This window comes from Hemiscyllium ocellatum, chromosome 38, assembly GCF_020745735.1.
Source record: "Hemiscyllium ocellatum isolate sHemOce1 chromosome 38, sHemOce1.pat.X.cur, whole genome shotgun sequence".
In the NCBI taxonomy this organism is placed as follows: Eukaryota; Metazoa; Chordata; class Chondrichthyes; order Orectolobiformes; family Hemiscylliidae; genus Hemiscyllium; species Hemiscyllium ocellatum.
This window is the reverse complement of record NC_083438.1, coordinates 30,619,732-30,739,167: the sequence shown is the minus strand read 5'-3', so window position 1 is coordinate 30,739,167 and position 119,436 is coordinate 30,619,732. Positions and strand designations below refer to the sequence as shown.

General features: G+C 44.5%; 1 protein-coding gene across 2 annotated transcripts; it reads left to right on the top strand.

Moving 5' to 3' along the window:
• Positions 1–24,083: 24,083 nt before the first annotated feature.
• LOC132833888 (sialic acid-binding Ig-like lectin 10) lies at positions 24,084–98,216 on the top strand. Of its 2 annotated transcripts, XM_060852545.1 has the most exons (12): positions 24,084–24,264; positions 54,297–54,358; positions 60,011–60,127; positions 68,573–68,654; positions 80,371–80,724; positions 82,100–82,393; positions 82,888–83,169; positions 85,397–85,678; positions 90,988–91,084; positions 92,025–92,085; positions 94,706–94,813; positions 95,876–98,216. In XM_060852545.1, exons 4-12 carry the CDS (start codon positions 68,615–68,617, stop codon positions 95,981–95,983), a joined length of 1,626 nt encoding a protein of 541 aa, XP_060708528.1. In that variant the 5' UTR covers positions 24,084–24,264; positions 54,297–54,358; positions 60,011–60,127; positions 68,573–68,614; the 3' UTR covers positions 95,984–98,216. The 2 variants fall into 2 exon arrangements, with proteins under 2 accessions (XP_060708528.1, XP_060708529.1); XM_060852546.1 differs by lacking the exons at positions 24,084–24,264; positions 54,297–54,358; positions 60,011–60,127 and adding an exon at positions 68,236–68,358.
• Positions 98,217–119,436: the final 21,220 nt, after the last annotated feature.

The window sequence follows — 119,436 nt, the reverse complement described above, 5'->3', positions numbered from 1 at the left end:
TACTGTATATTACATTGGTTATGCCAGAGCGACACTATTGTGTGCAGTTCTGGTATCCACATTATGGGAGGGATGTGATGGCACTGGAGTGGGTGCAGAGGATATCTACCAGGTTGTTGCATGGGATGGAGAGGTTTAGTTATGAAGGAAGATTAGACAGGCTGGTGTTGTTACCCCTAGAGAGGAGATTGAAGGAAATGTGATTGAGGTGAATAAAATTGTGCGTGTACAGAGAAAGTGGACAGGGAGAAATCTTTCCCCTTGGTGGAAGGATCAATGACTAGCAATTTAAAGTAAGGGGAAAAATGTTTCGATGAGATGCAAGGGAAAATGTTTTTTACCAAGGGAGTGGTAAAAAGTTGGGGTTGGTAGACAGGCAGGAGGCTAGAAGAACACAGCAAGCCAGGCAGCATCAGGAGGTGGAGAAGTCAAAGCAGAAATCCTCATAATATTTAATCAGTATTTTAATGTGCACTTCCCACACCAAAGCCTACAAGGCTATGGGCCAAGTGCTGGAAAATGGGATGAGAATTGTTAACGGGCAGGGACATAAAATGCCATAGGGCCTTTGCCTGCAATCCAGATCTCTGTGACTTTAGTCCCACATTTTCTCAAATTGTGATGTATGGATTCCAAGGGCTCCCTGGCAGAGTCAATGAGGTGGGAGAGTGAGTGTGAAACAGCAGTAGGGAGTGTAAGACGGGAGAAATGGAAAGCCGTTCACTTTGTATAAATGGATGTGAGTTAGTGTGAGTCCCACATGTGTGACTGAGAAAATATGCTCTCTCAGAACTCCCCAACATTTGTCCCCTTTTGACATGATGGGGTCTCTCAGCTCCCATGGTTTACAGCAGCCAGCCTCTGAGTTATATTGAAACCTAAGCAGGTTTCAATATAACCAGAGACTGTTCAACCAGTGACTCTGGTTGATCTACAGCCTATCCAGTGCTAACTACTGAAATTACTCTCCCCGGCTGGACTGGCACAAGAGCGGAAAATCAACACTCCACATGAGGTGACAGTACAGGAAAGTTCCTGTGCACAGATTCCATGTCATTACAGTTAGTCTTCACAGCAAACCAACCACAAGTTGGAATCTGGTTTCATAATGAGAAACATCGTCGATAGCCTTTCACTCCCAGGATCACAGTCGCAAGTTGCCACGGTTCCGCCTTTGGATCTGGTTGTCTGGAAACCTCAAGGATGATGACTGTTCCCTGATTATAAGCAACATCAGATGGGAAGATGCAGGACCCTGTTGGTTCAGAGTGGAATTCAACATGTATAAATTCAGCAACTTTCCTGTAACCCAGCTTCATGTTTCAAGGAAGTGATATATTCCAATTTTTCAAAAGCACACCAACTGAAAACTGCACAACCCCCTTGTGTTTGGGTAGTCTGTTTTACCGATGTGATAACCAATGTTGGTACATTTCATGACTCGATTACCACACTGTACAGTTGGTGTAAATGGTTCTGATTAAATCACCATATTACTACCCTTTCAGGCCATTATCTAGAACATTCATGACTTTCACCAGGTTTCTATAATGCACAGAAAAATAACTTGTTCACAATAATCAAGCTGCATTTTAAATAAAGTGGGAAAACTGTTCACAACTCAGGTATTTTCCAGAATGAAATAATATCCCATTAACCCAAAGGAAAATATTCACATGATAAAGACCATCTATCTCTGCAGAGATGATATTATTTTCAAAGCCAAGGGGGGGGGAAACAGAAACACCCACAGCCTAAGATCAGTAATCAAAGGAAAGTCGGAGTTTCCTGTCGATCAGATTGAAACACTGTCCACTATAGAACGATGGAATATCTTCAGGTCAGAGTTCAGTCAGATGGATGGTCAGGTGGATTTAGATGTTTGAGTAGAAGGAAGAGCCAGGCTTTCAGGGTTGATGAGGTTGTCATCCTCCCTACCTTTTATCTTAGCCTGCTTGGCTCTCTCTCTTATTCCTGATGAAGGGCTTATGCTCGAAACGTCGAATTCTCTATTCCTGAGATGCTGCCTGGCCTGCTGTGCTTTGACCAGCAACACATTTGCAGAAGTACTGACATCTCAACTTCTCAGGTTCCCAGAGATATTTCAATGAGGGAGAGATCTGTGCAGCTTGTGCTGGTGTAAGGTATCTTCTTATTGTTTCAGGAGAAAGAGACTTTCCAACTCCACATTTTGAGATAATTTCTCCCAATGACACTTACAGATGTGCTGGAAAAACAGGACCCAACTACTGAAGAGTGTTGCTAAAAAAATCTTCAGCAAGTACATCCCATTTGTCCCAATGAAGTTTTATCCGAGAATTAAATCTCAAGTAATCCTCTTGAAAGCTTTACTTTTTTTCCTTTCCAAAGTTACTTGACATTTCAATAATGATCAGGTGAGTCACAGCTCAAATTGATGTTGAACAATTTCCAGAAGCCACGCGTTCCATCAAGCATTGGTAAACCATTTTCAATCCTGAACACCCAAACAGTTCAATATTTAATTTGGTGTTGGCCCTGAATTATAAAAAATGCTTCACCAACATGCCTCCCTCCTTGAAAAATGAAACACCATTTCCAAATGCCACCATTGTGATATAAACATGAAAATATCTACGCCATAAAAACATAAAATAAGTCAAACTTGCATTCATTCACCTTCATTCTCCGTAACACTGATACAGTTTCTTATTATTTTCTTAATCGTCAATCTAACCCAGCATGATTACTTTGTTGACAGTGCACCAGCAATAATAATATTTGCTTCTGGCATACAAACAATTCTTTATTTAGTTTAATCAGGAAACCCCAGTGAAACAGTCGGCATTTTGATTTTTAATTTTGTCTCCAAAGGCCATTAGATTACAGTCAGTACATATGAGTGTTCCTTTGTCGTTATGATGGACATAGACTTCGAAATGTTTCAGAGCAATAACAAGACAAGATTTTCTTTTCCCACTGAACAGAGCATCATGTGAAGCCAATTAATTTTATGTGAACAATGCCATATTAGCTTCTTTATATCAAATATATCATTTTGCAGTAAGACTGCATCTTCCCCTAAGTCACAAGCTCCAATTCTAACTGTAAATGGTGAAAAACTTAGCGACTGGAGGTCAGGCCTACAAGCGAGTACCCATCCTGGGAGCTGGGTCATATCCAGAAAATAGTCTAAGAGTGATATCACAGGAGAGATATTGCTGTTAAAATCTGTGTTCCAATATCAGCAATTCTGAAAAATGTGAATTTGTAAACTAGCACTGGGAAGGTAGAATTTATAAGCACAAGAGAGAAAGATAACATGTAAACATGGGCCAAGGATTTCTACTTTCTGCTCATTATCAGTTATTAGTTAACAGTACAAGTAAAAGGTTAATGAAAGTAAATTTTATTAAAGGTACACTAAAATGTCAGCTCAGCCACATCCTCTGGTGTACAGGAAGTCATGGGCAAGCCCAAGTACAGGAAGTTACAGCAGCTGCACAAACTTGACCTCTGGGTTCCAGAGCTCAAGCAACAGCTACAGTCACTGAGCTGTGTCTGTGAGGCAGAGAACGTTGCGGATAGCACATTCAGGGAGGCGGTCATAACACAGGTTGGGGGAAAGCAGGCAGGTAGGAAATGTGAGAACACCTGGCAGTCCAAGAGACCCAGGCAGATAGTGCAGGAGTTCTCAGAGGCCCCACTCACCAGCTGGTTTACCACCTGGATGTTGGTGATGGATCCCTGGAGGTGTGCAGCAACACACAATGCCCAGCTGTTCAGGAGGGATGAGGCAAGAGTGGAAGGGCTGTACTGAATGGGGATTATTTAGTTTGGTGTCAGACAGATGTTTCTGCAGCTGTCAGTGTGTTGCCTTCCTGCAGCTAGGGCCAGGGATATCACAGGATAATGCTTCTGGGTGAATGATAACAGAGGTTGCAGCCCAAATGTACAATCGACGCAGGTAGGAAGGGAGATGTGGGCCCACTGTCAGACTTTGGTGAGCTTGGAAGAAAATGAGCAGACAGAAAAACAGCAGGAACTTCTGGACTGCTCCTACTGTCACTTGCAAGTGAACGAGAACGTGGAAATGTGCCTGGAAAGATGGTGCAGGATGTAGGGCTTCTGGGTGCTGTGACACTGGGACTGGCTCTGAGGAAGATAATGCCTATAGATACCTGACAGACTTCATCTGAACTGAGCGGGCGGTGATTTCCTTGTGCGGTATTTTGCTTGTGCTGTTGGGGAGGATTTATATTCATTGGGCTGGGGTATAGGAACCAAGAGAGAGTATTAGAGACACTTGTGCGCACAAAACATGAGGAAAGGCAGGCAGCATAGAAATATAACATATTCAGTTAATAGGTGAAGTCCACTTAAGGGAGAAAGTATTCAATTCTGAACAAGGGTTAAACTGTAAGTCTGTGAACACATGGTGTATAGTTAATAAAACTGCAGAGTTACAAGCACAAAGTAGACCATACGACCATAAGACCATAAGACATAGGAGTGGAAGTAAGGCCATTCGGCCCATCGAGTCCACTCCGTCATTTAATCATGGTTGTTGGGCATTTCAACTCCACTTACCTGCATTCTCCCCGTAGCCCTTAATTAGACAAACAGAACATTATTAGAAAACAGCAAGCCAGGCAACACCAGGAGGTGGAAAAAGTCTACGCTTTGAGTATTAACCCTTCTTCAGGACTGGAACAATTTGCCATGTGGAATTATGATGTCGTGGTGAGAATGAACACCTGAATACCCTCCAAAGAGTAACCTGCCCAGACCCATTTCCCTCTGACTGATGTACCTAGCACTATGGGGCAATTTAGCCTGGCCAATTCACCTGGCTTGCACAGCTTTGGACTGTGGGAGGAAACCCACGCAGACACGGGGAGAACTCCACACAGACAGTCACCCGAGGCTGGAATCGAACCTGGAACCCGAGTGCTGTGAGGTAGCAGTGCTAACCACTGAGCCACCGTGCTGCCATTGGACTCCCTGACTTGGGGAGAAAGCCATGTTTATTTACTCTATCCATGCCCCTCATGATTTTATAAACCTCTATAAGATCGCCCTCGCCTCCAACACTTGAGGGAAAACAGCCCCAGCCAATACAACTTCTCCCCATAGCTCAAACACTCCAAACTTGGCAACTTCCTTATATATCTTTTCTGAATCGTTCCAATTTTCACAACATCCTGCCAATAGGATGGAGACCAGAACTGCATGCATTATTCCGAAAGTGGCTGCAACATGACCTCACAACTCCTTTATTCAATGCACTGACTAATAAAGGCATGAGTACTGAACACCTTCTGCACTATCCTATATTCCTGCGACTCCACATTCCAGGAACTATGAACCTGCACTCCAAGGACATTTTGTTCACCAACACTCCCCAGAACCTTATCATTAAGTGCATATGTCCTGCCCTGATTTGCCTTTCCAAAATGCAACACCTCACATTTATCTAAATTAAGCTTCATCTGTCACTCCTCAGCCCATTGGCCCATCTGATTAAGATCCTATTGTACTCTCAAGTAACCTTTTTCTATGTCCACTGCACCTGCAATTTTGGTGTCACCCGTAAACTTACTAAACATACTTCCTATATTCACATCCAAATCATTTATATAAATGATGAAAAGTAGTGGACCCAGCACCAATTGTTTTGGCACACCACTGGTCACAGGCCTCCAGTCTAAGATGCAAGCCTCCTCCACCACCCTCTGTTTTCTACCCTTGAGCCAGTTCTGCATCCAAATGGCTAGTTCTCCCTGTATTTCATGTGATCTAAGATTGTTAACCAGTCTACGAAGGAGCTGCAAATGTGTTGCTGGTCAAAGCACAGCAGGCCAGGCAGCATCTCAGGAACAGAGAATTCGACGTTTCGAGCATGAGGCCTTCATCAGGAATAAGAGAGAGAGAGCCAAGCAGGCTAAGATAAAGGGTAGGGAGGAGGGACTAGGGGGAGGGGCGATGGAGGTGGGATAGGTGGAAGGAGGTCAACACTCCGGTCTCCTCTGCACAGAAACTCTTCAGCCATGTTCAATCCTCTTCCTGACCTCTCCGCCCCCACCCCACTCCGGCCTATCACCCTCACCTTGACCTCCTTCCACCTATCCCACCTCCATCGCCCCTCCCCCCGGTCCCTCCTCCCTACCCTTTATCTTAGCCTGCTTGGCTCTCTCTCTCTCTTATTCCTGATGAAGGGCTCATGCTCGAAACGTCGAATTCTCTGTTCCTGAGATGCTGCCTGGCCTGCTGTGCTTTGACCAGCAACACATTTGCAGCTGTGATCTCCAGCATCTGCAGACCTCATTTTTTACTCAAACAGTCTACGAAGGAACCTTGTTGAATGCTTCACTGAGGTCTGTACAGATCATGTCCACTGTTCTGCGCTCATTGATTCTCTTTGTTACTTCTTCAAAAAGTTCATTCAAACCAGTGATACATGGTTTCCATATGCAATGCCATGTTGGGTATCCCTAAGCACTAACCCATTGTCTCAGCCTTCGCCTATCCCACCGAACTCATCTCTTCATAAGTTGACATCATCCTGTCCCCTTAGTCCAGGAACTCCCCACCCACCGTTTATGACACCATCCATGCCCTTCACCTCCTCCAAGAGTTTCGTTTCCCTGGCCCCCAATGCCTCATCTTCACCACGGACATCCAGCACCTCTTCACATCGATCCGCCACAGTGAAGGTCTCCAAGCCCTCCGTTTCTTCCTCTCACTCCGTACCAGCCAGTTCCCTTCCACCGACACCTTCATCCACCTGGCTGACCTGGTCCTCACGCTCAACAACTTGTCCTTCCAATCCTCCCACTTGCTCCAAACCAAAGGGATATCCATGGGCACCCAATGGGAACCGGCTATGCCTGCCTGTTTGTCGGATATGTGGAACAGCCCAACGTCCGCAGTTACACCGGCACCACCTCCAACCTGTACCTCTGCTAGATCAGTGACTGTATCAGCACCGCCTCATGCTCCCATGAGGAGGTTGAACAGTTCATCAACACCCTTCACCCTGACCTCAAATTCACCTGGACTATCTCGGCAACCTCTCTCCCCTTCCTAGACGGTCTATGGCGACCAACTAACCACAGACATATACTGCAAGCCCAATGACTCACACAGCTCCTAGATTACACCTCCTCCCACTCTACTTCCTGTAAAAACGGCATCCCTTATTGCCAGTTCTTCCGCCTCTGCCACATCTGTTTCCAGGATGACCAATTCCACCTCAGGAAGTCCCGGATGGCCTCCTTCTGCCACGATCACAGCTACCCTTCCCACATGGTTGATGATGTCCTCCAATTCACGCACCACCGTCCTTGAACTCCACTCATGCTAATGCACCAAGAACAGAAACCCCCTGGTCCTCTCCTTCCACCCCAATCTCCGCATACAATGTATCATCCTCTGCCACTTTCGCCACCTCCAAACAGACGCCACCAGCAGAAAAATATTCCCCCCCCCACCCCATCAGCGTTCCAAAAAGACTATTCACTCCGTGATTCCCTCATCAGGTCCACACCCCCCCACCAGCTTACACCCCACTCCTGGCACCTTTCCCTGCCACCGCAGGAAGTGCAAAACCTGCGCCCACACCACTCCCCTCACTTCCGTCCAAGGCCGCAAGGGATCCTTCCGCGATCGTAAGAAATTCACTTGTACCGCTATCAATGTCATCTACTACATCCGTTGCACCCGGTGTAGTCTCCTCTACATCGGGGAGACAGGACGCCTTCTTGCATATCATTTCAGAGAGCATCTCTGGGACACCCGCAACCACCAACCCCACCGTCCCGTGGCTGAACACTTCAACTCCCCCTCCCATTCCGTCAAGGACATGCAAGTCCTGGGCCTCTCCCGTTGCCAAACTGATCCCCCCAACACCTGGAGGAAGAATGCCTCATATTCTGCCTTAGGATTTTGCAACCACATGGGATTTTTTTTTTAGATTACTTACAGTGTGGAAACAGGCCCTTCGGCCCAACAAGTCCACACCGACCCGCCAAAGCGCAACCCACCCATACCCCTTACCTAACACTATGGGCAATTTAGCATGGCCAATTCATCTGACCCGCACATCTTTGGACTGTGGGAGGAAACCGGAGCACCCGGAGGAAACCCACACAGACACGGGGAGAACGTGCAAACTCCACACAGTCAGTCGCCTGAGGTGGGAATTGAACCCAGGTCCCTGGCGCTGTGAGGCAGCAGTGCTAACCACTGTGCCACCGTGCCGCTCACTTCCGTCCAAGGCCGCAAGGGATAAATGTGAATTGAAATGGCTTCTTCATTTCTTCTCTCCCTACCTTATCCCAGTCCCTCCGGACCTGTCCATCACTCCCCACTCTGACCTATCACCTTCATCCATCTATCACTTTCTCGGCTACTTTGCCCCCATCCCCACTCCTTCCTCTTTATCTAAGCCTCCCCCCCCCACAAGTCTCATTTCTGATGAAAGGCTTATGCCTGAAACGTCGATTCTCCTGCTCCTCGGATGCTGCCGTGACTTGTGTGCTTTTCCAGCATCACACTCTCGATTCTGATACTCCAGCATTTGCAATCCTCACTTTCTCCTAATCAGTCCATGCCTATCCAAATAAATGCATCATTATCATTGATGGGAATTCTGCAGTAATTATCTGCCCTGTTGAGAGCTTCCCAACTTCTAACCCGACGTGGAGACACCTTAATGTCACAATGATCAGAACAAAGTCCAACAATGAGCTGTGGTTGGAGATTCCTCACATTACTTACAGGGAGACTGGAGACTATCAGTGTGTGGCAGAGAATGAACATGGAGCAGTGGAGGGCTCCATAACCATCACTGTGTAATATGAGATTTGCTCATTGTTAAATATCGTCACAGGCTCCACTGCACTGTCTTGGTTACTCTGTGGAATACTTTAAGCCTCCCTCATTCCACTGCTCATAGAGTGATAGAGATGTACAGCATGGAAACAGACCCTTCAGTCCAATCCGTCCATGCTGACCAGATATGCCAACCCAATCTAATCCCAGCTGCCAGCAACCGGCCCATATCCATCCAAACCCTTCCTATTCATATACACATCCAAATGCCTCTTAATTGTAGCAATTGTACCAACCTGGAAGTGGGAAGTGATTGTTGATCCCAATCCTGAGCTCAGACTTTCCACCAGCAATCACTCGATTCCCCCCAACACTGGGCTGACTGCCCCCCTCCCAGAGCCAGGCTCAGTGCGGGGGAAACTCAGTCAGTGCTGGGCAGCCCCGTTCCCCAGAAGGTTTTGTTCTCCAGGGATTTAGTGAGGAACGAGATCACTCTGAGACTGAGTTACAACTCACACAACACCAGGTTATAGTCCAACAGGTTTAATTGGAAGCACTAGCTTTCGGAGCGCCGCTCCTTCATCAGGTGGTTGTGGAGTACACAATTATAAGACACAGAATTTATCACAAAAGTTTACAGTGTGATGGACCTGAAGTTTACATTGAAAGGTATCGCGACTGTTTGTTAAGTCTCTCATCTGTTAGAATGACCATGGTAGTTTCACTTCTTTGATATGTAAGTCACAAAACTTTTTTTAAAAGTTGCATTCTCAGGTTAACTGTAATAATTGGTGTCAGCGCAGATAAGATGTTGAGATGTTGAAGGTGTTAGCTCTCTGTGTTCTCTGTCTGTACCATAATGTTTAAACTGATTCTAATCTAAAAGGTGAGATAACAGAGTCTTACATGGATTCATGCAGTTTTTGAGTAAAGTACAATGTAACTCTACAAGTACAAATTCATCCCACAAACGTATATGTATATGTGTGCATGTGGGTTTGTGTGTGTGTGTCTTGGGTGGAGGTTTGTGAGTGTCTGTGAGAGAGAGTGTATATATGTGTGTGAGTGTCTGTGCTTGTAAAATGGTCTAAGCCTGTGAGAGGGTGCATGTGTGAGTGTGGGAGTGTGTGTGTTAGTAGGAGCGCGTGTGTTTGGGGTTGGGAGTTGTCAGTGAGAGAGAGTGTGTATGTGTGTGTGCATGTCTGTGCTTGTAAAGTGGTCTAAGCCTGTGAGAGGGTGCATGTGTGAGTGTGGCAGTGTGTGTGCTTGTAGGAGTGTGCGTGAGTGCCTGTGTGCATGTCTGTGTATAGGAGTGTGTGTGTGCGTGCATGCATAGGAGTGTCTGTGTGTGTGTATAGTGCAATGGTGGTCACCTGTAATGTGACATGAACCCAAGGATACGGTTGAGGCCCTCCCTATGGGTATGGAACTTAGTTATCATCCTCTGCTCGGCCACTTTTCGCTGCTGCCCATCCCGAAGTCCGCCTCGGAGGATGGTCACCCTAAGGTCCGAGGTTTAATGTCCTGGATTGCTGAAGTGTTCTCCAACTGGGAGGGAACACTCTGCCTGTTGGATCATGCTTTTGCTCAGTAACTGAAGATCTCCTCATGTGGCTTGGGATCAGCTTTTGTGTAAAATGACGTTGGGATTTCCAGTTGTTCAGGCTCCAGAGGGTTGAAGGCAGAATGACACACATCAGGACAGGCTGGAAGTGGAAAAGTGTTGAGATCTCAGAGGATTGTGAGGCATGGGGGTTACCTGCTGATTCTCATATCGCCAATGTCCGGCATTTCTTTGATTTTATTCGCCGGATGCAGATGTAATTGGTGAGGCCAGCTTTTATTGCCCATCCCTAATTTCCCAAAGGACAGTTAAGAGACACCCACATCACTGTGGGTCTGGAGTCATATGCGAGGCCTGATAATGTCAACACTGTCCTTCCCTAAACATCATAGTGAGCCTGATGGGTTTTGCCGACAATCATCAATGATTTCTATATCGGCGCTGCCCTGTGCTCCCATGACGAGTTCGAACAGTTCACCTACTTCACCCACACCTTCCACCCTAACCTCAAATTCACCTGTACCATCTCTGATGTGACACGGTGGCTCAGTACCCAGGTTCAATTCCAGCCTTGGGTGACCGTATGTGTGAAGCTTGCACATTCTCCCCGTGTCTGCGTGGGTTTCTTCCTGGTGCTCGTGTTTCCTCCCACAATCAAAAGATGATCAGGTTTGGTGTTTTTGGCCAGATTGGGCGCTCTCCCAGGGTTTACACTGAAAAGAAGAAAGTGAGGACTGCAGATGCTGGAGATCAGAGCTGAAACATGTGTTGCTGGAAAAGCGCAGCAGGTCAGCCAGCATCCAAAGAGCATGAGCCCGAAAAGTCGATTCTCCTGCTCTTTGGATGCTGCCTGACCTGCTGCGCTTTTCCAGCAACACATTTTTCAGCTTTACACTGAAAAGGTCTGGGTGACTTTGAGATCCATGTGAAGCCATTAGATGTTCAGAAAGACATACTTTACATTTCATCCCAGTGGATTTTTTACAAAATTCATTCATGGGCTGTGCATGTCACTGGATGGACCAGCACTTGTTGCACAGAGGGCAGTTAGGAGTCAGAGTGCTGTAGGACTGGAGTCACATATAGGCTAGATCAGGTAAAATTTCAGCAGATTTGATTCCCTGAAGGCCATTAGTGAACCAAATGGGATTAGACTGAAGTTTTAATTCCAGATTTTTACTTAAATTTAAATTTCACTGTCTAACACAGTGGAATTTAAGTCCATGCCCTAGAATATTAGCTTTGCATTCTGAATTGCTAACCCAGAGACATTCTTACTGCATCACCGCCAATATTATAGGAAATGTTGCAGTGAAATGAAACTGAGTGTTCTTCCACAGCGAGAGATTGCAAGTAGACAGTCTGTGTTTTCTAGACTGCAGAGGAGAGAATCTGTTTGTAATCCTGATCCTGGAAATACGAGCTGGGATATTCATTGTTGCTGGTGTTTGTGTCCGTGAGAGGCAAACAGTTAAACAAAACTAAAAAGCGGTTACAAGCTTTTTCAGTGCAACTAAAGCACTGTTGGTTTGTTACACTGAATCCAGATAATGCCACTGGTTAGGATCAGCTTCATATTACAGAGTTATTACAGCATAGAAGAAGGCCATTCAGCCCATCCAAGTGTTATGCCAGCTCTCTCTGTAAGGCCAATCAGTCCCATCTCCCCATTCTCTCTTCATTGTTCTTAGAGTTTATTTGCCACAAATGTCTGTGCAATTTCTATTTGAAATCAATGAGCATCTCCTCAACCACCTCACCTTGCAGGCAGTGAGTTTCAGATCATTGTCACTCGCTGTGTAAAACAGTCCTTTCGCACAATCCCCACTCTGTCTATCCAACCAAGAATCTTCCAATCGTCCTCCCTGGTCTTTGTATCATCAGCAAATGGGAACAGCTTTCCTTTGCCTTCCTGATGTGGACCTGTCCCTATCTGCTCCATCTCGGTCAGACTGCCACCAACCTCCTCCACTTTGAGGGGAACAGTCCTCGCTACTCCAAATGAACTCTGTTACTAAAATCCCTGCTTCCAGAAACCATTCCAATCAATTTCCACCACACCCTCTTAAATACCTTTCCCTCTTTCCCTCTCAAATCTTTCAAATTCCCTCCCAAGGCCCCTCACATCCTTCCTAAAGTGTGGTGACCAGAACGAGACACAATACTGTCTTTGTGAGCTAACAGAGCCTGATATATGTTCAGCATTGCTTCCTTCTTTTTGTCCTTGACAGATCAATACATAAAGTTCTTATTCTTAACATCAACACAAACAGCCATTTACCAGCAGAATGTCTTTAGCAAATGGAGTGCAATTAAACTTCAGCATGTTGCTTCTTAGTGTATGGAGAGAAACCTCAAACCAGATCTTCTCCTCCTCAGTAAACTTTTCCTCATCCCTTCTGCTCCCCAGTGCTGCTGTGTGATCCTAACAAATCCAAGACTGAGTGTAGTCAACGTGAATGAATAGTCCTGTACATAAACACGACTTCACTCAACTTTGTTATCAGACGGGAACATACTTTCTGAATGCAGTGAGGCATTGTGAGGAGTGTGTCTGTTCTGAGCATTATTACGTTTATTAACAGAGTGAAATAAAATACTCAGGCTGATTAGATTACTTACAGTGTTGAAACAGGCCCCAAGTCCACACCGACCCATACCCCTATATTTACCCCCTACCTAACACTACGGGCAATTTAGCATGGCTAATTCACCTAATCCACACATTTTTGGACTGTGGGAGGAAACCGGAGCACCCGGAGGAAACCCACCCAGACACTGGGAGAACATGCAAACTCCACACAGTCAGTCGCCCGAGGCGGGAATTGAACCCGGGTCTCAGGCGCTGTGAGGCAGCAGTGCTAACCACTGTGCCACCGTGCCGCCCACCTGTGCCACTGTGCCGCCCACTAGGATATACATCAATTAAACTCTACATTATTGAAAATTGTTGGCTTACGGATAGTATCACATTTTCTCAACTTATCCACACTATTTGAAATCTTGGGTTAAATGTGTAATGGAAATTTTCAACGTAAACATGTCACATTGTAGTTACATCCTCCTGCCAGTGGTGGCATTGTAATGTTCCTACCTTGCTTCGCGCACACAGGAGGAATTATTCCAGTTGAGTATGTGACGTTACTCAGACAGAGGCTTCAGGAAAGTTTTTGCATTATGCTAGAGAAGCTCTTGACATCATGCACGCTCAGAATATATCATGCTAGCGACAAAGGCTCATACTGCTTCCCTGTCTTTCTAATTTCCTCCAGTACCTATACCCCTCCCTATCTCGGTACCTTCCTCCAGTCCGATACTCTTCCATATCTTTGTGCTCTCCTGCCCACCCCTGTACAACTCTCCCTATTGGTATACCCTCATAGAATCCCTACCCCCCTAAATATATCTGTAACTTCCTCCAGCCCCTGCAACGTTCCGAAGTCCGTTTGTTTCTCCAATTCTTACCTCTTGACCATAACCCACTTTCCATTGCTCCTCAATTGGTGGCCGTCTGGATCCTGAGCTCTGGAACTCCCTCTGTAAACCTCGTGGCTGGAAGAGGTCTGCAGAGACTCTCCCCACACATCAGCAGTCAGAATAGAGTGTCCAGCCCTCATACTTCCTGCCCATTCTCCCCAACACAGCGACCACAAGAAGGGAATTAAACAGAACACAAACCAGTGTAAAGTTTGGTCAAAGTCATAAATGTATTGAGCCTACTTGTTTGTCTCTAATCAGTTAAAATTCATTAAAGCACAGATTGACACATCACAGAAAGAGGCCATTCAGCCTATCATGCTAGTTCTGGCTACCTGATCTAATCAATTGGTTCCAATTTCCCACTCATTCACACTTTGTCCAAATGTCCTTTTGAAAGCTCCTGTTGAATCTGCTTCCATCACTCATCATGATGCCTCTACATTGCCCGTATTCCTCAATTCTCTGCCAATTCATATATCTCTCAAGATGCCTCTTAAACATTACTATTGTCTCCACCTCCACCACCTCCTCTGGCAGCACATTCCAGACATATACCACCCTTTGTCTGACACATATCTTGCCACTTACATCTCCTTTTAACGTATACATTTTACCTGAATTCTATATCTTCTCATAATTGACTTTTCTATTTGGGGAAAAAGACTCTGACTATCCATGATTTGGAGATGCCGGTGTTGGACTGGGGTGTACACAGTTAAAAATCACACAATACCTGGTTATAGTCCAACAGGTTTAATTGGAAGCACACTAGCTTTCAGAGCGACGCTCCTTATCACCTGATGAAGGAGCGTCGCTCCAAAAGCTACTGTGTTTCCAATTAAACCTGTTGGACTATAACCTGGTGTTGTGCGATTTTTAACATTCTATCCATGCCTCTCATAACTTTGTAAGGTTCTATCAGGTTCTATCCCTCATCCTTCAACATTCAAGTGAAAACAAAGTTTATCCAATGTCTCCTCATAGCTAATACCCTCAAAGTATACACAATGAAGGGATGGTAGTAATCTTGGGTGGCTTTAATCTACATCAAAACTGGAAAAATCAGATTTGCAGTTGTAGCCTCAATGAAGAGTTGATAGAATAATTTTGAAATAAATTCTGAGGGCAGCACATTCTGGAAGGAAGCAGGCTGTACTAGATTTGACATTGGTTAATGTGGTAGGATTAATGTCTGACCTTAGAGTACAGGCATCCGCTCAAATTAGGACTAAGATTGGTATTTTAAACTTAAATAAAGACAAGCATATGGGTGTGAAAGCTGAACTAGCTGGAATAAATTTACATAACAGGCTAGGAATAGATCAATAGACACAGAGACAGAGTGAAAAGAATGTAAAGGGATATTTCAGGATATTTAGAGTAAATACACCCCTCCTATGAAGAGTGATTCTGAAGGGAAATCCGACTATCTGTGGTTAAGTTAAGAGGTTCAGGAAACATCAAGGAAAAGCATGTAGTTATGCACATGATGAGTGGTGGGTCAGATGACTGATCATAATGTATCGAATGGTAGAGAATCCCTAAAAGGTTAATCAGGAGAAAGAAATTGAAATATAAGATAATCAACCAGAAAGTGAAAAAGTGCTTAGCAATTGTTTCTACTCGTATCTAAAAATGAGTAACTTAAGTAAGGTTGCTCTAGGGAGTGTGGGAAAAATATGGAAATAGTGAATGAAATAAATAAGTATTCTTCCCATGTATCACTATAGAGAATACAAAAACATTCCAGTGATAGATATGTTCAGGCTGCCCATGGCTCAAAGCAGCACAAAATCACTGAAAGTCGTTTTCAGTTGACTTAGAATAGTTTGTTTATTGTAATATTACGGTGTGCCATAAATTAGAACAATAGCAGCTCTGTAGAGATGGGAACAAGATCAAGATAACAGACAAAGAGGCCAGTTTCAAAAACAGTTGCAGATTTTTCTATCGAGTCAGCTCAATAAGGACATTCTTAAATATGCTGACTGAAGAACTTCATACCTAGCTGAGATCCATTACAAATGGGTTAACTTTAGTTAGAATTCCTAGATCATCAGAGTTATAGATTTTGAATATATACAAATATATCTAATCTTCTAAAATACAATAAGCATTAAAGAGATTCTCCCAATAGATGGGCTGAGACAGTAAGAAGAGGCCCCCACACTGCTTACAGGGAGGATTGAATGATACAGGGAGGTGCAGACGTTAACAGAATTCCAGTGTGGTTGAATACAAGGCATTGAGAAAGTCCCAAGGATAGAGAGAAGGCGTCCGGTAAGCATCATGACATAGAGGAAGACTGAGGGTTATCCATAAGGCTGCCCATCATTGAGATACTGTCACATAATTAATTTGTTTGGGTGTGCATGTGACAATAATATGATTACCCAGCAAATACCAAAGGCAGACCAAAAACAAGCATATAAAAGTTTATATCTTTCCTTTTTTCATTGAAGAAGCGTCTGACCCCAGAGGTTTCTTTCGACCGGTATAATTTCAATAAACTCTGATGCTGGAGGTGGACTCTGGCTGTCCAGTGATTTATTTTGTCATTCTGCCCCAACAAATGTAAATCAGGCAAAGGAAGAGAGAGAGAACCTTTATGAAAATACATACAATTATGAGGTAAGTGGTACTGATGGAGCTGTGGGCTGACAAATCCCTGGAATCTGGAGGATTTCATCCCAGAGTGTTAACAGAGGTGGTAAAAGACGCAGTTAATGGGTTGTTCTTAGTTTTACAACTTTTGCTGGACCCTGGGAAGATTCCACTGCATTACAAAGTTGGAAATATAACCCATCTATTCAAAGGAGGGAAGCCAAAAAAAGGAAACTATTGTTCTGATGAAACTTTCCATCATGGTGAAGCTGTTAGAATTGATCATTAAGAAGGTTATTACTGAGCATTTCAACAAATTTAATATACTCGGGAAGATTCAACATAGTTTTGTGAAAGGGAGATCATGTTAAACCAGGTTATTGCAGTTATTTGAAGGAATAATCAGCATTGTGGACAAAGGAGAGCCTGTAAATGTACTGTATTTCAATTTACAGAAAGTATTTGACAAGTTGCTAGATGAAGGTTATTGTGCACAGTAGAAGCATATGCTGGGGTGAGTGGGGTCCATAAGGATTGTTACTAGGGCCTAAGCTATTTACAGTTAATATCAATGAGGGGATAGAAAACATTGAGAGAAGATCAGGAGAAACTCTATGCTGCCTCCTGGAACCATGTTAAATACTGCCTGGGTCATCACAGAGACAGCATCAAGGCTACAAAAAGGGTTAACAGTTTATTTGAAATTCTGGGCGAACTGTTACCTTCTCACTTACTGATCTCACCCACATTGACACATCAACAGTTCTAAAGAAATACAGATGGGGGTGTAGCACAGGAAAAGAATATTCAGCCCAAAGCAGTGCACGTTGACAATTACTTCCCAGGTGAGCAGTTGAACAGATCTCGGAAAAGTAACAGAACAACGGGAACTTACTTCCAAGATCAAGATCATCTGTGGTTGATGTTGTAAGGACAGATTCAAATATTTGATGCCTTTTAATGGTTTCTGTGTATTCTTGCTATCTGGCTGTAAACCTCAAGTCAGTCAAACAGATCATATTGGTAGATCAGGGGATGAGTAATATGTAGAGCTTTGGGACATCCCGAAGAGGTGAAAACTCTGCAGAAATTCACATCTTTTATTGTTTTATTTTCTTGAAGCCTTCTAACTCTCTGTAGAGCACCTATCATTCTGCAGAGAAACAAAACAGTCTGTCAGTATATTGTTTAAAAGATTATCTGATCTGTTGAGAACTGTTGTACAAGATGTGAGGTCTTATTAACTCCTTTAGTAAAAAGTGAGGTCTGCAGATGCTGGAGATCAGAGCTGAAAATGTGTTGCTGGTTAAAGCGCAGCAGGTCAGGCAGCATCCAAGGAACAGGAAATTCGACGTTTCGGGCTAAAGCCTGATGAAGGGCTTTAGCCCGAAACGTCGAATTTCCTGTTCCTTGGATGCTGCCTGACCTGCTGCGCTTTAACCAGCAACACATTTTCAGCTTATTAACTCCTTTCTCTTTCAGACCTTGAGGTGGAGAAGCTGATGAGATATCTAGGAGTGGAAAATAACCGGGAAATCTTATTTTCTGCTGTCACTTCAAGGTAATATTATTACCTCAGAAAGGGTAATAGTCTTTGTTAAAGGTTGTTTGTATCAATGTGATGGGAATTCACATCAAGTCTAGTTCATCCCTCACCCATGTGCTCACCAACATGCACTGACTCCTGGTCTGACAACAGTAGTGGCGGAGCAGAGAGATCTGGCCGTATATATTTCAGAGAAAGAGGAGAATAAAGGATTAGGAAGTGGAGAAGGGAGATGATGGTATGGGAAATAAGTGATGATCATCATAAAGTTGAAGCTTTGGTAACCAATGCAGATCAGTGAAGAATGATCTTGTCATGGGAGTGAGCTATGATAAAAACTGGGGATTGTTGTTCATTCTGAAACTGCTAGTCCAATTACAATTGTCTGTAATTTCTGTCTTATAGTAAAAATGCTGATTTTCATTACAATTGCCCATGAAGACAACACAGCAGCTCCTAGAATAGACAGGTTGTTCAGCATCACACTTCCTGTCAAATTTCACAGTGCGACAAACCTCAATAAGGGGGCGAGATAACCAACAGATAAAGAAAGGCAAAGCAGTCAGTGAATGTGTCAAACAGTCGATTCCATATTTATCTTTACTGTCAGCACATACAGAGCTCAGGTTAGACACACTTTGTTTGACTGTTTCACAGTGCCTGTTGTAGTAGGATCAGTGCTGAGCTTGGGGAACAGTTGGTCTCCTATGCTGTATCAGAATTAACAATACAACAACATTAGATTGGGATCAAAAATAATCCCTTACACAATGAGAATCCAAAGGGATCCCTTCATCAATGAAGATCCAGAGTGATTCCTTACAGCAGGGAAGGTGTTCGGGGCAGGTCATGTCTGAACAAGTTAGTTGAATTTTCCAAAAAGGTGACCAGGTGTGGGATGGAAGGCAATGGTTTTGAAGTCGTCTTCTTGGACTTCTGGAAGGTCATGTGTGGGAGAGTGACAGCAGATCTCAAAGCCAATTTGATCCAAGGAATGATGGCAAGCTGGATTCACAATTGACCAAGTGGCAGGAAGAAGAGGGCAATGGTTGATGAGTGTTTTCTCCAGTGGACATCGGTGACCAGTACAATCCCACTGTGGTCAGTTTTGGGATTTTTGCTGGTTGTGGTTTATATAAATGATTCACATTTGAATGTCAGAGGGCTGTTCAGTACGTTTGCAGATGACAGAAATGTTGGTGATGTTAAAAATAGTGAGGAGGATATCGATGAGCTTGTCACATGTGCTGATTGGTACCTAATGGAGTTCAATTCTGAAAGATATGAAGTTATGTTTGCGGGCAGGACAAAGAAGGCAAAGGAACACATGATGAATAATAGGACCCTGGGAAGCCACCAAAGAGCACAGGGATCTTGGAGAGCATGTACACTGATCCCTTAAAGTATCATGACTGGTGGATAAAATAGTTAGGGACATGTTAGAACCTTGCTGATTGCTTATTATTTTTGGTTTTACTCTGTTGCCAAGTTTTCTTTCAACCTGTGATCTAGGAGTTGTGAGCTGAAAATAACCTGTGCACTTCAGAAGAGCTTGCGGTGGAAAGAACACACAAAACAAGCTTTCATTTGTTTGTGATGCCAGGCCTAGAGGTTAGTTGCAGGCTGATTCTTGATTAAAAGGATTCCAACAGACACAGTGATTCCAGGAAGATCAGTATGTTTAAACAGAAGTTGGCTATTAATTAGGTCAGCACTTGCGAATTAGTTCTGGCAAGTCTGGAAGAGTGTCGAGAGTGAGGTGCTGGAAAATCACAGCGGGTCAGGCAGCATCCAGGAAATTCGATGTTTCGGGCATAAGCCCTCCATTAGGAATGAAGCTTGTGGGCCGGGGGGCTGAAAGATAAATGGGAGGAAAGTGGGGCCGGGGCAAGGTAGCTGAGAATGCAATAGGAAGATAGGTGGGAGAAAAGGTGATAGGTCATAGAGGAGGGTGGAGCGATAGATGGGAAAGATGACGGACAGATCGAGAGGGTGGTGCCGAGTTAGAGGCTTGCGACTGGGACAAGGTGGGAGGAGGGAAAATGAGGAAACTGGTGGCTTCCACATTAATTCTGTGTGGTTGCAGGATCCCAAGGCAGAAGAAGAGGTATTCTTCCCCCAGGCGTCAGGTGGTTCAAGTTTGAAGATAGAGGAGGCCCAGGACCTGCATGTCCTTAGTGGAGTGGGAAAGGGAGTTGAAGACTTCAGCCATGGGACAGTGGGGTTGGTCTGTACAAGTGTTCCAGAGATGTTCTCTGAAACAATCCACAATTTGGCAAATATCTCCCTGATAGAGGGGAAACTGCATTAGGTGCAATGGATACAATAGATGTCATTAGTGGAGATACAGGTAAATTTCTGTTAGATGTGGAAGGATCCTTTGGGGCCTCGGACAGAGGTGAGGGGGAGGTGTAGGCACAGGTTTTGCACTTTCTCTGGTGGCAGAGGAAGGTGCCGGTAGTGGGTTGAGGGCTGGTGGGGCGGGCATGGATCTGACAAGGGAGTTACGGAGTGAGGTGTCTGCAAAACGCTGATAGGGGTGAGGATGGAAATGTATCCCTAGTGGTGGGGTATGTTTGTAGGTGGCAGAAGTGGCGGTGGATGAAGTGGTCTATACAGAGGTTGGTGGGGTGGAAGGTGAGGACTTGGGGATTCTGTTCTTATTGTGTTGTGAGTGGTGGTGTTCAAGGGAGGAGGTGCGGGAAGGTGGAGGAGATGCTCTGGAGGGCATCATCGACCACATGGGAAAGAAAATTACACTCTTTGAAGAAGGAGGCCATCTGTGATTTTCTATGGTGGAATTGGTCATCATGGAAACAGATACAGCAGAGGCAGAGGAATTGGGAATGAGGGATGATGTTTTTATACCCCCGCTCTTGAACCCCACCCCTCCCATCACAATAAGGACAGACACCCCCTCCCCCAGCCTTCACCTTCCACCCCATCAACCCCCATATACATAGCATCGTCCTCCGCCACTTCCGCACTACAAACAGGCCCAGCTATCTGGGATATATTTCCCTCCCCATCCCTATCAGTGTTTCTGAGAGACCATTCCCTCCATGACTCTCTTGTCAGATTCACGCCCCCCCTCATCAGCCCTCACCCACTACCAGCACCTTTCCCTGCCACTGCAGGAAGTGCAAAACGCGAGCCCACACCTCCCTCCTCTCCTCCATCCAAGACCCCAAAGGACCCTTCCACATCCAAAAGAAATTTCCCTGTATCTCCATTAATGTCATCCACTGTATCCGTTATACCTGATATAGTCTCCTCTACATCAGGGAGACAGGACACCAACTTGCGGATTGTTTCAGAGAACATCTCTGGGACACCCGCACCAATCAACCCCACCGCTCCGTTGCTGAGCACTTCAACTCCCCCTCCCACTCCACCAAGGACACGCAGATCCTGGACCTCCTCCTTCGCCAAACCCTAATCACCCGATACTTGGAGGAAGAACACCTCATCCTCTGCCCTGGGATCCTGCAACCATGCAGGATTAACATGGATTTCAACAGTTTCCTCATTTGCGCCCTCCTCCCACCTTATCCCGGTCCCAAGCCTCCAACTCAGCAGCACCCTCTTGAACTGTCCATTATCTTTCCCATCTATCTGTTCCACCCTCCTCTCTGACCTGTTACCTACCCACACTGCCTATCTACCTACAGCATTCTCAGCTACCACCGCCCAACTCCACCATCCTCCCATTTATCTCTCAGCCCCCCCGGCCCACAAGCCCCATTCGTGATGAAGGACTTTTGTCCGAAACGTCGATTCTCCTGCTCCTCGGATGCTGCCTGACCTGCAGTGCTTTTCCAGCAGCACACTTTCGACTCTGATCTCCAGCATCTGCAGTCTTCACTTTCTCCAAGTCTGGAAGAGAACTTACATTCAAGGAGATGGTAGGTCTTGAATGATAATTGAGGCCTCGGGCAAAGATTGTCAGTGTATCAAGATGAAACCAGGGTTAAATTATTTTTTTGAACAGTATTTTCTAGTGAGATGACTTTGGTGCTGATGATACAGTATGAAATTTGAAAGCTCTCTGGCTAGTCTCCCAGCCCAGCTTCCAGAAACACAGGCAGTTTTACTATTTTTATCTGGTTAAAAATCACACAACACCAGGTTATAATCCAACAGGTTTAATTGGAAGCACACTAACTTTCGGAGCGACGCTCCTTCATCGGTTGATAGTGGAGGGCTCGATCGTAACACAGCAAAAATGTACAGTGTGACGTAGCTGAAATTACACATTGAAAAATTGATTGTCTGTTAAGCCTTTCATCTGTTAGAATACAGTGATAGTTTCATGTGTAAATCACAAAACCTTTTTTTTGTAACGTTGCATTCTCGGGTTAGCTGTTCACAATGGTGATAGCTCGGCAATACGTTGAAGGTGTTAGCCCCCTGTGTTCTCTGTCTCCAAATCAGGACGACTTTCATTTGAGTTAACTCAAAAGATGATCCTGATCAACATTTCCAGAAAAAGCAACCAAGGTGTTCATGTTCATACCTGTGAAACATTGCATCCTGAAAACCATTTAAGTCATATGGGCCAGTTTTGTTATTGTCTTTTATTTATGCATGAATCCTGTTTCTTTGTCTGTGTGAATGGGGCTGAAAACAAATGTTTCCACTTTTATAGAATAGACGGGTTTAGACTACCATGTTGTTTAATTTTTCTCTGCTAAAGTTATCAATTGTTAAAATATAAAGCCAGTGTCTGGAATTAATCATTCATGAAGTATGGGAATTATTCAGAAGTCTGCTCAGGAGCGATTGGAGTAACTATTCGGGGTCTTGGACAATTTTAATTTTTCTGTGTTGTGAATACAGAGATGAAAAGGCTGATATGGTTTGGCATATGGATTACTTGCCCTTATTAGCCCAGACATGGAGTTCAAAACCAGAGGGGGGGGTGATGCTGGAACTGTATAAAACATTAGTTAGTCCAGAGCTAGAGTATTGTGTGCAGTTCTGGAATCCACATTATGGGAGGGATGTGGCTGCACCGGAGAAGGTGCAGAATTATCGACCACGTTGTTGCCTGGACTGGAGAGGTTTAGTTATGAAGAGAGATCAGATAGGCTGGGGTTGTTATCCCTAGAGAGGAGATTGAGGGAGACATGATTGAAATGAATAGAATTATGGGGGGCACAGAGGGTAGACAGAAGAAACCTCTCCCCTTTGTGGAGGGATCAATGACCAGCAATTTAAGGTAGGAAGGAAAGGGTTTTGATGAGATGCACTCTCACCCAGAGAGTGGTGGGAATCAGGAGCTCATTGGCTGTAGGGTGGTAGAGGCAGAAACCCTCAGAACATTTAATCAGTATTTCAATTTGCACTATCAGTATTTCAATAGGCCCATACCAAAGCCTAGAAGGCTATGGGCCAAGTACTGGAAAATAGGATTAGAATAATTAACTAATTGTATTTGACTGGCAGGGACACAAAGGGCCGAAGGGCCTTTCTCTATGCTGCAGATCTCTGTGACATTAGTCGCACATATTCTCAAATTGTGATTTATAAATTTCAAGGGCTTCTTAGAGTCATAGAGTCATAGAGATGTACAGCACAGAAACAGACCCTTCGGTCTGGGTGAGTGAGTGTGAAACAGTAGCATGAAAGATGGATAAAATGGAAAGCTATTCACTTTGTGTAAATGAATGTGAGTTAGTGTGAGACCTACATGTATAACTGAGAAAATGTCCTCTCCCGGAGGTCCCCAATATTTGTCCCCTTTCAACACGATGGGGTCTCTTCGCTACCGTGGTTTTCAGTAAACAGCCTCTGATTTATAATTAAACTTGCTCTGAGGCTGTTCATCCACTGAGTCTGGTTGACCTACAGCCCATCTACTGATAAATACTGATATTTCTCTCCCCAGCTGGACTGACACGAGCATGGAAAGGCAACGCTCCACATGAGGTGACAGTACAGGAAGCTTCCTGTGCGCAGTTTCCATGTCATTACAGTTACCCTTCACAATTGGCAAACCAACCACAAGTTGGAATCTGGTTTCATAACGAGAAACCAGTCACATCATCGATAACCTTTCACTCCCAGGATCACAATCAATAATTACCATGGTTTCGCCATTGGACGTGGCTGTCTGGAGACCTGAATAATGGTGACTGTTTCTTGATTATCAACAACACCAGATGGGCAGGTGCAGGACCTTATCTTTTCAGAGTAGAAATCGGCAACATGATTGATTACAGCTTCTTTCCTGGAACCCAGCTTCGTGTTTTGAGTGAGTGATATATTTTAATTTCTCAGTAGTTCACACTCATCACTGAATTGTTAACTACACAACGTTGTGCTTAGTTTGCTTCTTTTATGCATACAATAACCCGTATTGGCACATATCACGACTCAATTACCACTCCAGTTCACAAACATTGACGTTTTGAATCATATTGCTACTCTTTCACGCCATTATCCAGAATATTCATGACTTTCCCCAAATTTCTATAACACACAGAAAAATAGCAAGTTAATTATAATCAGGCTGTATTATTAAAAGGAGGAGAAAAACTGTTTCCAAATGTGATACATTCCAGAATTAAACAATGTCGCATTAACACGAATGAAAATGTTCACATGTCAAACATCATCTAGCTCTGCAGAGGTGATATTCTTTTAAAAGCTAAGGCCGTGGAGGAATGGGGGTGGCGATGTGGTGGGTAACAAAAAACCCACAGACTAAAGACCCATACCCAAAGGATAAAATGAGTTTCCTGTCGACAAGATCGAAATACTGTCCACCACAGAATGATGGAATATATTTAGATCAGAATTCAGACAGGTGGATAGTCAGTTAGACTTAGGTCTTTGAGTAGAAGAAAGAGTCCAGCTTTCAGTGTTGATGAGATTGTCAGGAATACCGATAACTTGAACTTTCTCAGGTTCCCACTGAGGGAGAGATTTGTGCAGCTTACCCTGGTGTAAGGTATCTTCTTTTTTTTTCAGGAATACTGCATATTTTCAGATCATTTCTCCCCATGACACATACAGATGTCCTGGAAAAGCAGGAACCAATTCCAGAAAAATATTGCTGAAAACCTTCAGCATGTACATGCCATTAGTTTCAACAAATTTTTTTCTGGCAATTAAAACCATAAACCTTCCACGAATCCCTCTTAAAAGCTTCACTTTTCTCCTTTCAAAAGTCTCTCGATATTTCAGTAATGATCAGGTGAATCACAGCTCACATTAATGTTGACCGATTCCCAGAAGTCTCATGTCCCATCAAACCTTGGTAAACCATTTTTTTAATGCAAAACATCCAAACAGTTCTAAAATTTCATTTGGTGTTGGACCTGAATTATACATATACATCAACAACACGCTGCCATCTTTGGAAAATGGAACACCATTTCCAAATGCATTTCATTGTGATATAAACATGAAAATGTCTCCACCATAAAAACATAAAATAGGTCAAAATGACATTCATTCACCTTCATTTTCCGTAATACCGATATCGATTTTTTAAAAATCATCAATCTAATCGAGTTTGATTACCTTCTTGACGATGCATCAGCAATCATAATATCTGTTTCAGGCAGATAAATGTAACTTTATGTAATTCAGTGAGTAAACGCCAGTGAAAGAATTGGCATTTTGATTTTTAACTTTATCTTCAAAGACCATTAGATTACGATCAACAGATATGAGTGTTCCTTTGTGGTCATGAGGGACATAGACTTTGACATGTTTCAGACCATTATCTAGATCAAAATTTCTTTTTCCACTGTGCAATACTTCCTTTGAAGCTGACTCAGTTTATGAAGCCAACACCATGTTAGCTTCGTTATGTCAAATATATCAGTTTGCAGTAAGACTGCACCTTCTCCTGAGTCACAAGCTCCAATTCCAACTGCAAATGGTGAACAACTTAGCGACTGGAGGTCAGGCCTACAAGCGAGTACCCATCCTGGGGACTGGATCATGTCCACAAAATAGTCTAAGAGTGATATCACAGGAGAGATATTGCTGTTAAAGTCTGTGTTCCAATATCAGCAATTCTGAAAAATGTGAATTTGTAAACTAGCACTGGGAAGGTAGAATTTATAAGCACAAGAGAGAAAGATAACATGTAAACATGGGCCAAGGATTTCTACTTTCTGCTCATTATCAGTTATTAGTTAACAGTACAAGTAAAAGGTTAACGAAAGTAAATTTTACTAAAGGTACACTAAAATGTCAGCTCAGCCACGTCCTCTGGTGTACAGGGAGTCATGGGCAAGCCCAAGTACAGGAAGTTACAGCGGCTGCACAAGTTTGACCTCTGGGTTCCAGAGCTCAAGCAGCAGTTCCAATCGCTGAGCTGTGTCTGTGAGGCAGAGAACGATGTGGATAGCACATTCAGGGAGGCGGTCATAGCACAGGTTGGGGGAAAGCAGGCAGGTAGGGAATGTGAGAACACCTGGCAGTCCAAGAGAACCAGACAGGTAGTGCGGGAGTTCTCAGTGGTCCCACTCACCAGCTGGTTTTCCACCTGGATGTTGGTGATGGATCCCTGGAGGTGTGCAGCAACACACAATGCCCAGCTGTTCAGGAGGGATGTGGGAAGCGTAGAAGGGCTGTACTGAGTGGGGATTCTTTAGTTTCTGCAGGTGTCAAAATGACTCTAAGACAGTGAGTTGCCTTCTTGCAGCCAGGGTCAGGATATTACAGGATAATCTTTCTGAGAAAGTGGAAACAGCCAGAGTCATGGCCCAAATTGATACAATCGACACAGGTAGGAAGGGGAATGTTGTCCTGCAGTCAGAATTTGGCGAGCTTGAAAGAAAATGAGCAAATGGGGCCTCCGTAGTCAGAACTTCTGGACTGCTCCCAGTGTCACATGCAAGCGAGCAATGAAATTGGAAGATAAGACAGACAGCTGTGTGCCTGGAAAGATGGTGCAGGATGCAGGGTTTTAGATTACCGTGACACTGGGACTGACTTTGAGGAAGTTGGTACCTGTAGACGAGCGACAGTGAGGTCAGCCGATGCTTGAGTTCAAAGTCGAGAGTGTGTTGCTGGAAAAGCACAGCAGATCAGACAGCATCGGAGGAGCAGAAGAATCGATGTTTCGGGCATAACCCCTTTATCGGGAATATGCCCAAAACGTTGATTCTTCTGCTCCTTGGATGCTGCTTCTCCAGCAACACACTCTCGACTCTGCATCTGAACTGAGCTGCGGCCGATTTCCTTATGGGGCATCTGGCTCGTGCCATTGGGGAGAATTAATACTCATTGGGCAGCAGAATAGGGACCAGGAGAGAATATTAGAAAGGAATACCTGTGTGCACAAATTGTGAGGAAAGACTGGCAGCGCTAAATTATAAAGTACTCCGCTAATAGGTAGATTTGAATTAAAGGAGAAAGCATTGGATTCTGAAACAAGGTTAAACTGCAAGTCTGTACATGCACAGAGTATAGTTAATTAAACTGGGGTGTTCCAAGCACAGTTGGCCACATGGGATTATGATGTTGTAGCAATAATGAGCAACTGGCTCAAGGAATGGCTGCTCTGAATGTTAAATATGCTGCCTGGTTACAAAAGTTACGAATTGAAATTAAAAAGGAAGAGCGTTGACATATTTGGTATAAGAAAGCATTGCAGGATTGGAGAGAAAGGAGCTTTCAGAGGTTTAAAATCAGAATCAGTTTGAAGCTTTTGAGATTTGTAGCTCAGATTGAGTTGCTGGAGGTAGGTTTGCTCACTGAGCTGGAAGTTCCATTTTCAGGTGTTTTGTCACCATACTAGGTAACATCTTCAGTGAGCCTCTGGATGGTGTTACCTAGTATAGTGATGAAATAGCTGAAAACAAACCTTCCAGCTCAGCGAGCAAACCTATATACAGAATCACTTTGATTGGAGCTCAGGAACGAGAAGGATGCAATTACATTGCTCGGTGTGATATTTCGATCACCAGCTAGTGGGAAGGATTTAGAGGAAAAAATTGGTAAAGCAATTATGGAGAGGTGCATCTTTCCATCATAGAGTATTTATAATGGGAATTTTAACTGTCTGTATGTAGACTGTGATAGTGGCAGTGAAAAGAAGCAAGTTATCCTCGATTGTTTTCAGAGCAATCCCATATAGCAGTATGTGATCAGTCTAACAAGCGCTGAGTCACTGCTAGGTCTGGTTCATGGGAATGAGGTGACCAATAGATCAAGTAACAGTGGGGGAGCATTTCAGGAACAGTGATCATTGTATTAGAAGGTTTAGGATGGAAGTGGGAAAATGACATTGATCAATCTGGGGTGAATACTACCAGCAAAACTAACATAATGTACAAAACACCATGCAAGAACTGTAAAAATCACAACATCAGACAAACAGGCAGGAAGCTTGCCACCAGGATACATGAACACCAACTGACCACCAAAAGACACAACCCACTACCACTAGTTTCTATACTTATAGACAAAGAAGGACATCATTTTGACTAGAACAACACACACATCCAAGGACAGGTGAAACAAAGACATGCACAACAACTCCTAGAGGCATGGCATATTAACCAGACTCCATCAATAAATATATCGATTTAGACCCCAACTGCCTTCCCTTGAAAAAAATGAACCTGAAATGACATCGTCCACCTTAAGAAACCAAGACCTATAAAGAGAGAGGCGGGACATACCTCCACCACTTCACGGGAGACTCTCACCAATGATGTTACCTAGTCATGATGTCAAAATGTCTGAAATAAAACTTTTCAGCTAATCGAGCTAACTGACTGACAATAATCAACTAGCAGAAAGCAAGCTTCTATAGCTCAAGGACAGAGCAGAGCCAGATAGACTGGAATCAAATTACTATGATGTTGCAGCTATTACAGAGACACGGTTGAGAGAGGGAGAGCAGCTCGATGTTGCAGGATTTAATTGTGTAGAATCTGTATGAGTAGAATTGAGGAAACGCAAAAGTAAAAAAGTGAGTTGGAGTTGCGTATAGGCCTCCAAACAGTGGTCTGGAGCTGGGGCGCAAGATATACCAGGAGGTAGAAAAGATGTGTAGGAAAGGCAAAATTACAGTGACCATTGGGGATTTCAGTATGCAGGTGGACTGGAAAAATCAAGTTGGTAGTGGCTTTCAAGAAAAGGAATTTGTGGAATATCTATGAGACGGCTGTTTTGGAGCATCTTGTAGTGGATCCCACTAGGGAACAGGCAATACAAGATTTATTGTTGTACAATGAAGCAGACCTGATAAGGGAGATTAAGGTGAAGGAACCCTGAGGAGGCAGTGATCATAATATGATTGAACTTACTCTGTAATTTGAAAGGGAGAAGATAGAATCAGAGGTAATGGTATTGCAGCTGAATAAAGACAATTACAGAGGTATAAAGGAGGATCTGGGTAGAATTGACTGAGAGAGGAGCCTAGCAGTGACAGGGGAATGGCACTGGCAGGAGTTTCTGGGAATAATTCAGGAGACACAGCAGATTCTGAGGAAAAAACAGCATGGTACAGGGAGAATGAGGCAACCATGGCTGACTAGGAAAGTCAGGTATAGCATAAAAGCAAAAGAGAAAGCATATAACGTGGCGAAGGGCAGTGGGTACCAGAAGATTGAGAAGTTTGCAAAGACTAACAGGGTAACAACAAAAAAAAGGATGCAGAAGATTAAATATGAGAGTAAGCTAGTCAATTATATAATGGAAGACTGTAAGAGTTTCTTGAGATATATAAAGGATAAAAAAGAGGACATTGGGCTACTGCAAAATGAGACTGGAGAGATAGCAGTGGGGAACAAGAAAATAGCTGAGGAACTGAATAATTTTTCAGGAATCATTTGAATTAGGGTGGGTCCCAGAGACAGGAAAATTGCTAATGTGAGACTCCTGTTTAAAAAGGGAATAAGGGAAAATTACAGACCTATTTGCTTAACCTCGGTCGTGGGTAAGATCCTAGAATCCATTGTGAAGGCTGAGATTTCTGAACGCTTGAAAATGAATGTTAAAATACGACAAAGTCAGCAAGGGTTCATCAAGGGGAGGTCATCACTGACAAATCACGCTGGAATTCTTTGAGGAAGTAACAAGCATGTTAGACCAAGGAGAGCCTTTGATAAGTTACCGCATGGGAGATTACCGAGTAAGATAGGGGATGATGGTGTTAGAGACAAGGTGCTAGCATGGATAGAAGCCTGGCTGTCTGGCAGAAAGCAGAGAGTGGGGATAAAAGGGTCCTTCTCAGGATGGCAGCTGGTGACAAGTGGTGTTCCGCAAGGATCAGTATTGGGACCACAACTTTTCACTTTATACATTAACAATCTAGATGGAGGAACTGAGGGCATTCTGGCTAAGTTTGCAGCTGGTACAAAGATAGGTAGAGTGGCAGGTAGTACTGAGGAGGTGAGGAGGCAGCTGAAGTATTTGGACAGTTTAGGCAAATGGGCAAAGAAGTGGCAGATGAAATACAGTGTGGGAAAGTGTGAGGTCATGCACTTTGGTAGGAAGAATAGAGGCATGGACTATTTTCCAAATGGGAAGGTAATTCAGAAGTCTGAACTTCAGTTGACTTGAGAGTTCTAGTCCAGGATTCTACCAAGGGAAACTTGCAGGTTGAGTCAGTAGGATGGTATTTATTTTAGGGTCTTGAATATAAAAGCAGGAATGTCACTTCTGAGGCTCTGTATGGTTCTGGTCAGACCACATTTGGAGTATAGTACAATGTCTTGGGCCCGTAATCTCAGGAAGGATGTACTGATGCTGAAGCATGTTCAGAGGGGGTTCACAGGATTGATCCCAGGAATGAAAAGCTTAAAACATGAGGAATGTTTGAGGACCCTGGCTCTATACTCAGTGGAGTTTAGAGGGGATCTAATTAAAACTTTACACAATACTAACCGGCCTAAGAGTAGAGAAGATGCGTCCATTGGTAGGAGAGACTAGGGCCCATTGGTACAGCCTTGGAGCAAAAGGAAGACCCTTTAGAATGGAGATGTGGGGAAACTTCTTCAGCCAGAGAGTGGTGAATCTATGGAATTCATTGCCACAGAAGGCTGTGGAAGCTGAGTCATTGAATGTATTTAAGACTGAGCTAGATAGGTTCTTGAGTATCTGCCATGATTGAATGGTGGAGAAGACTCGATGGGCTGAATGGCGTAATTTCTGCTCCTATCTCTTTTATGACTTAAGTGTTTTATGTCAGATAAAGAGTGTTGTAAATGAGGTAGGGATATTGCATTAGTAATAAGGGAAAGTATCACAGCTGAACTGAGGGAGGATGCCTGAAAGGGCTCATCCAGCAATGCCGTATGGGTAGAGCTCAGGAAAAGGAAAGATGCAGTCACTTTGATGGGATGGTACTATAGACCTCCCAACAGCCAGTGGATGTTAGAGGAAAGGATATGTGGACAGATTCTGGAAAAATATAAAAACGACAAGGTTGCTGTGTGGGTGATTTTAACTTTCCCTACATTGACTGGGGCTGACTTAGTGCCAGGGACTTGGATTGTGGACAATCCAGATAGTTTTTTCAAACAATATGTACATTGTACAAATAGGAAAGGGGCCGCACTAGACCTGGCCTTGGGGAATGAGCCCGGCCAGGTGATGGAAGTTTCAGTGGGGGAGCATTTCGGGAACAGTGTTTCCAGTAGGTTTTCAGTTACTTGAGGATAAGGATAACAGTAGTCCATAGGTGCAAGCATGAATCTAGGGGAAGGCTAACTCAAGTATAGGAATACAGGAGCCCAGTGAAAAGTGTATAATGTCGCTATGCGGACCAAAGTACAAAAAATTTAGGTGCAAAGTAGTAAGAGAAACAGAGCTTAAAAAGTTGACCATTACATTCATAGAATAAGTAGAAAACAAAGAAATAAGGTGATAGTTCACGTTAAAATCATTCTTAATTTAAACTCGAAAAATTAAAGAACAAAGTTAAATGTTCAACAGTCTTTGACGAGTCCTCTGCTTATTGCACTCTCCGGGAGACCTTTGCTGCCTGTTCTTACCACTGCAGCCACAGCTACCAAGGGACCTCCCTCACCACTTAGTGTTCCCATGTTGGGCCACAATGTCATGGCTGAAGCTGTTGCCTCCCCAAGTGCCTCCAGAATGTGCTCAGACAGGACTCACCCGCATGCTAAAAGACCACCATGAGCTGCCAAGAAACTAGGCTGATACACTGTGACAAACCAGTGAGAGACCAGGCCATGACACCAATTTGAGTCACAAAGAGACCAGGCTGAGACACCACCATGTGCTGATGAGAGACCAGGCCAAGACACCACCATGAGCCACCAAGAGACCAGGCCAAGACACCACCTTTTCTAGCTTGAATTACCACCATGTACTCCCAAGACTGGGCTGAGACACTGCCATGTGCTACCAAGAGAATAGGCCATGCTATCACAATGCGCCACTGAGAGACTGGGCCAAGGTACTATGATGAGTTGCCCAGACACTAGGCTGAGACACTGCCATGTGCTACTGAGAGGCCAGGCCAAGACACTGCCACAAGTGAGAACCTTGATGGAAGATGTCAAAAATTAAACCCAGAGAAATTGCTTTGGGTGGATCATTATTCACTGTGTGAAATGACACCACATTGAGAGAAAATGCCAACAGCAAGTCAACCAATTGTTACTGAACATAGACATTGCTGAAAAGAGAATCGTGATCAAGGTGAATGCGTGAATGTCAACTTTCAAATGATTGCAGCACTTTGTCAAACTGAAGGAAAGGGTCTGGGAAGTTTGACTGTAATCTCTGAGTAAAGTGAAAAATAATGGGGCAGTTACAAGGTCCCGAAGCTGCTTTTGTTTGTGCTGCAGAGCATGGTTCACTATATATGACGATCTGTCACTTCCAACAAGTGTAAATGAGCCACTTTATGAGCTTGCGTGATCACCTTTAATTCGTTGTTGGTACACTCTGGTGTGTTCAGCAAATGCTGTCCTTATTCACAGCATCACGTCCAACAGAACGCATCTTGTCTTTCAAGGGTGCCTTACTCAACTACTGTCTCTACTCTCCCAGAACGAATAACCAAAGGGCAATGATTTACTTAGTCAGTTCCTTTGACTGAGAGATTACAGATGTGGGATTGCACTAGCACTTGGAAAGCTGTGACAAAAAAATTCTAACTGTTCTCTGTGAGAGTTGGGAAGGGGAATACCAAAAGAGAGGAGATATCCTATGGTATTTACCAAAGTAAACTGGAGTCTTAAACCATTCTTTCCTCCCTTCTCCTAGGATCTGCATCCTTCATTCTGATCCTGTTTATATATTTCTATATACAGGACCCTAGTCAGACTTGCAGTTTTCATACAGATCATCTTCAAATATGAATTCAGTTTAGATTTTGTTTCCAGTCCCCTGTTTTCTTTCTGCTGCAACAGAAATGGAGAGCGACAATCAGAGTGATCAGCATTTAGTATTGTTAATCTCAATAGAAACTATACCCACAATAGATCCATTTATTATCAACACTGAATAATGTGAGATTTGATTATCAAAACTGAATATCGATACTGAACAGTTGGGTTTGAATTATCGACACTGAACAGTGTGGGGTTTGATTATTGATATTGAATTATTGACACTATACAAATAAGATTTTCTGGCACTCTTCCCCTGAGTCATGGAACTGAATTCCAATAATGATGTTACTTACCCAGGACCTATCCAATTGCTCACCTGGTGGGGGATGGTGGTGGTGTGTCTCTGCTGACTGTTTAGGTCCATTATGCAGGAATCAGCAGACTGCACTTATTGGGTAACTGTTTGTTCCTGAATTGTTTTTTTAGGTGTACAAAGCAGCTATAAAATGTATTCAGAAACAACAGTTAACTAAGAAGTGCAGTTGCTAATTCCTGCACAACAAACCGAAACAGGAAGACACAACACGCCTGGAGACTCTAGTTATCCTACCATACATCAAAGTTATTTCAGAGATGACCACCAGACTGCTCCGGTCCCTCAGCATCATAGTTGCCCATAAACCTACTACCATACTAAAACAACTACTGATGGATTAAAATGACCCCATCCCCACAGCCAGCAGAACAAATGCCATATACAAAATACCCTGTAAGGACCGCAACAAAGATTATATTGAACAAACTGGTAGGAAACTAGCCACCACAATACATGAGCACAAACTAGCCACCAAAAGGCAAGACTAACTATCACTAGTACCCATACACACAGACGAAGAGTGACATCAGTTCAACTGGGAAAACGCATCCATCTTGGGACAGGCCAAACAAAGACATATGTGGGAATTTTCAGAGACCTGGTGTTTAAACTGGAACTCCATTAACAAATATATAGATTTGGACTCCATTCAACAACCTCTCAGGGATAGAACCGGATATGAGATCACCCACCACAACAATCCAAGACACATGAATAGCAAACAGGACAGAACACCAACACTTCACCGGAAGCTCACTGATGATGTTACTCAGCATGGTGACGGAACGTCTGAGAACAAACCAGCTCAGCAGGCAAATCTACCAACTGAGTCTTTCCTCTTTTAAGGTACATCATTGTATTCACCATCTGTGACTGTGCTTTCGGTCAGTGACCGAAGATCTCCTTCTGTGGCTCATTTTCCTGAAGGAGGTGAAAAATTATGGAGGGAAATCCAGAGGTTCAGACTCCAGACAGTTGAAGGTAGAGGGATGGATATCAAGAAATACTCAAGAGGTTGGAATTGGAGAAGTTTCGAAATCTCAGAGGGTTGTGGGGCATGGGAATTACCTGCAGAATCTCCTCTGCTCTCACAGACTCATGCACAGACATGAACACACACCCACATGCACTCACATCAGCAGAGACACACACTCTCTCCTCTCACACATTCTCACACGCACAAGCACACACACACAGACGATACACAGACACACACACACTCTGAAAAATAAGATGCTGGCATTAAAACCTGTTGTCTTCGAGAGAGGGGGTTTGCAGAAATGGAGGCCCTCTCAGTGAGAAGGGAGAAGATCGGTTCAGGTGTTTCAGCATATTACTGGAATCTCTCCCCGATGTGTGACACTACGTAGACAGAAATTCACCAGCCTTAAAACTGATGTCAAACTCAAACTGCAGCCTTCTTTTAGAGCTCACATATCCTGCTTGCTTCAACAAAAATAATTCTTTTTTTTAGAATATGGACAGAAACCTCAATCAAGATCAAACAACAAACGCCTAGTCAGTGTTCAGAGGTTCAACTCACATTTTCCTCACAAAGCACCAAACCTAATTTGATACTGTCCCAATCAGACTTTGTCAGAACAGGGACAGCACAGGGTTAGATACTATGTAAAGCTTCCCATACACTGTCCCTGTCAAACAATCCCAGAACAAGGACGGGAAAGGTTAGATACAGAGTAAAACACACTCTGCTGTTTTAAACAAAAGCAAAACTCCCTCTACTCTTCTAAAACTCTTGCTAGACTGTCACTATCAAATGCTTCCAGGAAAGGGACTGACAGAGTTAACTACAGACTAAAGCTGTCTCTACGCTTTCCCCGTCAAACAGTCCTAGGACAGGGACATCATGGGGTTAGATACAGAGTAAGGCTGCCTCTACACTGTCACCATCAAATAGTCCAAGAACAGAGACAGTGCCAGATGGGAGATGGATGAAAGCTCCTGCTAGACTTTCAAATAGAAGTAATACCTATACTAATCTTTTAAACTGAAGCAGTTGAAATTTTCCTTAATAGTAAAGACAATACAAATGAATTATCTGGCATATTTTTTAAATAACATAAACAATCAAGCAGTTGTAAATTAACCTGATAGGTTGTAACAATGTTGAATTTAAACTCTATTTACCGTTTACTTTTGCCAAGTTTTTTCCCTTAATTTATTGTTCAGTGGGAAGTGGGTATTGCATAGCCCTGTCACTTTTTTAAAGACAGGATACAGGTGTAGAATTAGACCATTCAGCCTACCAGGTATGCTCCCCCATTTGATCCTGGCTGATATGTTTCCCTGACCCATTCTCCTGCCTTTTCCCCATGAGCCTTGATCCCATGACTAATCATGAACCCATCATTCTATAAAATGGCACAAACATGCAGTGATGTTATGAGATTGTCTAAAAAACTTGAACCTCCCTTTATAAAATGTACACAAAGGAATCTGATAACGGAACTTTGTAAACAAAGCAAAAGTGACCCGGGACAAGAAGCCTTTTCATGCAATGAGTGTTTAAGGTCTGGAAGGCTTTGCCTGTCAGTCTGCTGGGCGCACATGCCATTGAAGGATTCAAAAGGGAATTGGACCATTCCTGATATGAAGGAAGGTACAGGGTTAGGGCAAGAAGGCTGGAGAATGGAATCAAGTAAATCACTCAATTGGAAGCACCAATGAGATAGGCCAAATAGCCTCTTTGTGCTCAATCTGTTGGTTCTGCAACTTCCTACAATTCTACATCAATGTCTGTGAATGGGAGACAGGGAATATGAGAGAGGGGGAAAAGAAGTAGGGGAGTGAGTGAGACAGAGAGAGAAGGAGGGAGGGAGAAACAGAGAGATAGAGACAGACAGAATGGGACAGAGAAGAGAGAGAGAGAGAGGAGCAGAGGCAGAGTCAGACATTTAAAGAGAGACTGTGTGTGAGAGAGAGAGTCACACATACAGGAAGAGTCAAAGAGCAGGATAGAGAGAGAGAAGAGGGGACAGAGAGTCAGAGAGAGGGAGAGATGTTGAAGCAGTATTGTGGAGAGATAGCATAAGGGGAAGAAAGAGAGGACTGAGAAGAGATAGATTGTGAATGGGAGAGAAAGGACATCAATGGATGGAAAAATTGTCTGTTGTTCCAGGGTCAGTTTCAGATGTGTTTAATACTAAAATGTGAATATTTAAAAATGGATAGTTAAAGAGTGAGACAATCATGATTAAGCTCCAGTGAGAATTAATCTCATGGCTATTGATTTGGACCAGGGCTCTAACACCTAAGCCATATGCTATACATTAGCTACGGTATTAAGTATAAGGAGAGGTTAGATAAACGGGCTTTATTTTCACTGAAGTGTCAGAGCCTGAGGGGTAACCCGATAGAAGTCTATAAAATTATGAGTGGCATGGATAGGGTGCCTTTTTGCCAGAGTGGAAATGCCAACGACTCGGGAGTCATATGTTTAAGGTGAGAGGGGGATGATGTCCGAGGCAGGTTTTTTATTACACAGAAGGTTACACCTGGAACACACTGCCAGGGGAGCTGTAAAATCAGATATGATGACAATGTTTCAGAGGCATTTAGACAGGCACATGGACAGACAACAAATAGAGGCAGGCTGATAGGATGAGTTTAGAATGGCATTGTGGTCAGCACAGAGAGTTGGGCCATAGGTCCTGTTCCTATGTTGTTCTGTCCTATGTTTGATGTACTACTGGGTACTTCTGAGTGATGCTATGTGTTGAAAGATTGAGGTGGGGTTCAGTTCATAATTTAGATTGTAATTTCATTAATTCAGGTTGAACAAAATGGAGCTCAGACAGAAAGTGGTGAAGGGTTGGTCACTGAGAGCACATTCACTGTTCCCAAAACCACAACTGTCATTTTACTGGTGGTTTCTTTCCCCAGGTTTTCACAACAAATGGCCACCAATCAATCAAAGTTGAAAGCAATTATGAGGCAGACTGAAATGTTAGTGGTTACAAGAAAGGAGAAGTCTTTTTATTTACATGTGGAGCATCACTGACACTTTTTTTTCTATTTGACTCAAAGACAGTGAGTATAGAGTGTTGTTTTTTTGGGTATTGTGGTCAGTTGGATTAAATAGGATGTGCTTTCTTGTTATAAAAAATGTTATTTCTGCAGCTGTGAGTTTTCTGGGTGTGGAAAATGTCACTCGGTGTGTTGTACTGAAAATGAGGATTTAACCTACTGCGAATCCTTTTGCAAGGATGCCTTCCTTGAAGAAGCTCTCTTCCTCCCTCTACAAGGATCTCAGTGAGTCCCTCTCTCACTGCACCCCCCAGGTCATCTCCTCTGCACAGAAGCTCTTCAGCCACGTTCTCAAACAGACTCGCTACCACAGCCACATCTCCTTCCTCAGTACCTGCCTACGGAACCTATATAAAAATCCGCCTAGGAACCCTCTAACCACAAGGGATGAACTCAGATTTATCCAGTTTCCTCATTTCCCCTCCCCCCACCTTGTCTCAGTCAAATCCCTCGAACTCAGCACCGCCTTCCTAACCTGAAATCTTCTTCCTGACCTCTTCACACCCCCACCCCACTCCGGCCTATCACCCTCACTTTAACCTCCTTCCACCTATCATATCTCCATCGCCCCTCCCCCAAGTCCCTCCTCCCTACCTTTTACCTTAGCCTGCTGGACACACTTTCCTCATTCCTGATGAAGGGCTTATGCCTGAAACGTCGAATCTCCTGTTCCTTGGATGCTGCCTGACCTGCTGCGCTTTTCCAGCAACACATCTTCAGCTCTGATCTCCAGCATCTGCAGACCTCACTTTCTCTAATAAAAGAGGAAAGTCAAGTTAAAATAGAAAAGGCAGAAATTAGGAGTGGTGATGAAGGCAGTGATGAAGAGCTAACCATCCTGGCCAAAGACCCAGTGGGGCTCTGTTTAAATGTGTACAAGTGTTACCAAGATTTGATGGAAAGGTCATCAAAACATTTTTCGGTTCATTTGAGGAAGTGGCTAAACGAATGAAATGGCCGGTGACCATGTGGACTTTGTTGATTCAAACAAAACTGGTAGGTAGATCCAGTGATGTATTTGCATCATTATCAGAAGATATATCTAGGGAGTATAATGAGGGGAAAAAAAGCCATCTTAAGTGCATGTGAACATTTGCCTACAGATAACGTTTCAGGAATCTAAAGAGGGAATCTTGTCAAATGTACATTGAGTTTGATAGGATCAAACAAAGTAACTTTGACAGGTGAATGAGGGATTTGAAAATAGACCAAATATATGATGCTCTTGGAAACAAATGAGAACTGCAGATGCTGGAGTCAGAGTCAAAGGGTGGTGTTGAAAAAGCACAGCAGGTCAGGCAGCATCTGTGGAGCAGGAGAGTCGATGATTCGGGCATAAGCCCTTCTTTGGGAATGTGGAGGGGGCAAAGGGTTGAGAGAGAAATAAGATGTGGGAGTGGGGGTGGGGGTGGGTGGGGTGGGGCTGGGAGGGAAGCTTGGTGGGAAGGTGATAGGTCGATGCAGGTGGGTGGCAATTGTGATAGGGAACTGAGGAGTGGATAGGTGAGAAGGAAGATGGATAGGTAGGACAGTTAAGAGGGTGATGCCGAGTTGGAGGGTTGGATCTGGGATGAGGTGAGGGGAGGGAAGAGTTGGAAACTTGCGAAATCGATGCTGATGCCATGTGGTTGGAGGGTCCCAAGGTGGAGTTCTTATTTACCTCCTGAAGCAGTGAGAACTCATGTGGAAGAGCAGAGGGTTAAAACTACAAGATTAACAGTGAAGATGGTGGATGCTTATAAGTTATTTTATAATTCAAAGTTTAGCTTTCAACATCAATTTCAATCTGTGAGGGATAGAAATTGGGGAAAAGAGAAATCCTCAGGTAGCAACCGAAAAAGAGGTCTCATTGAAGGTAACAGAGATAGCCACAGGGTGAAAAGGAAACCATGAAGGTGAAAGAGAAATTTTAAAACAACTTCGGTGTTTTCACTGTTATGCAGTAGGACACTTGAAGTTGCAGTGTTGGTGGTTTAAGAAAAATACTGGGAAGTTGGACATGGCAAAACAGGATTACCCAGTGAGATTATTAAAGTGAGAAAGGAGAGCGAAAGGAAGCTAAAGATCTTCAAAAGAATGTATAGTCTGGTCGAGGATTGATTAATAAGAAAGTACAAGTTATCTTTAAAGAATTTACTTGTGTAAGGCTTACTCGTGTACCAGGAAGAGTAGAAAAAGAAATTAAATTTTTAAGAGATACAGGAGCAAGTCGATTCTTTAAAGGTGAGAGGTGAGAAGGTGTGTACTTGGGAAGGATATTGCCAGAGAAGGTGAGGTTGGAGTGTCTGGTGAAAAGTGGTAAAGTAGGAATAATAGAGAAATTCTCTGTTCCAGATTTACAGTGTACCCTCAGGAATGAAATAGCTGAATCACAGGTGGGAGTCATGCCTATTATGGTTGAAAGGCCAGTGTAAAATCAGACAACTGTGGTGTGATAGAAAGTCTATCCGTTTTTGGTGAATACATTGTAGAGGTGTTCTTCTTCCTCTTTTTTGCAGTTCTGGTGTACTGCAGTGTGTTGTGGCCCTTTTGAACAGTGTCTTGGTGCAACTTTTTTTGTGTGTGTTGGGGTGGTTGCTTTCGTAGTTCAGGACTTGGTCTGTGTGTGTGGCTTTCCTGTATACCTTTGTGGTGAATTCTCCGTTCGGTGTTCTCTGTACCATCACATCTAGGGATGGGAGTTGGTTGTCCTTTTCTTCCTCTCTAGTGAATTGGATTCCTGTGAGTGTGGCGTTGATGATCCAGTGTGTGTTCTCTATTTCTGTGTTTTTAATGATTATAAAGATGTCATCCAACTAAACAAGGCCATCATAACCTTGTTAAAGGAACAGCATCATCACATGGGCGGCACGGTGGCTCAGTGGCTAGCACTGCTGCCTCACAGCACCAGGGGCCCAGGTTCGATTCCAACCTCGGGGTGACTATCTGTGTGGAGTTTGCACATTCTCCATGCGTCTGTGCAGGTTTCATCTGGGTGCTCCAGTTTCCTCCCACAGTCCAAAGATGTGTAGGTTAGGTGGATTAGTAAATATAGGGTAGGGGGAATGGGTCTGAGTGGGTTACTCTTCGGAGGGTTGGTAGGTTCTTGTTGGGCTGAAGGGCCTGTTTTCATACTATATGGATTCTATGATATATACATCTTGCCCCCACCAACACCCCCCCCCACCAAAAAAAAATGAACCATCCATATCCAAAGATGGCTTGATTTTAAAATCCCTCAGTCTTAAATTGTTAGTACACCTCAACACTCATATACATTACATTAAGCAATGCTTGAATATACTTCAGCTGTTTCTCATCAGGCATTTGGCTACCATGGGTTTACTCACCCTCACTCTCTTCCTCACTGAACTTACGTTCAGCCTTCATCTCCATCTTTTTAAGCTGACTTTCCTATCTAAGTGCCAATTTCTAAAGTTTGAACTCCTCTCTCTCTCTCCTTTTCTCTCTCTTTCTCTTTCTCTTTCTTTTTCTTTTTGTTCTGCTAAGGCGATTCTGTCCTTTTCTTTTTGTTCTGCTATGGCCTTTCGTTATTTTTCTCTATCCTCTGCTTTTAGTCCTAATTCAAACATTTCTCATTTTTTTCATTTTTTTTAAAATTCCTTTTTCCCTTTCTATGTCTTTTGCCTCTAACTCAAGCTGCTTCAATTTTAATTGGACCTTTACCCATCTCTAAAGCTTCTGATGGCATTTCCAACAAATTTAAATGCTCAGTTTTCGCTGCAATTATCTCTCCTTTCCTTCTGGAAGAAGGCAGCCCCAACTCCAGATTGCCTGCTAATTTCCACCTTTTGCAAAATCCCCAAAGTCCCCCAGAAAACTCTTGCTGAGTGAAAGAGCCATTGCCAACCCAAGCACTGTTTAAACCAATTGAATTCAACACACAGAACAAAAGACATTATCACCTACCATGCACTGCCTGCGAGTCCAACCAGAACTATAGAACAAATCCCAGACGAGCCCCCAGTCTGTTATGGACCAGGCCAAACCCACTCAAAACATTTCAAGAAAGTAGCCTGGACCCTAACTTTGCTAATTCTTTTAGCAGGTATTCCAGGAGTAATACAGCTGGTCAAACTACTTTGATTTAAACAAAACATAATTTACTTGCAAGATTACTAAATGAAAAACAGACAGAAATGAACAGAATATAGAATAACTTAACCATCTGAAAAACCAACAGATTATCACAATTTAGTGATGCTGTTCCAAACACTTGCAATAATCCCCATAAACACCCCCTGACAGAAAAAAGGCAAAATCAAACACAGGTTCTTACAGGAGAGATGTCAGAGAGGGGGAGGACCTGCTTCTCTGGTCCCAGCAGCTTCACAACTGCCTGGGTTGCTAACACCAACCCAAACCAGAGAAAAGCTGAGCTGGGGGAACTGACCACTGCCCTTTCATTGGACAGGTTTTTTTTTAAACTTAAAAGCTTCTTCAAGTAGATCAACCCTAGATATTTTGGAACTAGTATTTTTACGATCTTCTGAAAAAAAACAAGGACAACATAATCTTGTTAAAGGAGCAGCATTGTCACCGTACTTGTTACAATTTGTAGTGAATTCGATATTCCTCCAATTAAATTGGATAATGAGGTCATTCTCAAAACTTTGGATAAATTGTTGAGTAACCTTCCAGACAAAAATCAAAATGACCTGAAAGAGTTATTACAATCACAGGTGGGAATAAGTTAGGAAGTACCAGTCTACGTATGCATGATGTCAATATAGGAAATGCTGTTCAAGCTAAATGATATCCTCACAGACTTAACTTGCTAAAATTGACCCAGCTTCAAAAATAAACTTAAAGCATGTCAAAGACAATATAATCAAAGTCAGTTGCAGTGAATGGAACTCACTGATAGTGTTGGTACCAAAATCAGATGTGTTGATTATCGCAAAGTCAGTGCAGTTACAAAATCTGATTTGTATCCTTTTGTGGCTGGAAGGCTGCATTGAGAAGCTGGGACAAGCAACTTATATTTCAAAACTGGGCTTAGTCTGAGGATAACAGCAGGTAACCTTATCTGAGAGAGCAAAGGAAATTTCAGCTTTTATGACACTGAATAGACTTTAACAGTTTAAAGGTATGTCATTTGCTTTGAAAAGTGTGCCAGCTACATTTCAAAGACTAACCAGTAAAGTGATTTTGGGATTACTCAATTGTGTGATGTGCAGATGATCTGGTGATTTCTGTATTTGTATCGTCTATATCTTCAGGTGAGGTGCTGGAAGGCTAAAGGGTGGCTAATGTGGTGCCATTATTGAAGAAAGGTGCTAAGAAAACACCAGAGAGCTATAGACCAGTGAGCCTGACATCAGTAGTGGGTAATATGTTGGTGGAGGTTCTGAGGAACAGGATTTACAGAGGAAACTTGATTATCTGAATACCAATTTTCTGAAAATCAGATTATCCGAAGGAAATCTGAGGTCCCAATAGAAACATGACATCAAAGACCTGTTTCCAACACTGATTGCATCTTTTGTTTATAGTGAGTAAACAGGCGCCGTCTCCAAATGACTGACTGTCTGCCCGCCCTCTCTCTCTTTTCCCCCAACACTTTCCCCCAACACAGGGGTGTACCCAAACCCCCCGTCTTCCCAAGATAACCTCTCCAATGTTGTCCCGTACAGGGAAAAGGTGGAACCTGTCAAAAGGTTACAGTGAAAAGTTGTGTGTGTGGCTGTGGCTGTGGCTGCGTGTGTGTGTGTGTGTGTGTGTGTGTGTACGCTATTTAGAGACTTATCCCACAAAGGCAGCAGTAGCAGTCTTGTTGTTGGTGTCCAGTCCAGCTGCCCCGGAGAGGGGACAGGGATGGGGGGTGTGGGCGAGGGGAGGTGTTGGACGGGGTTGGGAGCAGGATGGGGAGCAGTGTTGCACAGGAGCGGTGGGGGGGAGTTGGATGGGGTTTGGTGCAGGCCGCGGTATTGCACTGGGTTCAGGGCAGGGACCCACTGGGCAGTGTTACACTGAGTGGAGGAGGGCGGTATTGCACTGGGTTGGGGAACGGGGTTGGATGGGTTTTGGGGGTGGGGGATGGCATTGAACGGGGTTGGGGGTGGGGCAGCCTGTGATGGGGGCAGGGGGGTGTTGCACAGGGTTGGGAGTGGGGGAGGTGGGGTTTGACAGGGTTGGGGGCTGGGATGGGGGTTTGGGGCCTCTCGCACTGTGTGCTTCTGCAGTCTCCTGAATGGGGAGCAGATTTTTTAAACTCCGAGCCCCAGAGGAATGGCATTTAATACATTATCCGAATGAAATAGTGTCTGCCCATCATGTTCAGATAATCGAGGTTTCCCTGTACATGTATTTGGAAAAGCATGGACTGATTGGGGATAGTCAATGTGCCTTTCTAGATGGGAAACCATGTCTCACTAACTTGATTGAGTTTTTTGAAGAAGTGACAAAGAGGATTAATGAAAGCAGAGCAGTGTGGATGTCACTAATGCATTCGACAAGGTTTCGTACTGGTCCACTACTTTTTGTAATAATATACAAATGATTTGGATGTGAATATAAGAGATATGATTAGCAAGTTTGCAGATGAAACCAAAATTGGAAGTGCAGTGGATCATGAAGAAGGTAATCTCAGAGTACAATGGGACCTTGGTCAGATAGGCGACTGGGCCAAGGTTTGGCAGATGGAATTTAGTTTAGGTATGTGTGAAGTGCTGCATTTTGGAAAGGTAAATCAGGACAGGACTAATCCACTTAACGGTAAGGTCCTGGGGAATATTGCCTAACAAAGTAACCTTTGTGTACAGCTTCAGGATACTGAAGAGGGCACTTGGTTGCCTTTATTAGTCAGTGCATTCAGTAGGAGTTGGGAGGTCATGTTGCGGCTATACAGGACTTGGTTAGGCCACTTTTGGAACACTGTGTTCAATTCTGGTCACCCTGCTATAGGAAAGATGTTGTGAAACGTGAAAGGATTCAGAAAATACTTAAAGGGATGTTGCCTGGATTGGAGAGTTTGAGGAAAGGCTGAGAAGGGTGGGAGCTATTTTCCCTGGAGCATCGGAGGCTGAGGAATGATCTTAGACAAGTTTATATAATCATGAGGGGTGAATAGTCACGGCCTTTTCACAAAGTAATGGAATCCAAACCTAGAGAGCATAAGTTTAAGGAGAGAGGGAAAAGATTTGAAAGAAAGACCAAGGGGTATTTTTTTCACACAGGGGGTGGTGCTTGTATGGAATGAGCTGTCAGAGGAAGTGGTGGAGGTAGGGACAATTGCAACATTAAAAAGAATATATGAATAGGAAGGGTTCTGAGTGATATGGGCCAAATGTTGACAAATGGGACGAGATTAATGTAGAATATCTGGTTTGCATGGATGAGTCAGACCAAAGGTTCTGTTTCCGTGCTGTATATCTCTATGGCTCTATAACTGAATGCATTCACACACATGCAGTGTAACCCTGCTTTAGAATTCATACTTTCTCCCTTCATCTGCATATTAACAGATTAATTTATACTTTAGTTCTGCCTGCCTCTCCCAGTATCCCAGTATTTTGTGCATACATATAATTCTTGTGAATATTCTCTCCTGGTCTTCACGCCCCTGTTCAATGAGTATTAACCCTCCCAAGCAGCACAAACAAAATGCCCAACAAAGAAATTACCCCCGGCTCAGTTGCAGATGCAGTCCATCAGGCTTCTACAGGTACCATCTCCCTCAGAGCCAGTCCCAGTGTCACAGCAATCTAAAACCCACCCTCCTGCAACATCTTTCCAAGCACACAGTTATCTTTCTTACCTTCTACTTGCACTTAACACTGAGAGCAATTTTGAAGTTCCTACAGTGTTCCTCTGTTCATTTTTTTCTCAGGATCACCAAATTCTGACTGTAGGACCACATCTCCTTTCCTATCAAAATAGTTTGTACCACATTGTTTGTGACAGTGTGGACCATGTCAGGTGTTCACAGATTCCCAACCTGCCTGCTTCTCCCTAATCTGTGCTATGACTGTGCTATCCACATTGTTCTCTGCCTCATAGACAGCTCAGTGACTGGAGCTGCTGCTTGAGCTCTGAAACCCAGAGATCGAGTTTGGGCAGTCACTACAACTTCCTGTACTTTGGTTTGTCCAGACCACGACTCGCTGTACACCACAGGATGGGGCGTTGTCTTGGATCACAGAGTGTACCCAAGTGGTTCTTCGGATTTGATTAAATGTAGTTCAGAGAAGGATGGGCAACAGAAATTTACTTAAATATAAACATTTATTGAGTAATAATAAAAGATGATAAACTCAATCGCTGGCTGATCTGGAGGCTTAGGTTCATTCCTGGCAGCGTTCACGATCCAGGTCCGTGGTGAAGTCCACAGTATAATAAACAGAAAAACAAGTACAGATTGTGCCATCTTTGGCACATACAGGAATGTGAGTTGCCCATCACAGGACTTATTCAAGGTCATGCAGTTGTCAAATATCATGAACAATTTTAGCCCTTTAGCCCATCCTAAAGGTCCCCTTGGCCTTGTTGACGTTTCCACTTCTAATACTATTCAATTGTTTTAACTTTCATTACTTTTGTTCACTTCAATCTTACTCTTAATACTATTGACTTACAACTAAAAAATAGAGGAAAGCAAAAATCCTTGGTCCATATTTACAAATTATCTTTTCTCTCTTGTGTCTATAACTTCTACCTTCCCAGCTCAATTACAGATCTGAGCAGCAGCTCATCAAGCAACAATATGTCTCCTGTGATGTCACCCCTAGACTTTTTTCTGGACACGGTCCAGCTCCCAAGATGGGTGCTCCCTTGTAGGCCTGACCTCCAGTCTCTCTAAGGTTATCACCATTTATACTGGGGATTGATGCCTTTCACTTAGGGAAGGGTGAAGTCCTGTTGCAAAATGACATGAAGAAGCAGATAGCGCACTTTTCTCAGAAACTGAATCCAGATCAATGGAAGTAGAAAATCTAATTCTGGTCTTGTTACTGGCTATAAAACCTTTCAACCTTTATGTCGATCATGACCACAGAGAAACACTAAAATGGGCTGACCATAATCCATAGGCCTTTGTAGAAAAATTTAAAAATCAAGATGCCAAACTGTTTCATTGGCGATGACTCATTCAACTACATTAAGAATGATATACATGACTGAAACAGATAATGATATTGCTGATGCATTACCAAGAATGCCATGCGCGATGAGAGGGTGATGAAGAAAGTGATCAGAAACACTGTACTGGTATTAGAGTGAATGAAAGTAAGTGAAGTGAAGTCTGAAATATTTTTGTGTTTTCATGTTTACACCACAATGAAATGCATTTGGAAATGGTGGTTTATTTTCCAAGTTGGGAGGCATGTTGAGGATGCATATTTATAATTCAGGACCAACATTAAATGAAACATTGAACTGTTAAATATTGTGGATTGACTAAAGGCAATTATTGAGGTTTGATGGAGTATATGACTGCTGCGAATTGTTCGACAGTAATGTGAGCGATGACTAGCCAGATCACAACTGAAACGTCAAGTAACTGTGGAAAGGGAAAAAAGTAACTATTTTAAGAGGGATTAGCAGGAAGGTTTATGGCTTCATTTGTTGGATAAACCTGGTTAGAATAAATGTGCTGAAGGTGGTTTATCAACACTGTTCTGTTGGTTCCTGTTTATTCAAGACATCTGTATGTGTCATTGGGAGAAATGATCTCAAAGGTGTGCAGGAGACAAGTCTCTTTCTGGTGAAAAAAATAAGAAGACATCTTACAGCAGAACAAGCTGTGTAAAACTCTCCCACAGTGAAATATTCATGGGAGCCTGAGAAAATTCCAGTTATCAGTATTTCTGACAATCTCATCAACCATGAAAATGGATTCTTATTTGTACTCAAAAGCGAGCATGAGAGGTACACTTAGTAAGTTTGCAGATGACACCAAAATTAGAGGTGTAGGGGACAGTGAGGAGGGTTACCTCAGATTACAACAGGATCTTGATCAGATGGACCAATGGGCTGTGAAGTGGCAGATGGAGTTTAATTCAGATAAATGCGAGGTGCTGCATTTTGGGAAAGCAAAACTTAGCAGGACTTATACACTTAATGGTAAGGTCCTAGGGAGTGTTGCTGAACAAAGAGACCTTGGAGTGCAGGTTCATAGTGAAAGTGGAGTCGCAGGTAGATAGGATAGTGAAGAAAGCGTTTGGTATGCTTTCCTTTATTGGTCAGAGTATTGAGTACAGGAGTTGGGAGGTGATGTTGCGGCTGTACAAGGCATTGGTTAGGCCACTGTTGGAATATTGCGCGCAATTCTGGTCTCCTTCCTAACGGAAAGATGTTGTGAAACTTGAAAGGGTTCAGAAAAGATTTACAAGGACATTGCCAGGGTTGAAGGATTCGAGCTATAGGGAGAAGCTGAACAGACTGGGCTGTTTTTCCTGGAGCATCGGAGGCTGAGGGGTGACCTTATCGAGGTTTACAAAATTAGGAGGGTCATGGATAGGATAAATAGACAAAGTCTTTTCCCTGGGGTCGGTGAGTCCAGAACTAGAGGGCATAGGTTTAGGGTGAGAGGGGAAAGATATAAAAGAGATCTAAGGGGCAACTTTTCCACGCAGAGGGTGGTACGTGTATGGAATGAGCTGCCAGAGGAAGTGGTGGAGGCTAGTACAATTGCAACATTTAAGAGGCATTTGGATGGGCATATGAATAGGAAGGGTTTGGAGGGATATGGGCCGGGTGCTGGCAGGTGGGACTAGATTGGGTTGGGATATCTGGTCGGCATGAACGGGTTGGACCGAAGGGTCTGTTTCCATGCTGTACATCTCTGTGACTCTGTGACTCTATAACTGACTTTCCATCTGTCTGAAGTCTGATCTATATGTACTCCATTATTCTATGGTGGCTCCCATTGACAGGAAACTCATTTCATCCTTTGATTATGGATACTGAGTCCTTGGATGCTTTCCCTCTTTGGCATTTAAAGTACCGTCATCTCTTTTGAGCCAGATGCTGGTTGTCATGTAAATGTTTCTGTTTGGGGTTAAGATGGTATCATTTAATTCCAGATTGTAGCTTGGTTACAAGTTCACCTGTACCTCCACACACATCATCTATTACAAGTTCACCTGTACCTCCACACACATCATCTATTACAAGTTCACCTGTACCTCCACACACATCATCTATTGCATCCGCTGCACCCGATGTGGCCTCCTCTATATTGGTGAGACAGGCCGCTTACTTGCGGAACGCTTCAGAGAACACCTCTGGGCCGCCCGAACCAACCAACCCAATCACCCCGTGGCTCAACACTTTAACTCCCCCTCCCACTCCACCGAGGACATGCAAGTCCTTGGACTCCTCCACCGGCAGAACACAACTACACGACGGCTGGAGGAGGAGCGCCTCATCTTCCGCCTGGGAACCCTCCAACCACAAGGTATGAATTCAGATTTCTCCAGCTTCCTCATTTCCCCTCCCCCCACCTTGTCTCAGTCGGTTCCCTCAACTCAGCACCGCCCTCCTAACCTGCAATCCTCTTCCTGACCTCTCCGCCCCCACCCCACTCCGGCCTATCACCCTCACCTTGACCTCCTTCCACCTATCCCACCTCCATCGCCCCTCCCCCTAGTCCCTCCTCCCTACCTTTTATCTCAGCCTGCTTGGCTCTCTCTCTCTTATTCCTGATGAAGGGCTTATGCTCGAAACATCGAATTCTCTATTCCTGAGATGCTGCCTAACCTGCTGTGCTTTGACCAGCAACACATTTGCAGCTGTGATCTCCAGCATCTGCAGACCTCATTTTTTACTTGTAGCTTGGTTGTTGATTGGAACCAGGCGGATGTCATTGATAATGTGATACTTCTCCTGGGCTGTTAACCTGGGCCAGTCAGGGAGCCCTGGCTGACAGATGTAATCAGGGGATTCAGTGGATTCAGAGAATTCCACGATTTCATGGACTGACTCTGAGCTGGCCAGTCACTGCCTGTGTACTGTGCACAGATCAATAAAGGGTGAGTTGGTGACAGGATATCAGCCTTGATGCAGTTATTTCAGTTTATTTAAACAGTACAGTTTGATTACAACGGCCAGGATTAGATTAGATTAGATTTCTTACAGTGTGGAAACAGGCCCTTCGGCCCAACAAGTCCACACCGACCCGCCGAAGCGCACCCCACCCATACCCCTACACCTAACACTACAGGCAATTTATCCTGGCCAATTCACCTGACCCGCACATCTTTGGACTGTGGGAGGAAACCGGAGCACCCGGAGGAAACCCACGCAGACACGGGGAGAATGTACAAGCTCCACACAGTCAGTCGCCTGAGTCGGGAATTGAACCCGGGTCTCAGGCGCTGATGAATCCTGATGAAGGGCTTATGCCCGAAACGTCGAATTTCCTGTTCCTCGGATGCTGCCTGACCTGCTGTGCTTTTCCAGCAGCACATCTACAGGACACCCAAGAAACTCCCCACGGTTATACAGCAGATGGAAGGGAAACCTGGACACAAGGGAAACCTATTTCAGGATCGCAGGAAGACTCATGAACTGAAGAAAAGCATGATCAAATAAATGCAGAAATTTGCTGAAGTGAAATTAGTTATAGTTGCTCTAGCTGAAGAAGGAACTTTAAAGGGAGGTGGGTCTTCACTGAGGTGGAGAGTCGATAAGTTGTTATTGATGCAAATAGGAATGAACCTTTCTCTCTGAACTTAACAGAGATGATATCAAATAGTTCTTATATAATGTAACACCTTTTTTTTTCTCTTCTGTGAAATGCATTTTTATGTTGCTTGCTGAAAGTACATTGTCAGCTTTATGTGAATGCGTTCAGTGACTGACCACCATGGCAACCAAAAAAGAGGAAAGTAAATCTGATTGCCAATCAAAATAGGATTCCTTCTGGAATCTGACCTATATAGTAATTCTATCACCTGCACCACAACAAATGATTGAAGAGAAAGACTGCCCACCCTTCCGAAATTTTCAGTGTTTGTACACGAAAGAACTACAGACTATCAGAGCTGGCTCCTTTAAACAGTACCTCTCAAACACAAAGGAAAAGATTTTGTGGAGCTTTATAGGGAAAAGGTGTGGATGGGACAGAGAGTGGGATCAATTGAATCACTCAAACAGGAGGACAGAACATGGCCTGATGGGTTGGCCGCTCTAATACAGTGCTGTAACAGTCTGGAGTCCTGTGGGTTTTAACTCCTCTGTAGATCAGAGACAAACAGCGAATTTCTGTACAAGGCCCACTTCGAATGAACTGATCCTTCAGATGTTTTGCCTCTGGACGGTGTTTGTTTTGGTGGTGAGACTGGACAGAAAAATTCACTTTTCCAGTGAATATTAGTTATTAAGCTGGATTTTGATCTTTGCTTTGTCTGTCCAACAGTTCTTCACTCCTTTTGGGCTCTGTCACCACCTATTGTTTACTCCTTACCCCTTGCCCCATTATATTTTCTCCACATAAACTGGCATTTTCCCATCTACTATCAGTTCCAAGGAAGGGTCACCTGACTGGAAACGTTAACTCTGATTTCTTTTCATATATGCTGCCAGACCTGTTGAGCTTTTCATAAAACTTTTGGTTGTTATTTAGGAAGTGTAGTGTTTGACAGTGCCCACCCGCACCTCCCCGCCTCCCCCACCCCCCACCCCACCACCACCCCACCCCCGCCCCCAGCTTTGCTGATTTCTAGTCATGACAATTTCTAAATAAATACAAATCATGGATCATAGAATCATACAGAACAGGCCCTTCAGGCCATAGTCTCGATATCTTTGAAAATACTCGAGTAGAGCTTTGTTAGTACCTCTTTCCCACACTCGGCCCAGAACAATCTGATCTCCTCCTGTTCTGACCTATTGTTCATCCCGAGATTTAGAGAGACATTCCAGAACTTGAGACCCAGGTAGCAGAAGGCTGCTGGACCGATGGAAATCAGGGAATGGACAAGGACTTGGAGGCTGCAGCAATGTCAGAGTATTGTCAGAGTGACGTCGGAGAACACGAGGAGTTTGTAGGGGTGTGGTATGAGAACACGGGGAGACTGTAGGGGTGTGGTATGAGGACACGGGGAGACTGTAGGGGTGTGGTATGAGGACACGGGGAGACTGTAGGGGTGTGGTATGAGAACACGGGGAGACTGTAGGGGTGTGGTATGAGGACACGGGGAGACTGTAGGGGTGTGGTATGAGGACACGCGGAGACTGTAGGGGTGTGGTATGAGGACACGGGGAGACTGTAGGGGTGTGGTATGAGGACACGGGGAGACTGTAGGGGTGTGGTATGAGAACACGGGGAGACTGTAGGGGTGTGGTATGAGAACACGAGGAGACTGTAGGGGTGTGGTATGAGAACACGGGGAGACTGTAGGGGTGTGGTATGAGGACACGGGGAGACTGTAGGGGTGTGGTATGAGAAGACGGGGAGACTGTAGGGGTGTGGTATGAGGACACGGGGAGACTGTAGGGGTGTGGTATGAGAAGACGGGGAGACTGTAGGGGTGTGGTATGAGGACACGGGGAGACTGTAGGGGTGTGGTATGAGAAGACGGGGAGACTGTAGGGGTGTGGTATGAGGACACGGGGAGACTGTAGGGGTGTGGTATGAGAACACGGGGAGACTGTAGGGGTGTGGTATGAGAACACGGGGAGACTGTAGGGGTGTGGTATGAGGACACGAGGAGACTGTAGGGGTGTGGTATGAGGACACGAGGAGACTGTAGGGGTGTGGTATGAGAACACGGGGAGACTGTAGGGGTGTGGTATGAGAACACGCGGAGACTGTAGGGGTGTGGTATGAGAACACGGGGAGACTGTAGGGGTGTGGTATGAGGACACGAGGAGACTGTAGGGGTGTGGTATGAGGACACGAGGAGACTGTAGGGGTGTGGTATGAGAAGACGGGGAGACTGTAGGGGTTTAGATTAGATTAGATTAGACTTACAGTGTGGAAACAGGCCCTTCGGCCCAACAAGTCCACACCGACCCGCCGAAGCGCAACCTACCCATACCCCTACATTTACCCCTTACCTAACACTACGGGCAATTTTAGCTTGGCCAATTCACCTGACCCGCACATCTTTGGACTGTGGGAGGAAACCGGAGCACCCGGAGGAAACCCACGCAGACACGGGGAGAACGTGCAAACTCCACACAGTCAGTAGCCTGAGTCGGGAATTGAACCCAGGTCTACAGGCGCTGTGAGGCAGCAATGCTAACCATTGTGCCACCGTGCCGCCCTATGAGAACACGGGGAGACTGTAGGGGTGTCGTAGGAGAAATCCAAAGGTGTCAATTTTTTGAATCTGACTGTAAAGGCTAGAAAACAAAATTAGGTTAGATGGATTGGCCATGCTAAATTGCTCATTGTGTCCATTGATGTGCAGGCTGGGTGGATTCACCATGGGAAATGCAGGGTTACATGAACAGCGTCAGAGGGTGATTCTGGGTTTGCTAGGTCTTTGTAAGGTCAATGTGGACCCAATGGGCCAAATAGTCTGCTTCCACTATGTAGGGATTCTATGTATCTATGAAACATGATGTTGGTCATGGAAGTGAGTTCCATTGCTTACCCTTGAGCTGTTCTATTACTTGCATGGGGAATAACTGCCCACATGCTCCGCCTGAGTGGAATGGTCTCTTCCTGTGCTGCAGTCCCTGTGTGTTTGATAACTTACTGTCAAGGTGATTCAAGTCAGGAAATGAGGAAATTGTGAGAAAGCAGCGCCATAGCTATCACTGCAAGCAAACTGTAAACTGCTGGAAAGATCTTTGATGTTATTTCTGTGTAGACGAGCCAGTCATTGCCATGATTCACCGGAACAGGAAGGGGATCATTCAGTCCCCTCCTTGAGCACGTTTGCAAGAACAGGAGGAAGCCATTCAGCCCCAGGAGCCTGTTATTTCAGAACAGGTGGACATGATTCATCCTGTCACGCTGAAACGGAAGGAGACCATTCAGCCCATTAACCCTGTCACACTGGAATGGGAGGAGACCTTTCAGCCCATTAAACCTGCTACGCTGAAATAGGAGGAGACCATTCAGTCCATCAACACTGTTACATTGGAATAGGAGGAGACCCGGCAAAAGTGAGGACTGCAGATGCTGAAAACCAGAGTTTAGATCAGAGTGGTGCTGGAAAAGCACAGCAGGTCAGGCAGCATCCAAGGAGCAGGAAAATTGGTATTTCGGGCAAAAGCCCTTCATCAGAAATGCCCTTCAGCCCTTCAGTCCCCTCCTTGAGCGTGTTTGCAGGAACAGGAGGAAGCCATTCAGCCCCCAGGAGCCTGTTATTTCAGACCAGGTGGATGCCATTCATCCTGTCACACTGAAATAGAAGGAGACCATTCAGCCCATTGACCCTATTACACTGGAATGGGAGGAGACCATTCAGCCCAAAAACACTGTTGCACTGGAATAGGAAGAGATCATTCAGCCACTGTGAACTATGTCACTAGCTGCCCAGGTCTGCAGAGTAAAATTGCCAGGGTCATGCATAGCATTCACAGTTTGTTTATTGTAAGGCTGTGTATTCAGCCACTTTGACACTCTGTACCTACTTCCTGAAGCCACACGCAGTAATACGTCAATCCTTTTGAATTAATATACAGAGTGAACAGCACAGGATGAAGCCATTCAGCCCAAGCAGAGTGTGTTGCCCGTTACTCTCCAGGTGAGCAGTCGAACAATAGTCGTTGCTCCAATGCATCTCTATAATTAGTTCCATGACCAACATCACCCTTTGTTGATGTTGTGACTGTACAAAGACTGATTCCAATCACTGATGTATTTGAAATGTTTCTACTACATACTGACCTCTGGACTAAAGGCAGACCATCTTTCTAGATATAGAATGAAGGAAGTGCAGAGACACGAACCTTGGGACTGAAAACAGAAAATACTGGAGAAAGTTTGGGAGAAGATTTGTAGCTCGGGTGCTCATTGTTGTGGTTCTGTTCGCCGAGCTGGGAATTTGTGTTGGAGACGTTTCGTCCCCTGTCTCAGTGACATCCTCAGTGCTTGGGACCCTCCTGTGGAGCGCTTCTGTGATGTTTCCTCCGGCATTTATAGTGATCTGTATCTGTCGCTTCCGGTTGTCAGTTCCAGCTGTCTGCTGCAGTGGCCGGTATATTGGGTCCAGGTCGATGTGCTTATTGATTGAATCTGTGGATGAGTACCATGCCTCGGGGAATTCCCTGGCTGTTCTCTGTTTGGCTTGTCCTAGACAGGGGACGAAACGTCTCCAACACAAATTCCCAGCTTGGCGAACAGAACCTCAACAATACTGGAGAAACCCAAGCATCTATAGACAAAGAGAAATAGAGTTATCTTTTGAGTTCAATCTGAATGTTTCTCTGAAGTAAGAGGGGTTGATAAATGATAGTTTTTATGTTGTTGACTGAGGGAGAGGACGACCTAGTGGGACAGATGGTGATAGTGCCTGGAGGGAAAAACCAAGGGATTGTTAACAATGGGGAAAGAGGGATTGAAGTGTAAACCAGGGGTTAATGATGGGTGTGAATAGGAGAGAATAGGTCTGCCGTACTGGGAGGAAAACCAACAAAGCACAAACAAAACCTGTGAGCTGTGTAATCCAAATGGTGGACTGAAGTTGTTGAACTCAGTGCAGGAATCTGCAAAGAGCTCAATGGAAAATGAGGTGTTGTTCCTCTATCGAGCATTGTGCTTCGCTGGAACGAAGAAGCAGTCTTGAGCATGGGGTTCAACTTTGTGCTCAGTAACATGAGAGCTTGCTCTCTGTCGTACATATTGATCAAACCATCACCAACATGTGTCCCATTGGCTTTCATCCAAGCGGAGAGGACCCATTTTCTCCTCTCACTTGTAACCATTTTATATCTCAATCCTTCCTTTACCACCACTAGCACTGTCTCTGTCTTTTGCTCTGGGTACCTTCACCATCTTTTCCATTCATCATTCTTTCCCCTCTGTCAACAGCACAATTTTTCATTCTCTTTCAGTTCTAAGGAAGTGATATTGTACTCAGACTGTTAATTTTTTTCTCTCCAGACCTGTTGGGTTTCCCAACACATTTTGATTTAATTTATAATTTACAGCATTGACAAAATTTGTTTTTAATTTAAGCTTCTGATTGCACTGTAGCAGTGAGAAGCTCTGTAAGAGTACAATTTTCTCAGAGGTTTCATTTTATCATTTCTTGCAACAGTCTTTGGAGCGCCTATCATCTCGGAGGAATTAAGTAGCCTATGAGAATATTGTGTAAAAGTTGCTGTGATCTATTGAGTTCTGTTGGACAAGAGAACTCAATACCAACTCCTTTCTCTTTCAGAGCTTAAGGGGGAGAAGCTGATGAAATCTGGCAGTGGCCAGTGAGCAGGACATCTTATCATAATTCAGCTCCCTGAATTATAATCTCCCAGGTCTTCCAACTCTAACCCCAATGCTATATTCTCTTCCAGCTCCTGCACCATCATTATTCTCTCTAACCTCCTCCAGCTCCAACGCATCTCTATAATCACCTCCAGCCTTGAAACCCCTTCCTATCTCTGTGATATTCTCCAGCCCCTACATTTCCTTATTTTGTAACCTCTTTCAACCCCTACAATCTTCCTGATCTCTGTAATCTCCTCTAGCCCCTACACTCCTCCATATCTCTGGACCCTCATCTAGCCCCTTCACCTCTCCCTATCGCTGTAACCTCCTTCAGCCTCTTCAACCCGCCAGGTCTTTGTGATCTCCACCGGTTCCTACACCCCTCACTATCTCGAACTTTCTCCAGGCTTTCTCCACTCCCCCCATCCACTCCTGATCGTTGTGACGTTGTCCAACTCCCTGAAATCTCTGTGGTCCTCCATTTCCAGCCTCTTGCTGATTCCCCAATTCCCACTGTGCCCCACGAATGACTGTGCTTTCAGCTGTTGGGACCCAAAGCTCTGTAACTCCTTTCCCTGAAACTTGAGCATGAACATTAGGTTTGAATTCGAGAAGTTGAATTCTGCTCAGTGTGAGGTTAGCATGATGACAGCTCAGCAGTATTCAGAATAGAAAGTGACCAGTCAGCTCTCTCACTTCCTGCCCAATCTCACTATTTTAGCAACTCAGAAAAAGTGAAATAATTGAAAGCTAAAGAGAAAACATTGCCACAAGTGAATAAAGGTGTCAAACATTCAGAATTTGCCTGTTTCCGTCTCATCTGATGTGAAACTAAAACTCATAGTATCAAAGAATGAAAGGGTAGAGGAGCCCATTTTGCCTCTTATCCTTAGTTGTACTGTCCAAACAGACTCACACCTCTACTCTGTTTGTATTTCTCTGACTCCCCCTTTTAGAAGTTCACATGGAATCTGCTTCCATTGCTCTTTCAGGCAGCAGGTCCCAGATCACAACACTTCACTGCTTCAAAATACAAATTCTCCTCCTTTCCACCCCATCCCACCTGGTTCTTTTCCTAACTCTCTTCAATCTGTGTCCCTTCGATGACTGACAGTTCTTCCCCCTGGAAATTGTATCTCCCTTATTGATTCAATGGAAAGTTCCGGTGATTTTGAACTCCTCAATTCAATCTCCCCTTCACCTTCCCTTCTCCAGTGAGAACAACCGCAGCTTATCCAAGCTCTCCACATTGAGTCAAGACCCTCATCTCTGCAAGAATTCTCGTGTATCTTTTCCACACCCTCTCTAAAGCCTTCACATCTTCGCTAAAATGCAGTGCCCTGAACAATATTCCAGATGAGGCTGAACCAGTGTTTATCAAGGTCACAATGACATTCTTGCCTTTGAACTTTATGCTGTGTTTATAAAGTCCAGGATCCTGTCAACTATATTCACCATTTTCTCAACTGCAAATTGGAAAAATATATTTGAATAGGAAGCATTTTCAGGGCTATGGGAAAGGGATATAGAGATGGGACTAACTGGAGAAGCCTTTCAAAGAGCCAATGCAGATAGAATGGCCTCCTCTGGCTCTATAATATTCTAAAATTTGATTTTCTTATCATAAACTCCTCGTCTCTTCTGTCGAAATTAGAAAGATTGCAGAGGAGCAAGAATGTGTTCCTCATGAGATTTTAAGAGTGTGGTTTGCTTCACACTATAACCAAAAATTTTGAGACCATCTGTAAATATTAATAACTTAACACAGAGGCTTATCTGACACATGCAGAGCTCAGGCTAGAGGCCCTGAGCCTGTGCATTTCATAGTGCCTGCTGAGATAGAGTCAGTACAGAGCTTTCAGATATCAGACACTCGAGGTTACTAGTCCCATTGACAATACCACTGTGCCACCACCTCCTAGGGGTATTGTCACTAGACTAGAAAATCCAGTGATTATTTTAATGTTCCAGGAACATGGATTTGAATCTCAGCATGGGAGATAGTGAAATCTGAGTCAATGAAACTTTGGAATTAAAAGCGAGCCAAATGGCAATCGTGTAACCATTGTCGATTGTCATGAAAACCCATCTAGTTGGCTCATATCCTTTCGGCATGAACATCTGCCAACCTCACCTAGTCTGGCCGAGATGTGGCTCCAGGCTCACATGCAAAGATGCTGCTAAGGCCAGTCAGAGGACACGCTTAACTGCCCTCTGACTGGCCTCACCAAGTCAGTCAGTCCAAGTGGCAGCTAGGGGTGGGCACTAAATGCTGGCCCAGGTAGCATTGAGAAATAGTTCGCTAAGACCATAAGACATAGGAGCAGAAAGTAGGCCATCATGTCTGCCCAGCCAGTCGATCAAGGCTGATAGGTTTTTCAACCCCACATTCCCACTTTTTCCCTGTAAGCTTTGATCCCATTGGCAATCAAGAACTTACCCATCTCTGTTTTAAGTATACTCAATAACCTGAACTCCACAGCCTCTTGTAGCAGTGAATTCCACAATTCCTCACTCTCTGGCTAAGAACGTTTCTCCTAACCTCCATTCTAAAGTGTCTTCCCCTTACTCTAAGACTATGTCCTCAGGTCCTAGTCTCTCCTTCCAATGGAAATATCTTCCCAATGTCCACTCTGTTCAGGCCATTCAGCACTCTGTAAGTTTCAATCAGATCCTCCCTTACCCTTCTAAACTGCATTGAATATAGTCCCAGAATCCGCAAATGTTCCTCATGCGTTAAGCTTTTCATTCCTGGGATCATTTTCGTGGAACTCATCTGAACCCGCTCCAGGGCCAATACATCCTTCCTGAGGTATGGAGCCCAAAATTGCTCACAATTCTCTGAATGCGGTCTGCTAAGAGCCTTATAAAGCCTCAGAAGTACATCCCTGATTTTGTATTCTGGTCCTTTTGAGATGAATGACAACATCATTTTTGCCTTCCTAAATACTGTCTCAACATGGACGTTTACCTTAACAGAAATCTGGACTAGGATTCCCAAGTCCCTTTGCATTCAGATTTATGAATTTTCTCCCTATTTAGAAAATAGTCCATGCCTGTATTCTTCCTACCCAAGCGCAAGACCTCACACATTCCCACGTTGTATTTCATCTATCACTTCTTTGCCCACTCTCCTGACCTGTCTAAATCTTGCTGCAGCCTTCTCACCTTCTCATTACTGCCTGCCCCTCCACCTATCTTTGCACTATCTGCAAACTTAGCCAGAATGCCCTCAGTTCCTGCATCCAGATCAATAACGCGTGAAGAGAAATGTTGTGGTCTCAATGCTGAGCCTTGTGGAACACCACTTGTCACCAGCTTTCGTCTTGAAAAGGGCCCTTTTATCCCCACTCTATCCCTGCTGTCAGACAGCGAATCTTCTGTCTGTCTAGTACCTTGCCTGTTACACTATGGGACCTTTTCTTACTCAGCAGCCTCCTGTGCCGCACCTTATCAAAGGCCTTCTGGAAGTCCAGATAGATAACATCCGTTGTCTCTCCTTTGTCTAACCTTCTCATTATCTCTGCAAAGAATTCTTACAGATTTGTCAGGCATGACCTCCCTTGATGAAACCATGACTCTGCCCTATTTTACCATGCACTTCCCAGTGTTTAGAAATCTCACAATGGACTCCAGAATCTTACCAATGACTGAGGTCAGGCTAATCAGCTTATTATTTACAATCTTTTGCCTTATTCCCTTCTTAAACAGAGGTATTACATTAGTGATCTTCCAGTCCTTTAATCAGGGGGCGTTACATTAGAGATTTTCCATTTTGACAATGTTGCATCAGCATTGGGTTTGGTTTGAAATAATCCCTTGGACAATGATAATTCAAAGAGATTCCTCAGACATTCAGGATAAGGAAGAAGCATCAACTATACCATTACTGCTGCTATGAATATACTCTTAATATGCTTGATCGTCTATCCTGTGTTCATGTTGCATTCACTCTTTTGTCTCCTGACAGTGCTAATGGCATCAGAATGGTCTTGGTGGCAAAGAAGAATTAAATTCATTTTCTGGTAAATACTGACAGTTCTCGCCCCAGCTAACACAATATTGGAAAGTCGACACTCCACACAAGGTAACAACACAGGATGGTTCCTGTGCACAGATTCCGTATCTTTATAATTACCCTTCTAACCGGGAGTCAGAATCTGGTTAACAATGTGAAATGGGGAATATTGTCAACAGTCTTTCACTACAAAAATCACAATGGTGAGTTTGACATGGTTCCACCATCTGACCCGGCTCTATGTAGACCTGAAAGATGGAGATTGTTCCCTGATTATCAACAACATCAGATATTGAGATGTGAGACAATTGTTATTTCAGAAGAGAATTTAACACCTGGAATGACTTTAGTTACTGAATAGCTACAGTTACTTCCTTGCAACCTGGCTTCACATTTCTGGTAAGTGCAGTACTATAATTACTAACAATTCACATCCACCACTAAATGAAAAATAACACAAACCATGGCATTGATATGAACATACCACACAATATTAACAATCCCAAATGTAATTCTCAATAACCTGGTGATAGCTTCCAGTCTAGTTCTGGAACAACCTCTAATACTTTAATATCAGTGATTGAATATCTTGATTGCCCATTTTTATTTTTTGTTCTTTCATGGATGCAGTTGTCACCGGCTGGGTATTAATTGCCCATCCGTAATGGTTCAGAGGGCAGTTAGGAAACAACCATATTGCTGTGGGTGTGGATTCACACGTTGGCCGAACTGGATAAGGATGACAGATTTCCTTCCCTAAGGGACATTGGTGAACCAGTTGAATTTTTACACCAATCAACAGTGGTAACATTGTGGACATTTGGCCAGCTTTTTTATCCCAGACTTTCAGTGAATTCAAGTTTTACTTGATATTCAAACCCACATCAGAACATTATCCTTAGTCCTCAATTCCTCCCACTTACAACCATCACAGCTTAATAACACAGTGTCTGGTTAACAATAACCTGGTGATAGGCTCTAGTTCAGTCCTAAAATAATCTCTAATGCTTCATTTAATGTCAATGATTAAATGCAATGTCTATATCCAACCGTGTTATCAACTTATTTGCTTCCATCGATCTCTTTAATCCTGTTTAAAGTTTCACATAGAGATAGAAGGAAGGCCAAGATAACACCCCTGTTTAAGAAGAGAGGGTGGCTGTTCCCTGATTATCAACAACATCAGATAGGGAGATGCGAGACAAACGTTATTTCAGAGGAGTATTTAATACCTGGAATGACTTTAGTTACTGAATAGCTACAGTTACTTCCTTGCAACCTGGCTTCATATTTCTGGTAAGTGCAGTACTATAATTACTAACAATTCACATCCACCACTAAATGAAAAATAACACAAACCATGACATTGATATGAACATACCACACAATATTAACAATCCCAAATGTAATTCGCAATAACCTGGTGATAGCTTTCAGTCCAGTTCTGGAACAACCTCTAATACTTTAATATCAGTGATTGAATACCTTGACTGCCTCCATTTTTATTTTTTGTTCTTTCATGGATGCAGATGCAGTAGCCTGACCCCGGTTGTTGGTATGAGTGTAGATCCATTCTGAAGGATGAGATTGTGAAGTTCTGAGGTGTGCGTGATAAAGTAGGGGCAGAGTCAGCACAGCTTCATCAAGGGAAGGTCATGTCTGACAATTTCTTTGAGGAGGTCATGAACAAGTGAGACAAAGGAGAGCCAGTGAACATCGTCTATTTGGATTTCCAGAAGGCCTTTGTCAAAGTGCTGCCCAGGAGGCTGTTCAATAAGATAAGAGCCCATGGTGTGAGGGGCAAGGCACTGGCATAGAAAAAGGATTGAGTGACTGACAGAAGGCGGTGAGTTGGGATAAAGGCACCTTTGCCAGGATAGCGGCCTGAGACTAGTGGAGTTCTGCCGGAGTCAGAGTTGCGACCACAATTATTCATGACATACATTACCGATCTGGATGAAGGAACTGAGGGCAGTTGCTCAGTTTACAGATGACACAAGGATAGGCCAAGGGATAGGTCCTGTTGAGGAAATGGGAGGCTGCCCAAGGAGTCGGTAAAGAGGTGGCAGATGGAATACACTAACAAAATGTAAGGTTACGCACTTTGATAGAAAGAATAACGATGTAGGCTATTTTCTAAATGGGAAAAAGACTTCAGAAATCTGAAGCATAAAGAGATTTAGGAGTCCTAGTTCAGGATTCTTTAAAGGTTAATATGCAGGTTCACATGGCAGTTAGGATGGAAAATGAATTGTTAGCATTCTTTTCAAGAGGTTGAGAATGCAAAAGCAGAGGTATACTGCCAAGGCTTTATAAGGTTTTGGTCAGGTGCAGTTGGAATATTGTGAGCAGTTTTTGGCATTGAAGGAAGGATTCGTTGGCTTTGAAGAGGGTCCAGAGGAGGTTTAGAAGAATAATCCTGGGAATAATCCAAGTGTACTGCTTGTCATGTGAGAAACAGTTGAGGACTCTGGGTCTGTGATAAGCAGTGTTTAGAAGGATGAAGGAGAATCTGATTAAAACTGACCTGGATAGAGTTGACATGGTGAAGATATTTCCATTTGTAGAAGATATTAGGACCCAAGGTAATAACCTCAGAATGGAAGGATGAATCTTCGGAACTGAGATGAGGGAGACTTTCTGCAGCTAGTGGGTGATTAATCCATGGAACTCATTGCCACAGAGGCACCGGTGACCAAGCCACCAAGTGCATTTAAGACAGAAATAGATAGCTCCTTGATGAGTAAGAGGATCAAGGGTTACAGCGAGAAGGCAAGAGGATGGGATTGAGAAACATAGCAGCTGTAATCAAATGGTGGATAAAACTCAATAGCCTAATTCTGCTCCTATATCTTAAGGTAATGTCAACTTGCATTTCTCCAGCACCTTTCTCCACCTCAGAATATCTCAATAAACTTTGCAGACACCAGAGTCATTCTTCGTATGGCATCATGTAGCAGTCACAGCAACCAACTGCTGCAGAGCAAGATCCCACAAACAGCAACAACTGCTCATGACGTTTGGATGCTAGGCGGGGGATAACTTCAAACAATTTGTGTCCTGCTGTGGACAAGAATTAATTTTTAATTGCCTTTAAGAATCTAATGAGCTAGTTTGTTCTCAAGCTGTGAATTGCTGTTTCACCCTGACCAGGTACAGTCCTTACTGTCAAACAGATGCTGCCTGACCTGTTCTGTTTTATCAGCTTCACATCTATTTATTTGATCAGATTACTTACAGTATGGAAACAGGCCCTTCGGCCCAACAAGTCCACACTGACCCGCCGAAGTGCAACCCACCCATTCCCCTACATTTACCCCCTTTACCTAACACTACGGGCAGTTTAGCATGGCCAATTCACCTGACCCGCACATCTTTGTGACTGTGGGAGGAAACCGGAGCACCCGAAGGAAACCCACGCAGACACGGGGAGAACGTGCAAACTCCACACAGTCAGTCGCCTGAGTCGGGAAATGAACCCGGGTCTCTGGCGCTGTGCTAACCACTGAGCCACCGTGCCGCCCGCGATCAATTCGAGGCTGTCAGAGAGAATGTGAACTAAGCTCAGAGACAGACCCTTCCCGGTGTATATGTTTTTACCCTGATACGGAGCTACACAGATTCGTGCTGTTGGCAGGCAGAAACAGGGTATTCAGTCCATCTGCTCCATGCCAATGTTTATACTTGTCACAGTGTTATCAGATACAGGATACTGATTTTTAAATTTCATCACCCTGTTTAACATCTTGCCTGTCCCTGCACTGAAAGTGTTTGGAAACGGGACTAAAACACTGACATGAAATGGCTACAGCAATCACTTGATCCATCCAGTTTTGTGAAGCCAATGTCAATTCAACAAGAGGCAGTTGGAAATGAAAGCAACTTTCTATCCTAGGGCAATTCAAGTAGTCAGACAGGCCATCCCTCGCAAAGTTCCTCACTCTATTTCATATCCATCATGAGAAGAATCTTCTCATGACTACAAAGACTAAACCTACAAAAACATAATTCGGCAGCTGCAAACACGCTGCTATTTCTAACAGTTCGTTGAGCCGTGAGAGAGAGATTTTAGAACACTGAACAAAACATATCGGGTGGCGTGCTGGCTCAGTGATTAGCATTGCTGCCTCACAGCGCCACGAACCCAGGTACAACTGTCGCCTCGGGTGTCTGTCTGTGTGGAGTTTGCACATTCTCCCCATCTCTGCGTAGGTTTCCTCTGGGTACTCTGGTTTCATCGCACAATCCAAAGATGTGCTGGTTAGGTGAATTGACCGTGCGAAATTGCCCATAGTGTTAGATGCATTAGTCAGGGCTAAATGCAGGGGGATGAGTCTGCGTGGGTCAGTGTGGACTTGTTGGGCCAAATGGCCTGTAGGGTTTCCATACTGTAGAGGATTTAATATATGGATAGAGAAGCTTGTCTCTGTCTGTGTCTTTCAGCCTCTGCCTCCTGTTATACAGAGACAGGAGGAGACCATTCAGCTTTCCTCCTCAAACCTGTTCTGCAGGAAGAGCAAAAGGCCATTCAACACCCCCTCTCTCCCCCTCAACTGAGGCTTTTACACCAGAACAGGAGAGGCCATTCAGCCCTAATGAGCCTGTTACATAGGAACATGAGGAGGCCACTCAACCCACTCCTCAAACCTGTTCCACAAAAACAGGAGGAGGCCATTCAGTTCCTTCTAGCAGATTGCACAAGAACAAGATGAATCCCAATCAACACCTCGAGCTTGTTAAAATAAGTTGCGGCCATAGCAATGTGGTTGACTCGCAATTGCCCTCTGAAATGGCCTAGAAAACCATTCAATCTCTACAAAGTCTCAAAGAAATGAAACCAGACAGATAACCTGGCATCAGGTGGTCACCAGAAACAGCCCTGTTGACCCTGAAAAGTCTTCCTCAAGAACATCTGGAGGCTAGTGCCAAAACTAGGAGAGCTGTATCACAGAGTAGTCCAAGAAACAGCTTGACATATTCATTCTCACAGAATCACACCTTACCGACAATACCTGAGACGCCACCATAACCATCCCTGGATATGTCCATTCTCACCAGCAGGACCTACCCATCAGAGGTGGTGGCACAGTGAGGGACAGCTGGGAGGCAGTTGTTCTGGGAGTCCTCAGCATTGACTCCTGACCCCATGAAGCCTCATGGCTTCAGGTTAAACAAGGGTAAGGAAACCTCCTGCTAATTGGCACATGCCTTCTTCCCTCGGCTGAGAAATCGATGCTCCTCCACGTGGAAGAACACCTAGAGGAAGCACTGAGGCTGGCAAGGGCACAACGTATACTCTGGAAGGGCAGACTTCAATGTTCATCACCAAGCGTGGCTTGGCAGCAGTACTACTGATCGAGGTGGTTGGGTCCTAAAGAACATAGCTGCTGAACTGGGTGTGCGGCAGTTGGCAAGGGAACCAACAAGTGGAGAAAGCATACCTGATCTCACCCTCACAACTGCCAGCTGCAGATGCATCTGTCCAAGACAGTATTAACAAGTGTGTTTACTGCACTGTTCTTGTCTTGACAAAGTCCTGCCTTCACATTGAAAATATCCTTCATCATGTTGTGTGACGCTATCACTGTGCTCGATGGGACAGACTTCAAACAGATCTAGCAACTCAAGACTGCCTATCCATGAGGCACTGTGGGCCATTGGCAGCATAGAACTGTACTCAACACATCCATAACCTCATGGCCTGGCATTTCCTCCTCCTCCTCCCTCACAATCTGCCAGCTGCAGATACGTCTGTCCATGACAGTATTAGTAAGCGTGTTTACTGCCAGGTGATATGCACCTGGCATATCTAAAAATGGGGTGTTCCCCTGATGAAACCACCAAACAGGACTACTTGCATGCCAAACAACATAAGCAGCAAGAGATAGACAGAGCTAAACGATTTCACAACCAATGGACTAGATCTGAGCTCTGCAGTCCTGCTGCATCCAGTCATGAATGGTGGTGGATGATTAAATGACTCACTGGAGGAGGAGGCCCCACAAACATCCCCATTCTCAATAATGGAAGAGCCCAGAACATCAGTGCGAAAGACCAAGGTGAAGCTTTTGCGACAATCTCCAGCCAACAGTGGGCTGAGTGGATGATCCATCTCAGCCTCCTCCAGTGGTCCCCTGCATTACAGATACCAGTCTTCAGCCAATTCAATGTCAAGAAATGGTTAGAGGAATTGGATACTGCAAAGGCTATGGGCACTGACAACGTTCTGGCAATATACTGAAGACTTGTACTCCAGAACTTGCTGCTCCCCTAGTCAACCTGTTCCAATCAGTTACAACTGGCATCTACATAACAAAGTGGAAATTTGCCCACATATGTACTGTACATAATAAAATAGAACAAGTCCAACCTGGTATATTACTGCCCCATCAATCCACTCTTGATAGAACATAGAACATAAAAAAATACAGCGCAGTACAGGCCCTTCGGCCCTCGATGTTGTGCCGATCCAAGCCTACCTAACCTACACTAACCGGCTACCCTCCACATGTCTATCCAATGCCCGTTTAAATGCCCATAAAGAGGGAGAGTCCACCACTGTTACTGACAGGGCATTCCATGAACTCACGACTCGCTGAGTAAAGAATCTACCCCTAACATCTGTCCTATACCTACCACCCCTTAATTTAAAGCTATGCCCCCTCGTAATAGCTGACTCCAGTAAAGTGATGGAAGGTGGCATCAATAGTGTTATCAAGCATCACCAGCTCAGCAATAACCTGCTCAATGACTCCAAGTTTACTGTCTGCCAGGGCCACTCAGCTCCTGACCCCATTACAGCCCTGGTTCAAACATGGACAAAAGAACTGCATTCCAGAGGTGAGGTGAGAGTGACAGCCCTTGACATCAAGGCTGTATTCGACCCAGTGTAGCATCAAGGATGTGTAGCAAAACTGGAATTAAAGAGTTTAAGGGGGCAAACACTCTGCTGGTTAGAGTCATAGCTGACATGAAGGACGATGGTTGTGGTTGTTGGAGGTCACCTCAGTCACCTTAGCTTCCGGAGGTCTCTGCAGGAGTTCCTGAGGATAGTGTCCTCAGCCCAACCATCTTCAGCTGCTTCATCAGTGACCTTACCTCCATCATAAGGTCAGAAGTGGGGATGCTCGCCAATGACTGCACCATGTTCAGCACCATTCATGACTCCTCAGAGACTGAAACAGTCCGTGCTCAAATGCAACAAGATCTGGACAATATCCAGGCTTGGGCTGACAACTGCAAGTAAAAGCCAGGCTATGACTATCACCAGTAAAATACAATTTGACCACCATCCCTTGACATTCAACAGTGTTCCCATCAGTTCTCCACAATCAACATGCTAGGAGTTATCATTGATCAGAAACTGAACTGGACTCACCATATAAACTCAGTGGCTACAAAAGCAGGTCACAGACCAGGAATACTGTGGTGAGTTACTCACCTCCTGATACTCAAAGCCTGTCCACCATCTACAAAGCACAATTCAGAAATGTGATGGAATACTCCCCACTCGCCTGGATGGGTACAGCTCCAGCAACATTTGAGAAGCTTGACACCATCCAGGACAAAACAACCCACTTGATTGGCACCACATCTACAAGCATCCACTGCTCCCAACACCAACAATCAGAAGCAGCAGTGTGTATTATCTACAAGTTGCACTGCAGAAATTCACCAAAGATCCTCAGACAACGTCTTCCAAACCCATGACCACTTCCATTTAGAAGGATAAGGGCAGCAAATATTTGAGAACAGCATCACCTTCAGATTCCCCTCCAAGTCACTCACCACCCTGACTTGGAAACATCTCAGCATTCCTTCACTATTGCTGGAGTTCTCTTCTGAAGGGCATTGTGGGTCAACTCACAGCAGAAGCCCTGCAGTGACATAAGAAGGCAGCTAACGACAACCTTCTCAAGGGCAACTGGCCAACCAGGGGTGCCCACAATCTTACAAAATGAATAAATAAGTAAACTCAAAGTGTTAACATTTTTCTCACAGAGGCAGCTTATAGGCAGTTGCTTTCTCACATCAACCCAACTTCCTGAATTGACTCACAGTGAAACACCAACTCCTTCTACTGAAACTAAAAGAGGCAGCCCATAAAGGGGCCGGTCATGATACACAGATTATGTCAGTGGTTATTCCCCTGGCAAGGTCCTGCGTCAATAATGCAATGATTGGAATAGGCTTCTGCGATCAACATTATCCCTTGCTGACTTTGTAACGTGGTAAAGACAGAGTCCACTGACTGATGCCTTTGGAATATTTCAATTAATGATTGAGATCTGGTGGAGAGGGTGAGCTCAACTCTGTCTTGGAACAGAGCACCTCTCTTGTTAAAAGGATGAGAGAAATACAGAGACAGGAACTTTGGCACATGCTTCGTTTTCTTGAAGCCTTGAATCTATAAAGGAACAACGTAATCTGTGAGGACAATGTCTAAAAGTAGTTCTGATTTCTTGAGAGCTGTTGGACAAGAGGTAAGATCTCATCAACTGTTTTTTCTTTCAGAGCTTGCGAGGGAGAAGCTGACGAAATACCTGGGAACGAACAATGATCGAGAAATCTTACTTCCTGCTGTCACTTCTCCAAGGTAATGTCATTGTCAGCTTGGATAGATTTATGCTCAATGTAAATATCAGTCTTACTGAGCTCTGATTGTATGCCGCCTGACCTGCTGTGCTTCTTTCATTTCTCTTGACTCTTGACTCTTCAGCATCTGCAGACCTCACTTTCTTCTGATTGGCAACTACTTCGACAATGCGCCAGTTATAAAGACCACACCTTTTAATAACGTAGAATACAGAAGCAGAACTAGGTCATTTGGCCCTTTAAGTCTTCTCAATTCGTCAATATGATCATGGCTGACCATCCAACACAGTCCCCTTGTCTGGCTCTCTCCCCCAGAACCTTTTATCCCTTTCGCCCTAAAAACTACTTCTAACTGTGGCAGAGGATTCTACGGGTTCACCACTCTCTGGGTGAAAAACATTTGCCTCATCTCAGTGCTAAATGGCCTACCTGGTATCCTTAGACCTGTGACCCTGTCATCAGGAACATCCTAGCTAGTCCTCTGAGAATTTTGTAGGTTCCTATGCGATCTCCCTCATTCTTGTAAACTCCGGTAAATGTAGTTTAAAATTTGTGCCTTTAGCTAATGTTGTTCGTAGTTTCCCATGAAGTCAACACAGCAGTTACTAAAATAGACACACTGTTCAGCACACCCTTGCAGTCCAATCTCACTGAAATCGAAACCTCGGTAAGATAACTGATTCCAGGGAATGAAGGCAAACCAATTCGTGGATACAGGTATAAAATTCCATTTCCATATTTGCCTTTGATCTCAATACATGTAGAGCTCAGTCTAGAGGCACTTTCATAGAATAGAATAGAATAGGTATTTCGTCAGCTTCTCCCTCGCAAGCTTTGTGGGTGGCATGGTGGCACAGTGGTTAGCACTGCTGCCTCACAGCGCCAGGGACCCGGGTTCAATTCCCGCCTCAGATGACTGACTGTGTGTAGTTTGCATGTTCTCCCCGTGTCTGCGTGGGTTTCCTCTGGGTGCTCCGGTTTCCTCCCACAGTCCAAAGATGTGCAGGTCAGGTGAATTGACCATGCTATATTGCCCGTAGTGTAAGGTAAAGGGATAAATGTAGGGGAATGGGTGGGTTGCGCTTCGGCTGGTCGGTGTGGACTTGTTGGGCCGAAAGGCCTGTTTCCACACTGTAAGTAATCTAATCTAATCCCTACAGTGTGGAAACAGGCCCTTCAGCCCAACAAATCCACAACAACCCTGGAAAGAGTAACTCACCCTGACCCATTCACCTATCGCAATATCCTATATTTACCCCTGACTACTACACCTAACCTACACATCGCTGAACATTATGGGCGATTTAGCATGGCCACCTCACTTGCACATCTTTGGACTGTGGGAGGAACCTGGAGCACCCGGAGGAAACCCACACAGACACGGGGAGAAGGTGCAAACTCCACAGAGATGGCTGAGGTTGGAATCAAACTTTGCTCAAGTTTTTCATGATGCCTACAAGAGTCAGGTCAGTGCTGACATTGGGGATCCGTAAGTCTCCATTGCTGTATCAGCATCAACAGTACAGTGCTTGAGTCAGATATAATCCCTGAGACAATAAGAGAGATCTCTCAGACAGAGGAGTCAAGGAGGTTCCTTGGACAATGAGGATTTTTCTTTATTCTTTTGTGGGTCATAAGTATTTGGCCAGGATTTATTGCCTGTCCCTAGTTGCCCTTGAAAGGTGATGCTGAGCTGCCTTCTTGAACAGCTGCAGTCCATCCAATGTGGGCTGGCCCATAATACCCTTCGGAAGGGAATTCCAGGATTTTGACTCAGCGACAGTGAAGGAACAGCGATATATTTCCAAGTCAAGATGTTGAGTGACTTGGGGGAGAACTTGCAGGTGATGGTGTTCCCATGTATCTGTTGCCTTGTCGATATGGATTGAAATAGTCGTAAATTTGCAAGGTGCTATCTAAGGATCATTGGTGAATTCCTGCAGTGCATCTTGGAGATTTTGCACCCTGCTGCTACTGCTAGTGGTGGAGGGAGTGGATGCTGTGAATGTAATGTCCATCAATCTTTGCCCTGGAAGGTGTCAGGAACTGAGTGTTATTAAAGCTGTGCCCATCCAGACAAGTGGTGTGGATCCCATTACACTGCTGACTTGTGCTTTGTCGATGTAGTCAGGAGGTGAGTTACTCACCGGCGTATTCCTTGCCGCTGACCTGCTCTTGTAGGCATGGTGTTCATTAGTTAGTCCATTTGAGTTTGTGGTCAATGGTATCCACTAAGAATGCTGATAGTGGGGGATTCAGTGATGGCCAAACCATTGAATGTCAAGGGTGGTAGTTAAATTATCTCTTATTGGTGATGGTCATAGCTTGACATTAATGTGGAATGAATGTTACTTGCTAATTGTCAGCCCAAACCGGACATTATCCTGATCGTGTTGCATTTGGACATGGTCAGCTTAAGGATCTGAGGAATCGCGAATGGTGCTGAACATTGTGCTCATCGGCGAACATTGTGAGCTCATGATGAGGGAAGGTTTGGGTGGGGTGCTCTTCAGAGGGTTTATGTGAACTTGTTGGGTCAAATGGCCTGTTTCCACACTGTAGGGATTCTAATTCAAAGAAGAAACATTGGGTGCTTCTGATAAATAATCATGTTTAATTTTAATTTATGTACAAACTAGGGAAATCAGATTGTCAATCATATCCCAGGTGAGGAATTTCTTACAGCAACAAGATCTGGAACCAACTAGAGTGCAGGTTATAAGACACTTGATATTGTATAATGTGACAGGATTAATGAATGATCTTGGAGTTAAGGCATCCCTAAGTAGCAGCAACTACAATGTCATAGGATTTTACATCCAGTTTTAAAAGGAGAACACTGGGTCTAAGAGTAGTATTCTAATCCTAGTATTTTAGTAAGGGCAACTATGTGGGTGCGACAGTGAAGTGAACAGGTGTAATAGAATAGAGAATATATCAATAGAGACACAGTGGTAAGCATTTATGGAGATATTCCAGAATATTTTCTGACTGTAAAAATAACCTAAGGGGAACACTCATTGCTGTAGTCAAGGAAAAATGAACAGCCGTGCAAAGATGAGAATGTAGGGAACAGCAGGGAATGACTAAAAGGTTAATTAGGAAGAGGAGGAAGCTGGCTAGAAATGTAAAATAATGCATAGCAAGAGTTTCTACAGATAGTTACAGAGGAAAAGAGTAAGTCTGGAGAGTGATAATGGGAGTTAATGGAAGTTAATAAGGAAATAGCAGATGAAATTAACATTTTGTTTCTGTCTTCAACACAGAAGATTAAAAAATTTCAAATAGTAACGATAAATCAGGAGATGAAAGGAATTTAGGAAAGCTAAAATCTCAAGGGAACTTGTAATAGACAAACAAATTACTGAAATATTTCATCATATTTCTTTTTAATTGTTGACGGGATGTGCGAGGCCAGCATTGAGTGCTCACCCATAGCAATTAGGAGTCAATCAGATTGTTGTGGTTCTGATGTCATGTGTAGGCCAGACTAGTTAAGAACAGCACATTTTCTTCTATTAGTAAACCACATTGGCTTTTCCTGACAACTAACCATCACCATTATGGGTGGCACAATGGCTCAGTGGTGAGCAATGCTGCCTCACAGCTCCAGGGATCCAGGCTCAATTACTGCCTTGGGCAACTGACTGTGTGGAGTTTGCACATTCTCCCCATGTCTGCATGGGTTTACTCCGGGTGATCTGGTTTCCTCCCACAGTCCAAAGATGTGCAGATGAATTGGCCAGGCTAAATTGTCCATAGCATTAGGTGTAGGGGAATGAGTGTGGGTGGGTTGCTCCTCAGAGGGTTGGTGTGGACTTGTGGGAAACTAATCTCATCATTAGATTATGATTTGGAGATGCTGGTGTTGGACTAGGGTGTACAAATCACACAACACGAGGTTATAGTCCAACAGGTTTAATTGAAAGCACACAAGCTTTCGGAGCGACACTCCTTCATCAGGTGTATAACCTAGTGTTGTGATTTTTAACCATTTGATTATTTTTTATTCTTAGATTTTGTACTGAATTCATATTTCACCATTTGCCATGGTGGAATTTGAACCCATGTTCTGCAACATACCAGCCTGGGTAATTGCACACTAGCCTAGCAGCCTCACCACTACACCAGCACCAACCCCATGGTGGAAAATAGCAAAACTAACTCTTCTATTCAAGAAGAGAGGGAGGTAGAAAACAATACTGTAGGCCAGTTCGACTGACGTCTGTCATATGGAAAGCATTCAAAACGATTATATTTCTGCCATCAAGGTAATCAAGTAGAGTCATGGTTTTGGGAAAGGGAAATCATGTTTAACCAATGTATTGCAGTATTGTACTGTACTTTGATTTCAAGAAAGCAACAAGGGGTACGTTGGCTTCCAAGAGACCAATTGTGTTAGGGGATTCTGCAGTCAGAGGTACAGACAGACGTTTCTGTGGCCAGCAGAGAAAAAGCAGAATGGTGTGTTGTTTCCCTGGTGCCAGGATCAAGGACGTCTCAGAGAGGGTGCAGAATGTTCTCATGGGGGAGAGGGGCCAGCAGGAGGTCATTGTCCGCATTGGAACCAAAGGCATTGGAAGGGAAAAGGTTGAGACGCTGAAGGGAGATTACAGAGAGTTAGGCAGAAATTTAAAAAGGAGGTCCTTAAGGGGAGTAATATCTGGATTACTCCCAGTGCTACGAGCTAGTGAGGGCAGGAATAGGAGGATAGAGCAGATGAATGCATGGCTGAGAAGCTGGTGTATGGGAGAAGGATTCACATTTTTGGATCATTGGAATCTCTTATGGGGTAGAAGTGACCTGTACAAGAAGGACAGATTGCACCTAAATTGGAAGGGGATTAATATACTGGCAAGCAAATTTGCTAGAACTGCTTGGGAGGATTTAAACTAGTAAGGTGGGGGATGGAACCCAGAAAGATAGTGAGGAAAGAGATCGATCTGAGACGGGTACAGCTGAGAACAGAAGTGAATCAAACAATCAGGGCAGGCAGGGACTAATAAATTAAACTGTATTTATTTCAATGCAAGGGGCCTAACAGGGAAGGCAGATGAACTCAGGGCATGGTTAGGAACATGGGGCTGGGATATCATAGCAATTACGGAAACATGGCTCAGGGATGGGCAGGACTGGCAGCTGAATGTTCCAGGATACAAATGCTACAGGAAGGATAGAAAGGGAGGCAAGAGAGGAGGGGGAGTGGCATTTTTGAAAAGGGATAGCATTACAGCTTGCTAAAGGAGGATATTCCTGGAAATACATCCAGGGAAGTTATTTGGGTGGAACTGAGAAATACGAAAGGGATGATAACCTTATTAGATTGTAATATAGACCCCCCCCAATAGTCAGAGGAAAATTGAGAATCAAACTTGTAAGGAGATCTCAGCTATCTGTAAGAATAATAGGGTAGTTATGGTAGGGGATTTTAACTTTCCAAACATCGACTGGGACTGCCATAGTGTTAAAGGTTTAGATGGAGAGGAATTTCTTAAGTGTGTACAAGACAATTTTCTGATTCAGTATGTGGATGTACCTACTAGAGAAGGTGCAAAACTTGACCTACTCTTGGGAAATAAGGCAGGGCAGGTGACTGAGGTGTCAGCGGGGGAGCACTTTGGGGCCAGCGACCATAATTCTATTCGTTTTAAAATAGTGATGGAAAAGGATAGACCAGATCTGAAAGTTGAAGTTCTAAATTGGAGAAAGGCCAATTTTTAGGCAAAAACTTTCGAAAGCTGATTGGAGGCAAACGTTCGCAGGTAAAGGGATGGCTGGAAAATGGGAAGCCTTCAGAAATGAGATAACAAGAATCCAGAGAAAGTATATTCCTGTCAGGGTGAAAGGGAAGGCTGGTAGGTATAGGAAATGCTGGATGACTAAAGAAATTGAGGGTTTGGTTAAGAAAAGGAAGGAAGCATATGTCAGGTACAGACAGGATAGATTGAGCGAATCCTGAGAAGAGTATAACAAAAGTAGGAGTATACTTAAGAGGGAAATCAGGAGGGCAAAACGGGGACATGAGATAGATTTGGCAAATAGAATTAAGGAGAATCCAAAGGGGTTTTGCAAATACATTAAGGACAAAAGGGTAACTAGGGAGAGAATAGGGCCCCTCAAAGATCAGCAAGGCTGCCTTTGTGTGGAGCCACAGAAAATGGGGGAGATACTAAATGAATATTTTGCATCAGTATTTACTGTGGAAAAGAATCTGGAAGATATAGACTGTAGGGAAATAGATGGTGACATCTTCAAAATGTCCAGATTACAGAGGAGGAAGTACTGGATGTCTTGAAATGGTTAAAGGTGGATAAGTCCCCAGGACCTGATCAGATGTACCCGAGAACTCTGTGGGAAGCTAGAGAAGTGATTGCTGGGCCTCTTACTGAGATATTTGTATCATCAATAGTCACAGGTGAGGTGCCGGAAGACTGGAGGTTGGCAACGTGGTGTCACTGTTTAAGAAGGATGGTAAAGATAAGCCAGGGAACTATAGACCGGTGAGCCTTACCTCGGTGGTGGGCAAGTTGTTGGAGGGAATCCTGATGGACAGGATGTATATATATTTGGAAAGGCAAGGACTGATTCGGGATAGTCAACATGGCTTTTTACATGGGAAATCATGTCTCACAAACTTGATTGAGTTATTTGAAGAAATAACAAAGAGCAGTAGATGTGATCTATATGGACTTCAGTAAGACGTTTGACAAGGTTCCCCATGGGAGACGGATTAGCGAGGTTAGATCTCATGGAATACAGGAAGAACTAGCTATTTGGATACAGAACTGGCTCAAAGGTAGAAGATAGAGGGTGGTGGTGGAGGGTTGTTTTTCAGACTGGAGACCTGTGACCAGTGGAATGCCACAAGGATCGGTGCTGAGTCCTTTAGTTTTTGTCATTTACGTAAATGATTTGGATGCGAGCATAAGAGGTACAGTTAGTAAGTTTGCAGATGACACCAAAATTGTCGGTGTAGTGGACAGCAAAGAGGGTTACATCAGATTGCAATAGGATCTGGACCAGATGGGCCAATGGGCCAATGGGCTGAGAACTGGTAGATGGAGTTTAATTCAGATAAATGCGAGGTGCTGCATTTTGGGAAAGCAAATCTTAGTAGGACTTAATGGTAAGGTCCTAGGGAGTGTTGCTGAACAAAGAGACCTTGAAGTACAGGTTCATAGCTCCTTGAAAGTGGAATCGCAGGTAGATAGGATTGTGAAGAAGGCATTTGGTATGCTTTCCTTTATTGGTCAGAGTATTGAGTACATGAGTTGGGAAGCGATGTTGCGGCTGTACAGGACATTGGTTAGGCCACTGTTGAAATATTGCGTGCAATTCTGGTCTCCTTCCTATCGGAAAGATGTTGTGAAACTTGAAAGTGTTCAGAAAAGATTTACAAGGATGTTGCCAGGGCTGGAGGATCTGAGCTACAGGGAGAGGCTGAACAGGCTGGGGCTGTTTTCCCTGGAGCATCAGAGGCTGAGGGGTGACCTTATCGAGGTTTACAAAATTAGGAGGGGCATGGATAGGATAAATAGACAAAGTCTTTTCCCTGTGGTCGGGGAGTCCAGACCTAGAGGGCAGAGGTTTAGGGTGAGAGGGGAAAGATATAAAAGAGACCTAAGTGGCAACTTTTTCACACAGAGGGTGGTACGTGTATGGAATGATCTACCAGAGGATGTGGCGGAGGCTGGTACAATTGCAACATTTAAGAGGCATTTGGATGGGTAGATGAATAGGAGAGGTTTGGAGGGATATGGGCCGGAAGCTGGCAGGAGGGACTAGATTGGGTCGGGATATCTGGTCGGCATGGACGCGTTGGACCGAAGGGTCTGTTTCCATGCTGTACATCTCTGTGACTCTATGGTTCTAAAATATTTAGTCAGGCAGCACATAAAAATCTCTTGTGGAAAATAAAAACTCATGTTACGGGGGTACCATGTTGGCATGGACAGCAGCCAGATGGTGCACAGTAAAGGCTTCCAAGGATTAAAAGTGGTGTTGATATGGAGGAGTAGATGGGACCTGAAGGCAGGAGAAGAACCTATGTCATGATTTCTTTCCCTGGCTCCGGTTAATCCTCTGAACGTTTCTTCAAGGCTGTGTTGCTGAAAATATTCAAGACTGAGTTAGATTAATTTGTGATCAAAAATGGAGTCAGGGATAGAGAGAAAAGGTCGGAGAGGAAAGCTAAGGTCATGATTTTACATCAGAACTAGGAGCAGGAGTAGGCCCATTAGGGCCTCGAGCCTGCTCCACCATTTTATATGATGTCCTGAAGAAGGGTTGCACCCGAAATGTCAACTTCTCCATCTCCCGATGCTTCCTGGTTTGCTGTGTTCCTCTAGCCTCCTGCGTGTCTACATTTGATATGATTCTGGCTCATAATCACCTTGGCCTCAACTCTACTTTCTTGCCTGCTCCCCACTCCACTAACTCTTCAACGCATTGCTAATTCTAAATCTCTCTATGTTCTCTTTAATTTTACTCAAGGTCCTGGAATCCATCTGTGGTAATGAATTCGAAAGATTCACGACCCTTTCAGAGAAATAACTTCTCCTCATCTCTGTTTTAAATCTGCTCCCCTTTATCCTGTCACATGAGATGCAATGAGAACTAGCCAATTCAATACCAAACTGGCTTGACAGAAGGAAACAGAGGATGGTAGTAGAGGGTTGTTTTTTGGACTGGAGGCCTATGACCTGCATTGTGCCACAGGGGTCAGTGCTGAATCCACTGTTGTCTGTCAGTTAGCTAATGATTTGGATGGGAATGTCGGAGGCATAATTGGGTTTGTGGATGACATCAAAATTGATGGTGTAGTGGATGGTGGAGAAGGTTACCTCAGATTCCAATGAAGACTTGATCATCTGGGCCTTGAGCCAATGAATGGCAGATGGAGCTTAATTTAGAGAAATATGAGATGTTGCAATTTGGTGAGGCAAACCAGGGCAGGATATACACAGTGAGTGATAGGACCGGGGGAGTATTGCAAAATAGAGAAATCTAGAGGTGCAGGTACATAGTTCCTTGAAAGTAGCATCTCAGGTAGACAGGGTAGTGAAGAAGGTGTTTGGCGTGCTTGTGTTCATCAGTTAGAGCACTGAGCACAAGAGTTGGGATGTACAAGACATTGGCAAGGCCACATTTGGAGTACTGCAGAAAGGATGTTATCAAACTGCAAAGGGAGCAAGAAACATTTACAAGGATGTTAACAAGACTGCAGGTTTAGACTTGTAAGGAGAGGCTGAATAAGCTGGGACTGTTTTCCCTGGAGCACAGGATGCTGAGGAGTGATGTTGCAGGCGTTTATAAAAACTGAGGGAGGTGAATTCAGAACTAGAGGGCATAGGTTTAACATGAGACAGGAAAGATTTGAAAAGGACCCGATGGCCAACTTTTTCACATAGAAAGTAGTGCAGACAGAATGAACTACCAAAGGAAGTGGTAGGTGCAGGTACAATTGCAACATTTAAAAGGCATTTTGATAAGTGCATGGATCAGAAAGGTTCAGAGGGATATGGAGCAAAAACATGCAAATTGGATTAGATCAGTTGAGGAAACTGTTTGGATGAGATGGGTGAAAAGGACAGTTTCCATGCTGTAGACCTCAATGATTTCCATTCGCTTTATTATCTTAAAAACCCCAATTCGACCTCCACATTTTTTTTTATGTCAGTCAGAGTGAGAGGAGAAACAGCAAGGACCAGAGGCCCGACAGGAAGGTAAATGTTAACAAGATATAAAAGCTGGCTTCAGCGTTCCTCACTTTATTTGGTGGCAGTCGGAGTGGGAGGAGCGACAGTGAGGGCCAGGGGCCTGACGGGAAGGTAAAATTTTAATCGATATAAAAGCTTATCTCACATACAGGCAGAACGTACAGTGAGCAGGAGTCCACACGGGTCTGTTGGGTAAGTGAGGCTTATATTTGGGTGGTTGCGTTACCCGAAACACCACTCTGGTAGTGGCTCCAATCCGTCATCCTCCTCCTCTAACCAAAGAAACAAGGTTCTGGGCACCAATTGGTAAGGTGACTGGTCTCTGTTTTTTTAGGTTTGCAGTCATCTCGTTGGGTATTTAGAATAGTGGGAATGGAGGTTAGAGATGTTGAATGTTCCTCCTGCAGAACGTGGGAGGTCAGGGTCACCAGTCGTGTCCCTACTGACTTCATCTGTGGGAAGTGTATCCAAATCCGGCTCCTCGAAAACTGCGTTAGGGAACTGGAGCTGGAGCTGGATGACCTTGGGATCATTCGGGAGGCCGAGGGGGATATTGAGAGGATCATAGAACACTACAGCTCAGTGCAGGCCCTTTGGCCGTTGATGTTGTACTGACTTGTGGAACCAATATGAAGCCCATCTAAACTACATGATTCCATTCTCATCCATATGCCTATCCAATGACCATTTAAATGCCCTTAAAATTAGCAAGTCTACTACTGTTGCAGGCAGTGCATTCCACACTCCTACTACTCTCTGACTAAAGAAACTACCTCTGGCATCTGTTCTTTATCGATCACTCCTCAAGTTAAAGCTATGTCCCTGCTTACAGGCCATCACCATCCAACAAGAAAGGTTATCATTGTCTAACCTATCTAAACTTCTGATTAGCTTACATGTCTCAATTAAGTCACCTCTCAACCTTCTTCTCTCTAATGAAAACAGCCTCAAGTCCCTCATCTTTTCCTAGTAAGAAAATATGCGTCCAAACCAGGCAACTGCCTGGTGAATCTCTTGTGATTCCTTTCTAAAGCTTCCATATCCTTCCTATAATGCAGTGACTAGAACTGCCCGCAAAACTCCAAATATAGCCACACCAGAGTTTTGTAAAGCTGCAACATGATCTCATGGTTCCAAAACTCAATTTTTCTACAAATAAAAGCTAACACACCGTATGCTATCTTAACAACCCGATCAACCTGGGTGGCAACTTTTAAGGATTTATGTACCTGAACACTGAGGTCTCTCTGCTCATCCACACTGCCAAGAGTCTTACCATTAGTGCAGTACTCTGAAATCCTGTTACTCCTTCCAAAGTGAATGATCTCACACTTTTCCGCATTAAACTCCATTTGTCTTCTCTCAGTCCAGCTCTGCAGCTTATCTATGTCTCTCTGTAACCAACAACATCCTTCGTCATGATCCACAACTCTACCGACCTTGTGTCATCCGCAGATTTACTAACCCATTCTTCTATGCCCTCAACCAGGTCTAATCAGCTGGGTTCAAGTCGAAATGATGTGAGAGTGATGTAAGTTCTGAGAGTTCCTCATCCATTGTCCTACTTTAAAAAGCAGCACTGAAGTGTCCGCTTGTGGTGGAGTGGTAGTATCCCCAACCCTGGACTAGGAGGCCTGGGTTCAAGTCTCACCTACTCCAGAGGCATGTAATAATTTGACTGAACAGGCTGATTAGAAAATAGATAAAAGGCTTTTTTTGTAAATCAGAACTGAATGCATCTCGAATTGTGCACCGTACAGACATGGCGTTGAATGGAAGACTTGCTTCACTAAACAGAGTCCAGAGGTCCATGAGGCAATGTAGAATGACTGTGCTCCACGATACCCTTCCATCTGCTGTGTAACCTTATGGAGTTCCTTGTGTGTGCTGTAGATGGTCCACACTGCAGCCAATGTGTACCAGTGTTGGAGGGAGTGGAGATCGGTCTAGAGCATCTACAGGTCATTCAATGGTAAATACTGATATTTCTCTCCCCAGCTGGACTGGTCCAAAACTGGAAAATCAACATTCCGCTTGAGATGACAGCGCAAGAAGGTTCCTGTGCTCAGATTCCATGTAATTACAGTTGTCCTTCACATCTGGCAAGCCAAGCACGAATTGGAATCTGGTACCACGGGAAAGGTTCCATAGCTTTCCATTCCAAGCATCATGTGAAAACGTTGCAACGGTTCCGCAATCGGACCTGGCTGTCTGGAGACCTGAAAGATGGAGACTGTTCCCTGATGATAAACAACATCATGCGGGAAGATGCAGGATCTTATCACTTGAGAATAGAATTTGACAATGTAAATAGTTACAGCTATTTTTCTGCAACCAACCTTCACATTTCTGGTAAGTGCTGAGTTACATTTACTCAATAATTTACACCCAGCACTCAGTGGGAAATTACACAGAAACAGTTTATTACTGTCATGGCAATCACTTGGTAATGAGCATGATTGGACACTGATGAAGTTCTGGGTTGGGTACGTGTTGAATAATTTGGGAATGCCTTTGCAATTCAGCAGAAATCAGCAGGTGAATGTTGATGATGAATCTCCCTACTGATGCAGCTGATATTTGTCTCATAGCCGTTGATATCACACAGGTACGGGCGGCACGGTGGCACAGTGGTTAGCACTGCTGCCTCACAGCGCCAGAGACCCGGGTTCAATTCCTGCCTCAACTGACTGTGTGGGGTTTGTACGTTCTCCCTGTATCTGCGTGGGTTTCCTCCCACAGTCCAAAGATGTGCAGGTTAGGTGAATTGGCCAGGCTAAATTGCCCGTTGTGTTAATGTAGGGGAATGGGTCTGGGTGGGTTGCTCTTCAAAGGGTCAGTGTGGACTTGTTGGGTCAAATGGCCTGTTTCCACACTGTAAGTAATCTAATAAAAAAAAGGTATCTTCCACCTGAATCCAATATGTTTTTGTATTGTGCTTTGTCTAGTTTCTTCTCTCTGACCTTACTATCATGGGTGACACTGTCAGGAGTTCAGAGCTCTGACATTATCACTCTTGGATCAATGGAACGCCCGAGCCTCTCCTCCACAGCATTCCACAGAAAGTACAGCTTATTGAAACACTGTGTGTGTTATCAATTAACTGGTGATAGCTTTCCATTCAGGACAGCACCGTGGCTCAACAGTTAGCACGGCTTCCTCACAACACCAGGGACTCGGGTTCAATACTAGCCTCGGTCCACTGTCTGTGGAGTTTGCACATTCTCCCTGACTGTGTATGTTTCCTGTGGGTGCTCCAGTTTCCTCCCACAGTCCCAAGATATGTAGGTTAGGTGGATTGGCCATGCGAAATTGCCCATAGTGCCCAGAGGTGTGCAGGCTGGATTAGCCATGGGAAATGCAGGGTTACGGGGATTGGTATGTGGACCTGGGAGGGATGCTCTTTGGAGATTTGGTGTGGATTCGATGGACAGGATGCCCTGCTTCCACACTGTCAGGATTCTAATAATTCTGTCCTGAAGGAACCTCTAATACAGACTTCGATATCAATGATTAAATACATTGAATGATTAAATGTATCATTTCTATCTGGTTACTGACTGCCTCTATCTCTAATCCTGTTTAAAAGGAATTCCTTCATTATTTTAACCTCTGATTTCATATCATGAGTGTTTGTAAAAGTGCTTTCTTTCATGGGAATTTGATTCTTTTTGAACTGATGATTCCCATTTTATTTATTTAAAATAATGCATTCTCTGTGTGTTAGATTTCACAGATAAACCCACGATATTCCCTGTGGAAATTGTCGCGGGAAAGTGTATGAACCTAACGTGTACCTTCAACACAACGTGCAATGGAACACCTCCTGTCTTAACCTGGGACACTCCCACTGCTGTACCTGGATCAGTCTCAAACACTGTAACTCAGCACGGAGTCACTCTGATCTATACTTCTGTTCTAAGCCTGATCCCATCACCCAGACACCAGGGACAAACTCTCATCTGCAGAGTGAGTTATCCAACTGTTTCATCAGAGCAGACCTTCCCTCTGACAGTGCAATGTAAGTGTCCTATGAAAGAGCAAAGCTCGCACAGTACTAACTCTCTGGCAATACAGCCAGCCCTCAGAGCTAATCCTCTAATGCTGCAGTACTATCTCACTACTGACACTTTGACAGCACTCCCTTAGTACTAATCCTCAAACAGTGCAGTGCTTCCTCATTACTGACACTCCAACAAAGCAGCACTCCCTCAATACTAACCCTCTGACAGTGCGGCACTCCCTCAGTCCTGACCCTCTGACAGTGCAGCACTCCCTCAACACTGACCCTCTTGAAAGTGTGACACTCCCTTATTACTGACCCTCAGACAGCCTGGTATTCCCTCAGGACTGAACACTTGACAAAGAGGCACACCCTCAGTGCTGAATTGAAGCTTGTGTCTAGATGAACTGTTTTCTGATGAAGGAAGCTGCATTGATATCACTCCTTTCGCATTGTCACTGCTTTTCACTGCTTCAAAGTAATTGTAATTGAATTTGTTTTACTTGTTTCAGATCCACCACAGAATCTCTCAGTTGTATCCCTTAATGTGAGGAAAGATTCATTAATCAATGTAATTGAGGGGAATTCCGCAGTGATAATCTGCTCTGTTGAGAGCTTCCCAGCTTCTAACCTGACGTGGAGACATCTTAATGTCACAATGAACAGAACAAGTTCTAGCAATGAGCTGTGGTTGGAGATTCCTCATATTACATCCAGGGAGACTGGAGACTATCAGTGTGTGGCAGAGAATGAACATGGAGCAGTGGAGGGCTCCATTGCCATCACTGTGCAATGTGAGTGTACACACTTTCTAAATTCCTGTCAGAAATATATATGAAGACACAGAGACACACACCCACTTATGAATTATCTCTCATTTGTACAGTGCAGTGTCAGTGTTGACTTTGAATCTGTGTTGAAGGAATGCAAATGTTATAGATGAGAAGGGCCTGTAATAATTGAGCAGCCTCCTCTATGGAAAATTGTAGATTTATCCCTCAATACTCCATTGATCAAAGACATTTTACCGGCTGCCACATTATTTGGCAACTACCTGAGACAGTGAAAGGCATTTCCTTTCTTCTGCAATGCTGAGTGTCTTCACTGATGGGACAATGTAAATACAGCATGACAGCTTAAATAGACAGAAGAGTGTGGAGTATTGATGTGCACCAGGGGAACTGTATTCCTCACTTCATCCAGCCTTGGCTCAAACATAATCAAATCATGGGGAATTTCAGAGATTGAGATGGTTGCCTTTAACATCAGGCCCACACCTGACTAAATATGGCTCAAGGATCCTGAGCAAAACTGGAATGAATGGGAATCAGCAGAAAACTTGCTATTGGTTGGATTCATACCTGGCACAGAGGAAGATGGTTATGGTTGTGGGAGGTCAGTTATCTCAGCTCCAGGACAGCTCTGCTGGAGTTCCTCAAGGAAGTGTCCTCAGCCCAACCATCTTCAGCTGGTTCATCAATGGCCATCCCTCCATCATAAGGTCTGTTGCACAGATACTGAAGCAATCCTTATGTGAATGTAATAGGGTTTGGACAAAATCTAGGTTTAGTCCGACATTTGTCAAGTGCCATTCATGACATACAAATACCATCTGCAGAAAGGGAAGATCTACCATTATCCCTTGACATTAATTGGTGCCAACATCGCTGAATCGCCTACGATCAACATCCTTGGGGCTTACCATTGGTTGGAAAGATAACTGAACCAACCATATAAATATAGTGATTCTAAGAGCAGGTCATAGGTTAAGAATCCTGGTGTGAGTAATTCACCTCCTGTTTTCCCAAATTCTGTCCACCATTCACAAGGCACAAGTCAGGAGTGTGATGGAATACTCCTCACTTGCCCTGGACGGATGCAATTCCAATAACACTCAAAACTCTGCCCAGGACAAAGCAGCTGCCTGACTGGCACCATATCCACAACCCCATGTTTAGAATACAGCGCACAATTCTGGTGGCCCTTCTATTGGAAGGACGTTGTTAAACTTGAGAAGATACAGAGAAGACGTACAAGGGTGTTGCCAGGATTGGGGGCTTGAAAGATAGGGAGAGGCTGAATGGACTGGGTTTTTTTTCTCCCTGGAGCATTGGAGGCTGAGAAGTGACCTTATGGAGGCTGATAAAATCATGAGGAGCACAGATTGCCAAGGTCTTTTCCCCAAGATTTGGGAGTTCAAAACTGAAATGGCATAGTCTTAAGGTGAGAAACGAAATATTTGAGAAGGACCTAACGGGTAACTTTCTCATGGAAAAGAAGATGCATGTACAAAACAAGTTGTCAGAGGAAATGGTGGAGGCAGGTACAATGACAGCATTTAAAAGACATGTGGATGGGTATATATATCGGAGGGCTTTCGAGGAATATGGGCCACAAGCTGGCAAATGGGACGCGCTTAGTTTGGGACGTCTGGCTGGCACAGAAGTGTTGTAGCGAAGAGTCTGTGTCCATAATATATGACTCTATGGTGCATTCACTCCCTCCACCATGAATATTCAGTAGCAACGGTGTGTACTATTGACAAGAGGCACTGCAGAAATCTGGGAAGATTCATAGACAGCACCTTCAAAACCCATGACCACACAGAACAGGGGCTACATGTACATGAGAATCTCCTGCAAATTCCACTCCAAACCACTCATCATCTTGAGTTGGAAATATATCGCTTTTCCCTCAGTGTCACTGGGACACACGCACACACACGTACACACAACCCCTCCCCTCTCCAACCATCCCCCGCCTTCAACTGTGACATTCTGAGGATGTGGACCATACTTACTTTCTTCACCTTTTGTCCACTGGGGTGAGAGTGAAATGCAGCGTGATGATTTAGACAGGTAGTGTCCATCAGAAATGTCACACAGAAACTTAGATTGCAGAAATGTTATTGCTAATGCATAATGACATTAGACAGAGAGAGAGAGAGAGAGAGAGAGAGAGATGAGCAGGGGGTATTGCTGTGCACTGGTAGCTCACAACAAATTCTTTCTTTGCTTGTAGACACCCCACGGAATCTTGTGATCACTTCTATTCATGTCATTAAAGATTCATCCATCAGTGTAATTGAGGGGAATTCCACAGTGATAATCTGCTCTGTCGAGAGCTCCCCTGCTTCCAACCTGACATGGAAACATCTTAATGTCACAGTGAACAGAACAAGTTCCAACAATGAGCTGTGGTTGCAGATTCCTCACATTACGTACAAGGCGACTGGAGACTATCAGTGTGTGGCAGAGAATGAACATGGAACAGTGGAGGGCTCCATTACCATCACGGTAAAAAGTGAGTTCTCAGACTTTATCAGCTTTTATTGGTCTCCGTGATGTGTGCATTCCTGATAGCACTGACATTTCTTGACCATTCCTAATTGCTCCTTGAGAACCTAGCCGTTAGCTACCTTCTGGATATGACTGTGGTTCGGAGGGTTGGGGTTATCATACTGTATTGTTTAGAAACAAGATCCAAGATTTTGACTCAGCAACACTGAAGGAATTGTGATATAGTTCCAAGAAAGGATGATGTGGAAACATGGAGAACAAGATGAGTAATAGGCAATTCAGCCCATCAAATCTGCTTTGCTGTTCAACATATTTTTGGTCGACCCTCTATCTCATAGTCCCATTCCCATCATACACAATGACACCTTTAGCCTTTGTAAGTCTACGTTTTTCTGAAACATATTCAGTGGCTTGGATTCATAGCCTTCTGTGGCAGATAATTGCTGCAGGTTCACCTCTGATCAAAGAAATGTCTTCATGTTTCAGTCCAAAATAGCCACAGTTTGAATCCGTGACCCCTTGTTCTGGATTCCTGATGAAAGGAAATATCATCCCTGCATCCAGTCTATCTAGACCTGCCAGATTTGTATATATGTCTTCGAGATTCCCTCTTATTCTTCGAAAAACCCAAACAACAAAGCTGCCATCCCAGAAATCCAGTCTTGTGAACCTTCTCTGTAGGTATATCTTTTCTGAGGTAAGGGGGACCAAAATATTCCAGGTCTGGCTTCACAAGAGCCCTGTGCAGCTGCAATAAGACTTCTTTGCTCTGTTTTCAAATCTTCTTGCAATGTATGCCACCGCACCACTTCCTTTCTTCATTGCTTGTTGTACTTGCATGCTTGCTTTCATTGCCCAGGGCACAAGGACACCCATGCCTCTTTTTACATTAACCTTTCCATCTGTTTAAATAATACTCTGCCATTCTGTTTTTCTGATTGGAGTTGACAACTTCACCCGTATTCACATTCTCCTGCATCTGTCATATATGGAATCAGATATTACAAGAGGACATAGCTTTAAATTAAGGGGTGGTAGGTATAGGACAGATGTTAGGGGTAGATTCTTTACTCAGCGAGTCGTGGGTTCATGGAATGCCCTGCCAGTAACAGTGGTGGACTCTCCCTCTTTATGGGCATTTAAACGGGCATTGGATAGGCATATGGAGGATAGTGAACTAGTGTAGGTTATGTGGGCTTGAATCGGCGCAACATCGAGGGCCAAAGGGCCTGTACTGCACTGTATTTTTCTATGTTCTATACATTCATCCACACACTCAATTTGTCTAAATCATCTCGAAAGCTCTTTGCATCCTCCTCATAACCCCAACTAGTTACTGTTGATGGAATGTGTCGTGGAAATATTGCATTTAATTCCCTCATCCGAATCATTGCTGATATGTAGTGAATAGCTCGGACCCAAGCGCTGCTCCCTATGATATCCTATTTGTCACTGCCTTTCTTCTGAAAATGACTGATTTATTCCTAATCTCTATTTCCTGTCTGTAACCAGTTCTCAATCCATATTACCACCAGTCCAACACACTTTGATTTTTATACACTCGCCTCTTATTTGGAACTTTACCAAATGTTTTCTAAAAATCCAAATTCAAATTCATTGATTCTCCCTCATTAGTTAGCTCCTTAAAAACTACAACAGTTTTCCTATTCGTATATATGTTGAGTTTGTGTAACCCTGTTGCTATTTTCTAAACTTCCTGTTGTCTGTTTGTCACAGAGTTGTTCAGAAATCCAGCACAGAAACAGACCCTTCGGTCCAACACATCCATGCTGACTAGACATCTTAAATAAGTCTAGTTGCATTCGCCAGCATTGGGCCCGTATCCTCTAAACCTTTTCTATTCATATACCCAGCCAGATGCCTTTTAAATGTTGTAATTGTACCAGCCTCCACCACATCCTCTGGCAGCTCACTCCATACATGCACCACCCTCTGCGTGAAAAGGTTGCCCCTTCAATTCCTTTTAATTCCTCCCCTTCACCTTAAATCTTAGTCCTCCAGTTTCGGACTTTCCCAACCTGGGGAAAAGACCTTGTCAATTTACCCTATCCATGCCCCTCATGATTTTATAAACCTCTACAAGGTCAACCCTCAGCCTCTGATGCTCCAGGGAAAACAGCCCCAGTCTTTTTTTGATTAGATTAGACTTACAGTGTGGAAACAGGCCCTTCGGCCCAACAAGTCCACACCGACCCGCCGAAGCGCAACCCACCCATACCCCTACATTTACCCCTTACCTAACACTACGGGCAATTTAGCACAGCCAATTCACCTGACCCGCACATCTTTGTGACTGTGGGAGGAAACCGGATCACCCGGAGGAAACCCACGCAGACACGGGGAGAACGTGCAAACTCCACACAGTCAGTCGCCTGAGTCGGGAATTGAACCCGGGTCTACAGGCGCTGTGAGGCAGCAGTGCTACCGTGCCGCCCACATTTCAGCTTCTCCCTGTAGTTCAAACCCTCCAATCCTGGCAACATCCTTGCTAATCTTTGATGAAGCCTTTCAAGTTTCACAACAACCTTGCGACAGGAGGGAGAGCAGAATTGCAAGCAGTATTCTAAAAGTGGCCTAACCAATGTCCTCTATAGCCACAACATGACCTCCTAACTCCTATATTCAATGCACTGACCAATAAAAGCAAGCATGCCAAATGTCTTCTTTACTTTCTTATCCACTTGCGACTCCACTTTCAAGGAACTATGAACTTGCACTTCAAGGTCTCTTTGTTCAGCAACATTCCCCAGGACATTATCCTTAACTATATAAGTCTTGCCCTGATTTGCCTTTCCAAAATGTGGCACCTCACATTCATCTTAAATTAAACTCCATCTGCCATGCCACGGCCCGTTGGCCTATCTGATCAAGATCAAGATCCAGTTGTAACCTTCTTCGTTGTCCAGTGCACCTCCAATTTCGGTGTCAATGCAAACCATAGCTCCACATGCACATCCAAATTATTTATGTAAATGACTAAAAAAAGTGGAGCCAGCACTGATCTTTGTGGCACACCACTGGTCACAGGTCTCCAGTCTGAAAAACAACCCTCCATCACCACCTTTTGCCTTCTACCTTTGAGCCAGTTCTGTATGTATATAAATGTCCCCTATTACTGATGTTAGGCTAACCAGTCTGTGACTCCCTACTTTGTTCAGCAGCAGGGCTACATTTGACAATTTCCAATCTCCTATTTCTCCTCCACCATTTCTACAGCCACATCTTTAGTGTCTTGGCTGTAGATTATCAGGCCCTAGGCATTGATCAGCTTTCAGTCCCATTAATCTCACTGGAGTTTTTTTTTAACTAATGCCAACCTTCAATTCCTACTTCCGAAAACACCTTGCGTGACTTAAGGAGAACTTGTGTTTCCATGCAGCATCCTTCCAAGTGACCATGGTTATAGGTTTGACCAGTGCTGCCGAAGGAACGTTGATGAGATGCATATTAAATTTTGTAATGTGCACTGCCCTCACCTGTGCATATGTGGTTGAGAAAATGAACTTCAGTTATGGTGAATGTGGTGCCAACCAAACAGCTGCTTTGTCCTGGATGGTGTCGAGCTTCTTGTTGTTTGAGCTGCACCCAGCCAGGGCAAGTGGAGAGGATTCCATCACACTCCTGACTTGTGCCTCATGAATAATGGACACATTTTGAGGAGTCAGCATTGAGGTCCTCACCGCAGCATTCCTAGCCTTTGATCTGCTCTTGTCACCACACAATTAACAATTGCCAGACTGTTCTCAGGGCTCACAGCTGTTAGTGTACCCAATGTCTTTAGCCATCTCTTCACATCGTGTGGAGTGAATCAAATTTGCTGAAGACTGGAATCTGTGATGCTTGGAACCTCTAGAGGTAGCCAAGATGGATCATCCACATGCCTTGTCTTTTGCACAGAATAACTGGGCTCTCCCATCGCTGAGGAGGGGATATTTCTGCAGGCCCGTCCTCCAATTATTGTTTGATTTTCCTCCGACTTTCATGGCTGGATGTGGCAGCACGGCAGAGCTTCATTCTGTTCCATTGGTTGTGGGATGGCTTAACTCGGACTATTGCTTCTGTTATTCTGCATACAGACCTTTGTATCATCTCATCAGTTTGCCACCTTCATGGAACCAATTCTTTCTGATATAAATGTAGTATATAAATATTATATTCATAAACATTTCTTGTATAGATCTTACACATATGGACAAATATCGCTTCACCAGGTTAGCATGAGGAGACCTACTTCTGAACGCAATATCCAAAAATAGTATTGGAGCCATTCATAGAATCATATAGAGCCAGAACACTGGAGGGGGTGCAAAGGTTATTCACCAGGATGTCGCCTGGGATGGAGCATTTCAGTGATGAAGCATTTCAGTGATGAAGAGAGGCTGTCTAAGCTTGGGGTGTTTTCTTTAGAACAAGGAAGGTTGAGGGGGACACCTGATCGAGGTTATATTTAAGAGGTTGTGGTTCTGTTCGCCGAGCTGGAAGTTTTTGCTGCAAACGTTTTGTTCCCTGGCTAGGGAACATCATCAGTGCTATTGGAGCCTCCTGTGAAGCGCTGCTTTGATGTTTCTTCCAGTATTTATAGTGGTTTGTTCTTGCCGCTGTCATAGGACAAGCCAGACAGAGAACAGCCAGGGAATTCCTAGAGGCATGGCATTCATCCACAAACTCCATTAACAGACACATGGACCTGGACCCCATATACAAACCACTACAGCCGAAACTGACACCCGGAAGCAGCAAGAACATCCATCAACAGACACATCGACCTGGACCCCACATACAAACCACTACAGCTGAAACTGACACCCGGAAGCGGCAAGAACAAACCACTATAAATACCGGAAGAAACATCAAAGCAGCGCTTCACAGGAGGCTCCAATAGCACTGATGATGTTCCCTAGCCAGGGAACGAAACGTTTGCAGCAAAAACTTCCAGCTCGGCGAACAGAACCACAACAACGGACACCCGAGCTACAAATCTTCAACCAGACTTTAAATATTTAAGAGGGGTATGGATCGGAAGGATAGAAAGCAGCTGTTGAAGGGTCAATATCAAGGGGCTATTGTTTTGAAGTTGAAAGGCAAAACATACTTGGATGAACTCGTGCATTCAAGGGAATAGGCCTTGTGCAGTAAAATGGAGCAAATGCAAGTAATGGTATAAACATGATCGACCAAAGGTCCTCTACAGTATGATTCCATGAGTCTCTGAGTACAAAAAAGGCTCTTCAGCCGATCAAGTCTGTATCACTAAAACTATGCAAAATCTAAATTCACTGGCTGTTTTTCCAGGTCGAAATTTCAGTGCTTGGAAAACAGGATTGCTTGGAGCTGGAATCATTTTGATTGTCGGACTGAGTGGATTCGTCACCTTCAAGTGTGTGAGAAAGTAAGTACAAAAGGTTCACTTGCTGCCTTTGAACTCACAGCAGCTCCTCAGCACCTTTCACATTTCAAAAATACTGAAGAGCTACTGAAGTGCTTTGATGTTCAGTCACTGTTTAGTAATCCTTCAAACAGTATTCATTTGGCTTTAAAATGTGTTTTGATCTCCTCAGGTTGTGAAAGGAGCCATCTAACTGTAGACCGGGGAATACTGGAGATACTCAGCAAGTCTGGCTGCAGCTGTGGAGAGGGAAACAGAGTTAATCTTTACAGTCCAATATGACTCTTCTTTGACAGTCATTCATAGATTGTCCCAACTACTGACCTGAACGAGATGAAAAGCCATATTGAACTCCAAACGTTCACTCTGTTTCTCTGTCCACAGACTCTCCCAGACCTGCTGAGATTTTTCCAGTATTTGCTGTTTTCATTTCAGGTCTCCAGCATCAGCAGCATTTTGCTTTTATATAAATGCAAACCTCTCTGTCATCAGTGGATGCATCCCTTTCCATTTTCACCTCCTCAGTTCCCCTCTCCTTTCTCTACTGATGCTCTCTACCTCATTCTCATTTTCATTGTCTGGCACATTGTTCAGTTTCTCACTGTTTCAAAGAGCATGTGGAGTTGAAATGCCCATCAGCCATGATTGAATGGCGGAGTGGACTCGATGAGCCGAATGGCCTTACTTCCACTCCTATGTCTTACGGTCTAACATCTGGTCCTGCAGAAGTTCCCTCATTGTCCTCTGGAGGGAGCAGTGAAGTAAATCTCAATGTCAATAATTGCCTGCCCAACACTGCAATATGGTTAGGAAACAAGACACAAAGAGTTAATGATTTACTAGCAATGAAAGATAAAGGTCCTGCATTTCAGAAAAAGTACCTTCATACTCTTCCCTACTCCCTGATCTGACCCATAGTGACTATTTCTAATTAAATACACAGAGTGAAAAGCAGAGAAAGAAGTCAAATAGACATCAGAGGGGAGCAGTCTGATAAGTCCAGGGTAAGTAAAGTACTTGTCAGAATTCAATTCCTCAACCAACATTTTCCCGTATTGATGTTGATGACTTTATAAAGCAGACTCCAATGATTGATACCTTTGAAATAATTTTGCTTAGTGTTAAAATCTGGGGTGGAAGGCTCAACTCTGCAGTATTGAACATCTTTTAATCCCATTCTGAGGGTAGGCTGCACAGGCTAAGCAAAGCTTGAGGTTCCTCGAGACTAGAACATTAAAGGCTGAACAAAATGATTAAGATAATAAAAGGATTGTTTTGTAGTACAGAAGTCCATTGTTGCTAAAAGGAGACAAGGCAAAACTACCCAACATGATAACAGCTCGCCGATCATCTGTGTATTGTGAACACTCATTAAAGGACCACTGTGATGTGCCCAGTCTAATTCAGAATACTCTGGAAGGGGAAGCTGACGCAAAGAACAGTATGAACAATATGAGAAGCTCGCTTTCTCACGCTGCTACTCTGCTGAAAACCCCATGAGTGGTTTGCTCCACTAACAAGGTCAGGGGTCAAACTGAAAAGATGTTTTGCCGACCACACTGTACAGCAGGTTAGTGAGGCAGAGTGATGCTAATAGTGAAGCTTCAATTCCTGCACCAGCTGAGCTTACCATCGTGGTCCAACCTTTGCAACCTTGACTCTGGCCTGAGCTGTGACCAACCCTCAGGTCAAACTCATTGTGAGTCATCTCTCTCTCTCTGTGTCTCTCTCTCTATATATATGAGAGATTGGGACTATGGTCACTTTACCTTTTTACAGCAATGTAATGTATGCATTTTGACACCAGGTATGCAGGCTGAACCGCCCAACAAATGGCAGTCCGATGCAAACACATCCCATTTGGGATGGTTGATGGTGTATAAGCTGCGAGCCTCAGGAAAATATCTCCAACCTTAAACTTGGTCGAGCAGGGCAGTCAGGTTTGTGAAATGTGGGTAAGAGGTAGAACTGGGCAGTGCGGGGTTCCAACACAATGACGTTGGTGGTTGTGGTGAGGTGATGAAGTTGTGGGTGGTCTGGGAGATGATAGTTTTGTGATGGGATGTGAGGTCATGCTCGAGAGGGCAGTAGGAGAAGGTGTCTGTCAGTCGTCGCCTGGCTTCAGTAGTGTGCCAAAGTATCACTGCATCCCCCTTGTCCGCTGCTTTGATGCTGAGGTTGGGGTTAGAGTGGAGGGAGTGGAGGGCTGCGCATTGTGAGGAGTAGAGGTTGCAGTGGTGATCATGTTGAGGCGGTCAGTATCACAGCAGCAGTTGAGATGACTAGATCGAGTGTGCAGCACGGGGTGTCCAAATAGATGGAGTATGTTGGGGGCAGGCGAAGGGGTCCTCAGAGGGTGGTTGGGAGTCCTAATGACAAAAGGAATCAGGGAGATGGAAGAAAAATCTGATATTGCAACGTGTGAAATTCATTGATCGGGAGTGTAGTGGGATGAAGGTGAGACCTTTACTGAGGACTGATCGATCATCCTTACTGAGGGGGAGGTCTGTGGAGGAGGGAAAAACACAGCAAGGTTGGGACCTAGGACTTGGTGTAGATCTGAAGTTGGGAGTGGGGCAGAGACTGTCTCTGGAGTGGATGTGGTCATGGTGTCATCAGTAATATCACCAAAGGAAGTGATGCACACCGTGGGGGTCAGGGGACAGAAACGATGCATTTGGTGGCACCCTCAGAGGCAGAGGTGATGTGCCAGGAAGTCTTCATGGTGGTTTCGGCAGTGGTGGATCTCGCAGCGGTCGCGGAGGCAGTGGTACTGGTGAAGATCACAGAGGCAGTATAGTTGGTGATGGCTGCGGTCTGTAGGGCAGTGGAGGTAGGAAGTGGCATCATCATTTGTCGTGTTGGTGGTGGCTGTAGCAGCCACATGGCTAATGGCATCCAAGTGGTTCCGGAGACTGGGAGAGGGTTCTAGAATGATCGAGGTATCTCAAGTTTGGAGGTACCTATGTGAAAGTTTGGTGTACTTAAGTTCTGTGATGTCCAATAAACTGGAGAAAAAGTGTTTGTTGAGTGTGTGGATTCTTCTCAGGATGAAGAGCAGCAGAGGTCCTTTGCAGGTCTGGGAGAGTGTGGCCCTGAGCTGGGGCAGGGCTGACTGCAGGGAGAGTAGGTGTCGGCGCATGGTTGTGAACATGGGGCAGAGGATCCAGTGGGAGAACCATTTCTGGAGGCTTTGGATTTGCTGTAGGTAGTAGTTGTCCTGCTCCAAGCCAATGACAGTCCAAAGAACCTGCACTGACATCCCCTGCTTATAAATTTGTGCCCCGTTGTCCATGGCTGTTTCTTGAGCCCTCATCCTGATCAGTGTCGATCTAAATCTCTGATTTTATATCTCCTGTTAGGAATGGTTCACAGATTTGGTACAGAGAGACAATTACTTCTGACGGTGTGATATTGGGGCTGGGGGCAGTGATAGGTGAGGGGGAGGGAAGGTTGCATTTCATAACAAGGGAGACAGGAACAGCAAATCCTCAAAATTATAGCCAAGGTGCTCAGGATTGACGTCAGGAAACATTTCTTCAAATCTGGTACTTGCTCCAACAATAATCAGAGCAGATCCAGATGCTGTTCATTCTCCCTGTGTCTGTTCTATTTCCAATCCAGGAGAGAAAGAAGATGAAACAAGAAAATGAAGCTAAATATGCTGTCAGTGCATGCCAAGGTCCTAATTATGAAAACTGTGAGCTTGATTTGGTTTTTAGAAGTCACAAGGTGAGCAACATACCACCAAATGCACAGGCACACTTCCTCCACTTAGTTCCATTACTGACATGTCTGGTCCAGTCGTGACTCTGCAATCACTTATACAACCAAACCCCTGAACTCAAAACTGCACAACTCCTACCATTCAGTATTGATAGTCAAACCTCACACTAGTCAGTGCCAATAATCAAATCCCACACAGTTCAGTATCAGTAATCAAATACGACTCTGTTCAGATAACTTGAGTCATAGAGTCATGGAGATGTACAGCACAGAAACAGACCCTTCAGTCCAACTCATCCATGCTGACCAGGAATTCTAAATTAATCCCATTTTCCAGCACTTGGCCCATATGCCTCTAAACTCTTTCTATTCATGTACCCATCCAGATGCCTTTTAAATGTTGTAATTGTAGCAGCCTCCACCACATCCTATGGTAGATCATTCCATACACGCACCACGCTCAGCGTGAAAAAGTTGTGCCTTAGGTCTCTTTTACATCTTTCCCTTCTCACCCTAAACCTATGACCTCTAGTTATGGGCTGTCCCACCCCAGCAAAAAGACCTAGTCTACTTGTCCTATCCATGATCTTATAAACATCTGTAAGATCACCCCTCAGCCTCTGACCCTCCAGGGAAAATAGCACCAGCCTGTTCAGCCTTTCCCTATAGCTCAAATCCTCCAACTTTGGCAACATCCTTGTACAATTTTCTGAACCCTTTCAAGTTTCACACCATCCTTCCGATAGGAAGGAGACCAGAATTGCACACCATATTTCAAAAGTGGCCTAATCAATGTCCTGGACAGCCGCAACATGATCTCCCAACTACGAAACTCAGCACTCTGACCAATAAAGGATAGCATACCAAAGGCCTTCTTCACTATCATATCTACCTGCGACTCTACTTTCAGGGAGCTATGAACCTGCACTCCAAAGTCTCTTTGTTCAGCAACATGCCCTAGGACCTTACTATTAATGGATCTATTGGGGGTAAAATTTCTATTCAGGTGAATAATGCTAACATTGATCACTCTGATTGTTGTTTTGCTCATTTCCATTTTTATTGCAGAGGAAAGTTGAAGAAGTGAAATCAAATCATAATGTCCATGTGCACCAAAAAGATGACGTCTACGCAAACTGCAATTTTAAGGACGAGGCTGTGTATGCGAATGTCTAAACTAAATAAGATTGAGAAATATTCAGCATGGGGACAACACAGATTGAGGGAATATTTTTAAACTCCAACTTATTTTCTAAAATCCACAGGAATCATTCCCAAGAAGTACTTTGAAATTTTTCATTGTCATGTGCTGGCGTTTCTCAGAGGTGATGTGTCAGAGTTGAGTGATGAGGTGTCCAAGATGTGTTGGTCTGGATTTCATTTCAAACATCCTTCTTCTACATTATCTCCAACAGCAAGGAATGTCCTTCTGTCCGTTGGGATTGTCAATGTCTTTCGATCTTGATCTAACTTCTGCCAAGATTGAACAGACGTATTCAACTCTGCGCCAGTTCCCTTCCTTGCACTCATCCACTGGGTCAACGTTCCTTGAACCCTCACCTCCGCCCTAGCCCAGAACTGCCATTTCCGCCCACTTTCTGTTCTACCACCTCTCATGCTCTCTCCAAGTTCACAACTGTCTCCTTTTCCCTCTATCCAGTTTCCACTAAACGTTGATCACCCAACATTCCCTCCTGGCTCTCATGTGAGCCAACGTTGTGATGGTTCACTCTCTTCAGTAACTGGTCCCCTCTCTCTTTGAAGTCTCCCACCCACACCGTTCCCCTCCAAAAATGACCCTTCACTCCTTAAACCCCCTGCTTCAGATGCTCAGAAAACCCAATCTCTTTGATCAAACTCTTATCCACCAGTATTAAACCACAATCCCTTGCCCAATTCTAACCAAGGCAGACTTACATTTGTGTAGCACCTTGGACCACTGCAGAACTTTTCAAAAGCGCTTCAGTGAATTAAGTAGTTTTGAAGTGCTGCCATCTTTGCAACGTAAGATTCCATAAAACATCATGCGATTGTGAGACATAAAGTTTGCTTTTATTGATGCTGATTGGGAAATTGGGTCGCAGGACATTGGGAAGATGAACACTTGCTCCTTTTCCAAATATCGCCATGGGATTTCCCACATCCACTTGAGCAGCCCTCCCTCAGCACTGACCCTTTGACAATGTGGCAGTCCCTCAGCACAGACCCTCCGATAGTGCGGCGCTCCCTCAGCACCGACCCTCTGACAATGTGCCGATCATTCAGCATCGACCCTCTGACAATGCAGCACTCCCTCAGCATTGACCCTTTGACAATTCGGCAGTTCCCTCAGTGCTGACTCTCTGGCAATACAGCGCCCCCTTAGTACTGACACTCTGACGGTGTGGCACTTCCTCAGCACTGATCCTCTGACAATGCAGTGCTCCTTCAGTACCGGCCCTCTGATAGTGCAGCATCCCTTCGATGCTGACCCTCTGACTGTGGTACTCCCTCAGTACTGACCTCTGACAGTGCAGCACTTCCTCATTACTGACCCTTCAACATTACTGCCTCAATACTGATCCTTTGACATTGTGGCACCCCCTCAGTTTTGACTCTTCAGCAATGCAGGACTCCCTCAGTAGTGTTCCTCCGACATGTTGGCACTCCCTCAGCGCTGATGGTCCAGCAGTGCATTAGTCCCTCAGTACTACCCTCAGACAGTGCAGCACTCCCTCAGTACTGATCCTCTGCAACATTCCGTCAGTACTGATGCTCGGACAGTGCAACAGTCTCTGAGTTTTGACACTTTAATAGTGCAGCATGCACTCTCTACCACATGGAAATTTGAACTGGATTAATTTTGATGGATGATGCACTTTTTGATGTGTAATTATATTTGGATCTTTTCTAAGTGTGGGTTCCGGCTGCTGTTGTATTTGAATCAATTTTCATTTTGTTGTACATGATGAAAATAGTTCTCTCAACAAAACCCAAAGAAAGCAGGGTCAGATCAGAATTAGACCATGTCAGTATAATGTCCTCACCACTTTCTTGTCCAGCAGTCTTATCATATTTCCATATGATAGTCCCAATTTTGTATTGTCAGCTTTGGTCGTACAGTCAAAAAAACAGTAACCTCGAAACAGGAAGATGATATGATTTGTGAAGTTGGGAGACTCTGTACAGCATAGGCTGAGGAATTGGGAGATGTGAATCACAGATCATACAGAACCAACATTGGAAAAAGGGTATTATTACAATATGACCTGTTTACATTGACATTATCATTGCAATACTGAAGAGCAGGAGAAAGTGAGGACTGCAGTTGCTGGAGATCAGACTCGAAAAGTGTGATGCTGGAAAAACACAGCAGTTCAGGCAGCATTCAAGGAGCAGGAGAATCAACATTTTGGGCATAAGCCCTTCATCAGAGATGTGGGGGGGAGGGGGTGATGGAAGGGGGCTGAGAGATAAAGAGTAGGGGAGTGTGGGCCTGGGGGAAGGTAGTTGATAAGGCGATAGGTAGATTCAGGTAGGGAGGGCGATGGTGATAGGTCGGAGCAAAGAATCGAGTAGATGAGTGAGAAAGATGCTGGGCAGATCGGACAATTCAAGAGGGTAGTGTCTGGGTGGAGAGTTTGATCTAAGATCTGGTGGAGGGAGGGGAGATGAGGAAACTGGTGAAATCGATGTCAATGCCGTGTGTTAGAAGGTTCCAAGGTGGAAGACGAAGCATTCTTCCTCCAGGCATCAGTTGGCTAGGAATTGGCGGTGGAAGAGTCCCAGGACTTCCATGTCCTTGGCAGAGTGGGAGGGGGTGTTGAAGTGGTTGGCTACAGGACAGTGGGGTTGTTTGGTGCATGTGTCCCTGGGATGTTCTCTGAAATGTTCTGCATGTTGGCACCCTGTCTCCCCAGTGTAGAGTAGACCACACCGAGAGTAATGGGCACAGTAGATGAGGTGTTTGGATGTGCAGGAAAATCTGCACCCACTCCTCCACATTATCTCCCTCCAATGCCCCAAAGGATCCTTCCACACCCGGCAGAGTATTTCCTGCGCATTAGTGTTTTTAAACAGAAAGACTAAGGAGTTCAGGTATATGTTCTTTGAAAGTAGACAGGATAGTTAAGAAGACATTAAGCATGCTTGCTTTCAATGCCCTGTCCATTGGGGATAAGAGTTGGGGGTCATGCTGAAACTCTGTGGGATGTTGGTGAGGTCACATTTGGAGTACAGTGTACAGTTCTGGTGGCCTTCTGTAGGAAGGATATTACTAAATCGGAAAGGTTTCAGAAAATACTTACGAGGGTATTGCTGGAACTGGAGGGTTTGAGTAATAAGGAGAGGTTGGACAGGCTGGGACTTGTTGAGGTTGAGGAGTGACCTTATGGGGGTTTATAAAACCATAAGGGGGCCAGAAAAGGTGAATAGCCAAGGTCCTTTCCCTTGAGTGGGGGAGTTCAAAATTTGGGGGCATATTTTTAAGGTGAGAGGAGAAAGAATTATAAAGGCCCTAAGGGGCAATGTTTTCACACTCAGGATGGTTCATTTGGGGAACGAACTGCCAGAGGAAGTGGTAGAAGAAGCTATAATTACAACATTTAAAAGAGATTTGGACAGATACATGGAAAGGAAAGGTTTAGAGGCTTATGGGCCAAATGCAAGCAAGTGGAACAATTTAATTTGAACATGGATGAGTTGAACTGAAGGGTCTGTTTCCGTGCCATATGACTCCATGACTCGACTTAAAAGTGATTCCTCTGTACTCTCAAATCAAGAGTGGGCATTCAGGAAACAAAAGGGTTAATGAAGGAGACATTGAACGTTAAAACAGAAGTGAGAGAGGAAAAGTCAGATGGTTGGATAACATTGAGATGTGGATCGAGGGAGCTCTGACTAAAGCCAGAGAAGAAGATGGGTAATTCGAACTATGGCGCTGGATGACCAACCGAAGACCAGACTGTTCTTTTAAATATTGTCGTGACGTTGATCATTTTCCTCATCCAATATGACAATTCCTGAATAAAGAACATTTTGAAGATCAAGATTAATGCGTAGACAATTTCCTTAACATTTCGTCACTGCAGCATGGGCTTAGCAGCGTCGGATCCAGAACAGTTTATCAGCTTCAGTGGTGTTATTTTCTCCATCTTTATTGAAATGTACGCTGATCCATTCAGCTCCCAGTCCTGAATTATTGCAAAGTTCCCTTTAAGGATGGCAGGGCTCGCTCCCCTTGAAGGAACTGGTTGGGTCTTCGGGTTAAAAATGCATTGACCTGACCATCCCATCCAGCGGGTACAAGTTGCTAACTCGAGTTGGCCACATTCCTGGTGTTGATCTCCTCTGACCTTTGCACCCATTGACCCCCTGCCAACTCCAAGCTCTCCTGCCATCCCCATTGGTCGCTGGGTGTGACTGACCTCAGGACCCTCGGTCACACCCACCACAACTGGTCATTTCTTGCCCACCAGTCAATGCCAATACCTCCAACCTTCAACATGATGATAAATGATGAGGGAGAGTAGATGAAGGGGCATTTTGGTATAGTATGACAGGTTTGTTGGGATTGGGTTGGTCACCATTCACAGTTTGGTGGGGAAATCCACTGCACCATTGGCACCAAGGGCCATTTTGAGATGTTTGTCAACTTGGATGGACAGGAAACTAAGAGCCTGGCTGCTGCATGCATGTTCCATGGAGGCTAATCATCATATCTCCCTCTGGCCTCATATCACTGGCCTCGTCCCCTTGTTTTCATGCGTGATTTTAACTTCCTTCATATTAATTAGAACCTCCTTGATTCAAAAGTTTTTATCAGGGTTATTCAGGATGGATTCCTGACTCAGTATGTAGATAGGCCGAATACAGGGAAGGCCTTACTAGATTTGGTGCTTGACAACGAACCAGGTCAGGTGTCAGGTCTTTTGGCAGGAGAACATTTCAGTGATAGTGATCACAACTCCCTGCTCTTTACTGTAGTCATGGAGAGAGTAGACAGTATGGGAAAGTATTTAATTTGGGGAGAAGGAATTAAAATGCTATTTGGCAGGAACTGTGGTGCCTAAATTGGGAGCAGATGTTCTCGGGGAAATGCACAGCATAAATGTGAAGATTGTTTAGGGAGCATTTGCTGATAGTGCTGTACAGGTTTGTCTCACATAGGCAATGAAGGGATGGTAGGGTGAAGGAACCTTGGGTGACAAGAGGTGTAGGACATCTAGTCATGAGGAAGAAGGAAGCTGATTTAAGGTTGAGGAGACAAGGATCAGATATGGCTCTGGAGGGTTGCAAGGTAGCCAGGAAGGAACTGAAGAATGAATTTAGGAGAGCTGGCAGGGGGCATGAGAAAGCTTTAGCAAGTAGGATTAAGGAAACCCCAAGGCATTCTGCACTTATGTGAGGAACAAGAGGATGGCCAGGGTGAGGGTAGGACCAATTAGGGATAGTGGAGGGAACTTGTGCCTGGAGTCGGAGGAAGTAGAAAATGCCCTTCATGAATACTTTGATTCAGTATTCCCTAGTGAAGGGGACCTTGTGATTTGTGAGGACTGCATGAAACAGGCTAGTATATTTGAACAGTCTGATGTTAATAAGGAGGATGTGCTGAAACCTTTGAGAAAGCATTATGCTAGATAAATGCCCTGGGCTAGACGGGACCTTTTTTTATTCCTTCACAAGATGAGGGTGTCACTGGCTAGGCCAGCATTTATTGCCCAGATGGCAGTTAAGAGTCAACCACATGGCTGTGGGTCTGGAGTCACATGTAGGCCAGACTAGGTAAGGATGGCAGTTTGTTTCCCTGAAGGACATTAGTGATCCAGATGAGTTTTTCCAACAATCGACAATAGATTCTTGGTTATTATTAGAGTCTTAGTTCCAGAATTTTGCTGAATTCAAATTCCACCATGGTAGGATTTGAACGCAGGTCCTTAGAACATGACCTAGGTCTCTGGATTAACAGTCCAGTGTAATACCACTAGTCATCGCCTCCCTCAAGGATACACCCAAGGTTACTGCAGGAAGTGAAGGAAGAGATTGTTGCACCGTTGGTGATGATCTTTGTGTCCTCACTGTCCACTGGAGTAGTGCCAGATGATTGGAGGGTGACAAATGTTATTCCCTTGTTCAAGAAAGGGAATCAGGGTAATTCTGGAAATTACAGACCAGTCAGTCTTATGGCAATGGTTGGCAAATTATTGGAGAGGATTCTGAGAAGCAGGGTTTATGATTACTTGGAAAACCATAATTTGATCAGAGATATCCATCATGGTTTTGTGAGGAGCAGGTCATGCCTCACAAACCTTATTGAATTCTTTGAGGATGTGACAAAACACATTGATGAAGGTAGAGCAGTGAATGTGGTGTACATGGATTTTAGCAAGGCATTTGATAAGATTCTCCATGATAGGCTCATTCAGAAAGTAAGGAGGCATGGGATACAGGGAAATTTGGCTGTCTGGATATCGAATTGGCTGACCCATAGAAGACAGAATGTGATAATAGATGTAAAGTATTCAGTCTGCTGTTCGATGATCAGTGTCTTTCCCAGGCATCTGTTCTGAGACTAGATTAGATTACTTACAGTGTGGAAACAGGCCCTTCGGCCCAACAAGTCCACACCGACCCGCCGAAACGCAACCCACCCATACATATACCCCTTACCTAACACTACGGGCAATTTAGCATGGCCAATTCACCTAACCCGCACATCTTTGGACTGTGGGAGGAAACCGGAGCACCCGGAGGAAACCCACGCAGACACGGGGAGAACGTGCAAACTCCACACAGTCAGCCGCCTGAGGCGGGAATTGAACCCAGGTCCCTGGCGCTGTGAGGCGCAGTGCTAACCACTGTGCCACCGTGCCGCCCTCTGCTCTTTGTGATTTTTATAAGTGACTTAGATGAGAAGTGCAAGGGTGAGTGAGTAAGTTTGCTGGTGACACAAAGGTTGTTGGAGTTATGGGTAGTGTGGAGGGCTGTTGTAGGTTGCAATGGGACATTGACAGGATGTAGAGCTGGGCTAAGTGACAGATGGAGTTCAACCTGGAAAAGTGTGAAGTGATTCATTTTGGAAGGACGAATTTAATGCAGAAGACATAGTTAAAGGCAGGATTACTGGCAGGGTGGAGGAACGGGGTGGGGGGGAAATAGGATCCATGCCTATAGATCCCTCAAAGTTGCCACCCAAGTTGATAGGGTTGTTAAGAAGGCACATGGTGTTTTGGCTTTCATTAGCAGAGGGATTGAGTTCAAGAGCGGTGTATCTTATGAAGAAAGTTTGAGGAAGCTGGGGCTTTTCTTGTTGGAGTGAAGAAGGGTGGGAGGTTACTTGATGGAGGTGTACAAGATGATGAGATGCATAAATAGTCAGAGACTTTTTTTCCCAGGGCAGATATGGCTATCACCTGGGGCATAATGTTAAGGTGATTGGAGGAAGGTTTACAGGTCAGAGGTCGGTTCTTTTCACAGAGAGTAATTGGTGCATGGAATACATGGTAGTAGAGTCAGGTACATCAGGGACATTTAAGCGACTCTTGGATAAACACATGGATGTTAGTAAAATGTAGGTTAGTTTGATCTTAGAGTAGGATCAAAGGTCTGCACAACATTAAGGACTGAAGGACCTGTGATGTGCTGTACTGTTCGATGCTCTATCAGAGTGCATTTGCCCACCAACCAGCCCAGTTTCTCATACAGTATAAATTGGTTTTCCCATTAAAGCTTTGTAGTCCTGCATCTGTCCTGATGAGTGCAAGATGATAATTCAACTTGGTGTCACTTTTTTTCTGGAAGACTCTCATCCTATTCAGCCAGGGAATATTGGAAGGGCTTTGGCTGGATGAGAGACTGTGCTAATGAGCGAGTGCAGTATGGGACTTGCAGATAAGTACGCTTTGGGTCAAGCCCACTCAGCCTGGACTTGTGGAGCTTTCCTTCTCCACCCTCTCTCCTCCCCTCCCCTTAGTCATGGCACTTGCACTGCGGTCACCAACAATCTGTGGAAACCCACCCAGAATTTGGGCAGGTTCTGTGCTCCAAGCCGCATCATTCCTAAACTGCTGGTCTGAAGCAACATTTATAATTTACATGTTTTAATATATCACTTTTGGAGTTTAGATTTCAAAATAGTGACAGATGTGATTTGGTGACTTTTGTGAGGGGATTTCTTGAGGAAAAGACTTTTAGAGAGTCCTTCCGAAACTGTGACCTAATGAAATTGTAGATGACTGCAAATTTCTTGAGTATGAATGAAATAAGATGTTTATGCTATGCTTATACCACAGGTAGAATAAACATGTCAGGCTATTCGGTTTGTGTTCAGTTCAGTTGAATCTTGATCAGCAATTTTTAACAATTTATTCAGAAAAAAAGTCATTTATGTCAAGAAATTCAGTTCAGCAGATGCCAGTATTCAGTTCAGAGGCCCATAGTTTCTGCACTCGTATGTATATAAAAGTTCACGTGGCACATCATCCTCATCTGTTTTTGAGGACAATCTGCACCCTTGTGTGATGAAGTACTATGTTAACGTATGACCTATCAATCCAGGTTTCACTTTGGGGTCTGATTCCTTTTGCAGTCCTATCAGCATGGATCAGAACAATTGGGAGTACTTTAACTAGCTCTGAATTCATTGAATTTAAGAAGGATCTATGTCTGTCTTAGGAATAGGGTACACAGAGATTTTTTAATGTAACTGGGATGTTGTGGTGAAGTTTATTGTGTGAATTGGACTGTTAAACTGAATGTTCCGAGGTTTCTCTGAGAATATGAAATGTCTGTGGTCAAATCCAACCCCACTACCTGCTGAGGATCAACACTTGCTTCTACATTAATGTATGCCTTCACGCTGGGCTGGAGTGTGGACCCCTTCACTCCCATTCCACATACACATTCTCCATTTATTCATCCCCACAACCCCCAAAAGGTATGTTGTCCTTCATTGCTGCAATTTGCTTTTTATGTTCTCTCAGCATCATTGAATGGTCTCCAAAGTCAACAGCAAATGAAACTGTAAGGAGTCAGTTACATCGAAGCCATGTGTTGTATGGTATGTGATTTATACATATTTTAATGGCATTTATTTTAAAACTGGACTTTTGAAATTTGAACTAATCTCATATCGCATTTACATTGGAAAGGGTTTAATGGCAGATTTGAGCATCTCTAGCCATGGTGATAAAGTAAGTTTGGAGAGAGAGTCTTGAAGAACTAATGGGTTTTTGTTTCATTGGAAAGGTTTATGAGCAAGAAAAGTATAGCGTCTATTTGACAGGGTTGGACAGTGGGACCAACTGGGTAGGCCTTTTGGGAACCAAACATCATGATAGGTTGAAATGCCTTTTTCTTCTATATTTTAAAATTCTATGATTGGCTTTCAGGTGAAAGATTCTAGATGTGTTTGTAAAGGAGTGGTTTTGGGTTCTGTAAAGTACTGTTAGAGAGGATTAATGGGATTATGCTTTAACCATATTTATTGTGTTTCAGAATTTTTAAGCACATGTTATCTGCAACCAGTTTTGTTCATTCTAGGCATCATTACTTCATCTGCGTAATAAGCATTATGCGCTTGTGCTTTAGTGAGAGACCACCTCATTAAAAACAAAAGAAATGCAAAATATTATTTGTTAAGCAAAGTTTCAGACTGAGATCTCATGTCTAGTCAGCTGCCATCATAAGCATGAAACATTGAGATAGAAGTGTGATAGCTCAGCAAATCTCATAGAGAAGGGACCGTTCAACTCCCATTGAAAGGATTTTGCAGTCCTTTTCTCCGTCCACAACTCCAGTTATTTTTTGCTCTGTCTGTATATGTGTCTATGTGTCTGTGTATACTGGTGTTTTTATCAGGGGTTTCGGGTTTCAGCAGTAGAGGTATACGTGGACAGTTCATAATCTTTTGTCTGTAGTTATCAAGTCAAGAAATGTGGTCTGTGCTCACTGGTAAACTAAACAACAGGTACACTGGTGAAAATTGCTGACTCAAATAAAACCTTCAACTTTTTTGTGACAACTCTAGGGACAGTGAAGCTTGAATTCGAGGGTTTCAATCCAAAGAGGAGCAACGCTTGGTTTTGTTTATTTCTTCTCTTGTGAAACGAACTCCTCATCTGTTTTTGAGGACGATCTGAAACCTTGTGTGATGAAGTACTATGTTAACGTATGACCATTCAATCCAGGTTTCACTCTGGGATCTGATTCCTTTCGCAGTCCTATCAGCATGGATCAGAACAATCGGGAATTCTTTAACTAGCTCTGAATTCATTGAATTTAAGAAGGATCTATGTCTGTCTTAGGAATGGGGTACACAGAGATTTTTAATGTAACTGGGATGTTGTGGTGAAGTTTATTGTGTGAATTGGACTGTTAAACTGAATGTTCCGAGGTTTCTCTGAGAATATGAAATGTCTGTGGTCAAATCCAACCCCACTACCTGCTGAGGATCAACACTTGCTTCTACATTAATGTATGCCTTCACACTGGGCTGGAGTGTGGACCCCTTCACTCCCATTCCACATACACATTCTCCATTTATTCATCCCCACAACCCCCAAAAGGTATGTTGTCCTTCATTGCTGCAATTTGCTTTTTATGTTCTTTCATGGGAAGTCAGCATCATTGACAAGGCAAGCATATGTTACTCATCCCTAATTGCCTCTTCAGAGGCTGAGTAGCTTGCTTAGCTATAACAGAGGACAGGATCGATGATGTTCCAGTCTGGAGTCACATGTAGACTATGTAAGGGCAGCAGCTTTCCTTCTCCAAGTAGATAGGCAGGAGGGCTGGGAGAACACAGCAAGCCAGGCAGCATCAGGGGGGACAGGTAGGAGGCTGGGAGAACACAGCAAGGCAGGCAGCATCAGGGGGGACAGGCAGGAGGCTGGGGGAACACAGCAAGCCAGGCAGCATCAGGAGGGACAGGCAGGAGGCTGGGAGAACACAGCAAGGCAGGCAGCATCAGGAGGGACAGGCAGGAGGCTGGGAGAACACAGCAAGCCAGGCAGCACCAGGAGGGACAGGCAGGAGGCTGGGAGAACACAGCAAGGCAGGCAGCATCAGGAGGGACAGGCAGGAGGCTGGGAGAACACAGCAAGGCAGGCACTATCAGGAGAGACAGGCAGGAGGCTGGGAGAACACAGCAAGGCAGGCAGCATCAGGAGGTGATGAAGTTGACATTTTGAAGAAGGACTGAAGAGGGGTTCTACCCAAATCGTTGAATTCTCCATCTGCAGATGCTATCCGGTTTGAGGGATTGGAGACTGGGTAAAGGACAGGAAATTGAGAGAATGAACAAAGGGAAAATTTTCAGGATTCACTACCTCTGACAAGTGGATTGCTCCAAGGATCAGGGGTCTCACTTGTTTCCAACCAGATCATAATATGAGTGGCTCTGAACTGTATAACTGGGGCAAGCAATGCTGGCTGAATGGTACTGTCATGGGACAAGTATTCCTGACTCCCAAACTATTTCTCTGATGGCATGGAGTCGAATCCCAACCATGGTAGGTGATGGAATTTAAATTCATCAATCACTCTGGGATTGAAAGGCTAACTCAGTGATGATGACTGTCAAATAATCATGGATTGGTGAAAACATCCTGAATCCCTACTTCAGGACTTACCCGAAACATTAACTTCTCCACCTCCTGATGCTGCCTGCCTTGCTGTGTTCTTCCAGCCTCCTGCCTGTCCCTCCTGATGCTGCCTGCCTTGCTGTGTTCCCCCAGCCTCCTGCCTGTCCCTCCTGATGCTGCCTGCCTTGCTGTGTTCCCCCAGCCTCCTGCCTGTCCCTCCTGATGCTGCCTGCCTTGCTGTGTTCTCCCAGCCTCCTGCCTGTCCCTCCTGATGCTGCCTGCCTTGCTGTGTTCCCCCAGCCTCCTGCCTGTCCCTCCTGATGCCGCCTGGCTTGCTGTGTTCTCCCAGCCTCCTGCCTGTCCCTCCAGATGCTGCCTGCCTTGCTGTGTTCTCCCAGCCTCCTGCCTGTCCCTCCTGATGCTGCCTGCCTTGCTGTGTTCTTCCAGCCTCCTGCCTGTCCCTCCTGATGCTGCCTGCCTTGCTGTGTTCCCCCAGCCTCCTGCCTGTCCCTCCTGATGCTGCCTGCCTTGCTGTGTTCCCCCAGCCTCCTGCCTGTCCCTCCTGATGCTGCCTGCCTTGCTGTGTTCTCCCAGCCTCCTGCCTGTCCCTCCTGATGCTGCCTGCCTTGCTGTGTTCCCCCAGCCTCCTGCCTGTCCCTCCTGATGCTGCCTGGCTTGCTGTGTTCTCCCAGCCTCCTGCCTGTCCCTCCAGATGCTGCCTGCCTTGCTGTGTTCTCCCAGCCTCCTGCCTGTCCCTCCTGATGCTGCCTGCCTTGCTGTGTTCTCCCAGCCTCCTGCCTGTCCCTCCTGATGCTGCCTGCCTTGCTGTGTTCTCCCAGCCTCCTGCCTGTCCCTCCTGATGCTGCCTGCCTTGCTGTGTTCCCCCAGCCTTCTGCCTGTCCCTCCTGATGCTGCCTGCCTTGCTGTGTTCCTCCAGCCTCCTGCCTGTCCCTCCTGATACTGCCTGACTTGCTGTGTTCCCCCAGCCTTCTGCCTGTCCCTCCTGATGCTGCCTGCCTTCCTGTGTTCTCCCAGCCTCCTGCCTGTCCCTCCTGATGCTGCCTGGCTTGCTGTGTTCTCCCAGCCTCCTGCCTGTCCCTCCTGATGCTGCCTGCCTTGCTGTGTTCCCCCAGCCTTCTGCCTGTCCCTCCTGATGCTGCCTGCCTTGCTGTGTTCTCCCAGCCTCCTGCCTGTCCCTCCTGGTGCTGCCTGGCTTGCTGTGTTCTCCCAGCCTCCTGCCTGTCCCTCCTGATGCTGCCTGCCTTGCTGTGTTCTTCCAGACTCCTGCTTGTCTACATTGGATTCCAGAAACTACAGTCTTATTTTGTCTCTCACCAAGTCTCGAATGCATAGCAGCATGGCAGCATTGTGGCTCATTGGTTAGCATTGCATCGCAGCGTCACAGATCCAGGTTTGATTGCACCCTCAGGTGACAGTCTGTGTGGAGTTTGCACATTCTCCTAGTGTCCACATGGGTTTCCTCTGGTGCTCCCACAATCCCAAGATGCGCAGATGAGGTGAATTGAGCATGTGAAACGCAGGCTTACAGGGATAAGTTATGATTTGGAGGGATAAGTTAGGTGGGGTTGAGTCTGATTGGGGGACTCTTCGGAGGGACAGTGTAAACTCAATGGGCTGAATAATCTGCTTCCACACTGTCAGGATTCTTTGTTAACATATTCCTCGAGTCCCCAGAGTCTTACGAAACATTTGTGTGACACTTGTTTGAAAAATATGTCAAAATCCAAATATTTCAAATTTTCTGTTTCAGCCAACATTGTCACTGCAAATTACAGACTCAGATATCTCAAAGGATTTGTCAACTACAGTTTCCTGTCAGAAATCAAGGTAATTTTCATAATCATGTTGTGCTTCGCAGGCACAGTGTCAGCATGTGTAACATATATAACAGAAATTGCTGGAAAAACTCAGCAGGCCTTGTCCGGGATTGACACTCCGGCTGCGAGGGGATCGAGAAAGGACATTGGGGAAGGTGCACCCTGCCGAATTTGGCAGTCCCTGAGTGCTTGCTCGTCGCCCCACGCGGCTTGAGCGAGTGATATCCGGAGGACTCAGGAAAACAAAGCACAGGGAACCGAGGCAGAAGGGAAGTTTTTTTCGATCGAGTAATTTTGGTGCACCAAACCCAGGTAAGATACCTTGCAGATGTCTGGTTTAAGGAGGAGCGTGCGTCACGGGGTCCTGCAGGCCTTCTGCAGAGGCGTGGCACGCGCGAATCTGAGAACCGGAGGGTCCTGCTTGTGTTCCTGGGCGATCGAGGGCGCAGATGTCTGGTTTAAGGAGGAGCGTGCGTCACGGGGTCCTGCAGGCCTTCTGCAGAGGCGTGGCACGCGCGAATCTGAGAACCGGAGGGTCCTGCTTGTGTTCCTGGGCGATCGAGGGCGCAGATGTCTGGTTTAAGGAGGAGCGTGCGTCACGGGGTCCTGCAGGCCTTCTGCAGAGGCGTGGCACGCGCGAATCTGAAGACCGGAGGGTCCTGCGGGGTAAGTGTGTTTTGACACGGATACTTGCAGATGTCTGGTTCAAGGAGGAGTGTGTGCCACGGGGTCCTGCAGGCCTTCTGTAGAGGCGTGGCGCGCACGAATCTGAGGACCGGAGGGTCCTGTGAGTGTGTCTTGACACGGGTAAATCTTCATAAGTCCTCGGAAATGGGAAATAAGGAATCAAAAACAAATAAGGAAGAGGGAGGTCCGAACGTGGATAATGAGAATTTTTTTACCAGCAGCTTGCAGTAAGACCGACAGAGAGAGAGAGAGTGCGAGAACTGCTCGCAAAACATTTAACCCTCTGTGATTCGGTTTGAATGCACATTGGTTTGTTGGTGATTGAATGAGGAAGTTTTATTCACTGGAGCTTGAGTTCCAGGATTGTTTAAATGTGATCTTTATGTAAACTTAACATGATTTATTTTCAATATGTGAAGGACAGTTGTAGTTTCAGTTCAACAGTAGACTGTCGGAAAAAAAAAAGAGACGATAACTTCCATGGTTATTATCTGAGACCTTGGATTCGGCCATTAGAATTTATTTAAACTTGAATTGACAAATTATTGTAAGACAGCTCTGATTATTTTACGACCTAAAGTATTGTAATTAAGAAATAATTGGTCAGGAGTACATAAGAAAACTAATTTTGGATCTAAATTAGAGTACTAAATCTGGGTGATTAAAGTGGATTTCAAAATTGGGAACTGTATGCATTTTACATTTTAAATATTAAATACTGAATAAATGGACGTAAATATATAAATATGTTTACAAGTTAGGAACAGGCTTTAAAGTTAGTCAAGCATGAATTAATAAATTGGTGTTTGAGGATATGAGAAGCTAGGAACATTGCAATATTTCTTAAAAAAAGGAAGAACGTATCGACTAAAGTGCCGATAGGGGACAAGGAGATTGGGTTTGTGTGTGACCCCCTCACCAGTGGGGAGGTCGGAACATTTAGAAGGAAATGACGGTCCTGGATGAGAATCCGATAGGATTGTCAGAACAAATCAATTTTTGAGGCCCAGTCTGTATATGTGGGCTGAGTTAATGTCTATTTTTGAATATACTATTTACTGGGGGAGAAAGGAGACTTATATGGGGATACTGGATAGGGAAAGTGTTAATTGAGATTAAAAAAAACTAGTAGCAGTGCCAGTATTAAGCTTGCCGGACAATTTGGCATGAGAGGGGGATGGTTAGGGGTGAAGACAAATATCCCCTTCAGAACCCTAACTGGGACCACCACAATATAGAAGGGTGGAATAATATGTTAGACATGCAAAATTTGATAATCCAAGGGATACAAACTTGCATCCCCAAACAACAAAATTTAGCTAAGGTTTTCGACCTGAGGCAGGGAAAGGACGAGTCTCCCTGTGCATTCATACACAGATTAAGGGAGTCGGTTAGGAAATGTTCGGGTATAGACCCAGATGGGGAAACAGGATGACGGATGGTAAAGGTTCACTTCGTGACAAAGACATGGCCTGATATCCAGAAGAAGTTACAGAAGATAGAGAACGGGAACGGTAGAAATGAGTCGGAGTTGTTACAGGAGGTTCAGAAAGTATTTGTATAGAGAGACATAATGGCGGAGGAACGGAAGGCTAAGATAATGGTAGCAGTAGTAAGGGAGGACTGTATGAAAGACAAAAGGAGTCGGATAAATAAGGTGGTTATCTAAATCTGAATATTTATGTCTTTGTGGGCCGGCCCCGATAGGAATTTTGTGTTGGTGAAGATTTGTGTGTGTCTTTGTGTGTGTAAATTTGATTGTAAAAAGTCTCTGTGGATGTGAGAAGTTGTGTTTGTGTATGGATTTTTTTTTTAAAAAAAGGCTTCTCAGCTAACAAGCAGTTTAACACTTTGTGCTCTGGCTTGAATTCATCTGTTTGTTAATGGTTTTATGTGTGAAACTTGTTGTTTGTCATTTGATCCAGTGTGCTATTTTTGATTGTAATTTTATGAATGCTCAACGTTATTTTTTTTCTCATGATATGACTTTATTAGAACTTAAGGAGGACCATTCATGAGATTGAGTGCAAAGTAGTAATAAGTTAGAACAATTCCAAATTCACACGACATGAGGGGTGGTATCCACCTTCAGGAAAATAAGGCAGGGGAGCAGTGGCTCTGGAACAGATGTACAAAGAAAAAGGCTGCTGATAAGGCAGGGGGGAACAGAAACTCTGAGGGTAGATGCGAATTAATATGGGTAACTTGAGAGTGAGTTTCAGGACGTTGAGACAGTAAGTAGACTGTATTGCGCTGAGATTGTTTGTGGGGGGGCTATACGGCGCGTAGGGCCGCATTGAAAAACGGTAGGTAGGGAGCGGGAGCTCCAGGGGCGGATGCGCCCAGACACAGGGAAAACATTACATTTGACAACTGCGATGTGCTTGAAAAAAAATTAAAATGTTACTGACAACTGACCCTGAACAGTTCCATATGTAGAGCAGTGACCTCCGGGAAAAAGGGGGGGAAGATCTGCCACATGGGGACTGCCCAGCAGTACTGGAGACTGCAAGTGGAGATAGTTGTGGAAAAGAATTAGCACTTGAAGACCTGGTGGTCAAGGGAAGGTCGCTATGAGCTCCGATGCGCAGACACAGGAGACAGTGACAGGCAGACATAGACAGAGAGACCAACACCGTATGAGAGAGAGAGAGAGAGAGAGAGACTGGCTGTGTGTGAGGACCTACAGAGAGAGAACGGAAGCTATTACATTTTGTTGTGTTTCTGGCTGAAAGTCATCTATTCGTTAGTGCATGAATGTTTGAGTGTTTATCACCTAGAGCTTGAGTCACGAGATATGTGTATCTGTAAATATGTTGAGACCCTGGGCTTCGCTGTTACTCGTTTACTTCACCAGGGATTCCTGACTCAGACACCACCTCTGGATTTCGCTGTGCACACTATTGAACCCGGTGAAGGGGATTTGATCAAACATTGACAACAGTTAACTCTCGAACTTGTGTGGGACGGCCCGTTCCTAGTACTCCTCACCATTGAACGGCAGAGAAAAGCTGGCAAATGGCCAGTCACCTCTCCAGTTAAGAAAGGTGTCTGGACAGCCGAATCAACACGTGACCCACTATAACTCAGACTGAACAGACTTTGATTAACTGACTATACTATGGCGACGTGAGTGCGGGGACTGTTTCTTCAGAATTGTATGTTAATCTTGTTTTGTGCTTTGATATATTGTTTAAGTTCTTAGCACTAGTCAGAATTATGCTGCTATTCCTGTTACTTCTGAGTTTTGCTCATATATCTTTTTCAGATGTTGTGTTAATGATTTCTGTTTCGGAATTTCCACAAGTTATAAAAATTGATGCTTGCAGCCTAAGTAGAATGCCCAGATGTAGAGTTTCAAAGGGAATATCTTTCCTCCAAGATATTTCTTCACACCCTACCGAACCGCAAAAGCCACCGCCTAGCATCACTATCCATAGAGCCCCCTTTAGCCCAGCCCTAAACTGTTTTGACAGGAAGTGTCATCCTATATATCTCACCATTAAAAATGCTTTCTCTGAAGACTCATTTCCCCATAAAAATGGGTCCCAACTCCTTAGTAAAGATTTAAAGATAGAGATGACAGTGTATGGGAAGCGTTTTGTGGGCTATTGTTTTTGAATTGGCGTCGGACGGGGACAGCCTTTGGGATTCCTTGATTCTAAACTGCAACCTTTAACCCCTTACACTGATCCAAAGTCAATGCAGATTATAGAGGTTAAAGACCTGAGACAGCCTCTTGAAATAGAAACAGGATATGGATAGACAAATGCCTGGATTGAATGGGTTAAATATACTGTAAAAAGTCTGAACAAAAGCAATTGCTATGCATGTGCCTCCGGTAGGACAGGGTCTCAGGTAGTTCCCTTTCCGCTCGGGTGGGAGCGAAACAAACAGGGCATGGAATGCACGATAGCCCTATATCAAGATGAGACTGCATGGAAAAATCCGAATTGTGCTTCTTTGTCTTTGATGTTCTCTCCCTTGAAAGGACATAAGAGGCAAGCTCCCCCTGTGTTTTCTGCCGCTGTTGGGAATCACACATCGTGTGTTTATAGACAGGGTGGATCTATTGATTTGGGGGAGCTGAGATTGTGTTCGGTGATTAAAAACGTTACTGAAGCAGTGGAAGGAAGAAATTACTCATCTTTAAACGTTCCCCGAGCGGATCTGTGGTGGTATTGTGGAGGGAAAATACTGAGACCTACCCTGCCCCTTGATTGGAAGGGGATATGTGCAATTGTACAATTGGCAATACCATTCACCCTGGCATTTGAAAGAGAACATTTAGTTAAAAAAAAAGGAAGAGATAAGAGATCACTGCTATCCACTTCTTTTGATAAAGGGATTTATCTTGATTCAATAGGGGTCCCTAAGGGGGGTGCCTGATGAGTTCATGGCTCATAACCAGACTTCAGCAGGCTTTGAATCATACCTATTCTGGTGGGTTACTAGTCGTATGGCTTGGGAAAATAGACTGGCCTTGGACGTGCTCTTAGCTGAAAAGGGGGGCGTTTGTGTCATGATAGGCTCTCAATGTTATACTTTTATTCCCAACAATACGGCCCCTGATGGCTCGGTGACCCGTGTCCTGGAAGGTCTCCAGGCACTGGCTGATGAGATAGCTGAGAATTCAGGTGTAAATACTAATTGGACTGGCTGGCTAGAGCGGTGGTTGGGCGTTTTTGCCCTGCTGCTAATCCTTCCTTACCTGATCCCCTGCTTTCAGTCCCTGATTCAAATGAACCTATCCCAGCTTGAGGCCGTGGCCATTCCTCAACATGGGACCCGTGAGCTTAAAGTCATGTTGCTTCGCAAGTCTCCTGCCTGACTGATTCCTTATGCACATCTTGAAAAGAAAAAGGGTGGATTGTGAGAGTTGGAGTAATGATTCAAGATGTGCATAAGCATAAGGGGCAAGAAGGTGACCAAAAGAAAATGGCCGACATATGAATTTGACTAACTTAGCTATAGCAGCAGAAGTGGTAAACAAGTTGCAGCTGGACCACAAGGTCAGACAGATAACAAACCAGACAATGGGCGACCTTACACATAGCAAAAACAAGTCCAGACAGCAAAACCACAAGGCCGAAAACGAACCTCGTGACTGATAACGAGGGAGAAACAACTTGAGGTGGACAATGGGTGGTTGTCAGCTGCCTGGGAAGATTGTAAACACTTGAGGGGGAAATGTGTCCAGCTGCACTTGCAAGATTGGGGTAAACAAGTAATGGAAAAGTACCGGTTGCTCGAGATTGAGAATCACCTGACTCAACAGGGGGTGGAGTTTAAGGGTATATCAGGGGATGCTTTGTAACGATCAGGGTCCCTTTCTTTGAGGGGTACCCAACTCTGCAGACTTGCTAATTGCTAATAAACTTTGTTTTCCTGAATTTGTCTTGAGCTGACTTTTTACGTCTAACAGGCCTCACATTATCTGTGGAGAGAAGACAGAGTTAATGTTTTCAGTCCAGTGATCTTCCTTCAGAACTGTTTGTAGCTAGAAAAGATAGGAAGATGATGCAGGGAAAGGGGAAGTGGGAAGGGTGGCATGGTGACTCAGTGGTTAGCATTGCTACCTCACAGTGCTGGGGACCAGGGTTCGATTCCAGCCTCAGGTGACTGTGTGGAGTTTGCACCTTCTCCCTGTGTCTGTGTGGGTTTCCTCTCACAGTCCAAAGATATGCAGGTTAGGTGAGATGGCCACGCTAAATTGCCCATAGTATGCAGGGATGTGTAGGTTAAGTGCATTAGTCAGGTATAAATACAAGATAATAGAGTAGGGGAATGGGTCTGGGTGGGTTACTCTTCAGAGGGTCGGTGTGGACTTGTTCGGCTGAAGGGCCTGTTTCCACATTGTACCGATTTGATGAAATGATTGCAGACGATGTCGAAGGCAGCTCACCAGCACCCTCTCATGGCCAGTTACAAATTGGTAATAAACCCTTTCAGTGACACCTTCATTCCCAAAGTGAATTAAAAATCCCAGTTCCTCGCTGTATCCAGAAAGAATGAATTGATGGGTTCAGGTTTCCTCTGCTGTGCATTTAATCTATGCCTCCCTCCTTCTCTCTTTCTGTTTGTCTCTCTCTCTCTATTTCATTCAGAATGTCTTGGGCTGTTTTTGTCTTGGACTGTTCCTGTCTTCTCTCTCTCTCTCTCTCTCTCTCTCTCTCTCAAACACACACACACTCTCTCTCCCACTCTCACTCTCATACACACACCAGCTCCCCCATCCCCACAGCACCTCCACCCCAACCCCAACTCTCTCTCTCTCTCTCTCTCTCTGTTGGTCTTTGGCTCACTTTGATTCATCTTAACTTGATGTCCTGTCTGTTTTATGACTGTCTGCAGTTAGTGGGTCTGCAAACTGAACATAGAAATCAGTTAGTTGGGAGTAATGTCTGCAATTGTGTTGCTGTTTTAAGTAAATTAACACATTGGGTTCATAAATCCTTGATGAACAACTGATTGTTAGAAGCTTCTTGTCAACATACCAGTGGTAGATTGAGACATTAATCCGAGCCTAGTCTAGCCTCATGAGTCACTGTAAATGAATCAACAATCATTATTCCATGAAAGATCATGAGGGAGCTCTCCGTGATACACAAGTCAACCCAGAAGCAACATTCCTCAAAATAAAATGGCTGCATTCATACTCACATTACTACTAGTGAGATCTTTGTATGTGTAATCTTTGTATGTGTAACTTGACCATCAGATTTCCCATAATGCACCAGTGACAACATTTCAAAATGCTGCTTTAAAAACAAATTGTTTTGTACACCATGAGGTTGTGAAAGTTCCTGTTGACATGCAGTTTGACGTGGACGCTGCAAAAAAATGTTCTACTCAACAATTTTCCACATTGCAGCTTTTAACAGTGAAGCTTGAATGGAGCAAGTATGTCACAGGAGGCTGTGGTGTGCAGTGGTAAAAGTGGTGTGGTCTATTCCTTGTGGCCACTGAGGGTTGTGTCCTGGTGGGACCTGTGGTGTGGTGGTCTGCTTCAGTGGCTTTGTTGTCTTTGGCAGCATGATGGGTCTAGCCTGTGTTGGACTTAGCCTCAATCTACCAACTTATTTTCTTCTATGTGTGAGCCCAGTCCTGCGTGCTCTTTAAATAAAGCAATAGGAGAAGATATGCAATCTTACACTTTTAGTTTTATTCTAGCAGTAAGTGGATAAAGTATACAGAGCTCTGGGTCTAAACCTTTCTATCCCTGGCAAACTACTAAGTAAGTCAGTTTATAAAGAACAAAGACGAATTCCTGCTCCTGACCCAGTCTTTTATACCATAGAAAACATCATACCATCACTCAAGTGAGATTGTCTCCCAATTGGCTGTTGCTCTGACTCCATTCCCCGCCTCCTTGCATTCCCGGATGTCCGACCCTAGTGACCCTCCTTTGTGTCTGAAAAGGAGCACCACGCGGCCTCCTTTCGGGCGCGAAACGGCAGACTCGCACACTTCCGGGGCGCGAAATGGCCGATCACGTGACCTCCCGGCACTCTTCTGGAGCGCGAAACAGGGAGATCACATGACCGCGCCCGCGTCTCGGAGCACCACGTGACCATCCTCTGCGCACGCATCAGAGGACCATATATATATATATATATTATATATATATATTCACACCTGGGACTCCAACCTCCCAGATCAGCAGCGATGAGGTGGGTTTGGCCTAGGTTGCCTGAGCTGGCTTCCGTGATGTTTTCTGGCTGTGGACTCCAGTTGCCCGACATGGCGGTCTGCTTTTTCAACAGCAGCTTCAGCGACAAGATAGGTCTTTGAGGTGGCTCCTCCAGCATATTCGGCAGCATGGTGGTCTGGCTCCAGATTCATCAGCTTCAATGTCACCTTTCTGCAGTCGTGGAGAATGTAATCTTTTCTTCAAACCTTGGGAACCCATGTGCAGTGAATTGAACAGAGATAGACTTTGTTCTTAAAGTGTTTTTATATGAGATTTCTGTTATTAGAAAGGCCCTAGGCAGACCTTGGAATGCAAGTTCATAGTTCCTTCAAAGTAGAGTCACAGATGGATAGGATAGTGAAGAAGGCATTTGGTATGCTTTCGTTGATTGGTCAGAGCATTGAGCATAAGAGTTGATAGGTCATGTTGTGGCTGTGCAGAATATTGATTAGGCAACTTTTGGAATATTGGTGCAATTCTGGTCTTCTTATCAGAAGGATGTTGTGAAACTTGAAAGGGTTCAGAAAAGATTTACCAGGATGTTTCCAAGGTTGGAGGGTTTGAACTATAGGGAGAGGATAAATATGAATATGAAGGGTTTAGAGGGATATGAGTCACATGCTGGCAAATGGGATTAGATTAGATTAGGATATCTGGGTGCCATGGATGAGTTGGACTGAAGGGTCTGTTTCTGTGCTGTACATCTCTATGACTCCATGACTATGTCAACGTAAACACTTTTCACTGGTTTTGGGGGAAAATACAAGTAACAGTAAATGACTATTCTTTTCTGTAGATGCCAATGTTATGGTTGTACGGGAACAGATTGGCTCAGGGTGCTGCAAGGTCAGGGCTCAGAGACTTTGCACTGTCCAGCAGCATCCGCCATTTCTTGACATCAAGTGGAATAAATCAAAATGATGGAGAACTGCCATTGTGATGCTGGAGATCTCAGGAGGAGATTGACACATCGTCCAGCTGGCACTGTTGACTAAAGGTTGTGGCAGATACGATAGTCTTCCATTTTGTATTGTTGTGCGGGGCTTCTCCAGAATGCAAGATGGAATATTGATGGGGCCTTCTCCTTCAGAGAGTTGTTTAACTGTCCACCACCATTCAGAACTTGGTTTGGCAGGACTGCAACACTTAGATCTGATCTATCAGTTGTGGAATCACTTAGCATGGTCTAATATTGGTTGCTTATGTTTTTTTTGACACACAAATAGTCCTGTGTTGCTTCACCGGTTGGACACCCCACTTTTAGGTATGCCTAGTGTTGCTCCTGGCATACCCTCCTGCACTCTCCATTGAACCAGGATATGTTGTGCCATGCGATTGAAGATTGTATTGGAGTACACTTTTGCTGTTGATGGTTCACAGCGCCTCACAGATATCTAGTCTTGAGTTGCTGGTTTAGTTCATACTTTATCTCCCTTAACAAGGACACACAACAGGGTATTCTTAATGTGAAGACAGGACTTAGTCTCCACAAGTAGTTTGCATTGTTCACTGGTCCAGTTACTGGCATAGACAATTGCATTAGTGGCAGGCAAATTGACAGACCCAGTCTAGCAGCTATATCGCTTATGACTTAACCAGCTTAATTAGCAGTGGCATTGCTGCCATCCCACTGTTGCTGATGGACATTGACGTTCCCTTGCCAGAGTGCGTTCTGTGCCTTTGCCTCCATCAGTGCTTTCTCCAAGTGGTGTTCAACATGGAAGAGCATAGATCCACCAATGAGGGAGAGTACTGCATGGTAACCAACAGGAGGTTTCCTTGCCCATTTAATGTCACTTCCACCCAATGGTATACCTCTGTGTTACCACCTCGAGGACCTCAGATGGTATC

Coding starts and splice junctions, on each gene's coding strand:
- LOC132833888 (XM_060852545.1), top strand. CDS start 68,615: ATGATCGAGAAATCTTACTTCCTGCTGTCACTTCTCCAAG. Junction 82,394..82,887: donor CTTCCCTCTGACAGTGCAAT/GTAAGTGTCCTA, acceptor TACTTGTTTCAG/ATCCACCACAGAATCTCTCA. Junction 83,170..85,396: donor CATTGCCATCACTGTGCAAT/GTGAGTGTACAC, acceptor CTTTGCTTGTAG/ACACCCCACGGAATCTTGTG.